A 144,179-nucleotide genomic window follows, 5' to 3' on the forward strand; every position below is an offset into this window, starting at 1 on the left:
AATGGCCTTGTGTTTGTACTGCCAGTATCATTTGGCCTTATATGGGAAGTATGGCTTCAAGGCAAGAGGTGGATGGGTCAGATGCAGTCTGGGTCCAATGTTAATCATGTTTTCCTCACAATCTAAGCAGTGCATTTCATGGTCACAATTTGGTTATTAGAATCCTAAGGAAATTGACATTGGAAACTCAGGTCAATGGCAGGAAGTACCTATCTCAGACCTCCAGTGAGATTTAGTTGTTGAAAAACAGCAATATAATCTAAAACTACTGACTTTGTTGTGTCATGTACTTGTTACACTTGGGGTGGTTGGGTACAGGAAGAAATGCTTGGGGAGGTATTTTGGGAAAAATTGGCATGATTTTTTGTGAAGGCAGGAGGCATTTGAGGAAACCTTCAACTGGGTTATGTAGTGGAACTGAAAATTATGTGGGCAATAATTGGAAAAGTGTGTAGAAACCAAAGAAATGCCAGATTATGCGAGAACTTGTGTACTGTACTAAGGATTTGGGAGAATTTAAAGATGAGTTGAGTCTTAATGGGTAAGGTGTACTAGCTTTGGTTGCTGGGTGGGTAATAGTGCATTTGTAAAGTTGGGGAACCAGATTGGTTTTGTGAAGGGAAATGATGAGTTTGAGGAAGCTATAGGGTACTCTGCTATGAAACATGTCCAGGAAGGCAGATGGATACTTGGGTCTGGATTAGGCATCCAGAAGAGAGGAAACCTCCTGATGGCTATCACCTAAGTTAAGTGAATATGGTATTCTGGTGGGATAGGTGATAGAGTAATGGAAGTGGATAAACAAGTGGTGGGCAATTGAGCAAAGAAGAAAGAAGGCTGAGAATCCTTAGGATGACCTGAGTAAATGTAATGACAAGACAGGCATGCAAATTCATCCTCTTTAATAATACAGCACTTGTAAATGAGGGTGCTTTATGTTTTTCTGTTCCCATATTGAGGTTTGGTAGGTGCAGAGTTCTCAAGTCAAAAGTTCCCATTGGAGAAATTACATGTTTCAGAGAAACGAGCTTGAATGGCTAGCATTTTGTTGACTGGATCATTGAAACAGCCTCCCCCCAACGTAACACTACTGTTAAAACTAGGAACTTGAAGTTTTTTGTGATCTTGTAGTGGAAAGAGCACATGTCCTGAACGTAATAAATTTGGTTTGGAATCCCAGTTCCACTAGTTTTGGCATGATAGATGTTCGGTAAAGAGCCATTACTGGTAGAATGCCCCACCCATGAATGAGTAAATGATCTTTACCAATGAATTGTACATTCTTATGGCTTTTCTTTCCTACCCCTACAGTTCCTAGCATAGTAATTTACAATATTCAGTTCCTGTTAAATGACTGTCCCAGTTCAGTGCTGCCAGTTACTAGTTTTAATTGTTTAATGGACCACAGGAAAATCTCCCAATTTTCAATTTTTTTATAGTTACTTATAGCCTAGTTTAAAGGTAGTTTCCTTAATGGCATGGATTCACATGGTCTCTAGGTTAAATGCAGTTGCAATTTTTGTTTTGTTTTTAAGTAGGCTCCACACCCAATGTGGGGCTTGAACTTATGACCCTGAGATCAGGTAGATTCATGCTCTACCCATTGAGCCAGCCAGGTGCCCCTAATTCTTGGTTTTCATAGAAGTTAAGGGATGAGGTTGAATAGTAAAGAACTCATTGATTTTACAAGAAATGACTTAAGAAATGGGTGTAAAATCGGTGCCTGAGGATAAAATAAAAATGAAAATTACATTCCATCCATTTTTTTATATAGAGGGTAACCATTAAAGATTCTGCAGCAGATTATGTTACCTGGCACCTAGTGGATGCCTGTCTTCTCGGTGAATAACAGAGAAAGGGCCTCATACCATCACTCCCTTACTATCAGCACCCACTAGTCTTCCACAGCCCATCTCACGTGGGCCTCTAAACGGCACTTAATTGGCCGGCTTCGCGCGTTGAGACTCGACGGGCGTGATGCAGTTCCTCATCCGCGGTGAACTGGCTGGGTGATGCTAGCCAATCAAGAAGCGTTTTTCCGCCGACTATACCATTTGCCCCAGGGTGCGGGACTGGCGCTGGGGCCGAGACGTCACGTACTCCATGGTAACGACGCTCGGCCCAAAGATGGCGGCCGAGTGGGGTGGAGGAGCAGGTTCTCCTGGTTCAGGCCCATGCCCTAGCCAGTGGCGCTGGAGCAGTTCTTTATGGGTCCGAAGCGTTCTGCTCTTTTTGGGCGGCCTCTGGGCAAGCGCCACATCTATTCCTGTCTCCTTGGACAGTTCCCCTCCCTGCCGGCACCACGTCCCCTCTGAGACTGAGGTAGGGCGACGGAGGGGCGGGAGCGGGCGCTGTGAGGGGAAAGTAACACGGGAGGCGAAGATGTAGCGGGCAGTTGTTGCAACAAGATGTATTGGAGGAGAAAGCGAAATAAATTGTGCCAGAGACTGAACTGTTAGAGGGCTGGACCTACTATTGTTGCCAGGTGGACCTTGGGCCCTGAGGCCTTGACTTAGCCCCTCCAAAAGATGTCGCTGGAGGCTCTTGGTCGGCCAGGAGAAAAAAGTCTAGGACTGACACAACATAGTAGATGAGCAGTACAAACAGGAAAGTTTATTAAAGTGAAACTACACTCTCGAGATGGGAGAGTGGGTGCGCTCAAGGAATAGCTGAGCCCGCTGGTTTTGTATTTCTATCTTTTATTGACAGTTTTTAACAAAGGGATGAAATATTCATTATTTGAAGTGAAGGTTTCTTGTAATCAGGGAGGTCTCCTTCGGGAATGTGGGTTCTGCCCTTTTTCTTGCCTTATTTGCCTAAGGAACTCTGGCGGGGATTTCTGAGACGGAATTCCTTCAAAACCGCAATGCTAATGATATAACAACTGTATAATGAGCTTAGGTCACTCAAGCTGTCAAAATGGCGGTCACTTGTGGTTTTGTTTTAGAGTACTGCCAGGACAGGCCTCTTACTTCCTCATAGGTGGGCATAACTTCCTCTTTGCTGGCCTCCAGGCATCCTGTTAGAGCCTAATTGCCTGCTCTAACACTATTAACTCCCTTCCTGCACCAAGTGGCTGAGTTGGGCGCAGGAACGTGATCGCTTTCCTGTGTGGAGAGTTGTATATGGGTAGTTCTAGAGCAATGGTTTTCAGCTTGAGCATGCATCAGAATCACCTGAAGGATTTGTTAAAACACAGATTGCTGCCCCACCCCCACTTTCTGACTCATTAGGTCTGGGATGGTACCCAGAGTTTGCAGTTCAAGTTCCCAGATGGTTGATGATGATACTTGTCCAAAAACCACACTTTGGGAACTACTGGTCTAAAGGTTTGGGAAGAAGTTGATAGAGTTAAAGGCATTTGGGGAGATTTGGGGAGTTCTCTGAAGACAAAATTCAGGTTTATTTTCAAATTCCTTCACCACATTGCTTTCTTTATCCTGTTCTCCTACCCTGGAAGGGCCTGCCTCCTTCACACTCCATTTTTCTCCCTCTCTACATTCTTTTAGTCCTAGTTTAACTTCCCTAACTTGAAGGCAGTCAGCTGAAACCACTCAGCGGAATTCACTTTCCATTTCATAGTACATCTTATCTGTACTCTCTTCTGGCGCTTAACCAAGTACTGCATTGTGGGGAAGGTTTATTTCTCAGGCATTTCTTTGTAATCTTGTCTTTGTAGTTAAATTGTAAGGTTCCTTTGGATAAGGTTTGTGTCCTTGATTTCTCCGTAGTACTGAGACCACAGTAATCAGCATTCTTTGAGGAAAGGAGACACAGTACTTGGGTCCGAGCGGCATGTTGTGATTGATTTTATAATTTGTCTTAATACTTTATCAAGAAAGATTGACCTAGAAATTTTCAGTTCAGCCCAGAAATCTAAGACTACTCATTTTTGTGGTAATTACCAAAAAGCTTTGTGCATACTGTTCATAACCATATGTGCCAAAATATTAAGTTTGGGGCTTGTAGCTGTAGTCCAGCTTTTATCATGACACTGCATTTTGGCTGAATTTTACTTACTTTTTAGTATTCTTAGCAACTTTTAAGTTTATAAATATAGTGTTGTTGACTATAATCACTATATTAGATCTCCAGGACTTATATATTTAACTGGTTGCCAGTTTGTACCCTTAAAAAAAATCCCCAATTCCCCCACTTGCGATGAATTCTTGAAAAAAAAAAAAATCCTACAATGTCCTGTGCTTCTTTCTTTGAATTTAGATTACAATAAGAGAAAGCCATTCAAAGAACTGCAGAATCTCTCCACTAGAGGGAACCTAGATAGTTTCTTCTAGTGGTTGTTGCTAGTGTACAAAACTACAGTTTATATTTGAACATTTCCGTGGATTGGGAGGTTATCTCCAGAGGGAGTCCCTTGCCTTTTGGAGATCACCAGTATTAAAGTTCTTTTTATAGAGCTGAAAACTCTTCCTGAAACTTCCACCCACTATTCCTATTTATGCCTCTTCACTAAACAAACTCAATAGTGATAGTGCTTCAGATATTAAAAATAAGCTGTTAAGTTCTTTTTGAGACTTCTCATCCTTAATACATTTTCCTAGTTCTTAGAGTATATAATAGCAAGTCCTCCTGCCCATTGTGTTAGCTTTAACTTAGACATAAAGTATATTCATTGTACTCATTCTAGTGACTATGCCTCTGTTAAATGCTGTGGGAAATTATGTAACATTTTTTGATGGTGGTGGGAAGTACAAAACATTTTGGGGAAAGAAAAGGGGGGGTGGGCACCTGGCTGGCTCAGTCAGTAGAGCGTGTGAGTATTGCTCTCTGGGTTGTGAGTTCAAGCCCCATGTTGGGTGTAGAGCCTATTAAAAAAAATTTTTTTTTGACACATTTAACTTTTCTTTTTCTTTTTCTTTTAATTTTTGTTTTAATGTTTACTTTTGAGAGAGAGAGAGAGACAGAGCATGAGCAGGGGAGGGGCAGAGAGAGAAGGAGACACAGAATCCAAAGCAGGCTCCAGGCTCTGAGCTGTCAGCACATAGCCTGACGCTGGGTTCAAACCCATGGACGATGAGATCATGACCTGAGCTAAAGTCAGATGCTTAACCTACTGAGCCACCCAGGCACCCCACATTTAACTTGTTTTCAACTAAAACCTCTAAGTTTTTAAATTATTATTATTATGTAAATTAAAACAAAAAAATGGAATAGTGTAATGAACTCCCATTGACCCATCACCCAGCTTTAACACTTACCATCATTCTCTCATTCTTATTTCCTATACTTCCACCCATTCCTCATCCTCTCACTTGTTATTGTTACTTTTAAAAGTTGTTGGAGTGCCTGGGTGGCTCAGTCAGTTGAGCTTCTGATTTTGGCTCAAGTCATGATCTTGGGGTTCATGGGTTTGAGCCCCATGTTGGGCTCTTTGCTGACAGGTCAGAGCCTGCAGCCTGCTTCAGATTCTGTGTCTGCCTTTCCTTCTGCGCTTCCTCTACTCTCTCTCTCTCTCTCTCTCTCTCAAAACTAAATAAAAACAAAAAATTTTTTAAGTTTGTTATTGTTTTATTTTTTATTTTAGAGCAGGAGTGTGAGTGGGGAAGAGGGGCAGAGGGAGAGGGAGACAGAGAATCCTAAGCAACTTCCACACTCAGCGCAGAGACCCACACAGCGCTCGTTCCCACGACCCCGGGATCATGACATGTTGGACACTCAACTAACTGAGCCACCCAGGTGCCCCTGTTTTTTTGTTTGTTCATTTTTAAGTAATCTCTATGCCCAATGTGGGGCTCAAACTCACAACCCCAAATCAAGAGTCCCATGCTCTACCTACTGTGCCAGCCAGGTGCCCCAAAAAGAGTTCTGATAAAATTTACATATATTGGAAATGCAATAAATGCAATCATGTACATCCACATAAAACTTACAGCCCCACAATATAGAACATTTCCATGTCTCCAGAAAGTTCCCTCCCATCTGGTACCAGTCAGTCTCTCCCATCCATCCCAGGCAACTTTTTTTTTTCATTATTTTTTCACATTAGATTAGTTTTGCCCCTTCTAGAACTTAATATACACAAATGGAATTGTATACAATGTATTTCTGATAGCAAATTGTATACAATAGCATTTGCATTTTTGTGATAGATCCTGCTTGGTCATGATATATTATCCTTTTTGTATACCTCTGAATTCAGTTTGCTAATAGATTGTTAAAGATTTTTGCTATCAGCACAGAGCCCGACGCGGGGCTCGAACTCACGGACCGTGAGATCATGACCTGAGCCGAAGTAGGCTGCCCAACAGACTGAGCCACCCAGGCGCCCCTATGATTTCTTTTTTTTAGTGAAGTTTTTTTTTTGTTTTTGATATCAGAACTGTACTGGCCTCACATAATGAGTTGGGAAATGTTCCATCTTCTTGTATTTTCTAAAAGAGTTTGTATAGAGGCACTGGCTGGCTGAGTCAGTGGAGCGTGCAACTCTTGGTCTCAGGACTGTGAGTTCGAGCCCCATGTTGGACATGGAGCCTATTGAAAATAGCAATAATAATAATAACAATAATAATAAATAAAAGAGTTTATATAAAATTGAAATAACTTCTTGCTTAAATGTTCAGTATAATTCATTATGGAGATCACCTGGGTGGGCCTGCCATTTTCTTTGTAGAGAGTTTTTACGATGTTTTTATTGAGATATAATTCATATACCATAAAATTCACCCACTTAAATGACCAATTCAATGATTTTTAATATATTTACAGAATTGTGCAGCAATCAGCAAAATCCAGTTTTAGAACTTTTCAATCACCTTCAAAGCCATTATCCCCATTTGTAGTTAATCCTTGGGGTGCCTGTCTGCCTCAGTTGGTAGAGCATGCAACTCCTGATCGTCAATTTGAGTCCCATGTTGGATGCAGAGGTAACTAAAAAAATTAAACCTTAAAAAAAAAAAAAAGCCCTTAAGAAAAAAAAAAAGAATATTATAGATTTTTTGTAGATGTGCTTTAGCAGGTTGAGAAAATTATCTTCTACGCTTAGTTTTTATCATGGATGGATGTTAAATTTTATTAAATGTCTTTTTTGTATCAATATAATCATGTAGCTTTTCTTCTTTACTGTATTGATATTGTGAATTACATTGATTTTTTTTTTTGATGATAAAAAAAATTGCACTCCTGAGATTAAAACCCCAGTTGGTTATGATGTATTTCCCTTTTTACATTTTGCTGGATTTGCCTTGTTAATATTTGTTGATGATTTTGCATATATATTCATGAAGGATATTGGTCTGTAGTTTTTGTGGTTTTTTTCTGCAATAACTTTGTTGGGTTTGCTATTAGGGTAATGCTGGTCTCATAGAATGAGTTGGGAAATATTCCTTCCCCTTCTATTTTAAGGAAGAGTTTGTATATAATCAGTATTTTTACTTCCTTAAATGTATAGAATTCATTAATGAAGCCATCTCAGCCTGGAATTTTCCCTTCCTTCCTTCCTTCCTTCCTTCCTTCCTTCCTTGTTTATTTATTTATTTATTTATTTATTTTTAAATTTTTTTTTTCAGCGTTTATTTATTTTTGAGAGAGAGAGAGACAGAGCATGAACGGGGGGAGGGGCAGAGAGAGAGGGAGACACAGAATCAGAAACAGGCTCCAGGCTCTGAGCCATCAGCCCAGAGCCTGACGCAGGGCTCAAACTCACAGACTGCGAGATCGTGACCTGGCTGAAGTTGGATGCTTAACCGACTGCGCCACCCAGGCGCCCCAATTGTTTATTTATTTATTTTGAGCAAGAGAGAGTGGGGGAGGGCAGAGAGGGAGAGAGAGAATCCCAAGCAGGTTCTTCTGCACTGTCAGCGCAGAGCCCGACATGGGGTTCGGTCTCATGAACCATGAGATCATGACCTGAGCCAAAATCGAGTCAGACACCTAACTGAGCCGCCCAGGCACCCCTGGAATTTTCTTTATTGGAGAGTTGGAAATTATGAACTTATTTTCTGTAATAGATGATGGTTTATTCAGGTTATTTCTCCTTGATTGTGTTTTGATTAAGTTACATCTTTCAAAGAATTTCATTCCATTGAAATTGTCAAATTTATGGATGTAAGGTTTTTAAAAATATTTTCTTTTGGTATTTTAAATGTCTGTAAAAGATTTGGGTATGAATTCCAGTGTGTGGGGGTTTTTCCACGCACTATGAAGCAAGACTGGCCTCCCAACCCACCATTTCAGACACCAATCATAAGTCCAGGTTGTCACCAGAGCTTCTGACCAAATGACTATAGTTTGGAGCTTCCAACAACCCTCTCCTTGGGGTTGATTAATTTGCTAGAGCAGCTCACAAAACTCAGAGAAAAACTCTAGAAAAACTACTAGATTACTAGTTTATTATAAAAAGTGTAACTCGAGAACAACTAGATGGAAGAGATGCTTAGGGTAAGGTATGGAGAAAGGGCGAGTAGTTTCTACACTATCAGAGCATTCCACTCTCCAGGAATCTCTACACGGTGTAAAAATTAATAAAAGTAAACCTCATTTAGAGGGAGCCATCATGTCCTACCACTCATTGTCAATTGCAGACCCAACAGGAAGTGATGGACCTTGCATATGGATACTGCTTCACTATCGCAGCGAGAGGAAAAATGTTTTCTTCTTTCCCTGGCAATAGCCCAGCCAATAAGAGACTGTCACAACTCAACCAATGTATACTTCAAAATCCCAGTTTATTCCAGTGGACATTTTGCTTATAACAGCCCCCCAGTTTCCCTTTTTTCTCTATAAAAGAGTATTCCTCTCCTTTGTTCTTCAGACTTGCCTATGGTTTTGTTGTAGCTTGCTTGTCCCTGATTGCAATTCTCTGCTATTCCCAAATAAACCAGTTTTTGCTGGTAAAATAACCAGCAGTTTTATTTTTAAGGTTAACAATGTTCACCAACAGGAAACTCTACAAACCCCATCCTTTTGGGTATTATAGAGGCTTGATTACAGAGACATTGGTAGATTAAACGGTCAGCCATTGTGGGGGGTGGGGCTGGGTGTCTCAATTGGTAAGCACTCTACTCTTGATTTCAGCTCAGGTAAGATAGAGCCTCACGTTGGGCTTTGTACTGACAATGGGGAGGCTGCTTGTGATTCTTTCTCTCCCCCTCTCCCAACCTCTCTCCCACTCACACTCTTGTGCTCGCTTGCTCTCTCTCAACAAATAAATATTTTAAAAAATTAATAAATCATTAACCATTAGTGATTCAACTCAATCTGTAGCTCGAGGAGGAGATGGAGACCTCTAATCACATAGTTGGCCCTACTGGCAACTGGTCCCTATCCTTAGGTGCTTTCCCAAAGCAATCTCATTAACATAACAAGACAGCTTTATCACTCTCATCACTTAGGAAATTCCAAGTTTAGGAGTTCTGTGCCAGAAGTGGGACAAAAACCAAATACATACTTCTTATTGTAAGTCACAGTAACACAGTCTGTAAAGTCTGTAGCAATGTCTCCTGTTTCATTCTTGATATAGGTAATTGGTGTTCTCTTTCTTTTGATCGGTTTAGAGGTTTATCACTTGTAATAGTCTTCTCAGAAGACTTCTCAAAGACAGCTCTTGGTTTTATTGATTTCTCTTTTTCTGTTTTCCATTTAATTGATTTCTGCTCTTTATTCTGCTCTCTTTGAGAGTAATTTGTTCTTTTTCTAGTTTTTTAGGAAGCTTAGACCATTAATTTGAGGGTTTTTTTCCCTAATGTAAGTATTTAAAGGTACAAATTTTCCTCTAAACACTGCTTTAGCTGTATCCCACAAATATTAATTTGCTATAATTTTCTTTTCGTTCATCTAAAAATATTTTCTAGGGGCACTTGGCTGGCCTAGCCCATAGAACATGCGACTCTTGATCTTGTGGTTGTTGAGTTCAAGCCCCCCTGATCAGTGTAGAGATTACTTAAAAGTAAAGTCTTTATAAAAATATTTTCTAACTCTTTTGTGACTTCCTCTTCAACTTAAGGGTTTAGTTTGTTGTTTTATCTTCAAACATTAGGGGGTTTCCCAGTTTTCTTTCTGTAATTGCATTCTAGTTTAATTTTGTTATGGGTAGAGAACATACTTTGTATGATTCGGGTTTTTAAATATATTTTTAAGAGGTGTTTGTTTATTTTTGAGAGCTCAAGTGAGAGCAGGGGAGGGGCAGGGAGAGGGAGACAGAGGATCCGAAACAGGCTCCAGCAGAGAACCCCATGTGGGTCTTGAACTCATAAACTGTGAGATCATGACCTGAGCCAAGTCAGATGCTTAACCAGCTGAGCCACCCAGATGCCTCAGGTTTTTTATATTTCTTAAGGTTTGTTTTATAGCCAAAAATGTGATCTGTTTAGGTGAACGTTGCATATACATTTGAGAAGAATACACATTCCACTATTGTGGGGACAAGTGTTCCATAAATGTCAGTTCAGTCAAGTTAGTTTTTGTGCTATGCAGATCTCCTATATCTTTACTGATTTTATCTTCTGGTCTGTATTGATTACTGAGATAAGAGTGTTTAAGTCTCCAGCTATAATTGTGGATTTGTCGGTCTTTCATCTTTCAGTTTTTGCTTCATGTAGTATGAAGCTGTGATGTTAGGTGTTTACACTTTTCATTTTATTTTTTTTTTAAAGTTTATTTATCCTGAGAGAGACAGGGAGAGTACAAGTGGGGCAGGGGCAGAGAGAGAGAGGGAGAGAGAGAGAATCCCAAGAAGGCTCTGCACTGCCAACACAGAGCCCAGTGTGGGCCTCAAACCCATGAAGACATGAGATCATGACCAGAGCCAAAACCAAGAGTCAGACACTTAACCAACTGAGCCATCCGATGCTCCAGGTGTTTACACATTTTAGATTGTTATATTTTCTTGTTGTATTGACCCATTTAGCACTAAGTATTATCCTTTTCTTCATCTCTGCTAATATTCCTTGTTTTGAAATATACTTTGTCTAATACTAATATAGCCACTCTGGCTTTGTTTTTATTAATGTTTACATAATATGCTTTTTTCCCATTCTTATACTTTCAACTCTTTTATGTTTTTATAGTTAAAATGGGTTTCTTACAAATAGCAAATAGTTGGATCTTGCTCTGTTACTTAGTCTGACAATCTCTGCTTTTTAATAGGAATGTTCAGTCTATTTACATTTAATGTGATTATTGACATAGTTGGATTTGGGTCTGCAGTTTAGCTGTTTGTTTTCTTATTGTTTCACTTTTTTGTTTCCTCTGTTTTTCCATTAGTTTTCTATTTTGATCTGTTGACTTTTTAGCTATATCTCTTTGTTTTTCTTTTTCTTTTTTAATGTTTATTTATTTTGAGAGAGAGAGAGAGTGCATGTGAGTGGGAGAGGAGAGAGAAAGAGAGTGCATGCAAGAGTGAGAGAATCCCGGGGCGCCTGGGTGGCGCAGTCGGTTAAGCGTCCGACTTCAGCCAGGTCACGATCTCGCGGTCCGTGAGTTCGAGCCCCGCGTCGGGCTCTGGGCTGATGGCTCAGAGCCTGGAGCCTGTTTCCGATTCTGTGTCTCCCTCTCTGTCTGCCCCTCCCCCGTTCATGCTCTGTCTCTCTCTGTCCCAAAAATAAAAATAAACGTTGAAAAAAAAAATTTAAAAAAAAAAAAAAAAAAAAAAAAAAAAAAAAAAAAGAGTGAGAGAATCCCAAGCAGGCTCCATGCTATCAGTGCAGAGCTGAGACAGGGCTCAATCCCATGAACCCATGAGATCATAACCTGAGACAAATTCAGGAGTCAGATGCTCAACCAACTGAGCCACCCAGGTGATCCACTTTGCTTTACTTTTTAAATTGAGGTGTAATTAACCTACAATAAAATGTGATCTATTTTTGAGTATTTGTGCTAAATGATTACAATATGTATCTTGTATTTATGATAATATTCATGTTAAATATAGGAACTTTTTAACACTATAGTTTCCTTTACACCCTGATCATTTTGCTATTTTTTTTTAAGATTTTTATTTATTTATTTATTTTTTTAATTTTTTTTTCCAATGTTTTTATTTATTTTTGGGACAGAGAGAGACAGAGCATGAACGGGGGAGGTGCAGAGAGAGAGGGAGACACAGAATCGGAAACAGGCTCCAGGCTCCGAGCCATCAGCCCCGAGCCTGACGCGGGGCTTGAACTCACGGACCGCGAGATCGTGACCTGGCTGAAGTCGGACGCTTAACCGACTGCGCCACCCAGGCGCCCCAAGATTTTTATTTTTAAGTAATCCCTATGCCCAACATGGGGCTTGAACTCACAACCCTGTGATCAAGAAATCACATCCTCCTTGGGGTGCCTGGGTGGCTCAGTCGGTTGAGCATCCAACTTCAGCTCAGGTCATGATCTCACAGTTTGTGAGTTCGCGCCCCTTGTCGAGCTCTGTGCAGACAGCTCAGAGCCTGGAGCCTGCTTTGGATTCTGGGTCTCCCTCTCTCTCTGCCCCTCCCCAACTCATGTGCGCATTTGCTCGCGCTCTCTCTTTCTCTGTCAAAAATAAACATTAAAAAAAAATTTTTTTAAAGAATCACACGCTCCCTGAAATCATTATTACACTGTATGTTAACTAACTTGGATTTAAATTAAAAAATAAATTAAAAACAAAAAAAGAATCGCATGCTCTACTGGGTCAGCCATGTGGCCCCTTTTAATTTAAATATAGATAGTTGACACAATGTTATATTAGTTTCAGGTGTGATTGAACAAGCTTATACCTTATACTGAGCTCACCACAAGCATAGCTACCATCTGTCCCCATACAGCGTTACTAGAATACCACTGACTATATTTCCTATATTGTACCTTTTATTCCTGTGACTTATAGATTCTATAACTGGAAACCTGTATCTTCTACTCTCCTTCACCCATTTTACCAATCCCTTCACCCACTTTCCCTGTGGCAACCGTCAGTTTGTTTTCTGTATTTCTGTGTCTGATTCTGCTCATGGTTTATTCATTTGTTTTCTGTGTTAGACTCCACTATTTTGCTATTGTTGTAATATATATTACCTCTGCATATATTATAAATATCACAATTACAATAATATAATTTTAGCTTTAAGGAGTTAATGTCTTTAAAGAAATGAAATGTGTGTACAATTGTGTTGAGAGTCTCTAAGACCACCTCAAGGTTTAGTGATTTGCCAGAGGACTCACAGGACTCAGTATATAGTTGTACTCACAGCTAAGATTTATTACAGTGAAAGGATACAAAGCATAATCAGCAAAAAGGCTCATGAAGCAAAGACTGGAGGAAACCAGGCACAAGCTTATAAGAGTTCTCTCCTAGAGGAGTCATATAGGACATGCTTAATTCCTTTAGCTGTAACTTGTAACAAGCACAAAATGTGAAGCTCATCTGACCCCGGGTGTCCAGGGTTTTTATATGAGATTGGTTATGTAGGCACAATTTTAGTCACTAAAATTCCAGATTCTGAGGAATAAACAGCTGTTCAGCATAAACTATATTATTTCTATTAATACTTCAGGCATAATGAGCCTACCTTATCACTTAGGGAAATTTTATATCATTGTAGGTAACTGATTACCATTCAGGTTCCCAGACAAGCAAAAGAGAATGTTTGTGCCCCCTCCAAAATTTATATGTTGAAATCCTAACTCCCAAAGTGATGATTCGGAGGTGGGATCTTTGGTAGGTGATTAGGTTATGGGAGCAGAGCCATAATGAATGGAATTAATACTCTTATGAAAGAGACCCCAGAGAGCTCCTTTGCCACTTGTGCCAAAGGACACAGAAAGAATATGGCCTTATGAAACAAGAAGGGGGCCCTCACCAGATACCCAATCTTTATACACTTTGATCTTGGACTTACTAGTCTCCACAACTGAGAAATGTATTTCTGATGTTTATAATACCACCCAGTTTATGGTATTCTATTATAGCAGCCTGAACTAATACAAGATCCAGGGTACCATCTAGTATCATTTCCATGACCATGAAGAACTTCCTTTAGAATTTCCTGTAGTGCAGGAAATGAATGTAGTGCTGATGGTAAATTCTCTTAATTTTTATTAATCTGAAATATGTTTATATCCTCTTCATTTTAGAAGGGTAGTCTCATTAGATATTGACTTTCTTCAGCACTTAACTCTTTATTCCATTGTCTATGGTCTCCTTTTTTTTTTTTAATTAAATACTACTTTGTAGAGCAGATTTAGTTTTGCAGAACTGATAAGAAGGTACAAAGATTTCCCAAATACCCTGTTCCCCCTCACATGCATAGTCTCCCCCATTATCAACATCCCTAACCGGAGTGGTACTTTTGTTATAATTGATGAACCTGTATTGGCACATTATAATCACTCAGAATTCATAGTTCACATTATGATTCACTCTTGATGGGTTACATTCCATGGGTTTGGATAAATGTATAATGAAATGTACCCATTGTTATAGTATCATACAGGGTATTTATACTGCACTAAAAATCCTCTGTGCTTTATCTATTCATATCTTTTCCCACCCTTACCTCCTGGCAAATGCTGATCTTTTTACTGTGTCCATAGTTTTCCATTTTCCAGAATGTCATATAGTTGGAATCATACAGTATGTCACTTTTTCAAATTGGCTTCTTTCACTTAGTATTATGTACTCAAGGTTTTTCTATGTCTTTTCATAGCTTAATATTTCATCTTTTTAGCTCTAAATAATATTCCATCATTTGGATGTACCACAGTTTATCTGTTAGCATACTGGGGGACATTTTGGCTACTTCTAAGTTGTAGCAGTTATGAATAAAGCTGCTATAAAAATCTGTGTACAGGGTCACCTGAGTGGCTCAGCTGAGCGTCTGACTTCGGTTCATATCATGATCTCGTGGTTTGTGAGCTCAAGCCCCACATCAGGCTTGCTGCTGTCAGCCTGTCAGCACAGAGCCTGCTTCAGATCCTCTGTTCCCCTCTGTCTGCCCCTTTCCCACTTGTGCTCTCCCAAAAATAAATATTTTAAAAAATCTGTGTACAGGTTTTCTGTGTACAGACATTTTGTACATAGTTTTTTTTTTAATTTTTTTTTTTAACGTTTATTTATTTTTGGGACAGAGAGAGACAGAGCATGAACGGGGGAGGGGCAGAGAGAGAAGGAGACACAGAATCGGAAACAGGCTCCAGGCTCTGAGCCATCAGCCCAGAGCCTGACGCGGGGCTCGAACTCACAGACCGCGAGATCGTGACCTGGCTGAAGTCGGACGCTTAACCGACTGCGCCACCCAGGCGCCCCTTGTACATAGTTTTTAACTCATTTGAGTAAATACCAAAGAGCTCAGTTGCTCAGTTGTAATGGTAAGAGTGTGTTTCATTTTATAAGAAACTGCCGAACTGTCTTCCAAATTGGCTGTACCATTTTGCATTCCCACCAACAATGAATGAGAGAGTTCCTGTTGCTCCACATCCTTGTCAGCATTTGAGGTTGTTATGTGGTCATTCTAGTAGATGTGTAGTAGTATTTCATTATTGTTTTAATTTGCATTCCCCTGATGACATAATATGGAGCATCTTTTCATATGAATGTTTGCCATCTGTATATCTTTTCTGAAGTGTCCAGATCTTTTGTGTATTTTTCTTAAGTAATCTCTATGCCCAATGTGGGGCTCAAACTCATGACCCTGAGGGCAAGAGTCACGTGCTCTGCTCTACTGACTGAGCCGGCCAGACACCCCTCTTTTGCCCATTTTTTAATCGAGCTGTTCGTGTTCTTAATGTTGAGTTCTTTGTATATTTTGTGTAATAGTCGTTTATCAAATGTGTCTTTTGCAAATATTTTCTGTGGCTTGTCTTCTTATTCTCTTTATGTTATCTTTCATAGAGCGTAAGTTTTTAGTTTTAATAAAGTTGAATACATCAATTATTTCTTTCTTGGATCATTCCTTCAGTGATGTATCTAAAAAGCCATTGCCAAACTATGTTTCGTCTATGTTTTCTCTTATGGTATCTTCTAAGAGTTTTATAGTTTTGCATTTTATTTTTTAATAAAGATTTTATTTTATTATTATTATTATTTTAATTGTTAATGTTTATTTTTGAGAGGGAGAGAGAGCACAAGCAGGAGAGGGACAAAGAGAGAGGGAGACACAGAATCTGAAGCAGGCTCCAGGCTCCAGCTGACAGCACAGAGGGCCTGATGTGGGGCTCGAACCCATGAACCATGAGATCATGACCTGAGCTGAAGTTGGACGCTCAACCAACTGAGCCACCCAGGTGCCCCTTAAAGATTTTATTTTTAAGTAATTTCTGTACCCAACATGGGACTTGAACTTAAAACCCTGAGATCAAGAGTCATATGCTCCACCAACTGAGCCAGCCAGGCACCCCTATAGTTTTGCATTTTACATTTAGGTGTCTAATTCATCTTGAATTAATTTTTGTGAAGAATATAAAGTCTTTTTTTAGTTTCAAAAAATTTTTTATTTTTGAGAAAGAGCAAGCGCATTGCATGTGCAGGGGAGGAACAGAGACAGAGGGAGAGTGAGAATCCCAAGCATACCCTGTGCTGTCAGCATGTAGCCTGATGGGGGCTAGGTCTCACCAAACAGGAGATCATGACCCTAACTGAAATCAAGAGTTGGACACTTAACAACTGAGCCATCCAGGTCCCACAGATTCTTATTCTTTTTTTTTTTTTTTTAATGTGGATGTCTACTTGTTCAGTACCATTTGTTGAAAAGACTGACTTGCTCCATTATATTACCTTTGCTCCTTTGTCAAATATCAATTGACTCTATTTATGTGGGCCTATTTGTGGGCTCTCTTTTCTGTTCCATTGATCTATTGGTCTATTTTTTTCCTTTTTAAAAAAAAAATTTTTTTTAATGTTTATTTTTGAGAGAGAGAGAGAGAGACAGACAGACAGACAGAGCGTGAGTAGGGGAGGGGCAGAGAGAGAGGGAAACACAGAATATGAAACAGGCTCCAGGCTCTGAGCTGTCAGCACTGAACTCACAAACTGTGAGATCATGACCTGAGCTGAAGTCAGACGCTTAACCAACTGAGTCACCCAGGCACCCTATTTTTTTTCCTTTTAAAAAAATTTTAATTCAAAGACAGTTGATGTATAATACTAGTCTTCGGTGTACAACATAGTGACTTGCCAATTACATACATTACAAAATGCTCACCAAAATAAGTGTAGTTACCCTCTGTCACTATACAATGTTATTACAGTATTATTGACTATATTCCCTGTGCTGTGCTTTTCATCCCTGTGACTTGTATATTTTATGACTGGAACTTTGTATCTCTTTATCCCCTTCACCTATTTTGCCCATCTCCCTCTCCTCTGGCAACTACCAGTTCTCTGTATTTATGAGTATGTTTTTTTTTGTTTTTTTTAGATTCCACATATAAGTAAAATCATGTTGTCTTTCTCTGTCTGACTTATTTCATTTAGCATAATACCCTCTACGTCTCTCCATGTTGTCATGAATGGCAAGATTTAATTCTTTTTTTATGACTGAGTAATATTCCATTGTGTAATACCACATCTTATTTATCTGTTCATCTGTTGGTGGACACTTGGGCTGCTTCCATATCTTGGGTATTTTTTTTTTTACTTGAATACAATGCTGATTTTATCCCAACTAAATAAAGCAATGCACAACTCACCTGGGCAGTAAGTTTAATTCAGGGGGCAAAGGCAAGAAACAAGGATTTTTTGTGTTTGCTTTAATTATCTGTCACTGCACATAGCTATCTTCCACACCTCCTCTCAGAAAATGCCGGCTAATAAATCCCATACAAAGGAACATAGGAAAGAGAAAAAGGGGAGATGGAATTCATCTAGCATACTGTTGAAGATGGTTTCTCCAAGTTCTCTTCTATAAACTGCTCCATCAATATGGCCCACTCTGGATTATTTTAGTATCATGACCATCTTCCCTGATTTTCATGCACAACATGGCCCACTCTGGATTATTTTAGTATCATGACCATCTTCCCTGATTTTCATGCACAGACTACATTCTTTGGGATGAGTGGGCATGTTGCTTCCACACATAGGGCTAAAGTCTCTGGGACATCCTGGTAATTTATACTGGTTGCAGTTTGGTGTTCTGAATTCTGAAGGTTGGCCAGACTCAGAATTCAAAAGAGTCCAGAGAGACTGCTAAGTCCCTGGCCAGGAGCAATAACACCAAGCACAGTGCCAAGAACACCATGCTCACTCTGTGGCCCGCCAACTGATCTTGGCCTGCTCCTGTGCCACTGCACCATATCTTGGCTATATTAAATAATGCTACAGTAAATATTTGTCTTCTCTATTGTCAGTACCACATGTCTGATTACTGTAGCTTTATAGTAAATCTTCAAGTCAGATTATATTAGTCTTCCAACTTTGTTCTTTTCCTTCAACATTGTGTTATTTTGGGTCTTATGCTTCTCCTTATAAACTTTAGAATCAGATTGTTGATTTCCACAATATAACTTGCTCAGATTCTGATTTGGATTGCATTGAATCTATATAGATCAAATTAGGAAGAACTGACATCCTGACATTATTGATTCTTCCTATCCATGAACATGAAATATCTCTTTGTTTATTCTTTTATTTTTCTGGGTATTACACTTGAAATTTAGTTCATTAATTTTAAGTGAGAATCTCAATTGCTAATCTATACAATACCTTTTTAAAAATTTTTCACATATGTTCTTTTTTCAGGTCATAAATAAGGTTCATCTTAAGGCAAATCATGTTGTAAAAAGAGATGTTGATGAACATTTAAGAATCAAGACTGTCTATGATAAAAGTATTGATGAGTAAGTACGCCATTATTTTGTCTTTTTAAAACTAAGAATCAAACTATTAAAGATATTTTCATCCAGAAGATCCATAGATGGAGCTATATGCTAATGCACCTTCAAGATGGAATTAAGCTAAAAATGCTTTTTAGTCTGAAAAGATAAAGGCCATGGGATATGATTAAAATCTGTATGTTATGAATAATTTAAACAGAACAGATGTGGATCTCCTTGGATGTGGTCAGTACACACCTAGAAGGCTCCTCTTCCTCAAAAAATTAAAAACTGAACTATGCTATGACCCAGCAATTGCACTAGGTATTTATCCAAGGGATACAGGTGTGCTGTTTCAAAGGGGCACATGCACCCCAATGTTTATAGCAGCACTATCAACAATAGCCAAAGTATGGGAAGAGCCCAAGTGTCCATCAACAGATGAACAGATAAAGAAGATGTGGTATATATATACAATGGAGTATAACTCAGCAATCAAGCAGAATGAAATCTTGCCATTTACAACTACATGGTTAGAACTAGAGGGTATTATGCTAAGCGAAATTAGTCAGAGAAAGACAAGTATCATGTGACTTCACTCATATGAGGACTTTAAGATGCAAAACAGATGAACATAAGGGAAGGGAAGCAAAAATAATATAAAAACAGGGGACTCTTAAATATAGAGAGCAAATAGAGGGTTGCTGGAGGGGTTGTGGGAGGGGGGATGGGCTAAATGGGTAAGGGACATTAAGGAGTCTAGTCCTGAAATCATTCTTGCACTATATGCTAACTAACTTGGATGTAAATTAAAAAATTAATAAAGTAAAAAAAATAAAATAAATAAATAAAATAAAAGAAGGCAACTCCTCATGAGTACTTGGAGGAAAAATAAAAGGAAGAACTGATATATGCCATAAGAACATTTACAAAATTATTAGCCAGAGGAATGATGGTGTAATTTTTCATTTAGCATAAGAGAGGTCCAGAAAACACGTAAGTTATGAATCTGTAATAGTGTATGAAGAGCTATGAGGAGTATTTGATGTCTTTCCTTATCCTTAATTTCCCAAATGAATGAGATAACATGATCATGCCTAGTGTTGTGCTTTGGTACAGAGTTAATTCAAATGCTTATTGAGGTAAATTGAGATTTTGGGGGACTGATACTAGATCCTTCCACAAAGCATTCCTTGGGGCCCCTGCCAGGTATATTCTAAACAAATGAGACAGTGCTGTGCTCCAGCATGGCAATTCTTAATGTTTCATGTCTTCATTTTCAGGTTGCTCCCTGAGAAAAGATACCTTGTAAAGGTATGTAATAAATACTCATGACTTGAATTTGATACTTAAAATGGGTGCATTTTATTGTCTATAAATTGGACTTAAAAAATAAATTTATTCATTTCTGTTTTGTGAATGAATAAAAAGTGTTGGTAATGAATGTATTTATCATTTCTTCAAAGGCATCTTTATGATGCACTCATCAAAACTTTTTTCATTTTTTTAATGTTTTATTTATTTTTGAGAGAAAAAGACAAAGCATGAGCAGGGGATGGGGGGAGAGAGAGGGAGACATAGAAACTGAAGCAGACTCCAGGCTGTGAGCTGTCAGCACAGAGCCCAGTGTGGGGCTTGAACTCACAAACTGTGAGCTCATGACCTGAGCGGAAGTCAGATGCTTAACCAACTAAGCCACCCAGGCAACCCTCATCAAAGTTTTGTCCTTATTTGATGCTGAACTAGTCTTCTTATTTTATAATTTGATAATAAATCAGTCTTCTTGTTTGCTTACTTGTTCTCTTATGTTTTGGGAGGAGAACATGCTGAACCTAGGTTGAAAAAAAATTTTTTTGAAATACGTTGAGAACACCATTTTCTTGGTGGAAATACTCATTCTCCTGAAGATGGGTTTATCTGATTATATGATATGCTAAAGTTGTCTTTAGAGGTGCTAACCTCCTCAGTTTCTTAACTGTTACAGAGTCACACATACACATTAAGCCGATTCCTTATGGGCCACAGAAATTGGTGAGATTGAAATTGATCTTCTAAACATAAGATTTTCCTAACATAAATTCCTTACTGTTAGAATCACCTAATCAGTCTCAGATTTGAAGTAATTTAGGTTAATAATTGAGATTTATATTTTCTAATTCTACTTAAGTAGAGATAGGGAAGGAATTTTTCACTTAGTGTTCTCTCCCCAAACTCAACTAGAAAATAAGGAAATTCCTTTGCTCCTAGACTCATTCTCTCCCCTGCCCCTTACTACGCAAACTTTGACTAAATCAGTATTCCAGAATTGTAAGGTTTTTCTCTTTTTTCCCCTCAGTCATTAATATCCTATCCTATACTTGTTTTAAATATAATTTGTCCTTTAACTATAACTCTGACTTTTTTTCCCAACTTTTATTTAGAACAAACTTTTTCCACAAGCTGTTTCTTATTTGGAGAAGACTTTTCAGGTTCGTAGACCTGCGGGCACTATCTTACTTAGCAGGTATGTCACATTAAGTACGTGTCATTTTCTTCAGTTGTTTAGTACTCTGACCTCCCCATTCTACCAGTATGGCAAATTATACTAGAATATTTTATTATGTTTGTCCTTAGAGACCAAACTGCACGGTATGTAAAAGGAATAATAAAGCACCTGTTAGGTAATCATTCTTTCCCTGATTTTCTTTTTATTTTGAGAGAGAGAGAATGAGCAAGGGAAGGCCAGAAAGATAGGGAGAGAGAGAATCCCAAGCAGACTCCGTGCTGTCAGTGTGGAGCCAGATGAAGGGCTCAGACCCACAAACCATGAGATCATGACCTAAGCTGAAATCCAGGGTCAGACACATAACCAACTGAGCCACCTAGGGGCCCCAAGATTTTTTTATTTTTAAGAAATCTTGCAACATAGGGCTTGAACTCAAAACCTTGAGATCGAGTTGCATGCTCCACCGACTAAGCCAGCCAGGCACCCCTCTTTTCTTGATTTTCTTTTATGATCTGCTGGGTCTTATCCTAAGGTGTAGTTGTCCCCTGTTTGCCATATCTCTTTCTTCCCTCATGTGTCTATAGTATTAGCTTATGAAGTATTTGGGGGTCTGAAAACCCAGGCTAGGAGGATTTCCCATGGAACCCAAATTCTTAGTCCACTTTTCTAACTAAAATAGTAATCCTTATTAATGAACTAATCTTGCAGCTAGGCTTTTTACAATGTTTTTAACTGCTGTGAACTTCTTTTTTTTTTTTTTTTTTGTAATTAAATTTTGATGTACAAATGAACTAAAGACAACGTGCAACAAACCAACACCAGAAGGAAAATGATCCCCATAGATACTGTACTGGGGAATTTGCAGAGCATACAAAATGCGGCCCAGTTATAGTGCCTGAGGAACACCTCCAGGTAATCAAATCTACTCCTAGCAATGTTTTTACTCTTTAGGATGAACTAAGAAATGGAGATTTTCAATCTGTGTCACCAAGAAATTTTTATAGACTTAAGTTTGAAAGCTTTATTCTTCATTACCAAAAGTATTTTAGTTAGCTGATTTTATTCTTTCATTGGTTTTCCTATTAATTTGATAATATCTTCTTTAATTTTTTTTTTCTTTTTTCCATTTATCTTATCTCTGGGACTGCTGAATCATTTCAGCTTAGAACTTCGTCTTTGTCTTCCAAAATATCTTTTTTTTTTTTTTTAAGTTTATTTATTTTGAGAGACAGAGTGCAAGCAGGGGAGGGGCAGAAAGGGAGAGAGAAAGAATCCCAAGCAGGCTCCACACTGTCAGCACAGAGTCCCATGAGGGGCTCCAGCCCATGAACCATGAGATCATGACCTGAGCTGAAACCAGAGTTGGATGCTTAACTGACTGAGCCACCCAGGTGCCCCTGTCTTCCAAAATATCATCTAGGAGGTATATACCTTAGTATTTTTGCAGGGCAATTTGACATTAGCTCTTAAAATAAAGAATATGTATGATATGCTTCAACCCAATTTGGAAACATATTCCATAAAAATACTTATAACTGTGCAATGTATATTCAAAGATATTCTTTACAAAATTATAAATATGCCTATATTGGTATTAAATTATGGTATAATTCTGTAATGGAGTACTATGCAACTGTTAAAGAATGAAGTAGATCTCTGTAGACTTGGAAAGATATTTATACTCTTAAATGGAAAAAAATGTTATAAGTCAGTATGTGTAGTTAACCTATTTTATTTAAGAATTATAGTCAATTTAACACAGTAAAACTGAAATAAAAACATTAAAAACAAAGTGTATGTACATATATATTAAAAAATAAAAGAACTAAAGAATCTGGAAACATACTAAAATATTAATGGTTTTCTTTATGAATTGGATTGTTTGGGGCTTTTCTTTGAAGAATTATACATTTTTATAATCTGATTTTTCATATTAAACATATTACTTATCAGGATGAAGATAAAAAATTAAAATGTGTATACAAGAAAACCAATTTATTATACATATGCATTTGAAAATATGATTATTGGGTGCCTGGGTTCTCAGTCAGTTAAGCATCTGACTTTGGCTCAGGTCACGATCTCATGGTTTGTGAGTTCGAGCCCCTTGTCAGGCTCTGTGCTGACAGCTCAGAGCCTGGAGCCTGCTTCAGATTCTGTGTCTCCCTCTCTCCCTGCCCCTCTCCACTCAACGCTCTCTCTCTTTCTCTCTCAAAAATAAATAAACATTTGGGGTGCCTGAATGGCTCAGTCGGTTGGGCGTCCAACTTCGACTCAGGTCATGATCTCGCAGTCTATGAGTTCGAGCCCCGCATGGGGCTCTGTGCTAACAGCTCAGAGCTTGGAGACTGCTTCGGATTCTGTGTCTCCCTCTCTCTGTGCCCCCCCCCCATGTTCTGTCTCTCTTTCTCTCAAAAAGTAAACGTTGAAAGAAAATTTTTTTTGAAGTTAGTATGAAAATATGATTATTGCTATAGCTGTTTTTCTCTGTTGAACTGTGTTCTCTAGCTATTTCCAGAAATGAATGTGTTACTGAACATTTACCTAGTAACCAAAATTAAGCATATGTTTAACTGAAGTTTACTTTGTAACTTTTATTAAGTTTTTTGAAGCTCAGTAAGGCTTTTTGGACCCCTATATTTTGGCACTAATACAACTAACTTATTCAGCTTTCATTTCTTTTCTCAAATTTCTTGAGTATAAAATGTTTTAGGGACATGTTTGAAAATTAAAACAACTTCTTAATTACATATCCAGCTTTTTTCCCAAGAAATTTAGAGACATTTTAAGACACATTTCTTTGCTTTTTTTCTAAGGTATTTTTGTTTGTTTTTAATTCTCTTGGCTTTTCCAAATTCTGCTACTTATCTACTTGGGGGTGGTGGGGGGAGAGCCTGATTAAAAAAAAAAAATTTTTTTTTTAATTTAGTTTATTTTTGGGGCGCCTGGGTGCCTCAGTCGGTTAAGCATCCGACTTCAGCTCAGGTCACGATCTCGCGGTCCGTGAGTTCGAGCCCCGCGTCGGGCTCTGGGCTGATGGCTCAGAGCCTGGAGACTGCTTCCCGTTCTGTGCCTCCCTCTCTCTCTGCCCCTCCCCCGTTCATGCTCTGTCTCTCTCTGTCTCAAAAATAAATAAACGTTTAAAAAAATTTTTTTTTTTAAATTTAGTTTATTTTTGAGAGAGACAGAACATGAGCAGAGGAGGGGCAGAGAGGGAAACACGGAATCAGAAGCAGGCTCCAGGCTCTGAGCCATCAGCACAGAGCCTGTGATTTTTTCTTTTTTTTTTTTTTAATGCATGAGTGATCATGGAAAAGAATGCTTAAAAATCACAATTTTTTGTTTTTAAAGAATTTTTTCAAGTTTATTTATTTATTTTGAGAGAGACAGTAAGCAGGGCAGGGACAGAGAGAGAGGGAGATAGGATCTGAAGCAGGCTCTGTGCTAACAGCAGAGAGCCCAGTGCTGGGCTCAAACTCATGAACCCTAAGATCACGACCTGAGGTAAAGTCAGATGCTTAACTGACTGAGTCATACAGGCACCCCTAAAGATCATAACTTTGTGTAACATCAACTTTAATAGGTTAAAGTAATTATAAATAGATGTGTTAGAGAAATAAGAGTAGACAATGTAATAAAATGGGGATTTTTTTTTTCTTCTCTTTATAAGCATCACTTACACCTAAGAAAACCCCCACAATTCACTGATTTTTTTAATTTATAAATTTGGAAATTATAATTGTTTAGAACTTTGAGAGAAGTTTTCTAAAAAGCAGATGTTATAAGGGCACAGAATTGATTAGAAAACTAGAAATTAAGGGTAATGTTGAGGTGACTTTACCTTTAAACTCATCTTTAAAAGGTAAAGATGACTAACTTTTTGTTTGTATTATATGAATTTTTAACTAATTACATGAATTACTTTATAATAGAAAATATATTTCCATAGATAAAATGTTTTTATTAATTTTGAAATAACTATACATTTACAGGAAGTTGAAAAAAAAAAGTACAAGGAAGTCCATTGTAATTGTCAGTTAGTTTCAAAGTTTAAAACTTTTTCTGTCTTTTTTTTGTGTCCAGGTTGGCTGCCCTTTATAAATAACAGTTGTTTTAATTAACATTATGGATTAGATTATGTTTATTATATGTAGATTATAATCATTTTACATAAAGTAGAAATTTTAGTGAAGCAAATTCAAAATTAGAGATAGGAACTGAGTAGAGGGAGGAATGGATTTGGCAAAAGTTGAGGGATAATAAATAAAAGTTAAATCGTATGAATTTAGAGTCTGGATTCACTATACATTAAAAGTCCCTACAGCTAATCTTGTCTCTGGTCTGATTTTCTTTTGCTTGCCATGGTGCAGAGATGCAGGGTCTGCCGTGGGGGTAAGTGGTCCTGTTTAGCAGTAGGTGTGCAAGACCAAGAAGGCGTCCGGGATGCAGACTTTGTTCTATATGTTGGTGCTCTGGCCACCGAGAGGTGCAGCCGTGAAAACATCATCTCTTATGCAGCCTATTGTCAGCAGGAAGCAAAAATGGACAGGTAAACTTTCCCCAGAGACTTATTCTCTAAGACCTAATTATGGAAACTCTTAACACAGGTTCTAAGTGTTAAGAGTACAAGAAGTTTGCATTTTCCAGATTGCCTCCAATAATAAGAAACAGCGCTTGGATGGGGGAGTGGGGAGAAAATGTCAGGTGATAGAACTATTATTCATATAGTAATGTCAGTACCAACTCTAAAGAAAAAGTATTGTCCAGAGAATTTTCTTTGGAAGTAAATAGCTCTCTAAGGAAACAATTTGAATTTTAATTTTAGCACTTCTGTGCTAAAATAAGTGTTTATCTAATTGTCATATAATTTGCCATGTCCTTCACTTAGATAAATTATCACTTAAAAAATTTAGAGACCTCTTATTTATTTACAAAAGATTTTTAAAAATTTTCCCAGTGAAGCAAGCTTGAAATGAAATGTTATTATATATGTAGAAGGTTGCCTGTCACACTCCAGACAAATCAAAGGCAGTAGAAATTGTCATATGTCAGAATAGATTGTAACATTCTCAAATTTAGGAGAATTAATGTGACCATTTCATATGTACATAGGACCATTGCTGAGGTCTTGAAGGTTCCTCTATCTATCAAGACTAGCTGACTTTAAAGAACTGTTTGACTTCTATTGATGAGTATTCATTTAAGGAAAAAAATGAAATTATTAGTTGAACCAAGTAGGCAATACAAAGGAAACACTGGTATATGCTACAGAATTATACTGTCAGTCCCAAAGGTGGTAAAGAGGTCAAAATGAGCATCATGGATTATGAGGAACAGTCTATTACCATGATGCTGTGTAACTGATGATCTGAAATCTAAAAAATCATTAGCTTCTAAGTGTTGGGAAAGCTTAGAGTCAAATGACTAAGTAAAGTGCTATGTTTTTGCATATATATATGTGTGTATATATATATATATATATATATATATATATACACACACATACCAGTGTTTATAAAAATACATGTGTTTAATAGAGTGTTCCTTTTTTCCTGAGAAGGTATAATTAAATTTATGATATTTTATAATTAACAGTGTCTCAGTATGTCTCAGGAAATGTGGTATTTTGAAGTGCTAAATGAATGATAAATTAAGTTACTTCATAAAATGAGATACTTTCTTAACGTAGATGTCTTTGTGAAATAAGCCTTCATAATGGTGGTGCTGCAAAATAGTGGTTATCTTAATTTGAACTAAACTGTATGGATTGTGAACACACACACACACACAATCTCATTTTCAAAATACTGTTGAGTTTCAAAGAATATTGTAAAACAATGTACATAATATGATTACGTGTGTGTGTGTGTGTGTGTGTGTGTGTGTGTGTGTGTGTGTGTATTACACATACTTGAATGTACTAAGGAAAAAGAAATAATTAGAATTGCCAACCATCCCAGTTTGGCCAAGACTTCCCTGTCTGAAAATGCTGGGAAACCCTTCAGTTCTGGGCAAACTGTTAGTAGCAGTTACCTCTGTAGGGGGGTAGGTTGTAAACTGGAATTTTCATGTTTTTCTTTATACATATCTATGTTATTTGGATATATAACTTTTTACAATGAGCTTTTACTACTTTTCTTAAAAGACACATTAAAGTGAACCTTATGTATTAGGAAGGGAATGGCTTCCTTTGGAAAATGGGGACAGGAATATAAAATCCCAGGTTGAGATGGGTCTAGAGTAGTTCATCTCCTTTCAGCATCTGACAATGCTGAAAACACCTAAAGTATCTAGTTGTCTTTTGGTGAGAGAATCCAGCACAGGAATCTTCACACAGATGAGAATCCCATAACCTAATTTCATATTTCAGGGTTTTTTGCACTGCTGTTATGTTTTCTTAAAGCACTTTAGCTTTTGGTTCACATTTGATATAAATGAGTAACTAAAAGAGTAAATGTTCTTTGTATCAGTGGAATTGAAGCTACTCATATATCTGGGAAAAGAATTGTTTTTTTCTGAGGAGCATGTTGATGTTGGAAGAAAGAGCAGTATCTGCATTTGTTCTTTCTTAATCTTTTGGATGAAAGAGAAACGTTCCTTCAAAACTGCCATATTAATTCATTCAAAGAATACTTGAATGCCTAATATGGTTTTTGCAGACTAAGTGAACAAAATAGACCCATGTACCTGCCTCATTCATGGAACATAGGAATTACAGAGGCAGGCAGATATTAAATATACTTAGAAATAAATGTGATTTCAAAATAGGATCAATACTTTATAGGGAAAAAAAGGGTGCTATAGCATAAAAGAGAACAAAGGGGGAAACATAATTTAGATTAATTAAGCACAGACGGCCTCTTTGAAAGAGTGAAACTTTAGGTGTAACCTGAACCTTGATGGGCTTCAGCCAGATAAAGAGTTTGAGGAAGACTTATGTTAGGAAAATTCCATGTGTGCCTGTTGTTTGGTAGAAGCCACTTCAGTGGACGCTGTTTTTGAAGATGAGAACTAAAGGAAATGCATTGGAGAGGCAGACAGGGATGTTTAATTCTAAATGCTGTAGGAAGTGCCTGATGGGTTTTAAGCCTGGCAGTGATATCCATTTTATATTTTAGAGGTCACTGTGGCAATGTTTTGGTAAGTGGATTATTTTCTGAGTATAAGTCTGTTGTTTTCAAGTATGAACAAAATATACCATATGTTTTTTACTTAAGGCAAATGTTACTTTGTATAAAGTGATTACATTTTGGTGAGTTTTTGGTATTTCTGTGATAAAATGTTGAGGTAGTGGTGGGAGAAAGGACTTTGGAGTCCTTACTGTTGTCTGTTTGCCACAGCTTTTGAAAGACAGGTAGGTACATGGTGTAACTAACTGAATTATATTGGGTACTAGTCAGGTCTTGGACTCTCAGGTTCTAGGCTCAGAAAGTGATAGAACTGTATAGATTCTAGAAAGTATAGAATATGAAAGAAGATGATGGGAAGATAAAAAATCTGTATGTGAATGAAGGTAGTGTTCAGGCAGAGAAAGGGAATAGCAAGATGGGCATAAGAAGGTTGAACAACCTGAATGATTTGATTATTATCCTATTGTATACCTAGCGTCCCTCTCCACCTACCTGCTCATCCCGTGTGCCTATAAATGTAGTGAAATGCTGAAATCAGATATGGATTTTGCAAGTAAAACATGTTAGAATTTAAGTTTTTCAGTCCATTCTTATCTTTTGGTATATGTTGACATATTTTACAAGTTCACACTTAAGTGTACATTAACTTTACTTTTGTGAGGACAGGTGCTAATTAGCCACACCATAGGAAAACAAAGGTATATGTCTTGAAAGTATAAGATAGTGAGTTAGATATTATGGTATAAAATGACATTTGATATTTAGCAAAGATTTTTCTGACCTAGTCATTTTTTTTTTTTTAGAAAAGTATAAGTTAGTAAATATAATAATACTGATTTTTCTGGAATATAATAAAAAATTCAATGTCTATTTTAACAGGCCAATAGCAGGATATGCTAACCTGTGTCCAAATATGATCTCTACCCAGCCTCAGGAGTTTATTGGGATGCTGTCTACAGTAAAACATGAGATTATTCATGCCCTGGTAAATTTTGCTGTTAATTACTGTTCTTTCCTTCATGCGTTAATTTTCTGTTTATTATGTTGTTATTTTGATATATATGTTAAATTTTGGATTCTTAGATTTATGTCAGTAAAACCTAGATGACTAGGTCTCTGGTAATAGGATTTTTGAGAAAATGATCACTGTTCTTAAGAAAAAAACTTAGTGGGGCGCCTGGGTGGCTCAGTCGGTTAAGCGTCCGACTTCAGCCCAGGTCATGATTTCACGGTCCATGAATTGGAGCCCCGCATCGGGCTCTGTGCTGTCAGTTCCGAGCCTGGAGCTTGCTTCGGATTCTGTGTCTCCCTCGCTCTCTGCCCCTCCCCCACTCACGCTCTGTCTATCAAAAAATGAATAAACGTTAGGGGCGCCTGGGTGGCGCAGTCGGTTAAGCGTCCGACTTCAGCCAGGTCACGATCTCACGGTCCGTGAGTTCGAGCCCCGCGTCAGGCTCTGGGCTGATGGCTCAGAGCCTGGAGCCTGTTTCCGATTCTGTGTCTCCCTCTCTCTGCCCCTCCCCCGTTCATGCTCTGTCTCTCTCTGTCCCAAAAATAAATAAACGTGGAAAAAAAAAAATTAAAAAAAAAATGAATAAACGTTAAAAAAAAAATTTAAAAAAAACTTAGTAATTTACAAAAATTCACTTTCCTGTAAAGTGATAACTGATATGCTAATTCTAGATCTTATTGCAGAGGTCTGATTTCAGAAGTCCTCTCGGTCTGCTTAGGCTTTCTAAAATTTACATACACTGATTCAGAACCCCTCCTTCCTTTTCCCCAATTTGTCCAAAATAGTGAACTTTTATAATATATCTGGGAAATTAAAAAGTTATCTAAAACCCTAGGAAATGGTTTCTTGATGCCATTTATGTATTCAGAAAATAGATGGCAGTAAAATGCAGTGATTGAGAGACAATAGATCACACAGATTTAGGGGTGTGAGTCTTCTTAGCTCTACCACTAAAAATATTTGGGATCTTATGCAAATTATTTAGCTTTATAAGCCTCAGTTTCATCTGTTAAAATGAAGAGAACAGTAGTAGTACATAGTACAGTGGAGTTTTTTCTTGGAGATTAAGACAAAACAGAAATCCTATAGCACCATGCTGTATATAGTAAGGTATAATAAAATTAGTGGCAGTTATCTATTAGTCTTTTTATTTATTTATTTATTTTTGAGAGAGAGAAAGAGAGTGTGTGTGTGCAGGGAAGAAGTGGAGAGAGAGAGAGAGAGAGAGAGAAAGAGAGAGAGAGAGAGAGAATCCCAAGCAGGCTCCACTCTGTCTGTGTGGAGCCTGACATGGGGCCTGAACTCACAAACCATAAGATAATGACCTGAGCCAAAATCAAGAGACAGATGCTTAATTGACTGAGCCACCCAAGCACCCTTTATTAGTCTTAGTGAGCTATCATGTATGACTTTAATATGCAAGCCTCAGTCTTTAAATCAGTAAATACATTACATAACTCACTGAAACACCTATGTAACCAGACATTTATATCCTTCAAGTAAGAAGATTCTAAAACGAATTCTCTGTTTTTCTTTTATTTTTAAAAAAAGTAAGCTGAACCTGCTAATTGAGGTGAAACAAGACTCATTCTTCCTAAGAGCTAAAAACTATAGATACTTGATATTGAGAGAACCAGAGAGAAACAGCAGATTTTAAATGTGGTATATAAATGAACATGAATGCCGAGATCCCAGGCATGAGATAAATTAGGTTATGAACAGGCAATTCAGAAAAGAAAAAAAAAACAGTTGGCTGAGTCATGTATAAGAAGGTATTCAGACTTTAGCAGTCAGAGGGTCTCAAAGCTAGATACCATTGACTATAAAAGAATGCATGAAAGTTATGTACATTGGGACACCTGAGTGGCTCAGTCAGTTAAGTATCTGACTCTTGATTTCAGCTCTAGTCATGATCTCGCATTTCGGTTTGTAGGATCGAGCCCTGGATTGGGCTCTGCACTGACAGTGGGATTCTCTCTCTCTCACTCTTTCTCTCTGCCCCTCCATCTCTCTCCCTCTCCGCCACCTCAAATAAACATTTAAAAAAAAGAAAGTTATACACAGTGACTTCAAGGTGTAGTGGTTACCTCTGGGAAAAGAAGGAGGAGAAAGGATTAGGTAATGGAGCTTCAGTAATATTTACTCTGCAGTGTTTTATTTCTTAAAAGTTTGCCAAAAATATGGTAAACTAACATCTTAAATAGCCTTAAAGAGGATACATAAGTTTCTGTTATGGATATTTTTTTTACTTTTTATATATTTGAATTATTTTAAAAACTGTAAAAACCTAAGAAATTTTAAATATTAACTTAAGTCTCAAAGCCTATCCTGGAAGATGGTAAGAATTAAATATTTAACACAGATTCCCCATAAAGTTTTATATGTTCGTAACTATCAATTACACTTACCTGTGGTGCTTTGAATACCGAATAAACCTTCTGAAATGTGAGTGCTTAGAAAAATGTTCAAGCTGATACAGTGGGAAAAAAATGTATATTTAGAATATTATAAAGGATGAGGCAAATTACACTATTTTAAGCTTTGTATAACTTCAGCGAATTGTATATTGAAAGCTATTTTGATTTTCTTAGCTGACTCAATTAAGTGTCCTTTGCATCTTCAGAGATTAAAAAAGAAGAAGAAATTCAGGAATAAAAGAATAACCTGGATTCCATTAATCATTTTGGCAAGCTTTGAATGACACAGAGGCCACAGTTGTGTAAGCAAAGAAATTTGCCAAAGAAATTGATTAATTAAGTGATCGTTTCTGATTGTTAGCTATTTGGATATGAGCTATAGCATATTCTCAATGTATGAAACATACATAAAGAAGTAGTCACAGAAGTGTTTTGTTTTAGGTATTAGATTAGGAAAGAGCAAGAAAAGAAATCTCACTAATGAAATAGATATCAAATGGCAATAATTTTTTTTTTTTTTTGCCTATTTTCTCATCTATTTTGGGAGGTGAAGGATAGAGAACAGGAATTTTAATACCTTTATGTGAAGTATCCATTATCTCATTAAAATTAAAATTAAAGACTTAAAAATAGTATTTAATTCAGTAATTTAGAATGATTGATAGCAATACCTTCTTCTTGAATGTGGTAATGCTTTATAAGTTAAATTGTTTTACTTATTTGTATATATTGTAAAGAATAAAATAATTGAGGGAAATTTCCAGTCTTTCCATGTATACATAAAATGTATTCATTTTTATTAATGAAATGTTATCCACATATAATTTAGATAATTCCAAGGCATAACGGTGCTTTAGCATCATTTATTAACAAAATTATAAACTCCTTTTTAAGTTTCTTGAACATTGAAGGAATGTTAAATTAGTGGTTCTGAAAAAAATAGTATTTAAATTGTGACTATAAACGTAACAAAGTCATATTGTAAAAAAATTAGGGGAATATGAGTTATTTTACACATTACCCTACCATCAGAAGAACCACAGTTAACATTTTGATATATGTTTCCATTATTTTTTTCCTAAGTGTACATATACACATGCACACACACTTCCAGTCTTTTTAAGTACAGATATGTATTAAGTGTGTGTACTTTTGGATCAAAGACTGAATTTTTTGAGTGCTCTTAGGGAGCACACTTGATTGTCCACCTCCTACTCTAAACTGTATTGTCAGTTGTTCTCAATGGTAATATACCCTGGGTGCAATTATAGAGTTTATGTAATGAGTTCATGTGAAGAGGATCGACTGTGGTAAATATATTCTTAAACAAATTTCTTATTTATGCCAGTACCAAAGAATGTTGTCACTATTACTTTGAATTTCTTAACTTACAATTCCTTCAAGTAATTGAAATTTAAAATTCATTAGATGGAATACTTAATTTTTTTCCAATTCCAATATATGACATATTTCAGTAGAAGTATTGGCTGGGTGCTTTTACAAGGTTATATGAGTGTTCTCTTTTGATAGCACCATGTTATGATGTATATAATCAGACTTGATATTTTTCACTCTGAGACATTTTGAATTTTTTTTATAGGGTTTCTCTGCTGGCCTATTTGCATTCTACCATGATAAAGATGGAAATCCTCTAACTTCAAGATTTGCAGATGGTCTCCCACCTTTTAATTATAGGTATTTGTTATTTTTTGTTCTTGTTCTTCTCTTTTAGGAGGGTGCTAAGATTAGAATCTGAGACTCATGGCATGATAGTTGCCATAAATAATAGCGGCTTCATGGCTAGCCTAAAAAAACTATAGCTATTAAAACAGGATAAAAGAGGCCATTTAGCTTTACCCTTTCATTTTAGAGATGAAGCAGTTAAGATGCAGAAAACTTAAGTGACTTGCCCAAAGAGCCAGGAATCTTCTTGCCAGCAGAGCTCTTTTCCACCACATTGTAACTTGTGTTGCTGTACAGTATAGTCAGGCCATGGGAGAATATGAGTTGGTTATATTTTGGTTTGTTTATTAATGTTTATTTTTGAGATAGAGTATGAGTGGAGAAGGGCAGAGAGAGAGAGGGAGGGAGACACAGAATCTGAAGCAGCCTCCAGGTTCTAAGCTGTCAGCACAGAGCCGGAAGTGGGGCTCACACTCATGAACCGTGAGATGATGACCTGAGCCAAAGTCGGAAGCTTAACTGACTGAGCCATCCAGGTGCCTCTATATTTTTTTTGTTTTTTGTTTTTTGGTTTTTTTTAATTTTTTTTTTCAACGTTTATTTTGGGGACAGAGAGAGACAGAGCATGAACGGGGGAGGGGCAGAGAGAGAGGGAGACACAGAATCGAAAACAGGCTCCAGGCTCTGAGCCATCAGCCCAGAGCCTGACGCGGGGCTCGAACTCACGGACCTCGAGATCGTGACCTGGCTGAAGTCGGACGCTTAACCGACTGCGCCACCCAGGTGCCCCTATTTTGTTTTTTTTTAATAATTATCACCTATCATGGCAATATTTACATGTAAACTGAAACTGTATTTAGTACAACATATTAGCAGTGATCTAGAGGGTTAGGGCCGAAAATGAATAATACTAAGAAACACTAAAAAAAATGTGTCAAGAATTTTTTATAGTGTATCAGTCACAGATCTGTAACCATTTGCATTCATTTATATAAAATACAAATCTCTAAGAGCATATGTCCATAAAAAGATAAGCACAAGAATGTTCATGGCAGTTTTGTTGTAGCATGGATAAATAAATTATGATATATTCATATAATTGAAAACTACGAGGCACTAAAAAAGAATATACTATTGTTACATGCAACAACATATATGAATATCACAGATCTAATGTTGAACAAAAGAAGTCAGTCCATTTGTGTAGTTTTTAAAAAAGAGCAATGATAAAGGATGAGTGGTTTTACTAGAAGGGCCAAGCTGTTAAATGACCTACAAGTTGAGAAGTTGAGTATAGATTGGAAAGAAGCACAAGAAAACCTTCTGGGGGTGCTTATACTGTTCCATATGTTTATCAGATTAGTGGTATATGGATGTGGAATTAAAAATTAATTAATCCTGGAGTGCCTGGGTGGCTCAGTCGGTTAAGTAGCTGACTCTTGGTTTTGGCTTAGGACATGATTTTGAGGTTTGGGAGATCAAGCTCCACTTGATCTGTGCTGACAGTGTGGAACCTGGTTGGGATTCTCCCTCTCTCTCTGCTCCACCCTCACCTCAAAAAAAAAACATTAATTCTTATACTTCAAATTTGTTTACTTTGTATATATTTTACTTTAATTACAGAGATCTCTATTAAAATAGCTAGAATTAAATATTGAAGCAGATAATACTTTATTCATCATATTTTTTTAGAGTACATGTGAAGAAACAAATTCTAATTGGACATAGATATTTTCCTTCTTTAAATAGTTTATGTTCATTTGGTGGTGTAGGAGGAGTCTGGTCTTTCCTAAGAATTTTGGTCTTTATGAGAAACATAAATGATGAGATAGGCATCACCTACATAGTGATGTAGTTAAGGAAGAAAGAGATACCCACACATAAAAACTTTTGTTAAGGGACGCCTGGGTAGCTCAGTGGGTTAAGCGTCCAACTCTTGATTTCGGCTGAGGTCATGATCTCACAGTTGTGAGATTGAGCCCCATGTTGGGCTCTGTGCTGAGTGTGGGACCTGCTTGGGATTCTCTCTCTCCCTCTCTCTTCCTTCCCCACTCATGGTCCTGCTCTCTCCCCCTCCCTCCCTCTCCCTCTCTCTTCCCCTCCTCCCCCTCAGTAAATAAATAAATATTTAAAAAGAACTATTGTTAAGCTCATAATTTGCAGTACTTTCTTGTATTCAGGATATTCCTCAAAAGCAGGAAATCTTACAGTATGAATGGAGATAATAGAATGATAGGAAATTCAGTTGATAGACACATGAAGAGTTGGATTTGTCCCTAACCTATTTATTTGGAGAAACTATTTGTCTTGAAATGTAGATGATGAAGAGAATATTTGGAGTTATTAATAAGGTAAAAGCTGTTTTCTTGCTGGCTTTGATCACTATGGATGTTTAAACATTACTTTGCTATGGAGAAAGATCAAAAGAATTAAAAATAGCATCTCAAGGCATAGATAGATGAACAGATATATGGCAACATACACACACACACACACACACACACACACACACACAAATAAAACAAAATGTTAATTGTAGAATCGAAGTGAAGATTATTAGATCTGCAGCTGTGCTCTTTGCAGTTTTGTCAACATTTTGTATGTTTAAAATTTCCATAAAATAATAGTGGGAAAATATAGCCTCTTTCTATTCTGTTTTATTGGTGAAAATGAGAGATTCATAGGGTTGATGATTGAGGTAATCTAGGGGGAAAAAAAGCCAGAAAAAAATGATATGGATTATGGGGAAAAATCAAAATTAATGTCCATTATAAATGATGTCATTATATCCCACCAATGATATATAAATGCTTACCAGTAGTGGATATTATAGATTTTTTTTTTTTTAAGGCCAATCTGAGAGTAAAAGATGGTATCTTATACTTCTAGGACTACTACTGAGGTTTCAGCCATTTGAATTTCCTCTGTACTTGTATACAGCCTATTTATGTCTTTTGTCCAGTCCTGGGTTATTTTTCCTTTTCTAGTGATTTTGTAAGAGTACTTTATAATTGGGGGATAGTAATCCTTTTTCATGTTTGTTGCAAATATTTGTCCCACTTAGTTATCTTATTTCGTTATAATATTTTTTTCATAGAAAAATTTAAAATTTTATATCATTAAATTCATCTATTTTTTTCTTCTGTTGCTTGAGAAATTCCTGCCCTCCAATGATTATAAAAATATTCTCCTGTCTTCTAGTAAATTATTTCAATTTTTTACATTCATAGCTTTTATTCATTTGGAATTTATTTTTGCTTCATGTATTTTGGGGTTCTTTTGTGAGGTATATATATGTTTATAACTATTATATCTTCTGGGTGGATTGACCTTTTCATCATTATAGAACTTCCCTCTTTATTTCTACTAACAACTTTTGTTTTAAGGTCTATTTTGTCTGATACTGGTGTAGTCGTTCCAGGTCTCATTTGAGTACTGTTTGCATGGTATTATCTGTTTAATTCTTTTACATTCAACCTATTTGTGTCCTTGAGTCTGAACTGTGTTTCTTGTAGATAGAGTTGGATTATGGGGGCTGTTTTTACTGTGTTCTTCCAGTCACCCCCATTCTACCACCTCTATAGTGGCTGCCAGGTTTGCTGGTTTTTACTGTGATTGCGGGCTGTTGGTTTTCAGGGCTGGCAAGGCATGGGAAAATGCCGCAAAGCTTGCAGTTCTTACTGAGATTTATCTATTTTTTAAACAATTTTTTTTGTTTATTTTGAGAGAAAGTGTGTATGCAAAAGCAGGGGAGGGGCAGAGAGAGAGAGGGAGAGAGAGAATCCCAAGCAGGCTCCACACTAGCAGTGAGGGGCTCGATCTCATGATCATGACTTGAGCTGAAATCTAGAGTCGGACGCTTGACTGACTGAGCCTCCCAGGCACTCCTATCCTTTTTTTGTTTTAATACTTCCTGGATTGCTGAAAGCGTTTGTTAATTTCCAAAGTTCTGAAAAGTTGATTAGGCGTTTTGCCACTTTTCTCACTGCTTTCAAGAACAGAGAATTTTCAGACGTCTGCCATCTTTGCTGACATCTTCTCGGAATTTATTTCTGTATATGGGATGAAATAGGGATTTAACTTTTTTTTCTAGATGGATAACCAGTGTTACATCACAGTTAATAAATAAATTGTACTTTCCCACTAAATTAAAATGCCATTTTTTTAAATGCCATTTTTTGATGTTATTAAGTTTCTTTATGTGCTTGGATATGTCTCTGGACTTGCTTTTGTTTTATCCAAAATTTGTGTTAAAAGGGAGTAATTCATCATCATCTGAGCAAAGTATTAGCTTTGTGAACTTGAGAAGTTACTTCCTCTCTCTACCGTTCCATCTCTATCTGCACAATATTGATGATAATCTCATCAGGTTGTTGAAAAGATTAGAAAATGTTGTCATGTATGTTGCAGTATTTGGTATATAGTAAACTCAAATATCTTAATTGCATATTGATGTTCATAAATACTTTCACTATTTAAAGCTGTGATGAATTTGCAAAATGACTGTCTTTTATTCTTTAATTGCAGTCTTGGATTATATCAATGGAGTGATAAAGTAGTTCGAAAGGTGGAGAGATTATGGAATGTTCGAGATAATAAGATAGTTCCTCACACTGTGTATCTTCTAGTAACACCTCGTGTTGTCGTATGTATTACCCAACTTCTTCATGTTTCACGAACCATCTACTCTTTTCATTTCTTATGGTCTTTTCTCTACTAATCATTATTGCTGAAGAACTTAAAAGTAAATTTCAGAGCCTATAATAAGGAAACTAATATAAAGGCAGTACAGTAAAGCTACAAGCCAAGAGAAATCTGAAGAAATGGAAATTTGTCAATAACTCTCATGGCTCCATTCTACTTACTGCTTTAAGCCAATGTCCCTCTACTATGATACCTCTTAGGATGACTGGTACTATTTGTATAATTGCTGATCATTTCAATACTAGTCCATATTAGTCAAGGTTGTCCAAAGAAATAGAGCCAACAAAATGTGTTGCCCAAGAAATAGGGCTAGAAATGAGAGAGAGAGAAGAAAATTTATTTGAAAGAAATGGCTCGTGCAATTGGAGGTTTGGAGATTCCAAACTCTGATGGAGTAGGCTAGCAGGCTGGACACTCAGGGAAGAGTTGCATTTTGAGTCCAAGGGCAATAAGCTGGCAGAATTCCTTCTTGCTCAGGAAAAGTCAGTCTTTGTTCTATTAAGGCCTTCAACTGATTGGATGAGGCCTGTCTGTATTATGGAGGGTAATCTGCTTTACTTCAAGTCTACTAATTTAATTATTAATCTCACCCCAAAACACCCTTACTGAAACATTCAGAATAATGTTTGATCAAATATCTGGGCACTGTGGCCTAGCCAAGCCAATGGTTAATAAAATTAACCACTAACTAATTTACCATTTAATTATTATTAAATTAACCACTTAATTAATAAAATTAACCATTCCACCCTCTTATTTTTTAAATAAACTCTACCCCCAGCATAGGGCTCAAATTCACAATCCTAGGATCAAAAGTTGCATGCTGTACTGACTGAGCCAGCCAGGTGCCCTGCCTTGTGGATTTTTGCCCTGTTCTTGGGATATTTCCTATCATTGAAAATTTCTTAAAAAAAAATTTTTTTTTTTGAGCGTTTATTCATTTTTGAGAGACAGAGTGTGAGTGGGGCAGGGGCAGAGAGAGAGGGAGACACTCCAAAGCAGGTTCCAGGCTCTCAGCTGTCAGCCACAGAGCCTGATGTGGGGCTCGAACTCACGAATGGAGAGGTGATGACCTGAGCCAAAGTCGGACACCCAACCGACTGAGCCACTCAGGGCACCCCTCCTGTCACTGGAAGTTTCTAACTAAAGGACAGGAAAAACCAAATGAGCAAAATTGTATTTTAATGAAGAACTTACTTTTCTTCCAAGACTATATCTATAATAAGAGCAGTTGATCCCTTCATTGAAAACATTGTTGACATAATAGTTATAAATGGCAATCGTGTTAGTCTGTAGTTTTTTTGAAATATATGTGACAAAATCTTCAAATAGAGGAAAAAATGTTAAGAGAATTTACTGGCAGAGGAATGTAATAGTATCAAAATATATTTAATTACATTAAAAACCATATTTTTAAAAGATGTTTTCACTTCTCACCAAAGTAATTCTTTAATGGCTACTTTACCATATCTATGTTATAGACTCTGCCGTTATTATATTGTACTTTTGTAGGGTTTATTTATTTATTTTTTTCTGATTCTTAGGATGAAGCACGAAAACATTTTAACTGTCCAATTCTGGAGGGAATGGAACTCGAAAATCAAGGTGGCATGGGCACTGAGCTCAACCATTGGGAAAAGCGGTTATTAGAGGTCAGTTTATTTTAAAATTTTACTAGGCATTTTTTCTTTAATGAAAGAAATTCTTTTTTTCTTTTTTTTTTAATTTTTTTTTCAACATTTATTTATTTTTGGGACAGAGAGAGACAGAGCATGAACGGGGTAGGGGCACAGAGAGAGGGAGACACAGAATCGGAAACAGGCTCCAGGCTCTGAGCCATCAGCCCAGAGCCTGACGCGGGGCTCGAACTCACGGACTGCGAGATCGTGACCTGGCTGAAGTCGGACGCTTAACCGACTGCGCCACCCAGGCGCCCCAAGAAATTCTTTTTTAATAAAAGTAATTTTTTTATGTTTATGTTTTATTTTTGAGAAAGAGAGCGTGCACATGCAACCTGGGGTGGTGCAGAGAGAGAGGGAGAGAGAGAATTCCAAGCAGGCTCTGCACTGTCAGCGCAGAGCCCATCTTGGGGCCAGATATCACAAACTGTGAGATCATGAACTGAGCCAAAATCAGGTGTCGGTCCCTTAACTGACTGAGCCCCCCAGTTGCCCCTTTTTTCTCTTAACAAGCAGTTTCTCATTAATAAGTTCCAATCAGTAGTGAGCTAGAATGAATGTTAACTGACTGCCTTGGGTTGTTTTTGTTTGGTTTGGTTAACTCCTTGCCTCTTTTTAAAACACCAGTGTTTGATAGGCAGCCACTAAAATAAATCCTCCCCCTCTTTTCAACTTCCCTTTCTTTTCCATTAGGTGAACTCTATGTAAACCTAAAAACATTTGGTAACTTAAAGTTTCTTTTCCCCTTCAGCTCTCCAGACCCGCTTTTTAGATGTAATCACTATTTTTTTTTTAATGTTTATTTATTTTTGAGATCGTACAGGCGAGAGAGGGGCAGAGAGAGGGAGATAGAGGATCCAAAGCAGGCTCTGCACTGACAGCAGCGAGCCCGATGTAGGGCTTGAACTCATGAACCACAAGATCATGACCTGAGCTGAAGTCTAATGCTCAACCAATTGAGCCACCCAGGTGCCCCTAGATGTAATCACTATTTAAGTTTTTTGTATATGCTTCAAGGAATGTTATGTATATGTAGAGATGCACACACTAACACACAGGTTTTTCATTAAATGAATTCATATGTTAATGAACAATTTTCCACTTCATAATATATCTTAGACGTTTTTCCAAGCAGTACAGGTGCTCCTGATGTAATGCAGTGTATGCTTTCCTAAAAAGCCTCTTCAAAATTGAACACTAAAAATAAGACTCATGGGAAAAACAAATACCATGCCACTAACAAAAGCAGTAAGTCACAATAAAGTGCTAGCTCAATTTTAAACATATTTCCAGTAAATAAACTCCTTTATTTACTCTAATATTTCTTTACCTTAAACAACAACAAAAAGCAATGGTAGTTGGAACAGAGACTAAATTGAGTAATGGGGACAAGAGCAAAATGTACAAAATTAGAAACATGCAATAAGCACTTCTAAGAGCCTCTGGCCATATTGAACCAAGTAGAAGAACATGGAGTAAATGGGTATCATGCACAGCATTCCTCTGTTGCTATCTTCAGCTGTCTTAGTGTACTTTATATTTAGCTGCTGTTGCTCCATTGCACAAAATATTAAAATCCAGGGATAAGTCATTATAAACCAACATGATTCGTTATATGAATGTAACAACAGTCCTGTGTTAATGAACAACTGTGTTTTAAATTTTTTATTTTATTTATGTCTTAAGATTTTATTTTTAAGTAATCTCTGCATCCAATGTGGGGCTTGAACTTATAATGCCCAGATCAAGAGTCACACATTCTACCATGAGCCAGCCAGCCACTTTAAAATTTATTAGTTTAAAAATGTTGTGATGAGCACTTTATTTATATCTGTGATATCTTTCAGGAGTGGCATTTCAGTGGGTATTCTTAGGTTCAACTAAACATGCCTTCAAACTCACAAGACCTAACAAGCGTCATTGAAAAAACATTTACTTGGAAAGATACAAGACACAGCATGCCAGCATGGTAGAAGTCAGGCATTTTTTTCGTGCTCCACACAACAGTCTAGGGGCTGTCATTCATGCCTCTCTTCCTCTGCACTCCAGCTCAAATATAGGAGCAGAAGGCCATACAAGGGGGGGTGCAAGAACCAGCCTGGCTTAGAAGTACTATGTCTCAAATAAAGACTAATATATTTATTTTTAACAGTTCTATAAACATAACTTCTAGATCTCTGTAAGTGACATCCCCATAAGAATCTGTGCACATGGGGATGTTCCAAGCTATGGCTTACCAACAGGTATTCATGTTCATTTACCAAGTCCATCATTTACTGTGATGTCCTGAGGCATCACACCACTGTTGCCTGGTGACACAGTTGACATTCCACCTTTTTTAGGTTTCCAGGAGAGCAGAACTAGGAAGTTAACTCAAGGTCAGATGTATTTACATAGAAATAGAAAAGATAGGGGTGCCTGGGTGACTCAGTTTGTTAAGCGTCCAACCTTGGCTCAGGTCATGATCGTGTGGTTCGTGAGTTTGAGCCCCATGTCGGGCTCTGTGCTGACAGCTCAGAGGCTGGAGCCCGTTTCAGATTCTGTGTCTCCCTCCTTGTCTGCCCCTCGCCTGCTCGTGCTCTGTCTCTCTCTGTCCCAAAAATAAACATTAAAAAATTTTTTTAAAAAGAGAAAGATAAATCCCTGGAAATGGAATTTCTAGCTGAGAGAGAGAGAGAGAGAGAGAGAGAGAGAGAGAGAGAGAGAGAGAGTATTTTTAAGCTTATATACAAGTTAGCAAAATTACAAAGGAGCGAAATTAATGCTTCTGCTGACCATTCTTATCCAGGTGACCACAAAATAATAGTGATGGAAACTTATGGAAGACACATTACACTTGTTTCTCCCATGGGACTTTTAGTTCTTTTATTTTCCTTAAGCAATTTTCCCAAGTGATTCTCTTAAGAAAACTGTAGATTGACCAGACATGAAAATTTATTTATTTTTGCAGTAGAAACGTGAGAGTATTAATTTCATTAATGGTTGCCTTTCTCTGAAATCAACTTTGTATCCTTGAACTATTTTTTTAGTGATATTAAAGTACTTGAGGTGACCATCCAGTATTCAACATAAGGATTCAACATAAGGATTCAACATAAGATCTGATTATTCAACATAAGAATAATCAGAGCTGCTGTAGGAATTACATGATATGAATTAAAACACTGGGTAGACAGTAGACTTTGATGGCATTTTAGGTCCCTCGTGCAACTTCTTTGATCCTATGATTCTGTGATACTTGTTTTATATATTGATGTGTATTTCTGTGATCATAAGGTTGAAGGTTATAAAAGCGTTTTTTTGTTTTTTTTTTTTAAATTAAATTCAGGTCAATATTCACCCCCTCTAATATTCTGTGGGCATCTGTCTCAACCACTCACTTTACTTTGTCTAGATATTATAATATTTTTACAGCATTTCTGCTTATGTATAGTTATTTTCATATTCATCAGAGTTCTAAATGCTGCTTGTCTGCCATTTCTGGGAAATTGTACATAATATAGTCATTTAAGGCAGAAAGCAGATTTTGCTTTAAGCTTCAGTCTTGTCATGATAGATAGATAGATAGGTAGATAGATACATAAATCAATTAAGGAAGGCTTATTTATTTCACTACTTGAAGTGAATAAGTAAGCCTCTCACACTTGAGACATTTTACATATACGTCAAAGTAATCATGGAAATTATTGGGAGTTTCAAGACATCTGGCCTTCTAATTTAAAATCTTTTGATTTTCAGAATGAGGCAATGACTGGTTCTCACACCCAGAACCGAGTCTTCTCTCGAATCACTCTGGCATTAATGGAGGACACTGGGTAAGACAGCTGTAAGAATGTTATATGACGTTAATATTAGCTTAAGAAAATACATTTTACATTGAAGTAAAATAAAATAGTCTTTGAATTTTATTTAGCTCTCATTACCTATAGCAATTCCATTCATTCATTCAATAAATGGGGCCCTGAGGTATAGTAACGAATAGAACAGAATTCCAGGCATTATGAGATTTATTTCTAATACGTAGAGGCCATGCTAATATAAAGGAAAGACTAATCTGAACAAGTTTTTAAAATTATAAATGAAATTGATAATGTATAGATTCCTAGTTTTTAAACTTTATTTTGAGAGAGAGCACACAAGTACATGTGCGAGAGTTGGGAAGGGGCAAAGAGAGAGGGTGAGAAAGAATCTCAGGCAGGTTTGGTGTTGTCACAGCAGAGCCCGACGTGGGGCTCAATCCGACAAACCATGAGATCATGACCTGAGCTGAAATCAAGAGTCAGACACCTAATCAACTGAGCCATCCAGGCACCCCGAGAATCCTGGTTTTTTATTTAAAGCAGTAGAACTTTCTAGGGCACCTGAGTAGCTCAGTCAGTTGAGCGTCCAACCCTTGATTTCAGCTCAGGTCATGATCCCAGGGTGGTGGGATCGAGTCCTTCTCAGGGAGTTCCTCGTTGGGCTCCCTGCTGAGTGTGGAGCTTGCTTGGGATCCTTTCTCTCTGCCCCTCCCCTGTTCATGGACACAACTCACACAGGCACATGCCCAAAAACACACTCTCCCTCCCTCCCTCTCTCTCTCTCTCTCAAAATAGATAAATAAACTTAAAAAAAAAAAGCAGTAGAACTTTCTGGTAAAGCCGTAGAATACTGTATTTTATTTTATTTTTATTATTTTTTGTTTATTCGAGAGAGAGAGAGAGAGACAGAGCATGAGTAGGAGAGGGGCAGAGAGAGAGGGAGACAGAGTCTGAAGCAGGCTCCAGACCCTGAGCTGTCAGCACAGAGCCTGATGTGGGGCTCTAACTCACAAACTGAGAGATCATAACCTGAGCCAAAGTTGGATCCTTAACCAACTGAGCCACCCAGGTGCTCCTATTTTAAAATTTTAATTAGAGAGCACATGTGTGCATGTGTGCACACAAGCAGGGGAGGGGCAGAGGGGGAGAGAGAAAATATTTTTTTTTAAGTTTATTTATTTTGAGATAGCACATGCACAAGGGTACAGGAGGGGCAGAGAGAGAGAGAGAGAGAGAGAGAAAGAATCACAAGCAGGCTTCATGCTGTCAGTGCAGAGCCCCACTGTGGCTCAAACTGTTGAACTGTATGAGATCATGACTTGAGCTGAAATCAACAGTCAGACACTCAACCCACTCAGCCACCCAGGTGCCTTGGAATACTGTTTTTAAATGACTCCAGTTGGAGTCTTTGTCTCTGTGGGTTCCTGAGTCCTTTTGGCAAGATTCATTAGTTGGTTTTTTGTTTTTTGTTTTTTATGTTTTATTTTTATTTATTGTGAGAAAGAGCAAAATGAGGGAGGGGCAGAGAGACAGAAAGAGAATCCCAAGCAGGCTACATGCTAATAGCACAGAGCCCGACATGGGGCTCAATTCCTGCATGACCCATGAGATTATGACCTGAGCCGAAATCAAGAGTTGAACACTTAACCAACTGAGCCACCCAGGCGCCCCAAGTCTCATTGCTTTTTGATAGCTTCCTACCTTACTTCCTTTTTTCTGTATAGCAGGATGTGCCAGCCTAATAAGCATACACCCTGTCCTAGATTTGGGCATCAGCTAATCTTCCAAGGAGCACTAGTTCCATTCAATGGGGAATAGCTTTTAGAAACCACAACCTAGGCACTGTGTTCATTGCTGCTAGGTTATTGGTGCTTCTCTTAGCTTTTAGTGGGCCAAGTTGGGAAATTCATATTTTTGAAAAAAAAGAAAAGAAAAGACTGGATTTCTTTTAGTACCATTATAACTCTTTCCCATTAATCCTTGAGCAAGCAATGGCCAGCAAAAGTGGTCCTGTTGCTCTGTTTAACAATGTATTTATAGCCCTTTTATAAAACATGCTAATTTCATTAAGATACTCATAGGTTGCAGTGAGGGGAAGATGGCGGAGTAGGAGGACGTTGGGCTCACCGCGTCCTGCGGATCACTTAGATTCCACCCACACCTGCCTAAATAACCCAGAAAACCACCAGAAGACTAGCAGAACGGATTCTCCGGAGCCAAGATTAGACGAGAGGCCCACGGAAGAGGGTAGGAAGGGCAGAGAGGTGGTGCACGCTACACAGACTGGCAGGAGGGAGCCGGGGCGGAGGGGCAGCCCGCCGGCAAAGCAGAGCTCCCAAGTCTGGCTGACAAAAGTGGAGGGGCCGGAGGGAGTGTGTTCTGACAGCAAGCGGGACTTAACATCTGGAAGATTATAAGTTAACAGCTCTGCTTGGAAAGCCGGAAGGCTGGAGGACAACGGGAGGGAGAGTTGTTGAGCCCTGGATAACAGAGCGCAGCGTGGCGGGGAACAAAGGTGCTCACCAGCGCCATCTCCCTCACCCATCCCCCATCCAAAATCCCAAAGGGAACCAGTTCCTGTCAGGGAACTTGCTTGCAGCAGGCAAAAACCCAATGTTGTGCTTCTGAGGATCCATCCCTCCGGTGGCAGGTCTGACTCCCTCCTGGTGCCGCAGGGCCCCTCCCGAAGCGGATCACCGAAGGAAAAGTGAGCTGAGCCTGCCCCTCCCACCCCTGTGTACCTTGCCGATCCACCCCAGCTAATACGCCAGATCCCCAGCACCACAAGCCTGGCAGTGTGCAAGTAGCCCAGAGGGGCCAGGCCACCCCACAGTGAATCCCACCCCTAGGAGAAGGGAACAGAGGTACACACCAGTCTGACTGTGGCCCCAGCGGTGGGCTGGCGGCCCCGCCCACCAACGCAAGTTATTCAAGACAGCACAGAGGAAGTGCCCCGCAGTTCCGCACCACTCCAGGGACTATCCAAAATGATGAAACAGAACAATGCCCCTCAAAAAAACCTCCAGGAAATAACGACAGCTAACGAACGGATCAAAAATGATTTAAACAATATAACAGAAAGTGAATTTAGAATAATAGTCATAAAATTAATCGCTGGGCCTGAAAACAGTATAAAGGACAGCAGAGAATCTATTGCTACAGAGATCAAGGGACTAAGGAACAGCCAGGAGGAGCTAAAAAATGCTATTAATGAGCTGCAAAATAAAATGGAGATGACCAAGCTTGGATTGAAGAGGCAGAGGAGAGAATAGGTGAACTAGAAGATAAAATTATGGAAAAAGAAGAAGCTGAGAAAAAGATAAAAAAATCCAGGAGTATGAGGGGGAAATTAGAGAACTAAGTGATGCACTAAAGATAAATAATCTACGCATAATTGGTATTCCAGAGGAGGAAGAGAGAGGGAAAGGTGCTGAAGGTGTACTTGAAGAAACAATAGCTGAGAACTTCCCTGATCTGGGGAAGGGAAAAGGCATTGAAATCCAAGAGGCACAGAGAATTCCCTTCAGACGTAACTTGAATCGATCTTCTGCACGACATAATCATAGTGAAACTGGCAAAATACAAGGAAAATTCTGAAAGCAGCTAGGGATAAATGTGCTCTAACATATAAAGGGAAACCGATAAGACTCATGACGGATCTCTCTACTGAAACTTGGCAGGCCAGAAAGGAATGGCAGGAAATCTTCAATGTGAAAAACAGAAAAAAAATATGCAGCCAAGAATCGTCTATCCAGCAAATCTGTCATTTAGAATAGAAGGAGAGATAAAGGTCTTCCCAAACAAACAAAAACTGAAGGAATTCATCACCACTAAACCAGCCCTACAAGAGATCCTAAGGGGGATCCTGTGAGACAAAGTACCAGAGACATTGCTACAAGCATGAAACCTACAGACATCACACTGAATGTAAATGGACTAAATGCGCCAACCAAAAGACATAGGGTATCAGAATGGATAAAAAAAAACAAGACCCATCTATTTGCTGTCTACAAGAGACTCATTTCAGACCTGAGGACACCTTCAGATTGAAAGGGAGGGGATGGAGAACTATCTTTCATGCTACTGGAAGTCAAAAGAGAGCTGGAGTAGCCATACTTACATCAGACAAACTAGACTTTAAATTAAAGGCTGTAACAAGAGATGAAGAAGGGCATTATATAATAATTACAGGGTCTATCCATCAGGAAGAGCTAACAATTATAAATGTCTATGCGCCGAATACAGGAGCCCCCAAATATATAAAACAATTACTCACAAACATAAGCAACCTTATTGATAAGAATGTGGTAATTGCAGGGGACTTTAACACCCCACTTACAACAATGGATCATCTAGACACATGGTCAGTAAAGAAACAAGGGCCCTGAATGATACATTGGATCAGATGGACTTGACACATATTTAGAACTCTGCATCCCAAAGCAACAGAATATACTTTCTTCTCGAGTGCACATGGAACATTCTCCAAGATAGATCACATACTGGGTCACAAAACAGCCCTTCATAAGTATACAAGAATTGAGATCATACCATGCATACTTTCAGACCACAATGCTATGAAGCTTGAAATCAACCACAGGAAAAAGTCTGGAAAACCTCCAAAAACATGGAGGTTAAAGAACATCCTACTAAAGAATGAATGGGTCAACCAGGCAATTAGAAAAGAAATTAAAAAATATATGGAAACAAACGAAAATGAAAATACAACAATGCAAACGCTTTGGGATGCAGCGAAGGCAGTCCTGAGAGGAAAATACACTGCAATCCAGGCCTATCTCAAGAAACAAGAAAAATCCCAAATACAAAATCTAACAGAACACCTAAAGGAAATAGAAGCAGAGCAGCAAAGACACCCCAAACCCAGCAGAAGAAGAGAAATAATAAAGATCAGAGCAGAAATAAACAATATAGAGTCTAAAAAAACTGCAGAGCAGATCAATGAAACCAAGAGTTGGTTTTTTGAAAAAATAAAGAAAATTGATAAACCTCTAGCCAGGCTTCTCAAAAAGAAAAGGGAGATGACCCAAATAGATAAAATCATGAATGAAAATGGAATTATTACAACCAATCCCTCAGAAATACAAGCAATTATCAGGGAATACTATGAAAAACTATATGCCAACAAACTGGACAACCTGGAAGAAATGGACAAATTCCTAAACACCCACACACTTCCAAAACTGAATCAGGAAGAAATAGAAAGCTTGAACAGACCCATAACCAGCGAAGAAGTTGAATCAGTTATCAAAAATCTCCCACAAATAAGAGTCCAGGACCAGATGGCTTCCCAGGGGAGTTCTACCAGATGTTTAAAGCAGAGATATTACCTATCCTTCTCAAGCTATTCCAAAAAATAGAAAGGGAAGGAAAACTTCCAGACTCATTCTATGAAGCCAGTATTACTTTGATTCCTAAACCAGAGACCCAGTAAAAAAGAGAACTACAGGCCAATATCCCTGATGAATATGGATGCAAAAAATCTCAATAAGATACTAGCAAATCAAATTCAACAGCTTATAAAAAGAATTATTCACCATGATCAAGTGGGATTCATTCCTGGGATGCAGGGCTGGTTCAACATTCGCAAATCAATCAACGTGATACATCACATTAATAAAAGAAAAGATAAGAACCATATGATGCTGTCAATCGATGCAGAAAAAGCATTTGACAAAATTCAGCATCTTTCTTAATAAAAACCCTCGAGAAAGTCGGGATAGAAGGAACATACTTAAACATCATGGAAGCCATTTATGAAAAGCTCTCAGCTAATATCATCCTCAGTGGGGAAGAACTGAGAGCTTTCCTCCTGAGATCAGAAACACGACAGGGATGTCCACTTTCACCGCTGTTGTTTAACACAGTGTTGGAAGTGCTAGCATCAGCAATCAGACAACAAAAGGAAATCAAAGGCATCAAAATCGTCAAAGATGAAGTCAAGCTTTCACTTTTTGCAGATGACATGATATTATACATGGAAAATCTGATAGACTCCACCAAAAGTCTGCTAGAACTGATACATGAATTCAGCAAAGTCGCAGGATGCAAAATCAATGTACAGAAATCAGTTGCATTCTTATACACTAATAATGAAGCAACAGAAAGACAAATAAACTGTTCCCATTCACAGTTGCACCAAGAAGCATAAAATACCTAGGAATAAATCTAACCAAAGATGTAAAAGATCTGTATGCTGAAAACTATAGAAAGCTTATGAAGGAAATTGAAGAAGATATAAAGAAATGGAAAAACATTCCGTGCTCATGGGTTGGAAGAATAAATATTGTCAAAATGTCAATACTACCCAAAGCTATCTACACATTCAATGCAATCCCAATCAAAATTGCACCAGCATTCTTCTCGAAGCTAGAACAAGCAATCCTAAAATTCATATGGAACCACAAAAGGCCCCGAATGGCCAAAGTAATTTTGAAGAAGAAGACCAAAGCAGGAGGCATCACAATCCCAGACTTTAGCCTCTAGTACAAAGCTGTAATCATCAAGACAGCATGGTATTGGCACAAAAACAGACACATAACCCAGTGGAATAGAATAGAAACCCCAGAACTAGACCCACGAAAGTATGGCCAACTCATCTTTGACAAAGCAGGAAAGAATATCCAGTGGAAAAAAGACAGGCTCTTTAACAAATGGTGCTGGGAGAACTGGACAGCAACATGCAGAAGGTTGAAACTAGACCACTTTCTTACACCATTCACAAAAATAAACTCAAAATGGATGAAGGACCTGAATGTGAGACAGGAAACCATCAAAACCCTGAGGAGAAAGCAGGAAAAGACCTCTCTGACCTCAGCCGCAGCAATTTCTTACTTGACACATCCCCAAAGGCAAGGAATTAAAAGCAAAAATGAACTATTGGGACCTCATGAAGATAAAAAGCTTTTGCACAGCAAAGGAAACCATCAACAAAACTAAAAGGCAAGCAACGGAATGGGAAAAGATATTTGCAAATGACATATTGGACAAAGGGCTAGTATCAAATCTATAAAGAGCTCACCAAACTCCACACCCGAAAAACAAATAACCCAGTGAAGAAATGGGCAGAAAACATGAATAGACACTTCTCTAAAGAAGACATCCAGATGGCCAACAGGCACATGAAAAGATGCTCAACGTCGCTCCTCCTCAGGGAAATACAAATCAAACCCACACTCAGGTATCACCTCACGCCAGTCAGAGTGGCCAAAATTAACAAATCACGAGACTATAGATGCTGGAGAGGATGTGGAGAAACGGGAACCCTCTTGCACTGTTGGTGGGAATGCAAACTGGTGCAGCCACTCTGGGAAACAGTGTGGAGGTTCCTCTAAAAATTAAAAATAGACCTACCCTATGACCCAGCAGTAACACTGCTAGGAATTTACCCAAGGGATATGGAGTACTGGTGCATAGGGGCACTTGTACCCCAATGTTTATAGCAACAATAGCCAAATTGTGGAAAGAGCCTAAATGTCCATCAACTGATGAATGGATAAAGAAATTGTGGTTTATATACACAATGGAATACTACGTGGCAATGAGAAAGAATGAAATATGGCCCTTTGTAGCAACATGGATGGAACTGGAGAGTGTGATGCTAAGTGAAATAAGCCATACAGAGAAAGACAGATACCATATGGTTTCACTCTTATGTGGATCCTGAGAAACTTAACAGAAACCCATGGGGGAGGGGAAGGAAAAAAAAAAAAGAGGTTAGAGTGGGAGACAGCCAAAGCATAAGAGACTCTTAAAAGCTGAGAACAAACTGAGGGTTGATGGGGGATGGGAGGGAGAGGAGGGTAGGTGATGGGTATTGAAGAGGGCATCTTTTGGGATAAGCACTGGGTGTTGTATGGAAACCAATTTGACAATAAATTTCATACATTAAAAAAAAAAGATACTTATAGGTTACACAAACACTGTGGAGTGTGAGAGTCACTAATGAAAGTGCAAATTTTATAGCACTTTTCCTTTTTCTGGGGCAACACAGTAACAAAATGGGCTAGATGTTTCTAAATATCTGGCAATATTTAAAGTTAAAGACATGGAAATTAATTTTTATCCATAAGACTTCATTGTAGATTAACTAAGTTGTTTCAGTAGAAAACTTTTTTATTTATCCATCCAGAAACCTGGGAATCATCCTTGAAAACTTCCTCACCCCACCTCTCACATCCATCCTGACCTGAGCCAAAATCAAGAGTCAGACGCTTAACCAACTGAGCCATCCAGATGCCTCAGGGACATAGTTTTTGAGGGGTGATGTAAATGTTCTAAAATTAGATATAGGTATGCCTTAGAGAAATATCAGGTTTGGCTCCAGACCACCGCAATAAAGCAAGTCAAATGAATTTTTTTGTTTCCTAGTGCATATAAAAGTTATGTTTATACTATACCACACTCTGTTAAGTGTGCAGTAGCATTATGTCTAATAAAAACAATGTACATACCATTTTTGTTTTTTTAAAAGTTATCTCTACACCCAACATGGGGCTTGAATTTGCCACCCCAGGATCAAGAGTACATGCTCTACTCTGTTCTACTCACTGAGCCAACCAGGTACCCCACGATGTACATACCGTAATTTGAAAATAGTTTATTGGGGTGCCTGGGTGGCTCAGTTGGTTAAGCGTCTGACTTCAGCTTCAGGTCATGATCTTACAGTTCATGGGTTCAAGCCCCCACTCTGCACAGGGGTGAGGAGTCTGCTTGGGATTCTCCCTTTCTCTCTGCCCCTACCCCGCTCACACTTTCTTTCTCTCTCGCTCTCTCTCTTTCTCAAGATAAATAAGTAAACTTAAAGAAATAAATAAATAAAAATAAAAATACTTTATTGCTGGGGCACCTGGGTGGCTCAATTGGTTAAGTGTCTGACTCTGAGTTTTGGCTCAGATCATGATCTTAATAGTTCGTGGGTTGAAGCGCCATGTCCAGCTCTGCACTGGCAGAGCTGGCTTAGGATTCTCTCTCTCTCTCTCTCTGTCTGTCTCTCTCCCACTCATGCTCTCCCCCTCTCTCTTTTTGACTCAAAAATAAATGAATAAAGTTAAAAAAAATACATTATTGCTAAAAAACAAAGACACAAAAAAAGCTTTATTGCCCAATATGCTAATCACGAACTGAACTTTCTGCAAGTCCTAGTCATTTTTGCTCATGGAAGGTCTTGCATTGATGTTGATGACTGCTGGCCGACAAGGGTGGTGGGTGCTAAAGGTTGGGGTGGCTGTAGCAGTTTCTTAAAAGAAAACATTGAAGTTTGTTACACTGTTCGACTCTTCCTTTAATGAATGATTTCTCAGCATCATGCAATGCAGTACTGTTTGATAACATTTTACTCAAAGTAGAACTTCTTTCAGAATTGAAGTCAATCTGCTCTTCCTCAACTAAGTTTAGGTAATACTCTAAATCCTTTGCTGTCATTTCAACAATCTTCACAGCATCTTCACCAGGAGTACTTTCCACCTCAGGAAACCACTCTCTTTGCTCATGCATAAGAAGCAACTTCTTTCTCATCCATTCAAGTTTTATCAAGAGGTTGCAGCAATCAGTCCCATATTCAGGCTCCACTTCTGATTCTGGTTCTCTTGCTATTTCTACCACATCTGCAGTTCCTTCCTGCACTGGAATCTTGAGCCCTCAAAGTCATCCATGAGGGTTGGAATCAACTTCTTCCAAACTCCTGTTGATGTTGCTATTTTGACCTCTTCCCATGACTCACAAATTTGCTTAATGGCGTCTAGGATGGTGAACCCTTCCCAGAAGGTTTTCACTTACTTTTCTCAGATCCATCAGAGGAATCACTATCTATGGCAGCCATAGCCTTGTTAGGTATATTCCTTATATAACAAGACTCGAAAGTCAAAATTACTCCTTGCTCTGTGGGCTGTGGATTGGATGCTGTGTTAGCAGGTATGAAAACAACATGAATCTCATCCATTTCCATCAGAGCTCTTGGGTGACCAGGTGCATTGACAATGAGCAGTCATATTTTAAAAGGAATCTTTTTTTTCTGGACAGTAATCTCAACGGTGGGCTTAAAATATTCAGTAAACCATGTTGCAAACAGATGTGCTGTCATCTAGGCTTTGTTGTTCCGCTTACAGAGCATGGACAGAGGAGGTTTGGTGTGATTCTTAAGAGCCCAAGGATTTTCAGAATGGCAAATGAGCACTTCGTCCACCATTCAGCTTCATCAGCCCCTAATAAGAGAGTCAGCCTGTCCTCGGAACCTTTGAAGCCAGGCATTGACTTCTCTTCTCTAGCTATGAAAGTCCTAGGTGGCATCTTCTTCCAGTAGAAGGCTGTCTAGTCTACATTGAAAATCTTCCATTGGGGCGCCTGGGTGGCGCAGTCGGTTAAGCGTCCGACTTCAGCCAGGTCACGATCTCGCGGTCCGTGAGTTCGAGCCCCGCGTCAGGCTCTGGGCTGATGGCTCAGAGCCTGGAGCCTGTTTCCGATTCTGTGTCTCCCTCTCTCTCTGCCCCTCCCCCGTTCATGCTCTGTCTCTCTCTGTCAAAAATAAATAAACATTGAAAAAAAAAAAATTAAAAAAAAAAAAAAAAAAAAAAGAAAATCTTCCATTAATTACCTGAACTAGATCTTCTGGATAACTCGTTACAGCTTCTGTATCAGCACCTGCTGCTTTATCTAATGCTTTTATGTTATGGAGATGGCTTCTTTCCTTAAGCCTCATGAACCAACTTCTGCTAAGATCTTCTGTGCAGACTACTCAGACCTTCTCCATTATCAGCAATAAGGCTATTTCACTTTCTTTATCATTTGTGTATTCACTGGAATATCACTTTTCATTTCCTTCAAGAACTTTTCCTTTGCATTCACAACTTGGCTAACTAACTGTCTAACACATGTTGTGTCTCAGGGAATAGGGAGGCCTGAGAAAAGGGGAAGAGGGAACAGTCGGTGGAGCAGTCACAATATACACAATATTTATTGTTGTCATAGGGGTGTGGTGTCTGGCACAATTACAATAGTAACATCAAACACTGATCACAGATCACTATTACAAATATAATAATGGAAAAGTTTGAAGTATTGTGAGTAACAGTGTGACGCAAAGACATGAAGTTAGCAAATCCTGTTGGAAACATGGTGTCCATAGACTTGCTTAATACAAGTTGCCACAAAGCTTTAATTTGTAAGAAAAAAATGACAGTATCCGCATAGTGTAATAAAGTGGAATGTAATAAAATGATGTATGCCTGTAGTGGTAATTGATGTACAACCCTGCAAATATACTAAAAAGATTGAATGACAAAAATTATAAGGGTGAATTTTATAGGATATAAACTGTGTCTCAATTTCTTTTATAAAGCATACTGACATTGAAGCCAGAACCCTAGATTCAAATCCCATTTTTTGCCACTCACTTGCTGTATCTTTCCCTCAGTTCTTTTGTCTGTAAAATGAGGATGAAAAGCAATACCTACCTCATAGAGTTTTGTGAGGCTTTCATGAGTTGATATATGTCAAGTCCTTCGTATACTTAATGTTTGGCATACTCTAAGTGCCAACTGAGGTATTAGCTATTATATACAAAACTGAACCAAAGTTGATAGAACAATATTTACCCTACTACCAACTACCACCATCCTTTTTTTTTTCTATTCTGTTAATTTTAATTTTTTTTTTAATGTTTATTTAGTTTTGAGAGAGAGAGTGTGAGCAGGGGAGGAGCAGAGAGAGGGAGACACAGAATCTGAAGCAGGCACCAGGCCTGTCAGCACACAGCCCAAAGCGGGGCTTGAACTCATGGACCACGAGATCATGACCTGAGCTGAAGTCGGACACTTAACCGACTGAGCCATCCAGCGCCCCTCTATTCTGCTAATTTTAAAAGAAAGAGAAATAAATGTTAAGGTACAGTAAATTGATTTCACAACCCTCTGTTGCCACTAAGAAACTGTTTCTACTGCTTCCCCTGCTCCCTCAGCTGACATGTGCTCCTCCTTTGGGTTTAGCTTAAAGTTGCTTCCTGAAGCAAATCTTTCCTGATTTCCCAGACTAATTTAGATTTCCCTGTTAATGTGCTGCTATTTATTAGCACCCTATATTTAACGTCTGTGGCACTCATCCCAGTTGTAAGTTGTTAAAAATATCTGTCTTCCAGGGCACCTGGGTGGCTCAGTTGGTTAAGCATCTAACTCTTGGGGCGCCTGGGTGGCTCAGTCGGTTAAGCATCCGACTTCAGCTCAGGTCATGATCTCGCGGTCTGTGAGTTCGAGCCCCGCGTCAGGCTCTGTGCTGACAGCTCAGAGCCTGGAGCCTGTTTCAAATTCTGTGTCTCCCTCTCTCTCTGACCCTCCCCCGTTCATGCTGTCTCTCCCTGTCTCAAAAATAAATAAAAGTTAAAAAAAAAATTAAGCATCTAACTCTTAATTTCAGCTCAGGTCATGATCTCGCAGTTGTGCAATTGAGCCCTATGTCAGGCTCTGCACTGGGCATGGAGCCTGCTTGAGATTCTCTGTCTCCCCCTGCCACTCCCCCTCAATAAAATAAAATAAAAATAAAATAAAATATCTGTCTTCCCCCTAGATTATAATCTTCGTGAGAACAAAAACTGTCTTTTTATTCAGTGGTGTAGCCTTATCATTAAACAAAGTGCTTACCATATAAGAAGTGCTTAATAACTGTTCAGTCATAGCTTAAAAAGAGCTGCAAAGAAGGTATCATGAAGGTTTCAAGAAATGTATCTGGAGTGCCCAGCTGATGTTAGAGTAACATAGGGCCAATGCTATGCTCTGTACTCAACGTATACTAGATATGGTAATTCCCAAGGGAATCTTATTATTTTATATTTTATCCAGAGGGAGAAGGACTGCCTAACCTAGGCACTGCTAAAATAATTCCTAGTGTGCAGTACTGGGGTCATCTGTTACTATCTGGACAACTTGACCTGCTATGATACCAAGTTAGCTAGTTAATATAAGTCACATTATAGCTGCAGAGGTTGCAGGCATTTTGGTATTCATGTCTTTAGTTTCTCTCTGAGACAGTTCTGTTCTTTGAAAAAACGAGAAGGATTTGAAGATCCGTATCATGTATTCCTATTTCTGTTTGTGTGGAAAAGTGGCTGGGATGGAGGGAATAATTCTTGTCATTCCCTCAGCCTTTGCGCCTATGTTTTTATTTAATGTTTCAGTAATGCTAAAGGGCCGAGATGTAATACCAAATGTAAGAAACTATTTTGTATAATTTTATAATTTTTATAAACTAATCTTGTTATTAAGAATAAAGAAGAAGGGTACCTGGTTGGCTCAGTCGTTTAAGCATCTGACTCTTGGTCTGGGCTCAGGTCATGATCTCTTGGTTCATGAGTTTGGGCCCCACACCAAGCTCTGTGCTGATGACATGGTGCCTGCTTGGGATTTTCTCTCTCCCCCTTTCTCTCTGCACCTCTCCTGCTCGTGCTCCTGAGCACTCTCTCTTGCTCTCTCTCTCTCTCGCTCTCTCTCTCTCTCAAAATAAATAAACTTTAAAAAAAAAAAAAGAAGGAAGAAGAAAAACTGTTAAATAGGCTCCTTGCCTTTGATTAAATTTGCCAGGAAATCAAATTGATGTGGGTTGTTTTTTCTGAAATTAGAACATTTTTAAGGTATTAGACATAGTATTCATATGTCTCATAATAGTGTAATTTTTAGTCACAGGCAGACCCTATATTGATAGAATATCACAAATCAAGGTCAGAGAAGCAAGAAACTAGGACCAACTGAATCAGATTAGGTAAAGGCTGCCCAACTAATAATTCTCCTATTTCTTCCTAAGTTTATTCTCTTGTATTTTCTCTCATTCTCTTTTTGTTTCTTTAGCCCTTGATCTCTCTGTCTCACACCTTAACCACTTTCTACTTGGTGACTTCTGTCATCTTTGAAAATTACAGTGACAGCACATTTTGGTTTTGCTCTCGGGTTTTTTTTTTTTTTTTCAAATGTGAAAGTACCCTCACCAGAAGGCAAGTTTCCCAGTCCTATGGTATGGTGAGTCTGTGCAGCAGTTCCTGTGCACCAAGGGCTTTGTTTGTAAATGTTCTTTGTCTTGAGGTCTTGGTTTGTTCATTGCTGAGATTTGTAATTGGTTTGTTGGAATTGTTTTTAAAATGACAATAATAAAAAATGCTTTATTTGAATTATTTCCACAGTTGGTATAAGGCTAATTACAGCATGGCCGAAAAGTTAGACTGGGGCCGAGGAATGGGCTGTGACTTTGTAAGAAAGAGCTGTAAGTTCTGGATTGACCAGCAGAAACAAAAGTAAGAATGCATTTCCTCATGATATCTTTGATAACACAGTTTATTTTGGATTTGTTCTTTATCCTGAGCCTAAAATGTCACTATTTTGAAAATGTGGCCTAAACAGTTCAATTTCAAAATGTATGGAAGGGACACCTAGGTGGCCCAGTTGATTGAGCATCCAACTTTTGATTTTGGCTGAGGTCATTATTTCACAGGTTCATGGGATTGAGCCCTACACCCAACGCTGCTCTGACATCACAGAGCCTGCTTAGGATTCTCTTTCTGTCTCTCTGTCTGACCTCTCCTCTGATTGTGTAGTCACTCTCTCTCTCTCTCAAAATAAATAAACTTAAAAAAAATGTATAGAAAACTGGGGTGCCTGGGTGGCTTAGTCAGGTGGTCATCCAACTCTTGATTTTAGCACAGGTCATTATCTCACTGTTTGTGGGTTTGAGCTCCACATCGGGCTCTGTGTTGACAGCTTAGAGCCTGCTTCGGATTCTCTCTCTCCTTCTCTCTCTTCCCCTCCCCCAGCTCGTGCTTTCTCTCTATTGAAAAATTAATTAATTAATTTTAAAAAATGTATAGAAAGCCATTTCTGGTGCTTCATGGTAATATCAAAATAAATAACTACATTGTTGTTTTAAATCATGTATGAAAGAATCTATGGTGTGGGATCCAGAATCATAAGCATTTCTGTTTAGTTTATAATTAACAAATATGTATATTGCAAATTTTTTGCATATTCTATCATTCTTACTCTTTGGAGAATGCACTCATAAACATAAATGTAACTGTTGATTCAATATACAAAAACATGGAAGGTACTTTTGAGTAATGGTTCTCAAATCTGTGTGTGTGTGTGTGTGTGTGTGTGTGTGTCTTTTTTGTTTTTGTTTTTAATGTAAGCTCTGTGCCCAATGTACGGCTCAAACTTAGAACCCCAAGAGCCTCAGACTTCACAGACTGAGCCAGCCAGGTGCCCCTATAAATATATTTTTTTAACTTTTTATTTTGAGATCATTATAGAATCACATGTAGTTGTAAAAAAATATGTACAGAGATTCCATGTACACTTTATCCAGTTTTCTTGATGGGTAATATCTTGAAAAAACTATAGTATAACAACACAACCAGGATATTGACATTGATGCAGTCAGATATAGAACATTTCAATTACCACAAGGATATTCCTATTGCCATTTTATAGATGTACACACTTCCCTCCCACTCTAGCCCCTCCTAAGCCCCTGGAAACCACTAAGCTGTTCTTCATTTCTATAATTTTGTCATTTCATGAATGATGTATAAATCAATTCATGCTGTATGTAACCTTTTGGTGTTGCCTTTTTTCACCCCACATAATTTTCTGGATTCATCCAGGTTATGGTGTATATCAGTAGTTTGCTCAAGTTAATGGCTGAATAAAATTCCATGATACAGATGTACCACAGTGTGTTTACACATTTGCATGTTGAAGGATAACAAGGTTGTTTCCAGTTTTGGGCTATTCTGAATAAAGCTGCTGCAAACATTTGTGTACAGGTTTTTATGTGAACATAAATCTTCATTTCTCCAGGATAAATGCCCAAGAGTGCAATTGCTGGGTCATATGGTAGTGGCAAGTTTAGTTTTGTAGTAGAAACTGCTGAACTCTTTTCCAGAATGGCTACGTCATATTATATTCTACCAGCAATGTATGAGTGATAATAGTTTCTCTACATCCTCATCAGCATTTGGTGTTGTGACTGTTTTTTTATTTTAGTTATTCCAAAAGATAGTAGTGATTATCTTATTGTGGTTTTAATATGCATTTCCCTAATGGCTAGTGATGCTGAATATCTTTTCATGTGCTTATTTGATATCTGTATATCCTCTTGGATGAGGTGTCTCATCATGTCTTAAGGTGATTTTCTAATTGGATTGTTTGCTTTTGTCTTACTGTTGAGAGTTTTTGAGAGTTCTTTATATACTCTAGATACTAGTCCTTTGTTGGAGATGTGGCTTGCACACATTTTCTCCTAATCTGTTGCTTTTCTTTTTATTCTTTTAATAGGGTCTTTTGTAGAGCATAAGTTTTTAACTTTGGTGAAGTCAAAATTATTAATAGGTCCTTTTATGAGTCATAGTTTGAATGTCAAGTCTAAGAACTCAGCGAAGCCCTAGATTCCAAAGACGTTCTTGTATTTTTTTTTTTTTTAATGTTAAAGCTTTATGTTCTATATTTTTAGTCTGGGATCCATTTTTAGTTAATTTTTGTATAAAATGGGAGACTTAGGTCAAAGTTAATTTTTTGTGTGTGTGGATGTCCAGTTGTTCCAGCACCATTTGTTGAAAAAGTTATCTTTCTTTCATTGACTTGCTTTCTTCCATTTGTGAAGGAATCAGTTGAGTGTATTTATATGGGTCTATTTCTGTGTTCTCTATTCTGTTCCATTGATCTATGTGTCTGTCACTCCATTAATACTTCACAGTCCTTTATTAGTGTAGCCATACTATATCTTAAATTGGGTAAATGTATTCTTCCCACTTTATTCTTTTTCAAAATCATTTTAGCTGTTCTAGTTCCTGCCTTTCATATAAATTTCAGAATAACCTTGTCTACAAAAAAAATCTTGGTAGGATTTTTCTATGAATTGTGTTAAACTTACATTATCAGTTTTAGGAGAATTGACATCTTTATTGACTTTTTAAATCCATGAACGCAATGAGAAGGGGAAACATTCAACCTTTTGCCATTAAGTATAATGTTAGTTGTAGGTGTTCTGTAGATGCTCCTTTTCAAGTTGAAGTTCCTCTCTATTTCTGTGTTTCTGAGAATTTTTATCACAAATGGATGTTGACTTCTGTCAGGTATTTTTTCCTGCTTTGGTTGATATAATTATGTGATTTTTTTTTAGTCTGTTATTAATATGATGGATTATATTGATTGATTTTCAAATATTAAACCGGCTTTGTATTGCTGGAAAAAGCCCCACTTAGTCATGGTATATAGTTATTTCTGTATATTGCTGAATTCCATGTACTAATATTTATAATGGATTTTTCTGTATATATTCATGAAGAATATATCTTTGTTTCTTTTTTGTACTAAGTATTAATTCAACTTGCTTAATATTTACAGGGCTATTCATATTTACCTATTTCATATTGGATGAATTGTGGTAATTTGTGTTTATTGAAGTATTGGTCCATTTTACCTAAGTTATTAGATTTATGTGTACAGAGTAGTTTGTAGTAGTTCCTTACTATCGTTTTAATGTCTGTAAGGTCTGTAGTGAGATCCCATTTCATTCCTGATATTGGTAATTTGCATTTTCTCGGTTTCTTTTTCAGTTTTGCTAGGGTTTGTCAATTTTATTCTTTTTAACTTTTTTTTTAATGTTTATTTATTTTTGAGAGAGAGACAGAGTACAAGCTGGGGAGGGGAAGAGAGAGAGGGAGACACAGAATCCGAAGCAGGCTCCAGGTTCTGAGCTGTCAGCCCAGAGCCCGACGTGGGGCTCATACTATGGACCACAAAATCATTACCTGAGCCAAAGTCGGACGCTTAACCAACTGAGCCACCCAGACACCCCTGTAAAGATTTTATAAAAGTGGTGGGGACACAGAAATTACACTTATTGAGTAACTTGTGTGTGCTAGGCACTTAGTGCTTTATAGTTGAAGCTCAGGAAAATGAAGTCAACATCAAATAAGCTGGTATTTGAAACCAAGCCTGTGTGAAGACTTCTAGACCTTTGCTTTCCTATTACAGTGTGCTTCTTCAAGTCTACCAGAGACACTGGTAGGTCTTTTACACATTTTATCTCAAGAAGCTATAATTCCCTGAGATGTTTTATTGCTATAGTTTGTTAACTTAAATGAAGCAAATATCAATTTTCCTTAAAGTAAATCTAACCTAGGCTTTTTCCCCTTAACAAGCATGTGGAAGAAGAGGAAAAATGGCAGTAATACTATCACAATTTGGCAATCAGTCATAATAGGATTTATATTGTTTAAGAATACTGGAATTTCATTTATAACATTACTATTATGACATTAATATGGTTTGTATTATAATTATCAATAAATTGACCAATTAGAATTATAGGTTGGGGTTTGAAGATTATTTTTACAAAACAGTGTAATAGATTCTGATATCTGGAAAATTATAAGACTTCATTTTCCAAATTGTACTTCCAAGATTAGATTCAACAGAACAGAGCAACTTGTCATAATTAGGAATATTCACACAGTCTTCATTTTGCACATGAAAACAAGATGTCTTGTGAATGTTTTCAGTATAACTGAAACAAGAGTCTTTGAACTAGATCATGCCATAGAAAACAATTCACTCTTTGTAGCTGCAGGGCAGAAAGGGCATCCATCATCTCTGTCTCTTTCTAAGACTCCATTATATTAATTATGAAGATTTGTATTTCTAAGCAGGATCAGGAATTTCATTATTTGTCATTAAACACACAGATCAGGTCTGCAGAACTCCATTTTACTGGAAAAAGTGGAGAAAGAGATAAATATTTTGTTTAATAATGGTGAAGTAACGTTATAAGGCATTTGGCATTAATCTTTTATAACTACATTAAGCATTTCTTTTTACTCTTTGAAAAATAACTTTATAACCTGATTCAGCATTTAGTATTAAGCTATCAAAACATATTGAAATTATAATAGAAAATGGATTTGTTATGTTTTCTTTAGAGTTTGGTACCTTGGTGTTTCTTTGTGTGCAGGAGGCAGATGCTGAGCCCTTTCTGTGACACGCTTAGAAGTAACCCATTGCAGTTAACTTGCCGACAGGACCAGAGAGCAGTTGCTGTGTGTAATTTGCAGAAGTTTTCAAAACCTTTGCCTCAAGAGTACCAGGTAACACTTGTTGGGGCACAGTTTTAGGAATCACCTCAACTTTTTAGAGAGAAGTCTCTATCTTGAATTAGAAGAATGAATTAAGTTTTTCAACTTACCCCCATTGGTTTTCTATAAGTTAGAAAAAAAAATTGAGAATTCTTACAATTCTTTAAAACCAATGTGCTAATTAACAATAATTAATATCTAACAATGCCTTGTAGTAATAGAGGCATTTAGAATATTTTTTGGATCTATTTTTAAGTGTTTTGTATTTTTTTCTAATTGTTTCCTAAGTCTTCATCTTTAATTTCCTCTAACGTACACAGAAAACAAGGTTCTTTAAAGAGAATAACTGAGGTACTCTATTCCAATTCATTACAAGTCTTAGAAGTTCTACTTTAGGAAAGGTTTGACTCATGGGATCTAAAAGGTGAAGGAAATGGTCCTACATATTCAGTCTGAGTCTCTGATTTGACCTGTAAATTTTTTGTTGCAATAGCCATCTCTAAAACTCTTTAGTTCTGCCTGCCATTTACAAAGGACCCTGCAGTCAAAAGGAGTATCTCAGAAGATGATTTAAAATGATTGCTGCTAAATGTTGAGCTTTCCTGCATATGTTCATGATGCCACTGAATGCTTCAGACATCATCATAAGATGGCAAGTCTATTTCTAGGCATAGGAATATAATTCAGTGAGTTAGTGTACATGTGAAATCTTTAAAATTTATCTGGAGCCTTGTTCCTTTGGTGTTCCAAGTGTTTTATAGGTATGATCTCATTCATATTCTCACAGTTTTATTTTTTCAAATTTCTCAAAACAACACGTAAATTAAGTCTTCTGATAATACTTTAAGTGCATTATATTTAAAATATCTTAATTCTCTGGATTAGTATGTGTTTTGTCACCTCATAAAACTCTTCCTATTCATCCTTTTAAAAACATTAGTCAAATTTGTCATCTAATAAAAAACATAGACTAATTTACTTACCTTGCTTTTTCTAAAACTACAACAACCTTGAAATATCCCTCAGGTAGAATATGTTCTTTATGTTCTATGACATATGAAGAAAAGTACAGTAATATCTTTTTTTGTATTATACAGCACTAGAGGGTTGCTACAAATTGCCTGTTTGATTATATAGAATGTTTCTTACTTTCCTGTCTTCCTAATAATTTTTTTTTGTAGTACTTCGACAAACTAAGTGGAATACCTGCAGAAGACTTGCCTTATTATGGTGGTTCAGTAGAAATTGCTGACTACTGCCCTTTCAGTCAGGAATTCAGTTGGCATTTAAGTGGTGAATATCAGCGCAGCTCAGATTGTAGGATATTGGAAAATCAACCAGGTTAGTAGTATAGTGAAATGAAATGTTATATACATATTAAAATAACATATCAGCAATATAAAATAGGGATTAAGGACATAGACCCAGGAGCCAGACTGTCTGAATTTGTATTGTGGTTCCACTGGTATCCATTTGTGAAGTGACTTAACTTCTCTGTGCCTCAGTTTCTTCCCTGTACAAAGGGGATAGTAGTACCTGTCTTACAGAGTTGCTGTGAGAACTAATAAATGAATTCACATAGTAAATGCTTCAAACTATGACATATAACAAGGGTTGTTAGATAGACTTGCACATGTGTGCATGCGCTACTTTTTTGTTACACCTTATATCTGCATGATATTTCATTTGCAGAGCACTTTCATTTTTATCATTTTATTCTTCTAAAAACCTGATGAGGGGTGCCTGGGTGGCTCAGTCGGTTAAGCATCCGACTTTGGCTCAGGTCATGATCTTGTGGTTCGTAAGTTCAAGCCCCACATCAGGCTCTGTGCTGACAGCTCAGAGCCTGGAGCTTGCTTCCGATTCTGTGTCTCTGTCTGTATTCCTCTTCAGCTCACATTCTGTCTCTCTCTCTCTCTCTCTCTCAAAAATAAATAAAGATTAAAAAATTTTTTAAAAACCTGATAGAGAAGATATTATTCAATTTCACAGGTAAATGAAGAGACACTAAATAATATAATTAATTGGTGCCTGTGTAAGATCCTCCAAAGCAGCGCTCTTTTTGTTAAATCATAGTAGGTATCCCATTTTTTTCTCTTTTCAGGAGTGTGCATTTTATGTAATTTAGAAGTAACAGGTTGTTCGCCAGATATTAGGATAATACTGTTGTCCCATGGCTTGTAAGATGTATTACCATATTATTTATTCCCTTTTAATACACATAAAGAGTATAACAATTGGGTATTCACCTTTGTAAACAAAATGTTACCACATCTTATGTTAATAAAGAGCAATAGGTGGTTTCTCACTCTGTGGTCATCAAAATCTGTAACCTGGTCCTTTTTATCCACCCCCCCACCCTGCCCTGCCATTCCATACTTTATTACAGACTCCGTTTTCTACATTTTAAATTTCTATAATGGGTTTTCCTTTTATTTCTAAACCTGGTAGATTTAACTGGATTTGTACAGTCATTTTTTTCATCACTCACCCATTTAATAAATGTCTTAAAAACTTGTAACTATTCAGCAGTTCAGTGTTAAAACTGAGCAATGCAGAGATCTGTCAATTTTGGGTTTGCCAAAGATGGTGTCACATCTTACTATTTTAGAGCTGGAATTGGCAAATGTTTATTGTAAAGAGAAAGATAGTAAATATTTTAAACTTTGTGGGTCATATGGTCTCTGTTGGAATTATGAACTCTGCTATTACAGTGTGAAAGTAGTTATAGACAACATATAAATTAATGTGTAAATTACTGGCTGTGCTCCAATACAATTTTATTATTTATAAAAGCAGGTAGCCCTCAGGATTTGGCCTGAGGGTTGTAGTTTGCTGAGCACTCCCTTTTCTTTTCTTTTCTTTTCTTTTCTTTTTTTTTTTTTTTTTTTTTTGACACTGACCACTTTGTTTTTCAAGGACTTTGAAATACTCACAGATACACAAAACAATAGTTCTCTTTAATTCTGTTTTACATTTTCCTTCTTAGCTTATATAATTAAGATTTTTCAAAACTGACATAAAATACTTATCTGTAAGAACCCTCTGTTTTCAAAACATGAAACTTACTTGTACTAAGTGTAAAGAGCAAATTTTTGCTAGGGCTTAAGGATCCTCATTCATTTGTCTATTAGCTAGTTAGAGGTCATTTAATCCACCCTATCCCTCTATGTGTTTGTGTTTTTAATTAAAAAAAAAAATATTTTTCAGAGAGAAAGACAGAGCATGGGCTGGGGAGGGGAAGAGAGAGAGGGAGACACAGAATCCAAAGCAGGCTCCAGGCCCTGGGCTGCAGCACAGAGCCCGACACAGGGCTTGAACTCATGAAATGCGAGATCATGACCCAAGCCAAAGTCAGACGCCCAGCCGACTGAGCCATCCAAGCACCCCTGCATGTTTGTGTTTAGTCTGAGACTAGATCAGCATCTTATGTATGGACTTCCAGCAGATAGCATGAGATAAAAAATGCAAGAAAACTTTGCAAAAAGTTTTGCAACATCCCCAAAAAAGCCTTCATTATATAAGTCAGTTGGCTTCATCTATCATGGGTCATCTGGGAGGTGACTCCTATTTAGACTACCAGTAAAGACAATTCTTTGTGCCATTTCTTCTGTATATCTAACTTAGATACTTTATTTTTTTAAAGTTTTTTATTTTGAGAGAGAGCACAAGTAGGGGAGGGGCAGAGAAACAGAGAGAGAGAGAGAGAGAGAGAGAATCCCAAGTAGGCTCCACACTGCTAGCACAGAACCCAAAGTGGGGCTCAAACCCACGAACTGTGAGATCATGACCTAAGCTGTAGTCAGATGCTCAACTGACTGAGCCACCCAGGCATACCTAACTTACATACTTTAAGCCCAGTTTTATCTCCCATTTTTGATAGAATAATTTCTTCTCACCAAGTCCTTTATTGAGAACCTAGTTTGATTTTGGAGCCCTGTTTCTCTTAATTTTTTTAATTGAAAATTTCCATAATTTTTGATTTTATTTTTTTAGAGAGAGAGCAAGCCACACACAAGTAAAGGAGGGGCAGAGGAGCTGGAGAAAGAATCTTTTTTTCTTTTAAGTTTATTTATTTATTTATTTTGAGAGTGAGAACACATACGCACACACGTGCACATGAGCAGGGGAAGGGTAGAGAGAGAGATAGAGAGGGTGGGAGAGAATCCCAAGCAGATTCTGCACTGTCAGTGCAGAGCCCAATGGGGGCTCTGTCTCACAACAATGAGATCATGACCAGAGCTGAAATCAATAGTCAGAAGCTTAACTGACTGAGCCACCCAGGCAGCCCACACATGCTTGGTTTTTAAAGCAACTTTTAACCATAAAAATGGAATGCTTCAGTTTGTTCTTTGAACCAAAACTCAATTTTTAAGAAAAGTTCTCTGGTTTGCTTCAGACCTTTTTAAAAATTATGGTGCCGAAAAGTATGGACCTCATTCAGTTTGTCTAATTCAGAAATCCGCATTTGTCATGGAAAAGTGTGAGAGGAAGCTGAGTTACCCAGACTGGGGGAGTGGATGTTATCAGGTAAACTATATGATTGTTAATAATTATTATCAAATATATCTCATTATATGGTTTTTATATTTTAAAATACATTTTATATCTTTATATAATTTACTGATTAATTCTTTAACTTGTTTATATAAATATTACTTTGCTTATGTGTGAAAATATTGTCATTTATTTGAGAAATTACCTTTTTCCACTTGTTTAAAAATACATATATAATTGTTATATATCAGCAAGTTTTATATTAATTTTACTTGGGGCATATACCCCAAGGAAATAATGGAATATATATAATTTTGTTCTTAAATATTACTTTGTAATGGAAAAAATTTGTGATTTTATTTCATAAGATCTGAGGAAAGCATGGATTTAAGAATTAATAAATCAGCTACAGATTAATAATTGTTTTTCTCCTTTGCAATTAGAAATCCAAAAGTAGCAAACTACCTTAAATGACTGCATCACCTTATTAAAAACTTACTAAGATATAGACATTCTATAACTTATGAATATCCAACTTAAAGAATATTCCATACTCTACTAATGGATGTCAGGGAGGAAAGTGTGATCCTGAGAACTGAAAAGTAAGAATTTTTTGTACCATTTCAGCTGCAAGATATAAATGGACTTATGTAGCTGGGAATTTAATTATTACTTTTAAAGTTACTTATAAAATTAGTTTTTTGTAACAGCTTTATTAAGATATAATCCAGACATCATACAATTCATATAAAATTATCTTTGAAACCTTATAGATGAAAATTCAAAATAAATACTTTTCAGTTATAGTCTGATAACTGTAATCCAACAACCATTTTCTAATAAATTCCTTTGAAGATATATTTGTTTATTTAATTCATAGTTTTGACCTGGTTATAATCATAATATAAAATTTTGTTTTACTGCCTTTACTTAGTACTTATGTAGAACAAAACACCTTTTCCAAGTTTTCCCAATAATAAAAATTACTATTCTTCCTGCCTTCCTTCCTTCCTTCCTTCCTTCCTTCCTTCCTTCCTTCCTTCCTTCCTTAGTAAACTCTACCCCCCAACATGGGGCTTGAACTCATGACAGGAGTCACATGCTCTACCAACTGAGTCAGCCAGATGCCCCAATGGCCATAAGACACTGCATCTTTTTTTTTTTTTTTAATAAATGTTTATTCATTTTTGAGAGAAAGAGAGCAAGCATAAGTAGGGGGAGGGGCAGAGAGAGAGAGAGGGGAACAGAGGATCTAAAGCATACTCTGAGCTGATAGCAGCAAGCCCAATGCAGGGCTCAAATTCACAAACTGGGAGATCATGACCTGAGCTGAAGTCAGGCTTTGAACTGACTGAGCTACCCAGGCCCGCCCCCCCCCCCCAAGACATTGCATCTTTTTTTTTTCAATTGTTTGTTTACTTTTACTTTTTTTTTTTTAATTTACATCCAAGTTAGTTAGCATATAGTGCAATAATGATTTCAGGAGTAGAATCTGTGATTCATTCCCTACATATAACACCCAGTGCTCATCCCAGCAGGTGTCCTCCTCAATGCTCCTTGTCCATTTAGCCCATCCCTCCCCACAACCCCTCCAGCAACCCTCAGTTTGTTCCTATATTTAAGAGTTTCTTATGTTTTGTCCCCCTCCCTGTTTATATATTATTTTTGCTTCTCTTCCCTTCTGTTCATCTGTTTTGTGTCTTAAATTACACATATGAGTGAAGTCATATGATATTTGTCTTTGACTAATTTCATTGCATCTTTTTAAAATATCATAATTAGGGAAGTCATTTCCTTGTTGTATATTGAGTTAATTTTCACTTTTCATGATACTATGCTTTTACCTTACCTTTTTAAAAAAATTATTTTTCTAAATTCCCATAAGTGAAAATATTAAATTAAATGGGATAAAGCTAGGGGCTCCTGGGTAGCTCAGTCGGTTAAGTGTCTGACTTCAGCTCAGGTCATGATCTCACAGTCCATGAGTTTGAGCCCTGCGTCGGGCTCTGTACTGACAGCTCAGAGCCTGGAGCCTGCTTCAGATTCTGTGTCTCCCTTTCTCTCTGCTCCCCACCACCCCCCCTCCCCCGCTCGTGCTCTGTCTCTCTCTGTCTCAAAAATAAATAAAAACATTAAAAAAAAATTTTTTAATGGGATAAAGCTAGAACATTGGCAACTATAATAGGAGGATGACCCGTTCAGGCTATTTTATTATATTTCATTTCTTTATTAAGTAAGCTCTATACCCAACGTGGGGCTTGAACTCATGACCTTGAGATCAAGAGTCACGTGCTCTACCAACTGAGCCAGCCAGGCACCCCCTCTTCAGGCAATTTTAATGGTTTGTCAACACCACCAGTACCACAAAGGGATTATGCAAATTTGCAGTACCATCTACAAAAATCAAATGTACTTGGCTTCCCTGTACTTAGAGTTGTCAGTTAATTTTGCTAATTTAATTTTACTAATTTAATGCTAACCACCATTTATATAGGAAAATATGTATGAGTTCCAAACAGTTAACATGGATTAGCTGTTTTGCCTTTTGTTGTTTGTTTTACTTATTTTGACAGAGAAGTTGCAAGAATGGTACAAAATGTTTTTTCTGAGTCATTTAAGTGCAAATTGTTGATGTGCTTTACCTTCAATCCCATGTACTTTGTGCATTTCTTTTAAACAAGACATCCCCCTATATAACCATAATACTATTTTAAAAATTAGGAAATTAACACTGATACATCTAATTCTTGGGCCCTATTCAAGTTCTGCTAATTGTCCCAATAATGTCCTTGTAGTATAGGATCTGGATTAATATCACATGTTGCATAGTTGTCCTGTCTCTGGTCTCCTTCAGTCTGGAACACTTCCTGAGTCTTTTTTTGATTTTTATAACCCTGACATTTAAAAAAACTATAAGTCATTTTTTTCTAAGATGTATCTCACTTTGGGTTTGTCATATGTTTCCTCATGATGAAATTCAGGTCATGTATTTTGGGCAGTAATATCACAGAAGTGATGCTCATGTTCTTATGGTGGTACACCCATGATTTGTCCTTTTACTGGTGATGTTAACTTGCTGGTATCTCCCAGGCTTCTTCACTATCAATTACTCTTTTCTTATTAATTCCCTTTGTAATCAATAAATATTTTGCAGGGAAGTACTGTGTCAATAAATTTTTCTTACCATACTTTCATTTTACTAATTTATACATTTATATCAGCATTGAGTCATGAAATCCATTTTATTAAAGATATTACCATTACTATCATTATTTATTTTGATACTCAATTTCCCCCAGATTTGGCCAGAGGAAGACACCTTCAGGTGTCTATGTCCTTCTGGTCTTTCCCCATCTTTCTTTGAATGTTTCCTTGCTTTCTGGTGCAAGATATTCTAGCACATGCAGCTCTTGAGTCAACAAATTCTTCAAGAAGCTCTAGTTTTTTGTTTTTGTTTTTGTTTTTTTATTTATTTTGAGAGAGAGAGAGAGAGAGAGAGAGAGAGAGAGAGTGTGCAAGCAGGGAAGGGCGGGAAGAGAGAGAAAGACAGAATCCCAAACACCCAGAATCTCTGCACTGTCAACACAGAGCTCGACGTGGGGCTAGAACTCCTGAATCGTGAGATCATGACCTGAACTGAAATCAAGAGTCAGATACATAACCAACTGAGCCACCCACGTGCCCCAAAAAGCTCTAGTTTCTTTAGTGAAGTGTGGTATTTAAGAGACTAAGATCTGTTGTTAGATGTAGTGTGCATTGTCACTAGGATATAGCTACTCCCCAAGCCCTCTTGGTGAACAGATCTGGGAAATAGATGTGTGTATATAATTTGCTTGTATATTCATATGTGTGTGTGTTTGTGTGTGTGTGTGTGTGTTTGTGTGTGTGTGTGTGTGTGTGTATAACTGAGTTTGTACCAGTATCTTTGGTTCCAGTCCAACCCTAAAGGGTTCAGTTTAGTTTTCTCTGTTTCCATGTTTGTAATTCCTTTCACAGAGAGAAATCTGACTCTCATTGTCCTCAGTATGCTTATTTGATCTGATCACATCCCTTTCACCTTCTCCCACCCCTACATAATTACCCTCCTTACCCACCCAGATTCTGACACAGTCCACCAGGTCACATCTCTTCCTCACCGTGATCCAGATTCTGTGCACATCTTTAGGATATGAATGCTCTTTCTTCCATGAAACTTTCTAAGCTTTATTGCTTGTTTCTACCATTTATTGACTGTAGGAATGCTGACAGTACTGACTCCATCTTTAGCCCTCCATCTTCTTCATGTATGATTGATGACCTCTCTTGGGGCTATGTGTTCCAGGCCTCTTGGAGATTAATATGTATACCTTAGAAATGCCTGCCAAAGGGGCGCCTGGGTGGCGCAGTCGGTTAAGCGTCCGACTTCAGCCAGGTCACGATCTTGCGGTCTGTGAGTTCAAGCCCCGCGTCGGGCTCTGGGCTGATGGCTCAGAGCCTGGAGCCTGTTTCCGATTCTGTGTCTCCCTCTCTCTCTGCCCCTCGCCCGTTCATGCTCTGTCTCTCTCTGTCCCAAAAATAAATAAACGTTGAAAAAAAAAAAATTAAAAAAAAAAGAAAAAAAAAAAAAAAGAAATGCCTGCCAAAGCTGGAATGCGGGAGGCTTGCTTTGGCCTCCTGTGAATCTAGAGATAACATAGTCTTTCCTCCTCCTGACGCACAGATGGTACCACAAGGTCTGTTAAAGATTAGCTGTCTGTTGGATGCATGTGAACCCTTTGAAGTGCATGTAAGCCTTTTGATCTTACTACATACCCTTCTGCTCGTCCCCTTCCTCTATAAAATATGTAGACTAAGGACTGGACTTTGCAGAGAATAACTGCACAACTGTCCAAATCACCATCCACCTGATCATGCTGTCAGTAAGTTACCCTGAATTAAACTATATAAAGTGTATGGAGTTGCCTCCTTCATTTTTCAGTCTCAAAGTGTCTTCTGTCTTTGAAGGATACTTTACAGTCCCTCCATTTTCCAACATTGACTCTTAATCGTAAACAGCTTAACACTGTTAAATTTGCTGGGGGGGTGGGTGGGTGGAATTTATATGCCACCCTTTTCTCTTCAGTTAAAGCTGCTAGAGGACAGGTATTGGGTCACGGACTTCTTTGGTATCCTTTTCAGCCACAAAGCACAATATTCAGTCAGTTCTCACTTAAAAGAATGATTACATTGCACTGTAGTTATGGTGGTGCTTCCTAGATGTGGGTCATTGAATGACAGACTTATGGAAGAGGTTATACTTTGTTGTCATTTGTTTTCTTGAACTTATTATAACTTAAATTTCCAAATGAGTATTACACTTAAACTTAGTTCATGATTGAGTTATTTCAAAGATGACTCCATTGTTGAAATGTACTTATGGAACTCCTCTTTTGAAATTGCCTTTAGAAAGAGTTTAGTAGCCTCCTAGGAAAATCAGTTTTAGTATTTTGCATCACACCTATATTAATTTAATGTTAACTGATTTAGTCAACTTTACCAGACTTGGTTCTGGGTAACTTTTGGTATTTCTAAAAACTATATCAACTTGCAAAGTAAAAATTTACCACCATCAAACATACTCAAAATCATATACTTGGTTTGAGGATAGGCCCAGGAGAGAAGTTCTGGAAATATTTAAAGTGAAGTAGCATAATTGGCATTAATGTGTCTTTTTATAAAACAACTGTGAAGAAGACACATTTAACATTTTTTTAAAGTTAGTTTTAACATGTTTGCTTTTTAAAATTGACTTGGGTGTCTGGGTGGCTCAGTCAGTTGAGCAGCCGACTCTTGATTTCTGCTTAGGTCATGATCCCAGGTGAGCATGGAGCCTGCTTAAGATTCTCTTTCTCTCTCCCTTTCCCCCACTCATGCTCTCTCTCTCTAAAATAAAAAGAAAAAAAATCTGATTTTATTAGTTACCCCCGCAGTTAAAATATGAGTCCTACCTTTAAGCACTTTTTTTTTTTAAAGTTTATTCGTTCGTTTTGACAGAGAGAGAGAACATGCGCATGGGAGGGGCAGAGGGAGAGGTAGAGAGAGAGAGAATCCCAAGTAGGCACACACTGTCAGCACAGAGCTCAATGTGGGGCTCAAACTCACAAACTGTGAGATCATGACCTGAGCCCAAACCAAGATTCAGACACTTATGCAACCGACTGAGCCACTGAGGTGCCCCAAGTCCTGCCTTTGAAGATGTTACCAGTCCATATAAAATCACTATGACCATTTTTATACCTGAGCGAAGGATCTAGGATAAGGAAAAGAATAAAGAACTTTTTTACTATGTACATTTCTATGCTGTATGCTTTTTTCTTTTTACAATGAGCATATATATTTATAATTTAAAATATATTATAAAAATTTGATTTACAAAATTTGTGACTTGTGGAGAAAATGACTTGAGTAATGGCTCTTTGACAGAGATTTAAGGTGAAGTATAATGAGAATACTAGGATCTATAGAAATGTTATTCTTTTTTTTTAGGATTTTATTTTTAAAACTTTTTTGTTTTGAGAGAGAGAGAGAACAAGTGCAGGGGAGGGGCAGAAAGGGAGAAAGAAAATCCCAAATAAACTCTACTCCGACAGCAAAGAATCCAGCACAGGGCTCAGTCCCACTGACTGAGAGATCATGACAGGAGCTGAAATCAAGAGTTGGATGCTTAACCGATTGAGGCACCCAGGCACCCCTAAGATTTTATTTATTTTAAGTAATCTCTACACCCAATCCCAATGGTGGGACTCAAACTCACAACCCCAAGATCAAGAGTCACACACTCCACCAACTGAGCCAGCCAGCACCCCTACAGAAATGTTATTCTTGATAACTTGGTTTCAGGGGTCTGTGAATCCAAATTGTATGTAAAGTTGTGTGTTATCTTGTATATGTACTGAAAAGTATCCATAGATTTCCTCAGATTTTTTTGAAAATGCTAAACTAAAAATTTAAGAACAACTACCACAGAGTGTATTTTAGAACCTGAATAACTTAGCGTTCTTTATATGAGATTAAAGACCTCCCTATACCCCAAATTGTTTTATAGTCAGTATTTTTAGTAATGTATTTTCCTGTAGGTGAAGGAAGGCTCATATATTATGTATGGAATCTAACTGATCTGATTTTTTTTTTTTTTTTTCCTATTTGAAGGTTTCTTGTTCTCCCCAAGGTCTGACAGTTTGGGTTCAGAACACTTCATATTTGTGTAGTCGGGCTGGGCAGGTCCTCCCCGTCAGTATTCAGATGAATGGCTGGATTCACGATGGTAACCTGCTCTGCCCATCATGCTGGGACTTCTGTGAGCTCTGTCCTCCAGAAACAGATCCTCCAGCTGCTAACCTGACCCGAGCTCTACCACTGGGTGAGTAGTCTCTATGGGTGGAGTAAAGAGAGGGACTTCTCTTATATAATGTTGAAAATTACCTTCAAGGAAACTCTAAAATAAGTTGAGCATCTTCTCTTCTAATTGCAGTTTTATGGGAAAGCCCCTTCCCACCATTGCTAGAAATTGAAAGTGGGTAAATGTGACACTTCTGTTCAGTAGCAAGAGTAAGGAACCTTTTGGTCTAAAGACCTTATGACTTGCAAAAAAAAAAAAAAAATTCATTCAAAATTACAAAACCTGAGGGTACCTAGGTGGCTCGGTCGGTTAAACTACCGAGTCTTGATTTCAGCTCAGATCATAATCTCACGATTCATGGGTTTGAGCCCCGCATCAGGCTCTGTACTGACAGCATGGAGCCTACTTGGGATTTTCTCTCTCTTTCTTTGTCTGCCTCTACCCCGCTTGTTCATTCTCTCTCTCTCTCTCTCTCTCTCTGTCTCAAAACAAATAAACTTTAAAAAAGAAAAGAAAATGTAGGGGTGCCTGGGTGACTCAGTCTGTTAAGCATCTGACTGGTTCAGGTCATGACCTCGTGGTTCATAAGTTGAAACCCCGCATCAGGCTCTCTGCTGTCAGCACAGAGCCAGCTTTGGATCTTCTGTATCCCTCTCTGTGCTCCTCCCCTGCTCTCTCTCTCTCTCAAAAATAAATAAACATTAAAAAAAGGAAAATGTCCTTTAAAAAAAATTACAAAAACTGAATGTTTCAACCATTCATTTTGAAATTCAGAGTAAACAAAATTCTGTTCATTAAACACATAAAGCAATTAAATATATTTTCAGTTATACAGGCATACCTCATTTTATTCTGCTTTACTTTATTGCACTTCACAGATATATTGCATTTTTTACACGTGGAAGGTTTGTGGCAGCTGTATCAGCAACTCTGCCAGCACCACTTTTCCAACAGCATTGGCTCAATTCGGGTCTCTCTGTTACACTTTGGTAATTCTCACAAAATTTGAAATTTTTAACTATTATATTTGTTATGGTGATATATGATCAGTGACCTTTGATATTACTATTATAATTTGTTATTTTGGGGCACCAGGAACCACACTCATAAAACAGTGAACTGAATTGATAAATGTGTGTGTTCTCACTGCTTCACTGGCCAATGATTCCCATTTCCCTCCATTTCCTTGGGCCTCCCTATTCTCTGAGACACAACAGTATTGAAATTAGGCCAGTTAATAACTGTACAGTGTCTTCTAAGTGTTCAAGTAAAAGGAAGAGTCACATGTCTGTCACTTTAAATCAAAAACTAGAAATGATTCAACTTAATGAAGAAGGCATGTCAAAGCTGAGATAGACCAAAAGCTAGTTGTGTCAGTTATCCAAGATGTGAATGCAAAGGAAAAGTTCTTGAAGGAAATGAAAAGTGATATTCCAGTGAATACACAAATGATAAAGAAAGTGAAATAGCCTTATTGCTGATAACGGAGAAGGTCTGAGTAGTCTGCACAGAAGATCAAACCAGCCACAACATTCCCTTAAGCCAAAACCTAATCCAGAGCAAGGCCCTAACTCTTCAATTCTGTGAAGGCTGAGAGAGGTGAGGAAGCTGCAGAAGAACAGCTGGAACTTAGCAGAAGTTGGTTCATGAGGCTTAAGGAAAGAAGCCATCTCCATAACATAAAAGCATTAGATAAAGCAGCAGGTGCTGATACAGAAGCTGTAACGAGTTATCCAGAAGATCTAGTTCAGGTAATTAATGGAAGCAGCTACACCAAACAACAGATTTTCAATGTAGACTAGACAGCCTTCTACTGGAAGAAGATGCCACCTAGGACTTTCATAGCTAGAAAAGAGAAGTCAATGCCTGGCTTCAAAGGTTCTGAGGACAGGCTGACTCTCTTATTAGGGGCTGATGAAGCTGGTGACCTGAAGTTGAATGGTGGACGAAGTGCTCATTTGCCATTCTGAAAATCCTTGGGCTCTTAAGAATCACACCAAACCTCCTCTGTCCATGCTCTGTAAGCGGAACAACAAAGCCTAGATGACAGCACATCTGTTTGCAACATGGTTTACTGAATATTTTAAGCCCACCGTTGAGATTACTGTCCAGAAAAAAAAGATTCCTTTTAAAATATGACTGCTCATTGTCAATGCACCTGGTCACCCAAGAGCTCTGATGGAAATGGATGAGATTCATGTTGTTTTCATACCTGCTAACACAGCATCCAATCCACAGCCCACAGAGCAAGGAGTAATTTTGACTTTCGAGTCTTGTTATATAAGGAATATACCTAACAAGGCTATGGCTGCCATAGATAGTGATTCCTCTGATGGATCTGAGCAAAGTAAGTGAAAACCTTCTGGGAAGGGTTCACCATCCTAGATGCCATTAAGCAAATTTGTGAGTCATGGGAAGAGGTCAAAATAGCAACATCAACAGGAGTTTGGAAGAAGTTGATTCCAACCCTCATGGATGACTTTGAGGGCTCAAGATTCCAGTGCAGGAAGGAACTGCAGATGTGGTAGAAATAGCAAGAGAACCAGAATCAGAAGTGGAGCCTGAATATGGGACTGATTGCTGCAACCTCTTGATAAAACTTGAATGGATGAGAAAGAAGTTGCTTCTTATGCATGAGCAAAGAGAGTGGTTTCCTGAGGTGGAAAGTACTCCTGGTGAAGATGCTGTGAAGATTGTTGAAATGACAGCAAAGGATCTAGAGTATTACCTAAAATTAGTTGAGGAAGAGCAGTGGGGTTTGAGAGAGTTGAATCCAACTTTGAAAGAAGTTCTGTGGGCAAAATGCTATCAAACAACATCACATGCTACAGAAAATCATTTGTGAAAGGAAGAGTCAATTGATGTGGCAAATGTCATTGTTGTCATATTTTAAGAAATTGCTACAGCCACCCCAACCTTCAGCAGCCACCACCCACCACTAACCAGTCAGCAACCATCAATATCTAGGCAAGACCCTCCATCAGCAAAAAAGATTACAACTTGCAGAAAGTTTGGATGATGGTTAGCATTTTTGAACAACAAAGTACTTTTAAATTAAGGTATCTACATTTTTTAGGCATAATATTATTGCACACTTGACAGACTATAGTGCAGTATAAATATAACTTTATATGCACCAGGAAACAAAACATTCATTTGACTTGCTTTATTGCATTGTTTGACTAATTGTAGTGGTCTGGGACTGAACATGCAATATCTATGAACATGCAATATGCCTGTGGTATAACTAGGTTAGGTAAAAGAAAGGGAAAGACACTCAAAAAGATGCTTAAAGAAAGGACTGACATACCCACAAAGAAGAGAAAAGTGCAAGGAGACACAAATATGCACAAAGATAGAAAGACTGGCTAGTAGTGGCAAAGTGGTTTTCATTGAGGTATATTTTGCTCATTCTGTGAGACTTCAGAGAGTAGAATTGAGACCAACAGAATAAAGTTGCAGGGAGACAGATTCCAGTTAAATCCTTTAGATTCAGGAGAGGAATGGAAAGAACTACCTTGATAAAAAGGCATTTCCTACTATTGAAGTGTGTAAACTGAGGCTGATGACCTATTACTAAGAGTTATAAAAGCAAAATTCTTGAGTTAGGCTTTGACCTATGATTTATGAGATTTTAATTAAATGGCCTATGTTTTTATATCAGTTTGACATTTTAGAATATGAATAATAAAGATCTCATGCATTGTTTCATTTTCTCAATTGGAAGTATTTTTTGTTTTTTTAACTTTATTTATTTTGAGGGGGCAAGAGAATGTGAGTGGGAGAGGGACAGAGGGGAAGAGAGAGAATCCCAAGCAGGCTTCACACTCACTGAGGAGCCGCATGCGGGGCTTGATCCCATGACTGTGAGACCTGAGCCGAAATCAAGAGTTGGACACTTAACCAACTGAGCTACCAGGTGCTTTATTTTATTTTATTTTATTTTATTTTATTTTATTTTATTTTATTTATTTATTTAAATGTTTATTTTTGAGAGAGCATGAGCAGGGGAGGGAAAGAGAGAGAGGGATACACAGAATCCGAAGCAGGCTCTAGGCTCTGAGCTGTCAGCACAGAGCCTGATGTGGGGCTGGAACTCATGAACCATGAGATCATGACCTGAGCTGAAGTTGGATGCTTAACTGACTGAGCCACCCAGGTGCCCTTGGAGGTATTTTTTAAATGGAACCGTGTAGCCCTTTGCCTGTTCCTTGGTCTGATTGAAAATGGAGGGCTACATTCATTTACACTTCAAAGTTTCTCCACCTCTAAGATTTAGTTTCTTTCCCAAATCCTGGGGCTTTCTGCAGATATGAGCTGTTAGGTAGAGAGTGAGTTTTAGGAGATTGTACTTGTGTTGGGAGTGCCTGAGACCACCTCCAGGTTTGGTGGTTCGCTAGGACTCACAGGACTCAGCCTGTAGTTGTACTTATGGCAAAGGCTTGTTAAAGCAGAATCAGCAAAGGGGGAAGGGGCAATGGGGTGATGTCTGGAGGAAACCAGTTCCCAGACAGACAACCAGCTTACGAGCTGGACTTTCGAAGGATGGCAACCTCAAGCCTGCTATGTTATCTCTTTTCTGAACAGAACTTCAGGGAGTCTGCTGTGTTCTGCAGTGCAGTTATAATAGTACTGACATAATGAATTGTTTGAAATGACAGAAGATCATGGGTCCTTTTAATGTGGTAAATAGTACATGTAGTGCTAAATACTCTTAGGTAACTTACTTTTAATATGAAACTGGTAGGATGACCTAATTTTGTTGTTACTGTTAAATTACTATGGCTAGAATAGAAGGGCTGATAGTCCACAAGTAGGTGGTTCTGATGGAGTTCCCATCCTTAGGGCTAATGTCAGTTAACTGTAACAATCTGTCTCTATCTCATCATCCAAGAGATGAGCAAGGATTGAGCTATTAGCAGTTAGAATTGAAATAGAGAGTTATTTGTGCTGGTTCAGGGGTAAGAATCTTGGGAGTACAGTAGAAGAATGTCTAGGATTAAGAGGAAATCCAAACCAGGTCAAGGGGCTATGATAATTATTTCTTGTTCTTGGAACATGGCAAAGACAAGTGAATCTATTGAAAGGAGGTGGAGAGTCGAGATTGCAAACCACCAGCCCCTTATGCCTGCACAGTCTGCACCTGAGACTGCTTATCCTGCTCGCTCTTTATCAGTTATCCTTCTGATATAGTGTTGGTATGATGTGGTTGATTTCCCTGTTAACTTGCCCATTTCCATGAGGAAGCATGTTCAAAAGAGCATCACAACCACCAAATTTTGAAAAATGTATAAATATTACAAGGATACATTTTAGGCATTGCTTTTAAAACATATACATCACTGTTGAAATTGTAAAATATCTTGAGTTACCGTATTTGCTGATGTGTTCAATGAGCATACTGAGCCTTTACAGAATATTAAACTATGTGCCAGAAACTATGGCAAACTTTACAAGAAATGTTTTTTTCAGGTAAATAGCTTGTTTCAGTTTAATACTTTTTTTTAAATGTACTTGTATGAGAAATACTATTAGAATTAACCTATGATGAAGCTTAGTAAACAAGTATAAAAATGACCATCTCTAATCCTTCGGTTTTATGAAAGTATTTCTTTAGGTCTTTAAGCATGCCTTTAAAACATTAAAACTACCAATATTCTGGAGGAAGTGTAAAAGATATTCTTCTCCCTAAATTTTTCTGATTATTGTTGGTCTCAGGTGTTAGTTCGCATAGACTTTTCTTACATTTGTAATTTCTTTTAGAATGTGAAACGCTGACCTTCTTTTCTCTCTCCTTTAGTCATCACTTTCTAAATGCTAGAATATGATTAAATGATTGTTCTGTATTGCCTAAGATAGTTTCCATTAGTGAATATGAAAGATTTATTTCTGAATTCTTTCTAGTCTCTTCAGATTGTAAGGGTTGTTTTTGTTTCCATTTATTGAATGTTAGACACTTTGCCAAATTCTTTATGTCTACATCATTGCATTTAACCATCACAAAACCTAATGAGGTAGGAATTATCGTTTTACACATGAGAAAACTAAGGTATAAAGAAATTAAGTAATGTATTATCCATGGTCATAGCTAATAAATAATGAAGTTCAGAAAAAAAAAAACAAAACCCAGATCTTATTGTCTCTAATTCATTTTGAAACCCTCTTTTTGAATCTTTTCATCTTAATTAGTATTAACACAGAAAGTGTAGTGTTTTTGAAGAACAAATGTTCCAGAACTCCTGTTAATGTTTTAATAGCTTGTTAAATTTTAGTACCAACAGTAGATAAACAATACCTACTTCTCCTATTTCCTTTGGGCTAAATTGAAAGTCAGGAAGTAAAGGGATATGCCTGTGTTATTAGTGACTCCAGGGTCCATTTGTTAATCCAGCCAAGACCACTTTACCTGATGCTCTAGGCTACAATTTATCCAATTTATTCTGGGTTGATGGAAATGTTCCATAGTCTGCATTGTCCAGTACAGTACTCATTAGCCACATATGACTTTTGAACATGTAAGATGTGGTTAATGTTAGTGTGAAACTATTTTATTGTAATTAACTGAGATTTAAATAGCACATATAGCTATGGTTGCCATATTGAATAGTGCAGTCCTACGTCAGAAGTTCTCAAAATTTAATCAGAATCATGTTAAATTGCTAGGCCTTAACTCCCAGAATTTCGGATTCAGAAGATCTGTGTTAAAGCTTGAGAATTTGCATTAAAATTTTTTTAATGTTTTTATTTATTTTTGAGATATAGAGAGAGAGAGCATGAGCAGGGGAAGGGGCAGAGAGAGAGGGAGACACAGAACCCGAAGCAGACTCCAGGCTCTGAGCTGTCAGCACAGAGCCCGACTTGGGGCTTGAACTTACAAACCACAAGATCATGACCTGAGCCAAAGTCAGACGCTTAACCAACTGAGCCACCCAGGTGCCCCCAGAATTTGCATTTTTAACAAGTTCCCAGGTGATGCTGATATTGTTGACATAAGGACTAAACTTTGAGGACTGTTGTTAACTAAGTGGGATTTTTTTTTAAGATTTTACAAATACCAGCATGATTCCATTGAGGAAGAATAGGAATTCTCCATTGTTTACCTGGCTTACAGGCAGTGAAATAATTTTTTTTAAATACTTGTTCCACACTGCATAGTGCTCAGAAGAGCAAGCTTCAGTGCCTTAACAATTATCATTCTTTTCATTGTGTAGCTGAAGACAAATCTTATTTTTCTTATCTTTTAAGTAAGTCAGACTTGAAGCTTGGTTGGCTGTTTATTAATTGAAATATTAGAAAGGACAACTTATTTCTAAAATAAAGTCAGGTTGACCTGGTCTCCTGGATACAATAAAAATGTTTTCCATACTTTGTGTGTGTGTGTGTGTGTGTGTGTGTGTGTGTGTGTGTGTAACTTTTTTTTTTAATTTTTTTAAAAGTTTTTTTATTTTGAGAGAGATAGAGTGCAAATGAGGGAGGGACAGAGAGAGGGCGAGAGAGAGGATCCCAAGCAGGCTCCACACTACCAGTGCAGAGCCCACTGTGGGGCTCAAACCCACAAAGCCATGAGATCATGACCTGGGCTGAAACCAGGAGTCAGATGCTCAACTGACTGAGCCACCCAGGAGGCCCCAAAAATGTTTTCCATTCTGAGAATTGTTTGGGGAAGTCATTTTAGCCCTGAGAATGACTCATAGCTAAATTAAAATGTGTTCCTGGGGTGCCTGGGTGGCTCAGTTGGTTGAGCGTCCGACTTCAGCTCAGGTCATGATCTCGCAGTTGACGAGTTCGAGCCCTGCGTCAGGCTCTGTTCTGACAGCTCAGAGCCTGGAGCCTGCTTCGGATTCTGTCTCCCCCTCTCTCTCTCTGCCTCTCCCCCACTCATGCTCTGTCTCTCTGTCTTAAAAATAAAGATAAACATTAAAATTTTTTTTAAATGTATTCCTAGTGCCCAAAGCCCATACAATCTTCTGCCTTTCCATATCAGCCTGGGGTAATATGGATAGATGGGTAGATATTTAGAGATCAGGGACCATATGTCCTGGTTTTCCTGGGACAGTCAATGTGCCAGTGGTCCTGGTATAATTATTAATAGCATTCCCTTGTATTAATCAGAAAGAACTATTTAGTTGGTCTAAGCAAATTTTATTTCACACTTCATAAAGTAGGCAGTCTCCACACTCAAGAGTAGAAAACTGCAAAATAAGGGAAAAGGACAGCAAGCAGGAAACAAGGAAGAAGTACTTGGCTTGAGTTGATTGCATATCTGACCATATTTGGAAAGAGCAAAGAAAAAGGAAACAAGTGTAGGTCTCAGTTGGCTTGGCAGTTGGAGATTAGCTTACTAGTTATACTGTGTTTCTGGTCAAGCAGAGGAACTCAAAAATTAACTTAAGTTTCAGTTTGCTGACATGGCACCCTGCACAGGAGTGGTTCCATCTTGGGACTAGATATTTATTTCAACACTTGTCTCAAAATGTCCTGATTTGAGGAGATAAATTATAGGGTCACCATACTTAGAAAGGACAAGGAAGAAAAGGGGAAGAAAGTCCTGCACCCCATGTCAGAATAGCCAAGATGTTAATTTACTTTCTGTGTAGCATCTTTAGCTTTCTTGGGATACTTTCTGAAGACACTTCTTTCTTTTTTCGGGTGCTGCTTTTAACCTTAATATGGTGCAGGTGCCTGGGTGGCTCAGTCAGTTAAGCATCCAACCTTGGCTCAGGTCATGATCTCATGGTTCATGAGTTTGAACCCCACATTGAGCTCTGTGCTGACAGCTCAGAGGCTGGAGCCTGCTTCAGATTCTGTGTCTCCCTGTCTCTCTGCCCATCCCCTACACACTCTCTCTCTCTCTTTCTCTCTCTCTCAAATAAATAAACATTTAAAAAAAATTACCAAAAAAGTAACCTTGATATGGTGGTTATATCATTTTTTCTTCCTGCATAAAATATTTCATTCTTTTTCCCTAAATGTAAGAAAATGACTTTGCATATCTAGGTTTCAGGAAGTCATTCTTGATTCTCCTCCCAAAGGTGGTCCTTATTCACCTTTTAATAATCACCTATATTCATCTGTTAATTTTTACGTGGTATGATTTATTCCAAAAATGTCTCCAGAAAGTCAATTTCTTGTTTTCAACCCTAGATCTCTGTTCCCGTTCCTCTAGCCTGGTGGTCACCCTCTGGCTTCTGCTGGGCAATCTATTTCCTCTGCTGGCTGGATTTCTTCTATGTGTATGGCACTAGGAAAGGTGAATTCTCAAGACATTCCTTTGTGTCATGTTCTTCTGAACAAAGCACAAAATCTGGGTGAGTGCCAACCTATGCAGATGGCAGAAGTGGCATTCCTGACTTTGGCTTGGAAGCGTTGACTACAATAAGACCTTGAAGCAGAGCTTCACAGCAGTCACTCTTCATCAGCAACCCAACAGCCTCAGAGTTTGGAGGAGGAGAAGGAATTCTAAGTCACCATGTCTCTATTTTTCAGCATATATAACTTGCCTGAAGTTTTCCTTTGAAAATGGGATAATTGGTGAAATTTTCAGAGTGATTACATACCTCAGCATTTTCATTAACCTAAAATGATGGGAAAGTTCATCAATACTGCAGTAACTTTTTTTAAAAAGCTAATTATTACAAAATTATAAATTGTGGATCCTGTCCTCACAAGTATAAATTGTCCTTTGAGTTATAGACAGTAATTGATTTGGGTTTCTACATCACTATTATACCTATATTGAGTTTAATAGCTGTGCTTGGTACACTTAAATCATTGTTCTCATTGTTCCCAAAAGTTTTTTTAAATTATAATTTGCTAAATCTTATGATTTAACCATGCTTGCCTTTTCAAACCAGCTGTGTGGCAGTTTACTACTGAACTATTACATGTTGGTAGCCCTTCCAGTGTATTCTCCAGTAATTTAATAATGACTTGAAAAACTGTGGGTGGGAGCAGAGAGAGAAAAATACTCTGCCCTGTAAAAACATTGAAGACATGCAAACAAACAGAAGAAAACATAATTGTATGTTTTTCAGAAAATAGTTATGACAGCTGTAATCCAACAAAAATAGAACTATTCCTTTCAGGTGGGCTTAGAAATTGTTAACAGAAGAATTCTTACTATCTGAAAAGTATTTTATATATAAGAAGAAAAATGTAAGTCAAAACAGATGGTTTGAATTGTTTACTAATAGCAAAGTGTAGGTTTGGTATAGGGCCTATTCAGTAGGGCTCACTTTACCCACAACATAAAGCTCAGTCTGCAGAAGTCAGAAAATTGCCTGTGCTTTGAAATGAGGTGATGTTCTTTACCTCCTGCTTTATATTCTCATCCTCAGAAGTAATTCTGCTCTGGTACTAGAGCTTATCAACCCTTCTTAGTAATTCCAGTTTGAAATTTTTTAATGATGAGTAATGCACAGTTTGTCTCCAAAGCTACTGAAGTCCTGCGGCATTATAAACATAACTCCTGGACAAATTCATTCATTCATTCATTCATTCATTCATCCATTCATCCATCCATCCATCCATCTATCCATCCATCCATTCATTCATTCACCCTTAATTTAGCTTATAGTTATTGAGCACTGCATTTAAGAAGTGCTAAGTGAGCAAGCAGTATAATTACTAAAAAATAATTCCAACTGACCATTTGGTATTGGAGCCAAAGTGCAGCCCAGCATAAAGAAAGTCAACTTTTGTTTTTCAGCGCATTAATTTTGAATATGTATTTGCATACAGTTTTAAATTGAAGGTATTTGTCATTGTAAAGTGCTGGGGGTCTCTAGCACAGCTGACTTCAGCTAAAAAGAAACTAATAGTAATGGTGTCAGGCCAGTGCTCAGTTTTCTGCCTTTGTCACACATACTTTAAAGGTCAGAAAAAAGCATAGAGTATATTTTTAAAGAAAATTATAAAACTCTAAACTTATATGTCTGTTGTGATTATGAATCATCTGCATAGGTGTATAAAGAATTTCACCAAAAATACGATGACGAATAGATTTGAGAATTCACAGTGGTAGGTTCGATTATATTTTGACTGTTGTGCAGTAATGCCATTTAGGTAGTATTCTTTCCAAGCATGGTGCTTTTTATACTTGAAATATATTTTTGCTTTATTTTTTATTGATATAATTATATTTGCACTAATAACTTTCTGGAGAAAATATTATAGATGACATTTTTTCTATATATATTTATTAAGCTTGGAATCTGATCCCCTAGTGTTTTCTCTGCACAAATAAGGAACTTGCTAAAGTGTGAGGCTAAAAAATCTTGAGTTTCTGAGGGTAACTAACTGCTCTGGTGTCTTCCTTCCTCTTCAATAAGTCTCGAGAATAGTTGCTAATCACTGATTCTTCATAATGTACTCCATGAAGATTTAGAAGGCCACTGAACCTGTAAGAAGTGTTGAGAGGCTCATTTGAGTCACTTAGAATATGTCAGTATTCTAAAAACGGACTTAGAATCTGAGATTTCAGTTGCAGAATTAGTGGGCTAGACTTCTACTTTGAACTGAAGAATTTGAAATGGTTTAAATGTTAGTATCCTTTGGCAGGATGCCCTTTATGTTAACAGAAGCAGTTCACTGAGGAGGAGACTAGCAGACGGCAACTATTGTGGGAGCCAGCTGGGGCACGGAAGGAGAATGAAGAGTAGCTGATTTGGGGATAGTAGACTGGAGTCCTTTCTGACTCAAAACGTGTGGAGTGCATATAAAAACTGACTAGACTACCTCAGTTTTCAGTTCAGATTTAGGTTCATTTTGATAGTATTAAGATCCTAAATGTCAAAAATATCAAGTGAATTTGTCTCTCAGGTTTTTAAGAACAGAATTTACGGGAAGGCAGCAAAAGCCATGTCAGCAGACTTGAGCTGACAGCTTTAAAGAAACTGGCAAGCAGTTAGGGTTGTCTTAATATAGACCCCTCTAATATTCTCCTGAAGAGCATCCTTTTTCCTTACTTATTTCTTAAGAATATTTATGTTTGTTAAAACCAAATAGGCATTCTTCAAATGTTATGAAATGTTATGCTTGAAATTAGTTTCAGCCTAGTATGTTGGCTTAAGAGTTTATCAATATTTGAAGATGAGAAACAAATTAATGAAGTTTAAATGGCTTAGGAAGATACATAAGTATGTCTGAGTATTCCATAAAATTTTATCAATATTCTCCTCAATATTAGAAGACTTACTGATTGAGACCAACTGTAAAATGACTAGCTGCTTTCTCAGAATCTTTCTAGCTCTAATATTCTATGACTAACACTCATCCAGACTCGGTAGGTCACTGCTGGCTCTGATCTGCCTCCTGGAGTATGCCAGTTTGCACATCATGTTCATCACAGTGTCTTGTGCTCAAGGCCTTAGCGCTGTCCATGTCCTTGGACACTGAACGGAGAGAGAAGGGCCATCTCTGAGGGCACTTGAGCAGTCCTGGTGGAGGAGGTGGACTTCAGTCACAGCCCCGCAAACCCAGTGCATAGTGAGCACTTAGTCATCCATGCCATGTCCTTGCAGCCCAGGAATATAGTTTAATAAAGTCTCTGCTACTCATTCTGAAGAAAGAATTTACCTGAAAATATGACTCCTTTTTTTTTTTTTTATGTTCAGTCAAGATTGGGGAAGAAGTGGTAAATTATTTTATGTTTACATTTTTGATAAATGAAATAGAAGATTTAAGAACTAATCTTTATTTGTGTTATTGAACTTTAAGTCTAATGTATTCCTTAGTAAAAAAAAAAAAAACTTTAATAAAAATGGAAACTAATCTGCATCTTGTCTTATCAAGTTTTTAAAACCTGGATGAAGAACACAAACAAGGCATGCACTCTATTTGGGGAAGATGAGATGTTTACTATGAAATAATTCAGTTTCTACTTTAACTAGAGTAGAATTTTCCTACTTAAAGAATGGGGAAAGGTCTTATGTAAAGCTATAGGGAGGAGCTCTCCTCAGATAGTTATGAAGGAAAGAGAGCAGTCTAAAACAATTCAGGGCAGGCTCTTCTGGCTGCAGATTATTCTAGTCCCTTTTGTTTTATGCTGTGGGCCAGAAGTCTCATTGCATGACCACCCTGGCACATTCAAGTACCACACTCTGTGCAGTATCACCAAGTAGATTATAGCTGTAGTCATGGAGTGGGATTCTTCATAACTTGAATGTAGTTCAAGAGAGGATATCCCAGACATGCCTTCACCTTGTGCACTTGGAGCCATTCTGTTCTGGGGTGTGGAACCAAGCACTTTGTGAAATTGATCAAACGTAGCTTTTGTGACTTAGTTGCTGAGCTGTTTGTGGCGAATTTTAATAACAATATTTAGATTTTTAAAGTTATAAATATTTTATATACATAGCTAAAACTATATATGAGAAGGGGCACCTTGGTGGCTCAGTCAGTTAAGCATCCGACTTCAGCTCAGGTCATGATCTCATGGTTCGTGAGTTTGAGCCCCATTTCAGGCTCTGTGCTGACAGCTCGGAGCCTGGAGTCTGTTTCAGATTCTGTGTCTCCCTCTTTCTTTCTCCTCCCCCGCTCATGCTCTGTCTCTCTCTCCTCAAAAATAAATAAACGTTAAAAAAATTTTTTTTAAGAGTTTTTTTTTTAATTACGGAACACAGTAGAAATAATTCATAGTTCTACCATTCTTAAAAATATTATAGAGGGGCGCCTGGGTGGCGCAGTCGGTTAAGCGTCCGACTTCAGCCAGGTCACGATCTCGCGGTCCGTGAGTTCAAGCCCCGCGTCGGGCTCTGGGCTGATGGCTCAGAGCCTGGAGCCTGTTTCCGATTCTGTGTCTCCCTCTCTCTCTGCCCCTCCCCCGTTCATGCTCTGTCTCTCTCTGTCCCAAAAATAAATAAACGTTGAAAAAAAAAATTAAAAAAAAAATATTATAGAGAGAAGTAAAAGTGGTCCTGCTTCCTCTGGCCCTTCCGTTTCTATCCCCCCCGTCCCCAGGGGTAATCTAGAGGGCCTCAGTATGGTACATATCTGTTGTTAAAAAACAAAATCCAACCGAGTAAATTTGAAGATCTAATTGGCTTTATTCAAAGATTCATGAATCAGGCAACATCCCCTCTAGCAAATAAAAAGGAGCTCCAAGAAGCTGTATAAAAGGGAAGGCTTCTATAGGCAGAACAGGGTGGAAAAGGAAGTGTCTAGCACAGAGTTTCAGGCAAGGTCACTATGCTTTGGGGAAAGATGGGAATCTGTCAAGTAGATTACCTCACTAGTGCTGACCAGGTAATTCCAGATTGACTAGCTGAAGGTTACAGTCCTGGGAGAGGTTGAAACTGCAATTAGATTAGGTTGATTTAAGCCTGATTTGCTGACATGGGGTTTAGTACAAAATACTCCATTTGGGGGTGCTTGTTTCTTTTCTAACACTTTTCAAACTTTACTATTATATATATACATAAATACAGGATTAAGTACACAATTATTAAAAATAAAAATGGTATTCCTCTACTCATATTGTTTAGTATCTTATATTTACTGCTTACAGGTTCAACATAATCATCTTTCCAGGTGTGTAAACTTAGATTTACCTCATAGTTTGTAATGATTCTATGGTACTTCATTATGAATATGGCATCATTTATTTCCCTACTGATGGGCATTTATGTTATTTCCAGTTCAACAGTTCAACTATATCTTTTTCTGGTTCTTTTAATTTTTACATTTTATCCTTTAATATAGCAGGAATTAATTTTGACACTTAGCCTGAGGAAGTGTTCTTAGTTTTTTCCAAGTAGTTCAATTCTAGTGTCGTTTATTAAACCAATAGGAACAGATTTTTTTTAAGTTTATTTGGAGAGAGAGCTTAAGGGAGGGAGGGAGGGAGGGGGGAGAGAGAGAAAGAGACAGAGAGAGAGAGAGAGAGAATGAGCAAGGGAGGGGTAGAGAGAGAGGGAGAGAATCCCAACCAGGCTCCGCATTGTCTGCGCAGAGCCCAAAATGGTGTTGAAACCTACAAACTGTGAGATCATGACCTGAGCCAAAATCAAGAGTCAGATGCTTAACCAGCTGAGTCACACAGGTGCCCCAGAAACAGATTTTTGAAGGGTCATAGAAGACATTTCCCTAGAAAAGCAAGCAAGATGGCCCAATGCCAAAAAAGAGTTCAAATACAAAAACCCCAAATTCAATTCTTCCCAGAAATTATCCCCCTTCTTTCCCAGGTTCACATATGCTTTCTCATCATCAGAAAAGCAGTATGGTTTTAAGGTTGTCCTAATCCTAGAGCACCTGGGTGACTCAGTCAATTAAGTGTCTGACTCCTGATTTCAGCTCAGGTCATGATCTCTTGGTTTGTGGGTTCAAGCCCCACATCAGGCTCTGTGCTGATAGTGTGGAGTCTGGTTGGGATTCTGTCTCCCTGTCTCTCTGACCCTCCCCCACTCACTACTTCTCTCTCTCTCTCTCAAAAATAAATAAACATTAAAAAAACAAAAAAAAACCCAAAAACTTGGCCTAATCCTATGGGGCTGTATGCTTCAGCTCTGCCTTGGCTCCCTGTGTTAGTAGTTAAACTGGATTAAAGGACCGGCTCTGTGAATTATCCACTGCTATGTACTGGGTGATTCTTTTTTTTTTTTTAATTTTTTTAATGTTTATTTATTTTTGAGAGAGAGACAGAGCATGAATGGGGAAGGGAGAGAGAGGGGGGGAGATGCAGAATCTGAAGCAGGCTCCGAGCTCTATGCTGACAGCTCAGAGCCCGACATGGGGCTCGAACCCACAAACTGCGAGATCACGACCTGAGCCGAAGTTGGACACTCAACCCACTGAGCCACCCAGCTGGCCCTGTACTGGGTGATTCTTCACGCATGCTCTGAATGCCTAGCTGGCTTCCCCTGACAGCATATCTGGAAGACAGAGACAAAGAAAGCATGAACAAGAAAGACAATTTGAATACACTATCCACCAATGCAGAGAAGATTTTGTGTGTGAATCAGTATGTTTGTGAATTTTGGGGAGTCAACATAAGGTGTGTTAAAGAAAACCACAGGCCGAAAATGGTGCCTCTTGAGCTAGGCCAAGTCACTAAACCAGAGCTAAATATCTAACCTAATTGCAGTTCCAACCTCCCCCAGAAATGTTAAGTTTTAACTGGTCAGTCAAGAATTTTCCAAAAAGCACTACTAGGTAATCTGCTGTCTAGGCCTTCTTTATCCCCCAAAGGAAGATGAGGTAAACTGCATAATAAGACCTGCCCTTCTCCTTCAGAAGGCCAGTTTGCCTAATACAGTCCTTTCTTTTCTTCTGCTAATAATTTTCCTTCCTATGAACTCTCCTCTACTTGTTAGATGGGATGCTGCCAGATTCATGAATTGCTTAATAAAGCCAAGTAGATCCTCAATTTTACTCATTTGAATTTTGTTTTTTAACAGGTGGTAAGTAAGAGCAAAGGCTTTGGCAACAGAGAGATCTGGGTCCCAATACTACTGACTTTAAGACTTTGGTAAGTTATTTATGGCTAGGAGTCCTTCTCTACAAACTGTAGCTTGAAAAAATTTTATCTTTCTTTCAATGGAGTTAATAGCCACCATTCTAAAGTAGGGAAAATATTCGTTAAAGATTTATTAGGGTTCAGTTACAGGAAACAGAATCCATTTTTAAGCTGAGAGTGATTTCATACAGGATGAGTGTTTACAATACACTTGGAAAAGCTGGAGAAGGGGGCTTTGTGCTGGTCCTGAAAGAATGTCTCCAGAATGGGGTGCCTTGGTGGCTCAGTCAGTTGAGTGTCCGACTTCGGCTCAGGTCATGATCTCACGGTTCATGAGTTCGAGCCCTGCATCTGTCTCTGTGCTGACAGCTCAGAGCCTGGAGCCTGCTTCAGATTCTGCATCTCCCTCTCTCTCTCTCTGCCCCTCTCCCACTTGCTCTCTCTCTCTCAAAAATAAATAAAAGCATTAAAAAAAATTAAAAAAAAAAAAAAGAATGTCTTCCAGAACAACCCTGTAGAACTTGGCTCCATCAGAACTGCTGTCTCTTCCACAAAGAAGGGAAGGTGAATCAGGAAACTGATTTTCTGACTGCAGCTGCAGTGACTTTCTCCTGACTGTCATGCACAGTGCTAGTGACCAGGTCCTAGAGTGCTGCTGAAGAACACCCCGCATCTCCATTATAAACTTCTTGCAGAAAATAGCCAGGCATTGAAAGATGACCTCTGCCTTCCCAACCCTACAAGAGTGAATCTAGATGATGGAGCCTAATTCATATGCAAAACTTCACTGTAAGGATGTCCATCACAAAAGGAACTCAGGTCAAAACTACAAAGAAGAGAGGAGCCTGGGTGACTCGGTCAGTTAAGTGCCTGACTCTTGACTGTGGATCAGGTCATGATCTCACAGTTTGTGAGTTAGAGCCCTACGTTGGGCTCTGTGCTGACAGTGCAGAGCCTGCTAGGGATTCTCTCTCCCTTTCTCTCTGCCCTTCCCCCGCTCAAGCTTTGTCTGTCTGTCTCTATTTCTCTCAAATAAATACATTAAAGAAACTAAAAAAAATTTAAAAAACAGAAAAGAACTTTCCATCCTGTAGCCTAATTCAAATTGTGGGAGTTTTGTGCATTCAGAAATTTGTATGCAAAAATTGTCTATATGCACATATGTAAATAAGGGCATAGTGATTAATTGTTAAATACTTAGAAGAATTATTTTTTTAACGTTTATTTATTTTTGAGAAAGAGAGCATGAGTGGGGCAGGGCAGAGAGAGAGGGAGACACAGAATCTGAAGTAGGCTCCAGGCTCTGAGCTGTCAGCACAGAGCCTGATGTGGGGCTGGAACTCATGAACCACAAGATCATGACCTGAGCTGAAGTTGGATGCTTAACCAACTGAGCCACCCAGGCGCCCCTTAGAAGCATTATTAGAACCGGGGCAGGGAGCATGCCCTTACTGCCCCCCCATCCACCCACACTTGGCAAATTAAATTCTATCTCAAGTCTCAGCCCAGGCATCACCTGTTGCAGAAAGCCTTTCCCTGGCCTTTAGACTTCCACACCTTAGTGTAGGATTCAGGCTTCTCCTTCTCTGCTCCCTGGTATGGTATGGTAATCATAAATCATATTAAAATGTGAATACAGGGGGAATGGAGAGTTATTATTTAATGGGTACAAAGTTTCAGTTTGAGATGGTAAAAGAGGTTCTCGAGATGGATGATGGTGATGGTTGCACAACAATGTGAATGTGCTTAATGCCACTGAACTATATACTTAAAATAGTTGAATGGTAAATTTTATGTTATGTCTATTTTACATCAATAAAAAATAAAAAGTAAAAGTAAACGTGAATACATACAGGTGAATTGCCCTCTAGTGGAGTAAATTACTCATTTCTCCACACAATCACCAAAAGTGAATGTTATGTAAAAATTTTTTTGGAACAATAGGGGATTTGCTGTATTGATTGGCATTTTTTGGTTGCTTATAAAGTTGACCTTTTTTTTCCCACATGTTGATTAGTCACCTGTATTTCTTCTTTTGACATGCACATTCAATTTTGGCCATTTTTCCACAAGAGGTATTTGCCTTTTTTTCTTACTGATATGAAAGTAAGTGCATTATGTGTGTTAGGAATGGAAACCCTTAGCCTATCATTGACATTGGCTTTTAGAGATTCCCTTTTTTGGGAGCGACTCAGCCCTGGCCCCAATCACTCCAGTATCCCCTTGCTATACCTTCTGTTCCCCACAGAGCTCTATCCACCGTGCCACATTTTCTTTTTCTTTTTTTTTTTTCAACGTTTATTTATTTTTGGGACAGAGAGAGACAGAGCATGAACGGGGGAGGGGCAGAGAGAGAGGGAGACACAGAATCGGAAACAGGCTCCAGGCTCCGAGCCATCAGCCCAGAACCCGACGCGGGGCTCGAACTCATGGACCGCGAGATCGTGACCTGGCTGAAGTCGGACGCTTAACCGACTGCGCCACCCAGGCGCCCCACGTGCCACATTTTCTATCACAGTGATTTCAAAGTAGGGGGTTTGAACAGTTCTTTAAAGGTCTTCCCTTGCTTCTCATTTCTACACCCTAGAGAAGAATGTGGAAAATCAGAGTAAATTTGAGGTAAGATTAACAATTTGCACTTCTCCTTCTCCTCCCCTTTCCTCAACCTCACATTTCCTGGCATTCCAGACCAGCCTTCCCTTATACCTCCAAGTGGAAGTGTTCCTCCCTGATTTTAGAAATGTAATCATAAAAGAGGCCTGGACTGTTAGTGTTGGGTAGGTGGGAGGATGTAGGGAGGAGACTTGGCTTCACATCCCATTATTGGCAAATACCCTCATCTGAAAGAGGAGGCTGATTTTCCAATCTCATGGGTTTGTGAAAGGAAAGAAGGACTGATTGAGATAATATATGTAAAACAGTATAGTGTCTGGCATATAATAGCTATTATTGTCAGTATTGTGTTATTCTGATGATGATGTTGATGTTGGTGATGGTCCTCACTATCTTGCCAGACCATTGTAAATGAGACATGCAAAAGGAAAACAGCATGAGTAATAAAGCACAGAATAAAAAAATGACACACCTGCACCCATACACTCATATCCCCTCAACTTGGGGATTTTGTTCTCTATAGTGTACTTTTAAGTAGGATATAGGATGAGTACATGAAACATGATCAAACAGTCCCAGAACACACAGTTTAGATGACAAGATTATATTCATACAGTTTAGATGACAAGATTATATTCATCTTTCCTGTGGCTCTTTATGCCTCATTGTTCTCCTTCATCACTCAGTCCCTTTGAGATAACTCTCTGAGGCAGTTAGCCCCTTTGCTTTCCAAACCTTTGTATATTTGTACTTCTCTTTCCTCTGTGCAGTTTTCTTTGTTTGGGTTTTGCTTTTCTCTTCGTGCATTCTGTTTCTTGTGCATCGTGCTCTCTCTTTTCCATGTCCTCCTTCACCCCTCCCCCCTCCATTTTCTTTCCTCTCTCATCCTCTCTTCCTGCAGGTCTCTGTGTGGGATCTTGTTACCTTGTGCTCTTCACTTCTGCATCCCTGTGGTGATGTTGCCTCCATCAGTGCATTTGTTTTAATGCCCAGCTTCTCATAGATCACACTGGACACCAGGGTCATGACACCAGAGTTCTCAAAAATTCCCTGGTTAAAAAGGAGGCAGATGCCAGTGTCAGAGGAAGGACAGAGTTAGTACATATATAGTCAAATTTAGAAGACAGCAAAGAATAGACTGAAGGAGGTGGAACAAACAACCCCTCCAAAGTCGCCAGTCTTCTGCCCACAGTGAAGAGCAGGAATACACTCTGCCCATCAGCCCCTCCATTGTCCTTCCCTCCCTTTATCTACTTTTAGGTCTCATGGTCTCCCATTTCATTCTACTCCAGTGGGTCTTAAGGTGTGGTCCCTAGACCAGCAGCACTCATTAGAAGTGTGCATTCTTGGGTCCTACCTCAGACCAACTGAATCAGAAACTTCAGGGGTGGAACCCTGCAGTCTGTGTTCTGACAAAGTCTTCTGAGTGACGCTGTGGCAAACTCAAGTTTGCAAACTTCTGCCCTAAACTGTCTTGTGCTTTTTACCAACATCCACCTGATAAAAGTCCTAACTCTGAATGAACTTAATTATCTAGGCCTTACCTGCACCTGGGCAGCTGAGCCCTGCTGGAGAAAAGCACTCAGCTGGGTATTAAATGGTGTAATTGTAAACTCAGTCACTATCCTCAGTGGGATTCTGCCCAGCAATCCTCTTTCTCTAATCACTTACTCTTCTGCTCTTAGGGTTGCCAGAATTAGCAAACAAACAAACAAAAACAGAATGCCCAGTCAGATGTGAATTACAGATAAATATACACTAAAAAATTGTTTGTTGCTTATCTGAAATTAATTTGACTGAGCATCCTATATTTTTATTTGCTAAATCTGGCAACCCTAACTAGGAGATAAATATAGTCAGCAGGCAGGCAGTGGGGAAGAGAAGCCCAATCTAAGGAAGAAGAGAGCAAGCACAAGCTGGACCCTAAAAATGAAATAAAACCGTGACAGTCTTTGTTGCCTCCAACCTTGACGGTGTTATCATCCTGCAGAAGCTGGGACCCTTATCAGAGAGCTAAACACACACACCTGGCCCAGGAGCCGTAGATGCTGGAGGAGGACTCAGGAAGCTGGAGCAGTCGTAGGCCTGACTGCATCTTCACAGCAGCAAGGTGAGCCAGCCAATAGATGACAATGTGTGTAAGCTACAAAAATGGCTGTTAACTTCACTTCTGCCCTCAGTCTCTAGGATCTCTGCCACAAGAATCTCTCATGGATCTTCTTTTTTTTTTTTTAATTTTTTTTCAACGTTTTTATTTATTTTTGGGACAGAGAGAGACAGAGCATGAACGGGGGAGGGGCAGAGAGAGAGCGAGACACAGAATCGGAAACAGGCTCCAGGCTCCGAGCCATCCCCCCAGAGCATGACGCGGGGCTCGAACTCACGGACCGCGAGATCGTGACCTGGCTGAAGTCGGACGCTTAACCGACTGCGCCACCCAGGCGCCCCTCTCATGGATCTTCTAACACACACAGAAGGGAATTTTGGGAAAAGTAGCTCAAGCTAAGCCAAGGTGACACATTATAATCTACCACACTCATTCTCCATTTTATTTTATTTTTTATTTTTTAATTAATTTTAATTTATTTATTTATTAATTAATTTATATTTTAGAGAGAGAGTATGAGCAGGGGAGAGGGGTAGAAAGAGAAAGCAAGCTCTACATTCAGCATGGAGCCCAACACAGAGGTTACTGCTACAACCCTGGAATCATGACCTGAGCCAAAATCGAGTCAGATACTCAACTGACTAAGCCACCCAGGCACCCCTCATTCTCCATTTTAATTTTTCTTTCTTTTTTGTTTTTTAATGTTTATTTATTTTTGAGACAGAGACAGAGCATGACCGGTGGGGGGGCAGAGAGAGAGAGAGGGAGACACAGAATCGGAAGTTGGCTCCGGGCTCCAAGCTGTCAGCACGGAGCCTGACTCGGGGCTTGAACTCACAAACCGCGAGATCATGACTTGAGCTGAAGTCAGACGCTTAACTGAGTGAGCCACCCAGGCTACCTTCCATTTTAATTTTTCTTAAGTTTATTTATTTATTTAGAGAGAGAGAGCATGTGGGAGGGGCAGAGAGGAGGCACAGAGAGAATCCCAAGCAGGCTCCAGACTGTCAGCGCAGAGCCCAACACAGGGCTCACCCTACAAACCATCAGATCATGACCCGAGCAGAAATCAAGAGTTGGATGCTTAACTGACTGAGCCACCCCAGCACCCCTCGTTCTCCATTTTATAAAGGGGCTCAGGATGCCTGGTGGCTCAGTCAGTTAAGCTACCAACTTCGGCTTAGGTCATGATCTCACGGTTTGTGAGTTTAAGCCCTGCGTCAGGCTCTGTGCTGACAGGTCTGAGCCTGGAGCCTGTTTTGAATTCTGTGTCTCCCTCTCTCTGCCCCTGCCCCCTCTCAAAACTGAATAAATGTTAAAAAATTGTTTAAAAAAGTAAACATTAAGAAAAATTAAAATAAAAAGGGGCTCAATGTTGAGTGCCAAAGACAAATGAATAATTTACATAGAAATAACTATCTTTTGTTGAATGCTTATGACGTAAGCATTTCTCATATATACTCTTCATATATATTTTACTTAAAGAGATATATGAAAATATCCATTGCAAACTAGATCTCATTTAGTCCTTGTAACAATGCTACAAAGTTGGTATTATTCATAGCCTTTTATAGACAAAGAAACTAAAGGTAGAAAAGTAGAGAAATTTTCCCATGAATGCACAATACACAAAGGGCAAAGCTACGATTTGAAGCCAGGTCTCTTTACAGCCTGTATTCCTAACCATTAAGCTCTGTGCTACCCAGCCTCCCAGCAAACTGTAGACTATTATTTCATAAGCACTAAATCTGTACTTAGTCCACAGACCACCTAGGAAACCTTCATGCACTTGTGCTCGTCAGCAATTCATACTTGACTCCTTTGGTTTGGGAACAAGTTCTTGAGGCTCTCATCACACTCCCTGACAACTCACCCAAGTTGGAGTCCCAGCCCTTTCACTTAGTGGTTGAGTGGCCCTGGGAAAGTTACTTAGGTTTTATCAGCCTCACTCTCCCTCCTGATGGCTGATTCCTGACAAAATTGTGCAGACTAGATGGCATTAACCCTGGGAAAATGTCTGGCACAGCCTCATTATCCTTGTCCTCCACAAATGGGAGTTTTCCCCTTCTTCATTGGATTAGCTCCCACTGCTTACATCTAGGCTGAAGACTCTTTATACCTCCAGTCCTAATCTCTTCTCCCTTCAGGACTATATTTCCTGTTTCCACCAGGAAACATCGCCACCCCCAAATTATCTTACATCTGAACCACTATGTGCAGTTTTTCAATAACATCTTTCCAGTCCTCAAGCTCACTTCCTTAAAATCACTTCCATTTCTTGTCTCCTCCTGCCTTGTTCAGACATTATGTATGCAGCATTAACTACCCTGGGGAAATAATCTTTCAATTCTTGGTGCCATATTTTAAAAAGTATTTTGGCAAACTTGAATAAGTCAGAGCAGGATGATCAGGATGATGGAGGCCTGGAAAGTGGCATTGTAGAATGAACACACACATATATGTAAAGGAAATGGGGATTTTTTTCTCCTTCAGAAAGGGTTGTCATTGGGAAGAGAAGGTCGTTTCTCTGTGGGCTTCAAAGTGCAGACTCAATCCAAAATGCATTTCTGCTGAACATAAGGAAATTTTGAGGATTAGAGTTTGTGCCATGGGGTAGGTGCAGTCATTTGGAGTTCTCTGTCCCTGTCTCATCTACTTGCTCTTTCCATTCTCATTCCTGCCAGGAGGAGGAGGATTTCAACAAAAAGACATTCTCAATTGCTCTAAGAATCTTAGGGAAACAGCTTGCTAAGCCTCAAATGTGTACATACCAGCACCTCTGTTGAATGACCCTAGGCCCACTGGAATCATGTGCTATCCACTTTGAATGTATTTGAAACCTGGTTTCCCAGCACCCGTAACATGAAATCTGAAGGCTGCTGATGGCAAAGAAGAGTTTATTAATTCCCCTATGGGCCAACCAGAGACCTGAACTCATAATATTGCCTTAAATAATAATATACTTCTTTAGTGTACCTAGCACTTTCATTTTCAGCCTAGAGGGCCCCAGTTTCAGACTGTTTGGGTCATTCCTTTTCTTCTAACCAGGGTAAGCGATATTAGCAAGACAGAGGTTTATCTTTTAAATGGCCCTTCTGCTGTTAAGAATCAGGACCGTGGGGTGGCTGGGTGGCTCAGTCAGTTAAGCATCCAACCCTTGGTTTCGGCTCAGGTCATGATCTCATACTTTGTGTTTTCTGGGTTCGAGCCCCGTGTTGGTCTCTGCACTGGCAGCATGGAGCCTGCTTGGGATTTTCTCTCTCCCTCTTTCTCTGCCTCTTCCCCATTCACTCTCTCTCAAAATAAATAAATAAACATTAAAAAAAAAAGATGGGGCACCAGGGTGGCTCAGTTGGTTAAGCATCTGACTTTGGCTCAGGTCATGATCTTGTAGTTTGTGAGTTTGAGCCCCACATCAGGCTCTGTGCTAACAACTCAGAGCCTGGAGCCTGCTTTGGATTCTGTGTCTCCCTCTCTCTCTGCTCCTCCCCGACTTGTGCTCTGTCTCTCAAAAATAAATAATAAAATATTTTAAAAAACATTAAAAAAAGAAATAATATGAGGACCAGGACAAGGGGACTTGGCAGTCTCAGACATGAGGGGCAGATGGGCCCTTGCTGGCCTGAATACAGATGATATGATGGGATGAAGCTGGGTGGGCTCCTGAGGTTGGGCATGGGCAGAAGTGTAGAAAAATGACAGAGTACAAGAAAGAGGTTCCTAGTCACCCAAAAGGATACTGCATAGGAACAGAAAGAAATATTTTGCTCTGTCCTTTGTGCATAAGTGGAGGAATGTGGGAATAGAAGTTCAGTGGGCAGTTGGACTCTAGAAATATTCATACCTAAAAGAAAGTAGAATTGCTTGATGGCCAACCTACAGGTGTTGATGGAGCACCTACCTAGGTTCTGATCCAGATTCTACCACTCACCATCTGCTGCCTCAGGCAGGCTGCCTAACCTCTGCTGCCTCATCTCTAAACAGGGGTCATAATGTCCCTAAGACTCTGGAGGGGATCAAAAGACTCACATTTAAAGCAGTTAGAACAGCCTAATGTGAAGGAGGTCCTCAAGAATGTTAGTAATCATTTTCTTTAGATGAGAAGTTGACCTTAGGTAGCTTCCAAAGTCCTTCACCCTGTGAGATGTTTTGTTAATCTTGTGGTTTTTCCCCGTCTCTGAGTCTGCCTTTTCCTGTCCATTCTGATAGCTATTCCCCAGGCCAGGATTATAACCTTGGGCTGGTTGGGGTGAAACAAAAGGGGAGCTTCCCATTGTCCCCATGGATCTCTTCTTAAACACCAGCCCTTCTTCACATCTGCTCTCAGCTCCTTTGACTCTCTTACTATATGGTGAAGAAGATATCAAGGAACCAGAACAAGACTAGGCAGGTAAACTCCCACCCTAGCTTCTTGACTCTAGTCGGTGTTCAGGGCATGACTCACCAGCTAGGCTGCAGCATCTGTCCTGGGTTTTGCCTTTACTTCAATCCCAAACAACGGTCATAAAAGCAAGGTTCTCCTAAGTTCTCCAGGCTCCACTTCATCCTGACCTCCCCTGACTGCTCCATTTTCTGACAGTTTCCTTTTGTTACATTCAGTTTCCTTCTCTCAACTAGGCATACAGTCTACACAACAAATCCTGACTGGTACAGTAGACAGTGGGTGCCTCAGTGAGCCTCACAGGGCAAGTTTGAACCCATCTGTACCCAACTGGAAAGGTTGTGCCTCCCCTGCATGCCTGTCTCGGCCTCCTGCCATCCAAACTGCACAAGTCAGCAGTACTTCTTTCTCTAAACAACAATTTGAATATGTTTTATCTCATCAGCTTCAATTCCCTCTGGCTTGACATGGCATCTCTTATTACGCTGAAACTGTTTATATGTGCATTTCGTCCCTCAACCTTTGCCTTTATCATGTGTCCATTCAGGCTGCTTTGACAAAAGTGCCACAGGTTGGGTGGCTTACAAACAACATAGATTTATTTCTCATGGTTCTGGAGACTGGATGTCTGAGCTCAGGGTGCTGGCCTGGTAGGGTGAGGGCCCTCTTCCAGGTCACAGACTTCTATTTGTATCCCCAGATGGCAGAAGGGATGAGGGATCTCTCTGAGATATCTCTTATAAGGGGAGCATTATCTTATAAGAGCACAAATCCCAATCATGAGTGCTCCACCCCCATGACCTAAGCACCTCCTAAAGGACACCTCCTAATACCATTACATCGGGCATTAGGATTTTCTAAATTTTTTTTTAATGTTTATTTATTCTTTGAGAGAGAGAGAGACAGAGTGTGAGTGGGGGAGGGGCAAAGAGGGAGACACAGAATCTGAAGCAGGCTCCAGGCTCTGAGCTATCAGCACAGAGCCCGACGCAGGGCTTGAACTCATGGACTGCGAGATCATGACCTGAGCTGAAGTCGGTTGCTTAACCAACTGAGCCACCTAGGCTAGGCGCCCCTGGCATTAGGATTTTCAACATATTAATTTGGGGGTAACACAAACATTCAAACCGTAGCATCTTCTGTGTTTTTCTCAGTATTACCCTGCTCAGGCTCCTGAGCATAGCCAGGTGGATTGGCTTCTTGTCACCACTTGTGTTGTGTGGGTCTCCACTTTTCAGTCCTCATGAATGTCATTTCCCCGGCCTAAACTAACCTTCCTTCTACCAGGTCACCCCCACCAAATTCAGTACAAAAGATGGTTTAGCCTTGGTACTTCAGACTTGACTTACCTTTGGCGTTGCAATTCACGGTTAAAAATATGCAAAAATCTCACAAATATGAGGCTTACTATAAGTGACTTTGTATTTAATGGTAGCCTGTGGATTACTAATCAGTGTGGCATCACATACATGCTCCAACATGGATGAAACTTGAAGATGTTATGTTAAGTGAAATAAGCCAGTCACAAAAGGACAATATCATATGATTTCACTTACATGAGGTGCCTGGAGTAGTAAAATACCCAGAGACAGAAACTAGAACAGTGTTTGCTGGGATCTGGAGGGAGAGGGGAATGGAGAGTTACTGTTTAATGGGTACAGAGTTTTTGTATGGGATGATGAAAAAGTCCTGGAGATGGATAGTGGTGATGGTTTCACAACAATGTGAATGTATTTAATACCATTGAACCGTACGTTCAAAATGTTATGTATATTTTACCACAATAAAACAATTTTTGAGTAATATGTGGTAATTATAAAACTATCAGAAAATATGAACAAGTGAAAAAGGAGAAAATAAAAATACACTTGCAAGATTATTTTTACTGAATATATTATAAACCTCTTTGTAAGTCGCTGGATAATGTGCTATCAAACTTAAGGTTTGTATGGTTTGTTTGTTTTTTTTTTTTAAGTTTATTTATTTGTTTTGAGAGAAAGAGCAGGGGAGGGGGAGAGAGAAGGAGAGAGACAGACTCCCAGGCAGACACTGTGCTGTCAGCACAGAGCCCAACGTGGGGCTCAAACCAATGAACTGTGAGATCATGACCTGAGCTGAGATCAAGAATTAGATGCCTAACTGACTGAGCCACACAGGTGCCCGTGTAATTTTATTTTATGGATATGCATTAATTAATGTAATCAATATCCTATTAATGAATATTGAAGCTATTTTTTTTTTACCTATTAAAAAGATTACTACAAGAAACATACTTATAGCTAAATATTTATGACATTGCAAGGTAAGTGTGGTTATAAAACAGCAAAATAATTTAACTTTGTGATGATGGAATTGTTCTGTATCTTGACTGGTGATGGACACACAAACCTATACAATGTGATAAAACTGTTTATCTCTAAATACACACATATGCATATACACATGCATAAATAAGTACAAGTAAAATGGGATATCTGAACAAGATCTATGGATTATGTTGATGTCAGTATCCTGGGTGATATTGTACTATAGTTTGTGAGATGTTAACATTGGAGGAAATTGGGTAGATGGTATATGAGCTCTATTATTTCTTTTTTCCTTTTTTTTATTTTTTGAGAGAGAGAGGGAGAGGATGAGTTGGGGAGGGGCAGAGAGAGGGAGACAGAGAATCCTAAGCAGGCTTCAGGCTCTGAGCTGTCAGCTCAGCAGGGCTGGAACTCACAGACCACGAGATCATGACCTGAGCAGAAGTTGGATGCTTAACCAACTGAACCACCCAGGTGCCCCAGAGATCTATTGTTTCTTACTGCCTGTTAGTTAGTTAATACAAATTTTCAAATGAGGAATTACTGAATTAAAAGCATTATTGTAAAGAATTTTGGTATGGAGTGCCTGGGCGGCTCAGTCGGTTGTGTCACTGAATTTTGGTTTTGGCTCAGGTCATGATCTCACAGCTCATGTGTTCGAGCCCTGCATCGGGCTCTGTGCTGGCAGCTCAGAGCCTGCTTGGGATTCTCTTTCTCTCCTTCTCTCTCTGCCCCTCCCCCCCCCAAATAAATAAACATTAAAAAGATAATATAGCTTTTGTTACACATTTCTATTTATGCTCATACCAATAGTGTATGAACTCCACCTCATAACATTGAATATTATTATTGTAAACACCTTTAGTTCAATCAATGTATTATTTCTCATCAATATTTAATTCCTTCAAGGTTTTAACATAGCAACACATGGTCATTTCTCTATATGTAAGTAATCCCTTCTTTTTCATTAGCTGAACAACTTCCCTTTAGGGGAGGGACCAAGAATCCACTTCTTTCTGTACTTTTCATAAAGATCACCAGGGAGTCTGGGGAACCATACTTAGAGGAGCACATAAGGTACTAAATCCTTCATCTTATAGGTAGTGACCTTGGATTTCTATGATTTGTGCAAAGTACATTTTAAGTAGTATCACCTGAGAATTTGCTAGAAATGCAAATTCTTTGACTCCACCATAAACCTACTGAATCAGTTTCTGGGCATGGAGCCCAGCAATCTGCTCTAATAAGCTCTCCAAGTAATTGGATTGCACACTGGAATTTGAAAAGTGCTATTTGTAGAAGAGATTGATGAGCATCATTGTTTATCTTTTCTCCCCACACCCTTCCCACACCCTCAATGACCTGTCACTTCCATGAAGACCAGGACTCTTTATCCATTAAAGTTCACTCTTACATCCCTAGTACCTAAACCAAGGGTGCTTAATAAATAATTACGCAAGAAATAATTTAGGGGGTACATGAGTGACTCAGTTTGTTGACTCTTTTCTTTTTTTATTTTTTTTTATTTTTTTTTATTTTTTTTTTTTAAATTTTTTTTTTTTCAACGTTTATTTATTTTTGGGACAGAGAGAGACAGAGCATGAACGGGCGAGGGGCAGAGAGAGAGGGAGACACAGAATCGGAAGCAGGCTCCAGGCTCTGAGCCATCAGCCCAGAGCCTGACGCGGGGCTCGAACTCACGGACCGCGAGATCGTGACCTGGCTGAAGTCGGACGCTTAACCGACTGCGCCACTCAGGCGCCCCAGTTTGTTGACTCTTGATTTCAGCTCTGGTCATGATCCCATAGTTATGGGATCATGCCCAAGTCAGGCTTTGACCTGAGCATGGAGCCTGCTTAAGATTCTCTCTCTCTCTTTCTCTGTCTCTCTCTCTCTCTGTGTCTCTCTCCCTTTCTCCTTCTGCTCCTTTCCCCCACTCACACATTCTCTCTTTCTAAAAAAAAAAAATAACTTAGCAATTAACCAAACTCTGCCCCCCAGAGTCTGTGTCTTCACTCTGGACTGTGCAGCCAGACTCTTGGGCAGGGTCTCTGGCAACTATTTACATTACAAGGGTGAGGCCTGTGGGTGTGCAAGACCCCAGTCAAAGCTAATTTCTTGGTTCAGCTTTGGAAATGCAAGGAGGGTGACCAGAAAAATCTGGGGGTGTTGGTTGCTCCATAGACTTATAAAATGTTGCCCATATTAGGCCTCAAACCCCAAGCTCATTGGTTAAAATGGAGCTTGTGTCATTCTTGGCAAGACAATGCCATTCAAAAGTGTGAGCAATAAGCAGTAAAAAAATAAATAAAAAGCTAGATGATATAGGCTGGCCGGGTTCAAGGACCCAGAGAAGGTACCACAGGACCAGCCAAGAGGGTCCTTGGCTTTGCACAGGATAGAAATCAAGGGTGAGGCAAGAGGAAGTGAGAATAGAGTTTATTGAAGACATGGAGAGAGTGAAGATACAGAGTGTCCTGGAGACTCTCTGAAAAGGTGAGTGAGTTTCATCCTTGCTTGGGGTCTGGAGTTTTTATTTAGGATTGTGGTCTGGTGCACATATCTTCTCAGTCATCCAGGAACAAAGAGGAGTGTTTAAATGTTCTTCATAGGTCACTTATGCCCTGGAGTCAGGTCTTGATGAGTCAGTGGTCTTGGAAAACGGGTTCATGATGACCCTACCTGGTCACTCCTTAGATGTTATCTATTGTGCTGGAAGACTCCAAAGAGATCATTAACTCCTTGACCTTTACAAGGAGGACATACATTACCTGTTCTGTGAGGCATATGTAAGGGGGTAGGGTGCAGATTCTAGCAAGAACAGAAGCAGGGAAAGGAGTGAAGAAAGCAGTTTTTCATGGGGTTCCTTTAGTTTCTCTGTCTCACTAGACAATTCAAACCTGTGCATAATCTCAGACCCACAGCAGCCCTCCTCCATCATATGACTTCTCCCAAGGTAGCTCAAAATAAGTGTATGATGAGTCTCATCTGGTTTTCCCAGATTATCTCTGGAGGAGATGACAGGAACAGGACAGGAAGTGACAAAGAAGTTGTGAAAATTTTCATGGGGCTCATCCATCCCCACAAGAATGTAAGCCTATGGAGCAGAGATTTCTGTCTGTAAATTTAGTTCACTGATGTGTCCCAGGACAGAGAACATTTCCTGCCACAATTAGTAGGTGCCTAATAAATATTTCTTAAATGTTTGAAGAAAAATGAGCAGGACATCTTTGCTTTATGACACCTGTTCTCAAAGGCCAAGTTCTTCTAGAATTGATCTGGTCTTGTGGCATCAAAAACACTCCATGTGAACCCAAGATCATATTTTTGATGAAGACACATGCCAAAGGCCTTAACCCTCAGGGCATCTCCTTAATCTTCTAGCCTTGGAGGCTGGATTTTGAGGCCTGCAGCAGTAGCTCAGAACTTGACAAACTGACTGGGATTGGGGGCAAGGTACCAGCAGCAGGTTTCAGCATGAAGAGTTTCACTCAGGCTGCCTGAGAACATCTTTATCTCATTGAGAGTCATTGCTTTTGTTTTATCATTGGAATTTTCCTCCTCTGCACCCTCTAAGAAACTCAGAAGACAGGCACTTACCCAATACGCAACAATAGTCATAGAAGGGTCAGCCTTGACTTACAATGTGCAAAGCAGCACTCTCTCCCTTGTCCCCAGAACACACTCCATTCAAGTAAGATGGAATCACAATTATCACTCAGTATAGCAAAACGAGAAAATCTTGGGGCACTTGGGTGTCTCAGTCAGTTAAGCGTCCAACTCTTGATTTTGGCTCACATGATTTTAGTCACGAGATCGAGCCCCGTTATCTAGAATCCCTGCTTGGGATTCTCTCTCTCTCTCTCTCTCACTCTCTGCCCCTACCCTGCTATCTCTCTCTCTCTCTCTCTCTCTCTCTCTCTCTCACTCTCTCTCTGCCCCTACCCTGCTATCTCTCTCTCTCTCAAAATACATTAAAAAAATTAAAGAAAAAAAAAACACAAGAGAAAATCTTGACTGTACCTAGGTAAAGGAGATGCCAAAGTCTCCAAGCTTTATATGAGTCATCAGTCAGCTCCATGCATACAGCCCAGATATAATTCAGAGTGATGACAAATAGGACTATCGCCTTTGACTATGGCCTTACAGGCCTCTGGACCTGCTTCCTAGAATCAGAAAAGGCCATCACCATTCTCCTTTTTGCCACCTCACCCCCCAAAATGAAATCTGACTGGAAATAGTTCTTTGGTATCCTGAAAGTAGACTAGGAATTGGGACCTCTAGCTCCTGACTTGCCAGGGTCACAGATATACTGTGTCCAATTGACTTAGTCCCTGCCTCGGTGCCTTAGTTTCTCTATATGAGAACGTCACAAAGTTCATTCAAAGCTCATTCCATCCAGCCTCTTAACCTCCTGGCAGCTCACTGCTAAATGATCTGTTGAGGAGCAAGAATTCCTGTCCCCTCAAAGGTCCTTCTAACGGGACTAAGAATCAAATTGACACGAAACAGATTAACAGGAGAAAATGAAATTTAATAGTGTACTTATAGGGAATCCATACAGACATTTAAATTCCAAAGACCTCCAAAATGAGGTATATATGTCATTCTGAACTAAGGAGAAATGGGTAGGGATCAGGTTCTTCAAAGGGGGAAGAATACAATCCTTAGGAAGATGAAAAAGTGTAAATATTTGGTAAACAAATGTTTTCTGGGCCATTCCGAAACAATGGGACAGAGAGTGATGTGAAATGGTTGGGGAGTGAAGGGTCAAGAAAGAATTTCTTGCAAAAAAAAAAATAAATAATAAGGTTGGGGGGGGTGGTTTTTATTAAAGTGCAAGGTTGGGACCCATGGGCAGAAAGAGCTGAACTGAGGTTGTGAGGAGTGACTGAGTGTATAGTTTCAAACTGGGAGGGGTTAGGGATGGCATAACTCTCTAAGGAATTTGAACCCTGAAAGCAAGCTTTCCAGCTTGCTGGAAATGACCTTGAGGGGCTAGCTGCTGTTAAGAAAAGGTCATTTACTACTGTCTAGTAAACTCTTAATCACGAGACCCTTCACATGTATATCAGTGGGCCTTATGTTTAGAGAATGATTGCTAAAACATATCTTGAGCAGGGGGCGGGGCAGGGGTGGTAGAAGTAAAGCAAGTCTCTAAAGGGGTTTTTTCAGGATCCTGGAGGTCAGCCTAATGTCAGGCTAAGGTTGCCTTTTGCCTTTAGCAAAGTATTAACATTGAGGCAGCTAAGCTCCTTGAAGAAGGTCACTTTGCTTGTCTCAAGTACTTACTTGTCAAAGGGCTGTAAGTTGTAAGGAAGTTTAATTTTTTTTTCTTTTGCCTTTGTTCTCCACATCAGAGAGAACTTTGTTCAAACAGGCCTTGCTAGGTTCCTCCCTGTCTTCTACATCTAGTTCATATCATAATGTAGTTATCTATGGAGGTAGTACTCTTCCTGGAGCAGGTCTTCTAAGTTCTCTTTATTTAGTTGTGGGGGAGATAAAGAACTTTACCTGAATCTACTGGGTCTTGATTTTTTAAAAGAAGGCTCCACACCTGTGAGAAATAAACCCAGTGACCCAATCAAAGAAGGGACTTGAAGCACAGTGAAGTGAGGCTTTAATCATCATTCCTGGGAGAGCAGGTGTCTGATGGACAGGCACACTTGGGGAAGCTACAGCAGGCAATTTATCTCCTAGCATGCAAGACCCTCCCCTGATTCCTCATTGGCTGAGTACTACAAAGGTTACAGCCTTACCCAGAAGTTGCCTATGCCCATGTAAGGCCAAAAAGTAGTCTGATTGGAACAAATGTACATTTCTTAAGGTGACTCAGAGACTTCAGTTCTTTGGCTCATGCTCCTTGCAAAGTCCGTGAAAAGCCCACAAAATGGAGAGGGGAAGAACCAGGAAGTGAAATGTTTAAGGGTTTGGGACTCCATTGTTGGATGGAGGGCCAGTTTGTACATATTTCCAATAGGTTGTAAACCTATTGTTACTAGACAACACAGCTTTTATTTGGTATTTCTGAAAATGAATCATCTCACTTCTTACAACGCGCAACATAAGGTTCAAACTCTGAGATCAAGAGTTGCATGCTCTACCAATTAAGCCAGATGGGTGCTCCATTTGACTGCTTTTAACTCAAAATAATCTTTATACTAAAGCAGCCCATCTTGGTGTGGCCTGCCCTTGGCCCCTACAAATCCAAGAGAAGCATTTAGACACCTCCATTACTAGAGATCCCCAGAGTAATTTTTATTTTACTTCTAAGGACATTTTATATAGTGTACAAGTTTATGGAATCATTTTACTTATTTATATTTCTTTTTTCCCACATAACTAAAAACTCTTCCTGGAAATGCTATTATTTGCCTCAGTGCTTTAGTAAGCAGAGTTCTAAGTCCAGCTCAGTTTTCTATCATGATTCTCTCTTATCTTTGTGGCCTCATGCCTGCAATCAATGACACATGTCAGAAAGTTTTGTGCTGTTTTTCTTCATGTACTGTCCCCTCAAGGCAGGATTGCCCTGTTTTTCCATAAAATGTTTGGTTAGTGCATGCCACATTATGTCTTCATTCCCTCCTCCTATATTTATGGGCATCAGTGATGTTCTAGGCACGGGAGACTCAGCTATAAATAAGCAGACACAGTCCCAACCCTCTCAAAGCTTACAGTCCTGCCTTCATTTTTGCCTTAATTTTCTACAAAAATAGTGTACTGTAGCCAGGGTGCCCAGGATGCAGGAGCACCTGGCTCCCAGGGTCCCACATAGAGCAAGTTGGGCCACTTGCCGCTGACAGCATCCAAAGACAGAGAGATGAGTGGAGTTGAAACAAGAAAGAAGTTTATCTTTTTTAAGTTTGTTTATTTATTTATATGTTTGTTTTTTGAGAGAGAGAGAGAATCCCAAACAGGGTCTGCACTGCCCATTGTGGGGCTCAATGTGGGGCTCAAACTCACAAACTGTGAGATCATGACCTGAGTTGAAATCAAGAGTCAGTTGGTTAACCAACTGAGCCACCCAGGCACCCCAAGAAAATAATTTATTTCAGAGAAGTCAACACTGTAAAGACAGCAGACTGGCGGCTCAAAGACTATCTGCAAAGTGCAGGAAATACTTCCAGGTTTATATAAGGAAAATGTGAGACAAAGTTTGTTGGTAGTGCACGTGGGCATTGAAGGTCAAATGGATCATCATCATGGGCAGGGTCTTGCTGGCTCAGGGCAGTCCTTATTACTAGAGGGGGTAGTTTCTGTTCCCATCAGGGGATGCTTTGCCTGGATTCTTTTGCCTAAATTGAGAGATAAACTGGAAAGAACTTAATTAGAAAGTTTGAGGTGAAAATGGAGGCAGTTGAAACCCTCTTTCAGTACCAAAATTTCAACTAATTAAACACGTTTTTCCTTAAACAAGGTCAGAGAAAATGTATTCAACAAATACTTTTCTTTCTTTCTCTTTCTTTCCTTCCTTCCTTCCTTCCTTCCTTCCTTCCTTCCTTCCTTCCTTCTCTCCCTCTCTCTCTCTCTCTCTCCCTCCCTCCATCTCTTTCTTTCTTTCTTTCTTTCTTTCTTTCTTTCTTTCTTTCTTTCTTTCTTTCCTTCTTTCTTTCTCTCTCTCTCTCTCTCTCTCCCTCCCTCCTTCCATTTCTTTCTTTCTTTCTTTCTTTCTTTCTTTCTTTCTTTCTTTCTTTCAACAGTTTCCATTTTAAAGAGCCAGATGTTTCAGGAGGGACTGGCCCTGGTAGTATCGTGATATTCCAACACCCATGGAGTGATTGAAGCCTGCTTTGCTGGGCAGGGCAGGGAACAAACTAGAGACCACCTAGCCCTTCCAAGGGGACATCCACCTCTCAGCTCCAGTGATGATTTCCAGACAAGACTGTGGACCCAGTTTTGCCAGGCCTTCTGATTTTTTAAGAGGAGCTATAAAACAAAATTTGGTATGAAATATTTAGATTTTTAAATATTAGCAACTTTATTTAATTTTTTAAATGTTTATTTATTTATTATTTAAAAAGTTTTTTTAATGTTTATTTTTAAGAGAAAGAAAGAGAGACAGAGCGCAGCAGGAAAGGGGCAGAGAGAGAGGGAGACACAGAATCTGAAGCAGGCTCCAGGCTCTGAGCTGTCAGCACAGAGCCCAATGTGGGTCTTGAACCCCCAAACTGTGAGATCTTGATCTAAGCTGAAGTCAGATGCTTAACCAACTGAGCCACCTAGGTGCCCCTAGCAACTTTATTTAAACACTAACATTAGCAAATATGTCTCTGGTTATGTGGCTTTGAACTCTCTTCTATGATTACATATTAAAATTTTCTGTACTTGTTGTATTGTTTGCCTTAAAGACCTTTGCTTGGGGGTACCTGGGTGGCTTAGTCCTTTAAGCATCCTACGATTTATTTATTCTTCTCAGTCATGACTCTGGTCATTTGGTTATATTTGCTCATATTTAGTAATTTTTTGCTTTCCATTTGCAGCATTGATAGCCTGACTAGAATGGGTCTCCAGTTCTTGGTCATAAATTGTAATGACTGTGGCTTCCTTGCTCACAATGGATGGGTTCCAGCAGCTGTGTCCCCACTGTGTATCTCATTTCTCCTGGCTGTAATAGCTCATTGGCCCAGGATGGACAATTACCCACCACAGGAACTGGGATTTGTGATCTAGACAGCTCTGATTCAGAAATGGTTAGAACCATAAGCATCAATCACTTTCTTAGAAGGCTGATTAACAACCATATTCCACTGGCAGCAGGGAGGGGAGGGGAGGAAGAGGGGAGGCAGGGAGAAGAGTAGAACCCAAGGAACTTCCAGGGAGATATCCCAATGGCTTTGCAATTCCTTATTCTAGCCCTTTCCTTCAGCTTTACTATATTCTTAAATTCCAGTTTTATGACATATCCCTCTACATATCTTTATACATAATTTGCATACATAGAATACACATATGCATATATCGATATGCGTATACATGAATATGTATATACAATATACATGTATATGTTAAAATAAATTTCTGGGCCCAAGATAGAGCTGTCAGCAAACAGAATCTAAATAACTTTCATGTCTCTGTAAATGCTCCACTTGAACAGAAACACAGTATATCCAGTCAAACAATTTTCAAACACCAAGCCAACTCTTGGGTCTATGCATATTTCCTTGTTCCTTCTCACCCCAAACAAGGTTGACTGTGGCCCCAGCCAATCATATATTTTCTATTTTTTCCTGCATTTTTTTAATGCTTGTTTATTTTTGAGAGACACAAAGACAGAGTGTGAACAGGGGTGGCACAGAGACAGAGGGAGACACAGAATCCAAAGCAGGCTCCAGGCTCTGACCTGTCAGCACAGAGCCTGACGTGGGGCTTGAACTCACAAACCATGAGCTCATGACCTGAGCTGAAGTTGGACACTTAACCAACTGAGCCACCCAGGTGCCTCTCCTGCGTTTTCTTTATTCTTTATCCTGTGAAAATTTCCTGCCTTCCTCCCCATTTTTCAGTTCTCTAGACCCTTGGGAGTGGAGACTACTTGCTTCATGAAGTGGTTAAAATAAACTTTGTTTGTATCACTTAAATCATCTTCTTTAATCATTTTTAACCTACATATACATAGAATTCTCAATTTTCCCTTCAGCCAAATTTAATTGAATTTTGTTATGGCAACCAAAGGGCTTCAGCCAATTTAAAAATAAAGATATTCAGGAATAGCAAGCTCCAGTATTAACACTAGAGGAAAACCATTTAATGTGAATGCTACCATGGCCCTCATTTCATTTTATTGCTGAGCCAGAGGCCTGAAAATCTTGATGACTAAAGTCCTCTGTCTTCAAATACCTTCATCCAGGAGAAAGTCAATGAAAAACTACACCCCATGGTCATAGCCAACATCAAACACTGAAAGAAGCATCATATCCTTTCTTGACATGTATCCAAAGAAAAGATGAGTACAGGATGTCCACAGCCCTGGCCAACTGATCTTAATTTCTCTTCATGTACCAAAAAAAAAAAAAAAAAAAAAAAAAGTCTGTAAAAACAATGCCCTTAGGGGGGCTTCTTTCTCCACCTCCTCCTCTTCCTCCCTGTGTTCTCACAGGCCAAGCTGAGCCTGAAAAGAGGCACTTTTGAGTGAATATTCCCTCAATGGATGCAGATAGTAATGTTCCAAATGACTTGTGGGTTTTATTGTCGCCACTAGGCTAACTCATCAAACCAGGTTGGTCCTACCAGATATGTTCATGGCCAGTGCTCCATTAGGAAAGACCCAGAGAATGAATGGGACTAATATGTATGATGAGTGCCTGCTTTGGGTCAGGCATCTGGCTTCTATTCATTCCTCATAGTCATCCAATGAAGTAGGTAGTATTTTTCCCCTTTGACAGATAAAGAGCTGGAATTCAGAGAGGTCAAGTGAACTGTCCAGTATCTTACAGGTAAAATGTGATGGGTTCCAGCAAAGCTTGAGCCTGCAATCTTTACTATACCAAGCACAGCCTTCAACTGAGAAGTTCCTCATTCTCAGGAAAAAAGTTGTAGAGTTTTTCCACTAGGCCTGAGACAGAATTCACACTACAGCCTGTGTCAGGAAAATGATCTGAATATTCACACAGTGGGCTTTCTGTGGTTCTGTTACTATAGATTCAGAGTTCTGCACTCAGTTGATCCATAACCACCTTCTGAGGTGGTCAGTAAGAACATGAGGAGTAGTCAGATGGATAGGGCCTTAGACTGGCGGGCAACCAACCCAGTGTTGGGTATACACCTCTGCTTCTGACTTTTATGCTTTGCCTTTGTTCCCAAGTTCATAACATGGGAATAATAATTCCTGTCCATTCCACCTCACAAAGGATAAAGAGGAAGTGAATACACTGCCAAGGTGAGTACGTGGGTGAGCCAACACAACTGCGATGATCCAAGGGCACCTCTCACCCTTAGCAACATCCCTGTGATGGCAGAAGTAACACCAGATTAGAAAGAAATAGCAGGTTAAAAAACTCACGCAGATGCCCCCTGCCCAGTGTCAATGCTCCTCACTTATCTACATACTAAAAGAACTGCCCTTCCCTGGGGCAGGGAGGGAACTGACAAGACAAGCCAAACAGCCCAAGCTTTATCTAGGTCATCCTGAAGCGGAATAAGCAAAACATCAACCTTGTTTCCCTTGAGCACAGAACAAAAACACAGGGATGAGATTAAGTAGCAGGGAAAATTTCATTGTTCCCCCACCCTGAGGTCTGCTTCCGGCACACTGCTATTACTATCTTATCGCTGTTTATTTTCACGCTGGGGAACCTGGGTGGCTCAATTGGTTAAGTGTCTGACTCTTGATTTTGGCTCAGGTCATGATCTCATGGTTCGTGAGATTGAGCCCCACACAAGGCTCTGCTCTGGGTGTGGAGCTGCTTGACAGTCTCTCTCTCCCTCTCTTTCTCTGCTCCTCCCCTGCTTGTGTGAGCCCTTGCTCTCTTCTCTGTCTCTCAAAATAAAGACATAAACATTTTTTTAAAATGATGATAAAAACACTACAGAGAAGACAAGTCCTTTTTGACCCTCTTTTTGTTCTAGTACCTCAAATCTCAGTCCACACCCAAGGGGTAACCTCTATTAGTAAAATGATTGTAGATACTTTTTCTATGTATTTCACTGAATGGTGTCATATACATATTTAGCTTATACAAAGTCAATTTTAGCCAAAACAACAAAACAAAACAAGGCTCTGAGCAAGAAATAGCGATTTAAGTAGTACCATTCCACACATTGAGCTGATCAATGGCCTGGAGAAATGTAGGGTGAATGACATTCATTATCCTTCAGTTAAAACCCAAGTCCCTCAAGTGTCCTGGGCTTCACAGAGTGTGACCATTTCAATACCCATGTGGATGATTTAAAATATTTTCAAAGGTAATTCTGATAATACTTGATTTTTTTGCTCTAAACATTAACTTTTGAACTCAATCCCTATTAGGAGTCACGCTGTATACATCCGCTCTGGCTCCATGACTAATCATCATGCCCAGTGCAAGTCCTGAAATACAGTGATAAAGTTAATTTACATACCGGGATCCACAATATGGAAGCTGCCCCCATGGCTCAGCATAAAAATCTAAATCAGAGTCAACCTGCAATGAGGGAGACCCCTCACTGTCTAAAAAAACTAACGCCAATCACAATCCTCCAACTCAGCTATCACTAGCTTACCTTACCCTAGAAAATAAGACCTGCTAGCCTATAAGGATAAGGAAATCCCCCACCTCCTAGCCTGTTTCCTCAGTGCCTCTTCTAATGCTCTGTACGACTCACCCTTGCCCAAAATCCCTGGGGAAGAGAGCTTCGCTGCTTGTTAGGTCCTGTGCACCCGCAATCCATGGATTGTCTTCCCTTGAATAAAGGACATCAAACTTATTACTAACTTGTTTTAGTTTTGTCATTTAACAAATGTTCTGTAATGTTGCGGGACAGAAAAAAGGAAAGAAGGAAGGATCCTGGACTGGGTGAACCATACACACGAGGAAAATCTTGGCTACAGATTATGCTGAGTAATGGTGTTTTTGACTTTGCTGAGATGGTATTCAGAGAGAAACACCACTCTGCTTATGTGTAATATGGGCCTTAAACAGTGGCCATTTGGGGGCTATCCTCTGGAGCAGGAAATATAGGCTTTCTTCTCTGAGTGTGGCATCATGCTAATAGGGCCCCCATCAGTGGGAATGGGCTGACCCCCGTCCACATGAACCCCATGACACCAAAATCTGACTTGAGCCAGACTTGCTTTCCTTTCCACAGACACACTTTAAAGGAATGACTGGCTACGTTTTCTCTCAAGACCAAGGGAACTTGGGATCTTACTCCCCTTACTACATTCTTGGGTATCTGGTTTCCCTGCAGGTGCTTGGTGTTTTCACAGTCCTGACTGATGGTTGTTATCAAATCTCTCCTACCTTAAAGCTCTTCCTGAACCCAGGGTTTCACTTTATGTCAAATCTATTGTTTTTTGGACATTCTGAGCAATGATTTTGCAATGGTGAATGCCTTGCAAAGGAGGAGAGGATGAGTGGATGGCTGATTTTGGCTTGTTACAGTGTTGAAGGCCATCCTGGAGTTGGCACAATCAGCTCAGAACTGCCAGATAATTCCCCTTCAGATCTAGTCAACTGAGAGAAACAGCTGTGTTAAGAGAACATCCAAACTCCTGCTCAGTTGATCCTGGGGTGGGGCAAGGCAGAGCTGAGACCACGTTGCTAAATACCCGTTGTGTGAGGTTTTTAGCCCCAGCAAAGGCTTCAAAGCTGGAGTTGTTCATCCCTTGGAGCAGGATAGAAAGTGGATTAGGAGGATTATTAGAAAATAATCTAATCCAGCCTTGTCATTTAGATTTTCATTTTCAATTCTTTCAATGTACAAATGAGGAATTTGAGGCTGCAAAAGGGGAAGTGTCTCGTTCAAGATCACACATTTGCATTAGTGAAAGAGGGGAAGTGAAAACTCAGGTCTTCTCACTTCTAATTCAGTGTTCTTCCTCAACACTACTTTGGAAGCACTGGGTGAAACAAAATTAAACCATGATCTTTATCACTAGAATTCTGAGTCTTTAATATACTAATAAATGTTTCCTTCTAAGAGAGGAATATAGTTTCCAGACATTTCCAAACTTTTTTGACCAGAGTAATTTTTTTTTAAGTTTATTTATTTATTTTTAAAGAGAGAGAGAGAGAGCACAGAGGAGGAGCAGAGAAAGAAGAAGAGGGAGAACCCCCAAGCAGGATCTGTACTGCAGTCACAGAGCCTAACTTAGGGCTCGAACTCATAAACCGTGAAGTCATGATCTGAGCCAAAATCAAGAATTGGACACTCAACCAACTGAGCCACCCAGCTGCCCCAGACCAGATTACTTTTTTTTTTTCTTTTTTGAAAGACAGAGAGAAAGAGAGAGGGCGTAGTGAGTGAGGGTCAGAGAGAGAGAAGTGGGGCTCATCTGAAGCGGGGCTCCAGCTCAGGAACCATGTGAATCACGACCCTAGCAGAAGTCAGATGCTTAATCAATTGAGCCACCCAGGTGCCCCCAGATTACATTTTTAATACAGTGTCTATTTACATTCTCCATAAGAGGATTAAAGGATTTTTCAGAACAGTTTAGGAAATACTGTCCTACACCATGCTGTTATTGTTAAGTGCTACACACAAAAAATTACCTACACATAATCCCTACAATCCACAGTGTTATGAAGCACTGATGTTGAGACACAGGATACTCAGCCACTGGCAAACATCATTTGTCATTCTAAATATCAGCAATGAGCTTTGCATTTCAAAATGCAGAACTGTGTGTGATGGGGGAGGGGGAACGTGGGTAGGGTAAGGGTTAAATGGTCAGCTCTTCTCTGACAAGCAGAATCATCTCAGCATATCTGGGGTTTAGGGCTGGTCAGCCTTCATTCAACATACATTGTGCTTCTGTGACATGTCCTAGATTCTTGCCCTCAAGGAGACCTCAGTTCAGTAGGGGAACAAACACATAAAGGAGTGAGCACTTGTACAAGACAAAGTTAAAGGGAAGAGCAAGGAGAGAGTGAAACATCAGGCCTGGAGAAGGGGACAGGGACAGTGGCTAGGATAACTTTCCAGAGGGATCCCTTCCATTGGGTGTTAAAGGCACTGTAGGAATTGACAATGGCAGAGTGAGATAAGGGAGAGAGAACAGCACGTACTAAGGCAGAGAGGGGAAAAACAACATGGCGCTCGTGGGCAGTGTGGGAAATTGAGTATTATTGGTGGGAAGGGGAGAGTCACAGGGTTAACTGGCAGGGATCTTAGGCTGAATAGCCTTCTGCACTAGTCTAAGGTGTTTGAACATCCTCTGTGAGATCTAACTAAAGGAGTTGGCCAAGTCTGCCTCCATAAACACTTGCCACTCTGAGACTGTGAGAGTCAGCCACCTCCTCAGCTCAGGCTAAGATTCCAAATTGCCATGATAACAGATGGCATTTTGAGGTGTGGGGCTTAGAGAGAGAGAGGCTGGTTGGGACTGAATTTCACATTAGCCTCTTCTCCACATATAATTTAAGAATGGAACCCAGGGGTGCCTGGGGGCTCAGTCGGTTAAGTATCCAACTTCAGCTTAGGTCATGATCTTGCAGTTTAAGAGTTGGAGCACCACCTTGGACGTTGGGCTCTGTGCTGACAGCTCAGAGCCTAGAGCCTGCTTCAGATTCTGTGTCTCTGGCTCTCTCTACCCCTCCCCTGCTTGTGCTCTGTCTCTTTCTCTATCTCTCAAAATAAATAAACATTAAAAAAAAAAAAAAAAGAGGGGCGCCTGGGTGGCGCAGTCGGTTAAGCGTCCGACTTCAGCCAGGTCACGATCTCGCGGTCCGTGAGTTCGAGCCCCGCGTCAGGCTCTGGGCTGATGGCTCAGAGCCTGGAGCCTGTTTCTGATTCTGTGTCTCCCTCTCTCTCTGCCCCTCCCCCTGTTCATGCTCTGTCTCTCTCTGTCCCAAAAATAAACAAAAACGTTGAAAAAAAAAATTAAAAAAAAAAAAAAAAAAAGAACGGAACCCAAATGCCCACCTGTAGCCTAAAGCCACCACACTGTCCGAGATGGAAGAATTTAGAGACAAATCCATCCTCATAACATGTTTTGTAGTTAAGATAACTTTGACTCTGAGGTGATATAGCAAACATATCAGTCACAGAGCCAGGATAAGACCCCATGTTTCCTATACCCAGGACCAGGCTTTTTTAAAACTTGGAATTAAGTTATCCAAGCCAAGAGAAGCTTATCATCAAGCTTGTGACCATTCATTCATTCATCACACATTTATTCAGTCTCTTTTGTAAATTTGTTTTTAGGAACTGAAGATTCATGGATGACAAAAACCTGATATCTGTCCTAGAGGAGCCCAAGTCAAAAGGTAGGGACATAACACCACAGAAGGCTCTGGTGGCTCCGAGGACTGAGAGCATGTTGAGTGAAACAGGATGGTCCTTACCATAGCTTTAGATGATTGTTGTCTGAATATATTGGCTCAGAGTTGCCTTCCTAAGAATTTTTTCAAGAGACCAGAACTCTAGATTTTAAAGTAAATATTCTGATTTTTTTTTTAATTTTTTTTTCAACGTTTATTTATTTTTGGGACAGAGAGAGACAGAGCATGAACGGGGGAGGGGCAGAGAGAGAGGGAGACACAGAATCGGAAACAGGCTCCAGGCTCTGAGCCATCAGCCCAGAGCCCGACGTGGGGCTCGAACTCACGGACCGCGAGATCGTGACCTGGCTGAAGTCGGACGCTCAACCGACTGCGCCACCCAGGCGCCCCGTAAATATTCTGATTTTTAAAAAATGTTTATTTATTTATTTTGAGAGAGAAATCATGAGAGGAGAAGGGCAGAGAGAGAGAGGGAGGGAGACAGTTTCCAAGCAGGCTTCATGCTCAGTGCAGAGCCCAACACAGGGCTTGATCCCATGACCATGAGATCATGACCTGAGTCAAAATCAAGAGTCAAATGCTTAACCGACTGAGCCACCCAGACGTCCCAAAACATTCTGATTTTTAAAGTACTGTAAGGCCCAAACAAAATTTATCTGTGACTGTATCTGACTTACTGCTGCCATTCTGTGATTCCTATAGTAGGCAACAGTTCTTACTATATTGCTCAAAGATCTCCCGGGGGGCTTGTTAAAAATACAAAATTCTTGGCTACATCCCAACACACTTGGAATCAATAGGGCTGGGTCAAGGTCCTTTAATCTCTACTTGTCATAAACACTTCGAGTGCACAGACCACAATTTGAGAAACTCTGATCTAGCTACAGTGTCTCCCACTTAGAAGCTTTCATCTCATCCTTTCTTAATCTCAGATCTCAGGCAGTGGATTTATACAACTGATTCAATGGCACTATAGTACAATTCTGGAGGTCAATCCCATACATTTGGTTCATCTCAGTACTGAAAGCACCCCACACAAACTCAAAGAAGGAGCAGCAAAGACAAACATAGGAAAAGGGCAGAGATGGATAGATAGTTTGTAGAAGGCTGGAGACATAAAGGAAGCCAAAATGGAAGAAGAGAGGGGGACTCAGGCAATTGAAGTTAACTGCTGCATCACAACCATTCAATGGGGTGTGGGCTTCAGAAGAATCACCCACTATTACACACTAACTATAATCCCTGGTCCTAGTTCTCAATTGCTTATCTAGTTAGATACTTAGTTCATTAAGAGATGGCCAGGAGACTGTTAGAGGTAAAATGATTCTCTGGGTTGCAGCAACAGGTCTTCCTTCTTCTGAGTAGACTACCTGATTTAAACTTTCACCTGAGAGTAACTGTTTGGGGCCATTTTGGGATTCTCAGCTGGGCACAGTCTTCTTCATATGGCATAGGCTCCAAGGGGGAAGAGTGCAGGTCACTGGGAAAACACAACTATAAGGATTGCTTTGATTTAGCCCCTTCCTACCACACCAGCCCCACCTCCATGCCTACACTATTCCAACAATACCATCCTGTGGTTTTCATGCTCACAATACTCCTTCTCTTCTCCATGCCTTTGCTTGCACTGCCCCTTCCCAGTGCCTGGGATGAAATCTATCCCTTTTCAACTCTCCTTCACCAGCTTACTGTTTGCTCATCATCTAAGATCCAGGATACCTCCTAAATGCCAACCTGGTCAAGTTCTGCTATCTGTGCTCCCATGATTCCCTTTCCAGTTATCACCCCTTTACCACACCCAATTACATAACCTGTTTAGCGATCCAGCTTTGTCTTTGGACCATGAGCTTTTGTGTGCAGGGTTGCTTATTTGTTTCAGTACTTGTAGAGTTTATTCCAGTGTCCAGCACATAGGAGGGGCTCGATAAACATTTATTGAATAAATGAGGTTTAACCATGTGGGTGCTATGCAATTTTGTCTTTGGACCATGAGCTTTTGTGTGCAGGGTTGCTTATTTGTTTCAGTACTTGTAGAGTTTATTCCAGTGTCCAGCACATAGGAGGGGCTCGATAAACATTTATTGAATAAATGAGGTTTAACCATGTGGGTGCTATGCAATGTGAGCAAATCACTTAACCTTCTTAAGATTTCTTTTATCTGCACAATAAGGCAATGATACTTTCTCCCTAAGACTGTTATGAGAATTAAATGAGACAATGTATGTAAATATATAGCACCTGACTGATAGAAGATGATCAATAATTTTTTAAGAGCTAAAAAAAGAGTTTAAGAAGTTCTCTGTCCAAGCCTCCTGCTTTCATCATCAAAAACCATTAAGCCAGCCTTCTCATGCTACAGGATCTAAATACCATTTTATTTATTTATTTATTTTTATTTTTTCTTATTTATTTAGTTAGTTTTTAATTTACATCCAAGTTAGTTAGCATATAGTGCAACAATGATTTCAAGACTAGATTCCTTAATGCCCCTTACCCATTTAGCCCATGCCCCCTCCCTTAACTCCTCTAGCAGCCCTCTGTTCGCTATATTTAAGAGTCTCTTATATTTTGTCCACCTCCCTGTTTATATATTATTTTTGCTTCCCTTCCCTTATGTTCATCTGTTTTGTATCTTAAATTCCACATATGAGTGAAGTCATATGATATTTGTCTTTCTCTGACTAATTTTGCTTAGCATAATACCCTCTAGTTCCATCCACGTTGGTGCAAATGGCAAGATTTCATTCTTTTTGATTGCTGAGTAATATTCCACTGTATATATATACCACATTTTCTTATCCATTCATCCATCAATGGACATTTGGGCTCTTTCCATACTTTGGCTATTGTCAATAGCACTGCTATAAACATTGGGGTGCATGTGCCCCTTCAAAACAGCATACCTGTACCCCGTGGATAAATACCTATTAGTACAATTGTTGGGGCATAGGGTAGCTTTATTTTTAATTTTTTGAGGAACCTCCACACTGTTCTCCAGAGCGGCTGCACCAGTTTGCATTCCCACCAGCAGTGCAAAAGAGATCCTCTTTCTCCACCTCCCCGCCAATATCTGTTGTTGCCTGAGTTGTTAATGTTAGCCATTCTGACAGGAGTGAGGTGGTATCTCATTGTGGTTTTGATATATATTTCCCTGATGATGAGTGATGTTGAGCGTTTTTTCATGTGTCAGTTAGCCATCTGGATGTCTTCTTTGGAGAAGTGTCTATTCATGTCTTTTGCCCATTTCTTCACTGGATTGTTTGTTTTTTGGGTGCTGAGTTTGATAAGTTCCTTATAGATTTTGGATACTAACCCTTTATTTGATCTGTCATTTGCAGTATCTTCTCCCATTCCGTTGCTTGTCCTTTAGTTTTGCTGATTGTTTCCTTCGCTGTGCAGAAGCTTTTTATTTTGATGAGGTCCCAGTAGTTCATTTTTGCTTTTGTTTCCCTTGCTTCCAGAGACATTTCGAGTAAGAAGTTGCTGCAGCCAAGATCAAAGAGGTTTCTGCCTGCTTTCTCCTCGAGGATTTTGATGGCTTCCTATCTTACATGTAGGTCTTTCATCCATTTTGAGTTTCTTTTTGTGTATGGTGTAAGAAAGTGGTCCAGGTTCATTTTTCTGCATGTTGCTGTCCAGTTTTCCCAATAAGCATTTGCTGAAGAGACTGTCTTTATTCCCTTGGATATTCCTTCCTGCTTTGTCAAAAATTAGTTGGCCATACATTTGTGGGTCCATTTCTGGGTTCTGTATTCTGTTCTACTCATCTGAGTGTCTGTTTTTGTGCCAGTACCATACTGTCTTATTGATTACAGCTTTGTAATATAACTTGAAGTCCAGGATTGTGATGCCTCCTGCTTTGGTTTTCTTTTTCAGGATTGCTTTGACTATTTGGCATCTTTTCTGATTCCATACAAATTTTAGGATTGTTTGTTCTAGCTCTGTGAAGAATGCTGATGTTATTTTCATAAAGATTGCACTGAATATGTAGATTGCTTTTGGTAGTATCAACATTATAACAATATTTGTTCTTCCAATCCAGGAGCATGGAATATTTTTCCTTTTTTTGTGTGTATTCTTCAATTTCTTTCATAAGCTTTCTATAGTTTTCAATAGATTTTTCACCTCTTTGGTTAGGTTTATTCCTAGGTATTTTATAGTTTCTGGTGCAATTGTAAATGGGATCAATTCCTTGATTTCTCTTTCTGTTGCTTCATTATTGGTGTATAGAAATGAAACTGATTTCATTGATTTTATATCCTGTGAATTTGCTGATTTCTGGATCAGTTCTATCAGTTTTTTTGTGGAATCTTTTGGGTTTTCCATAGAGAGTATCATGTCATCTGCAAAGTAGGAAAGTTTGACGTTCTCCTGGCCAATTTTGATATCTTTTACTCCTTTGTATTGTCTGATTGCTGAGGCTGACTTCCAATACTATGTTGAGTAACAGTGACGAGAGTGGACACCCCTGTCGTGTTCCTGACTTTGGGGGAAAGTTCTCAGTTTTTCCCCGTTGAGGATGATATTAGCGGTGGGTCTTTCATATATGGCTTTTATGATCTTGAGGTATGATCCTTCTATCCCCACTCTCTTGAGGGTTTTTATCAAGAAACGATGCAGTCTTTTGTTAAATGCTTTCTCTGCATCTATTGAGAGGATCATGTGGTTCTTGTCCTATTTTAGATTTAAGGAAGAAGATGGTAACTGTGTGCCTCTTTCTGGGGATGTACACTAGATGGGGTTTCATTCCAAAGAAACAACCCTCTTAAGGGCAAGGTCTCTAAAGTGTACTCTGCCTGGGCCACACCTAAGTAGGTGAGAAGAGTTTGCATATGCAATTCACATGCTCTTTTTACCTAGACTCTCATATGACAAACACCCAGGCTTGCAACACTCTCTAAGTCAGGAGTGAAAAATGAAACAGAATCAATGGTCCCAGACTGATTATGTTTCAAAGATAGGATGTTATTTCTAAACTCTCACCCATTGTTCCTTTTTACTCCTCACCCTTAAGATGATAGCCATTTGCCTTTGTAACTGGCAATAAAGAAAGAGTGAGTAAGCATAGCAGAGAGAAAGGGGGTAGGTTGGGTAAACTGGCTGTTGTTTCACTGGAATGACTCCAGTAAAATATAATCAACATATATTAGTATCTTTCTTACACTAAATTTGCTGTTGAATTAAGAATGGAAGCCATAGAAGGTCTTAACAACTGGGCATATGAGCCTCCCCAAGTCTTATTTAGGACTAGAAATTTGCCTTTTAAGGCAAACCAAAGGAAGCTGCCCACCCTGAGAGCATAGAGGACCCATTCTTGGGGGCAAGTCTCTGGACAGTTCGATTCAGTGTAGTTCAACACGTATTTCCCAAATGCTTTGGGCCAGGTGGTATGCTAAGAGCTGGGGAGACAGATATCATTAAGACATGCTACCTGTCCTAAAGGAGCTCCTAGGCTGGGACTCCCTTCCTAATTAATGTCCAGGTCTATCAGTGGATGTGCCAAGTGGGGATGACATATCCCCTTCTGTGCCCATAGGAGATGCTGCCTAAGGGCCCACAATCTCTCCCATTCAGCCCAATGCTGCCTCAGAATTGTTTTCAACACAGCATATCTGGCTGATCACCTGGCCAAGAACTTATCCCCACAATTGGTAGTGTACGGGCATCAGAAAGAGGCAGCTCTAAATTCTAACTCCAGCGTCAGTTTGTACTATGTTGTCTTGGAAAAATCCCTTCCCACCTTTTGAGCTTCAGTTTCCTCATCTGTAGCATGGGACGGTCTTCACAACACTACAAAGTTGGTACTATTACTGTCCCATTTTAAAGATGAGAAAAACTGAGGCACAGAGAGGGTAAGCAGCTTTCCCAAGATCACAAAATAGAAAGAGCCAGAATTCAAAGCCAAAAGTCTATTTTTAGAGCCCATTCTGGTAACTGCTAAGGTTTGGCTGGTCTTAGGCTGGTCAAATGCTCTCTAGGGGTTAACAAGCACAAAACTGCCAGACTCAGATGACATATTTAACAGAGGGTTCATTCATTAAGAGACATATTCTACGGGCTGAAACTTTAGCTCTGGCTAGAGACAGTTTATTTGGTCTTAAAATAAGAAAAGCTGTGGTGAAAAGACCTGCAGGAGTCACATATATCAAAGCTCATGTCGTATCCAAACTGTTTGGTCAAGACTCTGACTCTTGAAAGCGACTCATCTGATCATGAAATATGAGAGTCAGAGATCACTTGACTAAGCAGTCCAAACCCCTCTGACTAAAATATGCACCACAGGAACATTGCTCAAGTCAACTTCCGTTGCCAAGATGGTTACGCAGTGATTGAGGCACAGGTTAAAAGTTCAGAAGAAGGTAAATCTTAAGCCTGAGATATTTTAAGTGGGCTAATGTTTGTAGAACTCTTAGGATAATGCCTGGCACCTAGGAAACACAGTTTAAGTGGTTTGAAAATAAATAAAATATAGCCAGGTGGGTTTAGGAGGAGACCCAGAGAGAAGCAGCCATGCCAAGGAGCAAGTTGAACTTCTTTTCACACCCTTCCCCACACTGGCCTTAGAGAAATCACTTCATTCCTTTTTTTCTTTTTTTTCTGTTAAGTTAATTTTTTTATTTTGAGAGAGAGAGAGAAAGAGATTGGGGAGGGGAAGACAAGGGGAGAAAGAGAATCTCAAGCAGGCTCCATGCTCTCAGCACAGAGCCCAGATCTCACAAACTGTGAGATCACGACCTGAGCCAAAATCAAGAGTCTGATGCTTAACCAACTGAGTCACCCAGGTGCCCCCCCCCGTCTTTAAGTTTATTTATTTATTTTTGAGAGAGAGGTGGGGAGGAGGAGGAGAGAGAGAGAGAGAAAGAGAGAGAGAGAGAGAGAGAAGGGAGAGATAATCCCAAGCAGGTTCCACACTGTCAGCACAGGCCCGGCCCAACATGGCGCTTGAAGTCACAAACAATGAGATCATGACCGGAGCAGAAATCAAGAGTTGGATGCTCAACCGACTGAGCCATCCAGGCTCCCCAAATCACTTCATTTCTGAACCTCATTTTGCTTGCCTGTTGAATAAAAATTACAACAATAAAGTAACTCGAGAGGGTTGTTTTAAGAATCAGTGAGATATTAGGGGTGAAAATATGTCATTTATAAACTATAAAGCACTATACAAACATCATTACTATTCCTATTTAGTCCTTATTCAGAATTCCTGTGAGTGAAAGAACTAGAGAGATGTCCTCTGGCAAAGAATAAGATTTCTGGTGCTGGTGCCCAGGATTGTCTGCTCTCCTCCCCAGCACCCTCCCTGGCCCAGCCCTACCCCTAGCTGTGGGTTCAGCCAAGTAGGGAGTAGAGGAGGGCTGCGTCCCGGAATTGGAACACAGGGTGCCCTCTCTTCCTCTCTTGCACAATCAAGGCTGTGCAGAGTTCTTGGGACTACGGGAGAAGTGCATTTGGTGTGCCAGGTCGGCCACATTCAGGATTGGATAGACTTTTAGGGACTGCCCTGAGAACCTGATGACCCAAGATAACCTCATTTCTTTGGGCACCGGAATTGTGAGTTTTACACAACTGACTTTATAAATACACTTTGGAATATATAGCCTATTCTAAAAGTGAGGACTACTTGTACAGAACCAAATTGAACTGCTTGAACTGTGGTGTGTACTTCCAAAAAGAATGTAAAGACACATCATAACTAGGACACCCTGGGTGGCTCAGTTGGTTAAGTGTCCAACTCTTGGTTTCAGCTCAGGTGATGATCTTATGGTTTGTGGGTTCGAGCCCCATGTCAGGCTCTGCGCTGACGGCACAGAGCCTGCATGGGATTCTCTCTCTCTCTCTTTCTCTGCCCCTCCCCCAGGTGCACACACGTGCACACACTGTCTCTCAAAATAAATAAACTTAAAAAGAAATAAAGACATGGCATTTTATAAACTGTGAGATATCACCCCATTGGGAAGTCCCTTTTCTTTTTCTTTTTTTATCATTTTCTTTTACTGTTTGGGAGAGAGCCATAGTTACCTATTGATTTGTCTATAGGATTCAATCCTGGGAGAACACCAAAGTGACTCATCAAGAATATGTGAAAGATAAGATTTCATGGATGCTGTGTGTAGGAATTAGTTGCCACAAGGGGTAAAATGCAATATAAAGGCACCAAGGAAAGTGTCTTTTAGTTGGTAGTAAGGTAATAAGGAGTGGGGCACCTGGCTGGCTTAGTCAGTAGAGCATGCAACTGTTGATCTCAGGGTTGCAAGTTCAAGTCCCATATTGGGTAAAGAGATTACTTAGGAATAAAAATCTTTACAAAAATATAAAAGGCAGGGTGACTTGGTGGCTCAGTTCAGTGTATGACTTTTGATTTTGGCTCAGGTCATGATCCCAGTTGTGGGATCAAGCCTTGTTTCAGGCTCCATGCTGAGTGTGGAGCCTGCTTAAGATTCTCTCTCTCTCCCTGACTCGTGCTTTCTCTCTCTAAAATAAAAACAAAACAAAAACAAAAACAGTGCTGAAGCAATTGGACATTCAATTGGACATTGAAATTTTTTAAAAATTTCAACATAACTCAAACATTATCTAAAAATTAACTCAAAATGGATTATGGACATAAATGTAAAAAAAAAAAAGGTAATAAAGGAGAAAGTTTTCATATGGCCCATGAGTTTGAGAGGGAAGCAGAAACCTACAAGCTGATGGGGACCTTTTGCAAATACAACTTTTATATTATTTATTTATTTTTAATTTTTAATGTTTATTTGTTTTTGAGAGACAGGGAGAGCACAAGTGAGAGAGGCACAGAGAGAGGGAGACACAGAATCTGAAGCAGGCTTCAGGCTCTGAGCTGTCAGCACAGAGCCTGATGCAGGGCTCAAACTCACAAACCACGAGATCATGACCTGAGCTGAAGTCAGAAGCTTAGCCAACCGAGCCACCCAGGTGTCCCTATATATTATTTTCTATATATCAAAGAAACCTACCTGCCCTGTGCAGCTTAGTTTCCAGTGGGGCTGTAGGGGACCAATTGTAAGTGCACTATGGGTGCCATACTAGAAGCATGGAGGGCATTGACAGATCAGTGCTTTCGTCAACATCAGCTATTCTTTTTATTTATTTTTAAAAATTTATTCTTAACGTTTATTTATTATTGAGAGACAGAGAGAGACAGAGTATGAGCATGGGAGGGACAGAGAGAGGGGGAGACACAGAATCCGAAGCAGGCTCCACGCTCTGAGCTGTCAGCACAGAGCCTGATGTGGGGCTCAAACTCACAAACTGCGAGATCATGACGTAAGCCAAAGTCGGATGCTCAACTGACTGAGTCAACCAGGCGCCCCTCAGCTATTATTTTTAAATTAATTAATTGATTGATTGTTTTTCATAATTAATTAATTTAAATTTATATCCAAGTTAGCAATCCTTGGATATAGTGCAATACTGATTTCAGAAGTAGATTCCAGTGATTCATCCAAACATGATGATGTTTGGAATATTTTCATATTTCAAAATTGTCTTGGCAGCAGTTTTATACAATAGAGATCCCCATACATGTGCCAGCCTGGGGCAAAAACCAAGTAAGAGTCGGGTGATTGAGTTTGGGCTCATATCCTGAGATGATTCTGATCTCCCAAAGACAGAGGATATTCTAGCTGAGGTACCCAAATGTGTTCCAAATGTCACAGAAGATCTAGCAGAACTGAAGACTAAAGATGGGCTTCATTATTGTGAGCAGGGCCATCCTAAGGAGGGTTTGAGGCTGAGCCTAGACATGAGATCTCTCTTCCCCCAGCCCAACATTTTTATATATGTGAATATGGTTTATTTTTATTCTTATGTTTTAAAGTTCAAAGTTTTACTCTGAATTTGGACAAATGAGTGAATATGGTTTAAAAGATCAAGTACAGCTTAAAGTAAACACCAGGAACTAATAGATATAAGTATTAGAAGAATTGTACACTTGTTCGTTCGTTCATTCATTCATTCATTCAATATTTAGCATCCAATAGAGCCTGGGCTTCAGTGGGGAATATGAGATGAATACACCTCTCAGCTCTCAAGAACATGCATTCTATTTGGGTAAACAATGTGTGAACATAGCTTTGTGCAGAATGTCCTGAGAGCCTATAGAGGCTGTTGGAACAAGCAGGCTTACATTTTTTGAGCAGAGAGAGGGATGGCAAAGCTCAAATTTGATTGTGAGAAGAAGGAGGAGGTACTGAAAGCAGAGAGCAGAGTCAGTGCAAAGCCATGAAGCTGTGAAAGAAACTGACAGGCTCAGAGTATTGACATAAGTCACGTGTGGTTGGAAAACAGAATACAGGCATGGGAGCTAAGGCTGCAGAGGAGAGCAGGGACAGATCATAAGGACTGTTACACATGCCAAGGAGCTTGACACTTAATGAATAGATAATGAGAGACAAACCACAAGAAAGCTTTAATTCCCAAAGTGCCACAATCATATTTGCATTTTTAATAGATCACTGAGAAAGCGGTGAAAACAATTATAAAAGGCAAGAGCAAAGGAAAGGGACTACTTGGAAGCCCATAGCGATAACTTGACACAATATGAAAGCATTTTCATTATCAAAAATTCAAATAATACAGAAGCTATTCCAGAAACCAACACATTATCCTACTAATGGATACTTCAGTGGTTTCTATTTTTTTATTATTATTAACTATGAGTATGCTTGTACAGGGGTTCAGTAAATTGCTTATGAAAAAGATTACTTCTAAAAATGGTCTTTTAAAAACCTAGATGCCAGGGGTGCCTGGCTGGCTCAGTCAGAAGAGCATGCGACTCTGGATATTGGGGTCATGAGTTCAAGCCCCTCGTTGGGCATAGAGATTTTTTTAAATAAATAAAATTAAAACAACAACAACAAAACTAGTTATGCCCATCTTGTTGGCACAGCTAAATAGATTTTTGGAGCATTAAGGGATGGATAAGATAGTAAGATAACTCTAATATTACTTTACATCCAATTAATATCAGCCGAAACATGACTGAGCCCAGGGCTACAGAGAAAAATACTAGTCCATCAGAATCCAATCTGAGGTAAAGTAGGACTCTTCACAGCTCTTGTTCTGGACTGAATGTTTTTGTCCCTCTAAAATTCATATGTTGAAAGCCTGACTCCCAATGTGACGGTATCAGGACGTAGGGTCTTTGGGAGATGATTAGGTCATGAGGGTACAGCTCTCATGAATGGGATTCATGTTCTTATAAAAGAGACTCCAGAGATCTCTCTTGGCCCTTCTGCCAAGTGAGGACACGATGAGAAGATGGTTTCGTTTATGAACCAGGAAGCAGGTTCTCACTGGACACTGAATCTGCTAGTGCCTTGATCTTGGACTTCTAGGGTCCAGAACTGTGAGAAATATATGTTGTTTAAGCCACCCATTCTGCCATTTCCTCAGTGCATCTGGGAGAGCAAGATGGATCACCAGCAGCTCTACTGGAGCCATCCGAGGAAATTTGGCCAGGATTCTCGTTCTTGCCTTGTCCACTCAAACCGGCACGGTCTGATCTGGAAATACAGCCTCAACAGGTGCTGCCAGTGTTTCCATCAGTACTAAAAGGATATAGGCTTCATTAAGTTGGATTAAATGACCTTCCTTGAATGGATCATCCAAGATACATACTTTAATTGCAGATACCCAAGATAACCTACCTTAATGCCAATTATTGTACATAAAATAAAAATACTTCAATTATGACTATTTTCAAGTGAAAAGAAAAAGCCACCCAGTCTATTATTTTATTAGAGCAGCCCAAATGAGTTAAGGTAGTTCTCATGGATACACTTGGGAAGGCAAGGCACATGTGATGGAAATGTGATATATTTTTCCTATGAAGGCTTTCACCTAAAGAGGAATCTGGTGACCAAGGGGAGAAATCGGGCTAAGTGGAAACACCTCTCAGAGCAATGCAGCACATGAAGCTGATGGTCCAGGCAGCATCCAGGAGGCCATGTCCCACCAAATGACCACCATTGTGGTGGTTGGTTGGCTATAAGTATTGGTCCTGGAAGGTCATTGACTTAAAACAAGGCCCTCCACTTTCCTCTCTCTGTGGCAGCTCTCTTACTGTGGTCATTTAATCATCAAAAAACCTGAAACCCTTACAAGGTCTGAGGTCAGATTTGTTTGGGGTCACGTCTCCCTTAGGTTTTGTACCAACCCCATCTCTCATAGATTGGTGTTAATTCTCTGCCTAAAGCCCTAGAGGGATGAAGGATCCCCAGTATCTCCCTTATAGATTCATCTTAGGATCCCCCATACTTTCATAGTCAGGGATATACCCCAATATCTCCCATCTAAAGCTGAGCTTGATTTTCTTGGTTCAACTCTTTTTTTAAAAATTTTTTAAAATGGTTATTTATTTGAGAGAAAGAAGAGAGAGCACATGCACAAATGAGGAAGGGGCAGAGAGAGAGAGAGAGAGAGAGAGAGAATGAGAGAATGAGAATCTTAAGCAGTCTTTGCAATGTCAGCGTAGAGTCTGACATGGGCCTCAAACCCACAAACCACGAGGTCATGTCCTGAGCTGAAATCAAGAGTCAGATGCCCAATCAACTGAGCCACCTAGGTGCCCCTCTTGGTTCAACTCTTAAAGACAAGGATAAGGACAGGAGTCAGCCATGATATTAGAGTTACGACATCATGGACTATGGGACTCAAGACCAGCATAGAAACTTTTGAATGTTGGACTAGACTAGAACTGTCTGTAGAGCTTCATATGTAGCAGGTTAGTATGTGCAGATTTAGTAATGGCTAGTTCTCCTGACTAGTCACATAATTAAAAACGTCTCTTACCTGAGAAAAAAGATTCCTAAGAAGTATCATAAAACCATAGTGGGAGATCCATGTTTGTTTCAAACAACTACCAGCCATTACTTAAAGAAGATATCATTTCCTCCAATTTGCAGAAGAGAAAAGATCGTGGGAAAGAATAGCATGCTCAAAGCAGATTTAGCCAAAGAGATTTTAATCTACCTACAATAGGTCACTCTAATGCCCTCTCTTCTCATATTCCTTCTCTCGACTGACGGAGAAGAGCCCAGTCCTCTTGACTGTGTTCCAGTTGTCTGTTTCTCTTACCTCCAAATTGGCACGGAGATTTGGGACAGCAGAGACCACCCTGTTTCAGCTCAGCAGCTGATTTGTTGGATGAGCCTTTAAAATTTTAGGCTGGTAAGGGGCACCTGGGTGGCTCAGTCGGTTAAGCATCTGACTTTGCCTCAGAACATGATCTTGTGGTTTGTGGATTCAAGCCCCACGTTGGCCTCTGGGCTGACAGCTCAGAGCCTGGAGCCTGCTTTGGATTCTGTCTCTCTCTGTCTCTCTCTGTCTCTGTCTCTCTCCCCCTCTCAAAAATAAATAAACATAAAAAAACTTTTTAAAAAATTAAGACTCATAGGGAAAAGCTGTAGACACAGGATTTCAGCTACATCTTTTATAACATCCTTTTGAAAGAAGTGGAGAAATACAAACAGGGTGAAAATGGAGATAATCCACCACACCCGAATTCTGACTGATGGGATCCATGTGAATCCAGAAGGAAAACTCTACTTAGGCTCCATCCTGGTTCAAAATTTTGCCCATGACTTGACTGAGTACAACAGTGACAACCTGATGAATCTGCAGCCAACATGAAACCAGAGAAGACAGTGAATAGAGGAGATATCGGGATCAGAATCCAAAGAGTGCTCAACAGGCTGGAACAACAGAGAGAATCTGGCAAGATGAAAGTGAACAGGAAAAAAAGTCAAGTACACAGGCATTAGGGGAGAAGATGGGCTTTTTGTAGCACCCGCGTAAAGGACTTAAGACGAGGTTAATGTACAAGAACAGAGAGATGTGCTACGATGATTAAAGGCTATAATTATAGAAGCATAATGTCAACCGTAAGGGAGGTGATTGACCTGATCTACTTTATACTGTCATGGCCACATCTACAAATTTACTTCTCAGGTTTTTGGCACACCCTGTAGGAAATATTTGTAAGAAAACAAACATTAGGGTATGTACAGGACAGTAAAAGCACTTGAAATTACATCTTAAAAGGATTGGTCAAAGGAATTCAGAATTTTACCTAGAATCAAAAATTTTTATCTTAAAGAAAAAATACTGATGGTGACATGATTTCTGTCTTGAAATATCTGAAGCTCTGACATACAAATGTGAAATGAAGTTGGGCCGTTTGACAGGAACATTTTGGAAGGAAGGCATCCTTTAGAGAATGATAGAATAGATGATGCCCAAGGCCCTTCCAGTTCAGAGAGGCTGCAGCCTTGTCCCTCTGGCATGTCACAGGACTCCTATGTGTCTTATATCCTCATGTATAAAATGATCTCCAAGCAGAGCTTTGATGTCCAAACTCTTTTCTTGCTCTGATTAGACTGTGTTTTTGTATCTCTTTTTCTTTGAAATTTCCCACAAGGCTGGGTACAGATGGGAGTTAATACATTCTTGTTCATGGCTACCTAGTTCCATTAAATGACAGCATGTGCTGCTCCAGGAAAGGCTATGTGAGGAGAGAGAACCTGCTGTTATGGTCGAATTGTATCCCTCCAAAATTCATAGGTTGAAGTCCTAACCCACCCCCCACCCAGTACCTCAGAATGGGACTGTATTTGGAGATAGGGTCTTAAAAGACGTAAGTTAGAATAGGTCATATGAGTGAACCTAATCCAATATGAACGGTGTCCTTATAAGAAGGGAAAATTAGGACACAGGCCTGTGAAGACACAGAGAGAGGATGGCCATCCTTAGTCCAAGGGGAAAGGCCTCAGAAGAAATCAATCCTGCCAACACTTTGATCCCCAACTTCCAGCCTCCAGAATTGTGAGAAAATCAATTTCTGTTGTTCAAGCCACCTAGTCCATGGTACTTTGTTACAGCAGCCCTTGTTACCCTGTATGCCTGCTATTTTCACATCTCCTTTGTTCTCACATACTGCGGGGAGAATAGGAATGGAAGGTTTTGTTTATGAAAACCTCTTTCCAAAAGTGCCAAGCTGTAAGGACACTGCTAGGATTTATACTTAGATCTCATCCATCCTTTGCAGAAACATGAAGCTTTTTCTTTGGTTGCAGAGTTTTGCAACTAGAACAGACTCTATACCACAGATCCCAAACTGGTGATCCAAATGGGTTGAATCTGGTCACAGACATGCTCTGTGTTGGTCCCCACATATTAAACATCTTTTTTGAAATAGTGTCAAATGCTTAAAATTTGAGGGACTTTCACATTAAAGCCCATATTTCTGGGTTCTCTTGGAAAATCAGAAGAGTCAGCTTCACTGGGCCTCCCTGGCAACAGTCTGTGGGAGTGAAGTAGTCCTCTCTTTAGATGGGGCGTGTATTCTCCACTTCCTATAGTCCCCACCCAGACTACTGAATTCATTTACCTGACCCTGTTCAGCATTTCTGTCTGTGAGTCTTGTCAACTAAAAAGGGCAAAAATCTGTTACTCTTCACCTTGCAGAGAGTCACCACAGAATTTCCCCTCGATAGCAATAGATATGTTAAGTGTGATATTTCCTTTGCCTTTTGTTCAACTAGCAAAGCTTGTATCACATTCGTCTCTTTGGATCCTGATTCAAAGTGGAGCATGAAATTGAGAGCATGCTGCTGTAGGAAAGGGTTGTAGAAGCATGGAAAGCTCAGGCTTAGGAAAGACTGAAAACAGGAAATGAGAGGACTAGCTGTCCTTGGCCTCTGGCAGCCTGACCAGATGCTCCAAGTAATTAGCACCCCGGACTGCCAACAGTATTGCATTCACAAAGGATAACTTAAATTGCCAAGAACAGCAAGGCAATTGTTCTTGCTTCAAGGTCTCTGGGATGGAAAGCATGTAGAATCACACCTGCATGGTGGAGGACACGGTCTCTCTTGTGCTTCTTTGAGATGAATTGATGCCATTGAGCAAAAGTCTGCATGAAATGTCTTATTCACCTGTTCTCTTCCTAGGACATAAGAGAAATTGGTTTAAGATCTGATTACATTGTGAAAACATTTTGAATGGTTCTGAAGAGCTAAAACAGGTTTTGTTACAAGTGAAAGAGCTACAAACAACTATAATAGCCATAAAAAGAAGAGCTTATGACAAAACCAACATTTCCTCAAAAAATGGAAGGAAGGAGCAGAATGTCCCTTTATGCCATGTCCACTGTATTGAGCAACTTCTCACAAGGCTGCATGGTTGTGCCATAGCACTGTAAGGATGGTAGCCATGATAGGAGGAAGAAAGGAAGAGCTCAGAGAGAGTTCACCATTCCTCTTTCTGATAAAAGAAAGGCGGGGGGGGAGTGTCAGGAAATGGAGAAATACAAATAGGTCCCACAAAGATACATCACTTACTTCTTGTACAGTGATAAAGGGAAGATTTTCTTGGGGCGCCTGGGTGGCTCAGTCGGTTAAGCGGCCGACTTCGGCTCAGGTCATGATCTCGCGGATCGTGAGTTCAAGCCCCGCGTCGGGCTCTGTGCTGACAACTCAGAGCCTGGAGCCTGTTTCAGATTCTGTGTCTCCCTCTCTCTGACCCTCCCCCGTTCATTCTCTGTCTCTGTCTCAAAAATAAATAAACGTTAAAAGAAAATTTTTTTTTTAATAAAAAAAAAAAAAAAAGGGAAGATTTTCTTGCCGGAAGTTTCTGTCTTTATCTTATGGCTTGCAAGACCAGGCAGTTGAGCCAGATGTCAACTTTCCACTTGAAATCCAGCAATGTGAGGGGGAAAAAAGGCTTCCTAAGAACCTAATTCAGAGCAAAGCTGTACTTAGATCTGGTAGAAGTAATGTCATTTTACATTAAACAACCTAAATCTCATCATGTAATTAATTCCTTTGCTTAAAATCACTCAGTGGCTCCCCATGTGCTTAGGAAAAAGTCCAAATTTCTATGTCTGGCCCCTGATCCTTGACTACTTCCCTAGACTCATCTTCTATTATACACCTTTCGAGCTCTGACCACCCTGGATTTCTTTAAGTTCCTCTTACATCTTTTCTGTCTCTTTTTTGGGCATGTTCTTCCCTCTACCAAGAACACTCACTGCCTTCAGCTCAGCGTAAATATCACTTTTTCTCAAGCGGGCCTTTTCTTACTGCTACATTAGGTGAACGGCTGCCCACCCACTTATTTCTTCATGGGTTCTATATTACATGCAACTTGACACTTCTCACACTTATTTTAAATTTCCTGTTACTATCCAGCTTCTTGGTTCTATGTGTGGCTTTGAGAGGAGAGGGACTGTATCTTGGCTATGGTTGTATATTTTGCAATTAACAGCACCTGGCGTAGAATCATGTGTAATAAGTATTTGTTCAATGACTACAGTAAAGGTTTTCACAGAAGTAAGAACACTCATAGGCTTTGAACATCTGAGACCATCTCAATCTCCTTTCCTCTGGGCAGACCTCATTTCAGCTCAGGAAGATGGGGATCTTTCTTCATCTTAAACCCCTCTAGGAAAGGAGAAACTGTAACTTTCTTGATAGTTAATCTTTGGGTTTTATATAGATAACCTTTGGATAAATCCGACTTAATTCCATTCTATTGCATAATTATACTTCTTTCTTATTTACCACGCATGTTACCAAACCTCTAGTTCTTTGCCAATAAACTTATCATAGAAAGTTACTTTTTACATTGTTAATCACTTGACCTGGCCTCTTTGTTCTCTGCCCTAGCCATCTTCCAACTTCCACCTGGATTACAAGCATCTTGTTTTCACATAGACACTCTACTAGTTTGGTATTTAGAAAAATAAATTACCCTCCATGGAGCACTGGTAGCCAATGTGAGGGAAGAGGAGAGGGTTTGATCATCTGATCCTGTGTTAGTGACAGTATCACAAATGCCATTATCACAGGTAGCACTTGAGCTGCGGAGGCTGAGGACAAAAGAGTGGCAAGAGAGAGCAACCAGCCCAGAAAATAACATCCAGCTGGGGACCCAGTGAATGCGGAGTCCTGGCCTAAATGCTGTGGGGAGATGCCAAGCCAAGGAAGGCAAAGGTATTTTGCCCTCTGAAAGGACGCTGTCATTCCTTCATGCCACAGGCATTTATGGAGGTCTGCTCAGTGCCAGGCTAGGTGTTAGGTGACTGCCTGTCATCTAGTTATCAGTCCTCAAGGTGCTCATAGTCCAGGGTGGGGTGGGAGGAGATCATGACCCCAGACAAAGTCTGACTCTTAACTGACTGAGCCACCCAGGCACCCCTTAAATTTTTTTTAATGTTTATTTATTTTTGAAAGAGAGAGACAGAGAGAGAGAGAGAGAGAGAGAGAGAGAAACTAAGCTCAAGCAGGATAGGAGCAAAGAGAAGGAGACACAGAATCCAAAGCAGGCTCCTGGCTCTGAGCTGTCAGCACAGAGAATGATGTGGGGCTTGAACCCCCAAGCCATGAGATCATGACCTGAGCTGAAGTCAGACGCTTAACTGACTGAGCCACCCAGATGCCCCAGGAGTTCTTATGTAAGAGAAATAATTCCTGTTCCTGTGTTATCAACAATTCACATGAAAGATGTTATGTAGGGGCGCCTGGGTGGCTCAGTTGTTTGGGCGTGTGACTCTTGATTTTGACTCTAGTCATGGTCTTGTGGTTCGTGAGATCGAGCCCACATCGAGAAGCCTCCTTGGGATTCTTTCTCTCTCTTTCTCTCTGCCTCTCTCTCTCTCTCTCTCTCTCTCTCTCTCTCTCAATGAATAAATAAACATTTAAAAAAGAAAAATCTTTCATAAATGCAAACATAGCCCCACACTTAGAGGCACTAAGCATAGAACCCATAGCAGCAGATATTCGGCATCCTGGACAAAAAGAAAACTATAAAGAGGGCCTGAGGCGAAACCAATAGGCAACCCACCATGAAAGTAGACTGCTCCCAATTCCCTATTGCTGTGGGTCTGTCCTCAATGGCTGGTACCCCTGGCTCCCCTGGCTTCCGGTTACAAATTTTCTCCTACTTCACCATCCTAAGTCTCCTCTCACAGGTGGAAAAGAGATTGAACTAAGTCCTTTTGGACTTGGGTAGGGCGGTGTGGTGTCCTAGGATCCCCTTCCCCCAGGCAGCAAGGCATTTCCCCCTGGGGCTAGTGCTGGGTTATCTAATGAGCAAACTGGATGGCTGTTTAGCACAACAGTAAAACACTGCCACTACCAAATATTTTGAGTTTGATATAGGACATTTCAAAACCGTCTTTCATGGGGAAAATTCAAACTTTCTGGGGATCCTTTTCATTTGTTTCACAGGGTGGTATTTTTAAATTTGGAATTATATATGAGAAACATCAACATATTTTTAATGCTTAGGACCTTAAAGGTGCAACTCCTTCCCAGAGGGAGTTTATGGGCACATCTGAGGCCTCTGTCCTAAATCACCACCCAGGGGAATTATTCTCATGGGAAGAGTCCCATGCCATGCAGAAGCAGGGACACTGGGGAGAGATAGGACACTAAAACATGCACAATAAGGTGAATTTAATATGGATGGATTTCTTCATAAGATTCTACTTGCTTTCTAGTGATATCCTGATCTATAAACTTTGTGGACACTATTCCTGGGAGATGTTTTATGTAAAAGGTGTTCTGTGGTCAAATAATGTTGGGAAATATTGCACCTTCAATCTCCATCATGAAGATTCATGATGTACATTAGCATATTAAATCTTCCAAGAAGTTGTTCAATAAAGGAACTAGTGTAACTTAAAAAAAAATCAGTGTTTTTCAAACATATCTAATCATAGCAAGAAACATTTTAAATCAAGTAGCATTGATTAATATCCTGCAATATTGTGTGGAGCACAAATTGAAAAGTGCTACCCTTATATTTGCTTTTTTATGGTGGTGGTGGGATGGTGTTTTCCTTTTTTACTTATTTTTTTAAGTTTATTTATTTATTTTGAGAGAGACAGAGACTGTGTGAGTGGGGGAGGGACAGAGAGAAAGGGAGAGAGAGAGAATCCCAAGCAGGCTCTGTGCTGTTGGGTGGGGCTTGAACTTCTGAAACTGTGAGATCATGACCTGGGTTGAAACCAAGAGTTGGCGCTTAACTTATTGAGCCACCCAGGCATGCGGGTGGGATGGTGTTTTCAAGAGACATTGGTGTATGTCCTGTCAAGTAAATCACTGTTTTCCGGGGCGCCTGTGTGACACAGTCAGTTAAGCATCTGACTCTTGATCTCAGCTCAGGTCATGATCTCACAGTTTGTGGGTTTGAGCCCCACATCTGGCTCTGTGCTGATGGTGTGGAGCCTGCCTGGGATTCTGTCTCTCCTTCTGTCTGCCCTTCCCCTCCTTGTGTGTGCTTTTTTGCTCTCTCTCTCTCTCTCAAAATAAATTTTTAAAAAAGTACTGTTTTCCTGTCAACTGATTCATCTGATGGGAAAAATAAATTTGCAGGCTGACCCACATGAGTGCTCCCCAGATTTCATACCCAGGTGATTGCATGCTAGAGCATCCGTTGGCTTTTCTTTCCTTTCCTGTGGCATATTCACCACTTGGTGAAGGGAAGGGCATATGACTCCAGTGGTCAGTGCATTGTTATGGGCTCCTGTCAGCAAAAGACCACCTGCACCAGCTAAAGGAGTCTAAAAATGGGCAAGGTGAGCATGTCACATTGAAGGAACATGTGTTCTCATTTTATAATATAGTTTTAAGAGCTCATTGTATTGTCTACTGGGTATTTAAGTGAAATACTTAGAGGTTCAATAGAGATTTAGGGGAGAGATGCAGAGAATGGAAGAAAAAAATGTCATTTTATAAAAAATGTGAGCACAGCAGCTACCCCATTCTCTTCTCTCCCTCCTTCCCTCTTCCTCTCAAACAAAAGCACTGAGTATGTCTATTTCTTTTACTCCCACTACAAGCTTTGAACTGGGCAGGGGAGTGTGTCAGGTGAAATGCTTGCTCTCTGGGAGCCCTTAGCAGAATCACCACCACTGGAGTGGGAAATTGCTAAAGGATTTCTGCCTGAGCTGTAATAGGCATGGGGTGGGGTTCCTGCTTAACATAAATTTTCACCCCAGTAGCAGTAACACCTATTGTGCATGTGAATATTTTGTCCTCCCAGAATTTTGCTTCCTTTTCCTTCCTTCCTTTCCCCCACCTTTTTGTTTTGGGTTATTTTGTTTTTTTTTTTTTTAATTTTTTTTTAACGTTTATTTATTTTTGAGACAGAGAGAGACAGAGCACGAACGGGGGAGGGGCAGAGAGAGAGGGAGACACAGAATCGGAAGCAGGCTCCAGGCTCTGAGCCATCAGCCCAGAGCCCTATGCGGGGCTGGAACCCACAGTCCGTGGGATCGTGACCTGAGCTGAAGTCGGACGCTTAACCGACTGAGCCACCCAGGCGCCCCGATGTTTTGTTTTTAATTGTGGGTCCACAGCCTTATTTTTACAGTGCCTCTCCTGGGGTCAGCACTGCTGCCCACTCCCCTGCTCCCTGCTCCCCGGTCCCCAGTTTGTTTGTGTCCTGTCTTCCTGTTCATTCTGCTCTCATGGCAGCAGGCTCACAGAGAAAGCAGTTCTTGCTTCAGGGAAATAAGGCACCACTCCCTCTCCTGCAGGTCAGGGGGAGAATGAGAAAATGATCATAGCTAGTTCACTGCTGACTAGATGCCGGCACTGTGCTAAACACTTTCTAAATATTTTCTTATTTCATTCTTTTTCTATTTTACAGATGAGAAAACCAAGGCTCACCAAGGTGAGTAACTTGCCCATAGTCAAGCACACTAAGGGGCAGAGCCAAGGTTTGAAGGCTGATGCCAAAGTTCATGTTCTTCGCCACTGTAGTAAATTCACTCACTCATTCAACACATGTATTGGAGAGTGTTCAAGTAGTGGGGGATACAACAGTGGGAACAAAGAATTAGGTCTTTCCTTATGCCACTTCCTCTCCAGTGAGGAGACAGAAAATGTACAGCAAAGCTTGTAATGTCGGGTGCTATGAGGAAAACTAAAGCAGGGTAACAGGATCAAGAATAGTGGGGAGAGGCGACTCCTCTGTACAGAGTGAATGGTCAGGGAAGGCTCTGTGAGAAGCCACTGGAACAGGGATCGCCCTATGCTCCTGCATTTTCTCACTGACACCCACATGCCAGTGATTCTAGCTAATGTTCTTAGGACTCTATATTTACATACCCTGACAGATCTCTCGTGAACAGAGAGATTTGGAAAACACCATTTCATTTGGGACACAAAGCTGACATTCTTTCACAGAAATATGTTGGAATATGTCTTCAGAAATATGCTGGTTAGTGTTTGTTCAGAGTTGTCCAGGACAAAGGTGCTCTCACCAAACACAAACATTCATTTTACTTGGCAGGTAAACTTTATTTTTCTAATAATAATGGGTGACAGTTGCCAAGCACTTACCATGTCATGTGTCAGACATGTGCACATATTTTACATGTGTCATGTCATTTAATGCTGACAATCACTCCAAAGGGAGATTGTCTTAGCTTTGGCCACCATAACACAATACCACAGACCAGGCTGACTTAAACAACAGAAATTAATTTTCTCACAGTTCTGGAGGGTAGAAGTCTAAGATCAAGGTGCTAACATGATTGATTTCTCTTGAGAATTGTCTTCCCAGCTTGTGGATGGCCTTCTTCTCCCTGTGTCCTTACACAGCAGAAAGAAAGATAGCGTAAGGGAGAGGAAGAATGTGAGCTTTATGATTTCTCTTTTTATAAGGGCACTAATGTTATTATAGAGCCTATTCAAATCTAATTATCTCCCAAAGGCCCCATCTCCAAATACCATCACGTTGGGGATTAGGAATTAAATATATAAACTTTTGGGGAACACATTTTAATCTATAGCGGAGATGTCATTCTGTTTTGAAAAAAATTTTAACTTTATTTATTTTGAGAGAGAAAGAAAGTGAGAAGGGGAGGGGCAGAGAGAGAGAGAGAGAGAGAGGGAGTGAGAGAATTCCAAGCAGGCTCTGTGCTGCAAGCACGGAGTCTGACACGGGACTGGAACCCACGAACCGTGAGATCATGACCTGAGCCGAAACAAGAGTCAGATGCTTAACTGACTGAGCCACGAGGTGCACTCTAGCAGAGTCGTTATTACTATCATTTTACAAGTAAGAAAACAGGTACAAAGAGCTCAGGTAATTTGCCCAAGGTCACATGCAGTGGAATTAGTATCCAATGATTGTCATTCTGGCACATATCCAAAAATATTTTTGTGAGGAAGAAGAAAATGGCACAATATTACCAGCCCTGAACCAAAATCATGAATTCTGAAAGTGCTTGACAAAAAAATACCAAAGGCCTACAATTTCTAATCCAAGGAACAAACCCTAAAGGGAAACTTCTTTAAAAAGTCCTATATGCTGGCCTATCATGGGTATAAAGCTTCTAAAACTGAATGTTAATCAAATGTCCTTTTTTCTTTTTTTTTAATTATGCAATGGTTATCCTTGTACTTACTCCCTTGACTTTTTTTTTTTTTTTTTTTTTTTTTTTTTAAGTTGGGAGAGAGGGAAAGGGAGAATCCCAAGATTCTGAGAGCCTGACACGGGGCTTAATCCCACGACCCTGGGATCAGGACCTGAGTGGAAATGAAGAGTCTGACACTCAACTGATTGAGCCACCCAGGTGTCCCAAAATGTTCTTGACCACTATGCTTTTCAGCTTCTTTCCATGTGGAAGGATGCTCTGATCCATCATGCAAGTAGAATGCTGACGAATGCACAATAATGTCTTCACAGAGATGAACATATCCTTCTTTGAAGTCTTTCAAAAAAGTGCATTTATCTTCTTTGTTCAAGTCATACGCTCTTCTTTCTCTTTAGACATTGGATGAAACAGACTCAGTTTACAATAAAAGAAGTTTTTGCTTTAAGAAAACAAAATATCTGTCAATCAACTCTCCTAGCTCTGGCTCATGAGTCTATGAACATCTTGTAACCTTCTGGTAAAAAGTGCATCCTGCTGAGTGTCTTGCACAAAAAGTGTACTCAAACTTGAACACTCTGGACTGAATTTTTTTTTATTATTAACACTTGTCTTTCCATTTGCTATACATCATCTGTTGTGCACCTGGTCAGCATAAGCTAGTCCCCAAGTCTTATCACCATTGGGAGGAATGCCAAAATAGTCCCTGGGTCTCTAAAGCTAAAGCTTCTTCCAAACTCCATGTTGTTTCCTGTCCTTGGATTGGCATGTTCCTCCTTTGCACCTCTCATTGATCCAATGAAGGCATACACTCAATACTTCTTTTCCTTGATTGGAGTGGATTAGCATGGCTTACTTTTACAGTTGGCTGACCTCATTGATTATATAGAGATCTTTATCTTGATCAGTATGGGACTATAAAAGAATAACTCTCAATCCTATAGCTATTACAATACCATTTTTTTCTTGGACAGAGGAGTTTGGAATTTTTTTCAGAAATAATGAAAGGTCTTTGGAGGGTTCTGAGTTTCATCAGAAGGTTGTCATCTGTGATGTGTAGAACAGACTGGCATTGGAGAGGTCTGTAAGAATATTTCCTGCACTGTTGGAAATTCAATCCACTTTCAGTGCTGTAGCCACCTCCACACCCATACGGTTTGGATCCAATTACTGCCCTATCCTCATTGCCATCACCCTAGTCTGATCCATTATCACTTCTCACTTCATTTCTTATAAAGCTTCCTAACAAGTCTCCCTGCTTCCTCTTTTTCTCCCACTAAAATCAATTCTTTACATGGTAACTAGAGAATTTTTTTTAAAAAAATAATTTTATTTTGTTATCATTCATGCATCCTAAATTCACCCATTTAAAGTATACAACTAAACAGATATTAATATATTCACAAGATTGCACAGCCATTTGCAAGCATCTAATTTTAAAACATTTTAATTACCCTTCAAAAAACCCCATATCTATTAGCAGCAATTTCCCATTCCTCTTTCCTCCCAGCCTTTGGCAACCACTAATCTACTTCCTGCTTCTATAGATTTGCCGATTCTGGACACTCATATAAATGGAATCATAAAATATGTGGTTTTTTGTGTCTTGCTTCTTAGACTTAGTGTAATGCTTCTACCAGAAGTGTGTGAGGAGTACAGTTTCTTCTCCATGTCCCTCATCAAGATCAACAATTGGTTATTGTCTTTTTTATTATAGCCATCCTAGTGGTTGGGAATCACCATCTCATTGTGGCTTTGATCTGTGTTTCCTTGGTAAATAATGTTGAGACTCTCTTAATGTACTTATTGACTTTTGGTATATCTTCTTTGAAGAAATTTTTATCTAGCTCCTTTGCCCATTTTAAATAGGGTTATTTATTTTTTTAATTAATGAGCTGTAAGAGTGCTTTACATAAAGTAAATATTAGTTCCTTATCAGATACATGGTTTGTAAATATTTTTCTCTCATTTTCTGGGTTATTTTTTCACTTTTTCTTTTAACACTTATTTTTATTTATTTATTTATTTTTTTGAGAGAGAGCAAGTGGAGGAGGGGCAGAGAGAGAGGGAGGGAAAATCTCAAGCAGGCTCTACACTGTCAGTGCAGAGCACTATGTGGCACTTGAACTCACAAACTGTGAGATTATGATCTGAGCTGAAATCGAGAGTTGGACATTTAACCAACTGAGCTACCCAGGCACCTCTCTGTTTCCTACTTTTTTGATGGTATTGTTTGTAGTACCAAAGTTTTTAATTTTCATGACTCTGAATCTAGCTACTTTTTTCTTTTGTTGCTTAGGCTTTGATGTCATTTCTAAGAAGGTTTGCCTAACTCCAGGTCATGGAGATTTACCCCTATATATATATTTTTAGG

General features: G+C 39.4%; 2 protein-coding genes across 8 annotated transcripts; both read left to right on the plus strand.

The window, feature by feature from the left end:
* Window positions 1–2,103: 2,103 nt before the first annotated feature.
* LMLN (leishmanolysin like peptidase) lies at window positions 2,104–95,757 on the plus strand. Of its 7 annotated transcripts, XR_006965625.1 has the most exons (19): window positions 2,104–2,322; window positions 18,652–18,749; window positions 20,009–20,039; window positions 21,146–21,228; window positions 22,008–22,122; window positions 25,581–25,759; window positions 29,220–29,325; window positions 33,370–33,464; window positions 37,980–38,097; window positions 39,701–39,808; window positions 43,574–43,650; window positions 57,812–57,922; window positions 62,638–62,770; window positions 63,940–64,099; window positions 67,158–67,288; window positions 74,423–74,633; window positions 83,757–83,920; window positions 91,007–91,077; window positions 95,669–95,757. XR_006965625.1 is itself a non-coding variant. In XM_047098945.1 (17 exons), the coding sequence occupies exons 1-17, from the start codon at window positions 2,104–2,106 to the stop codon at window positions 83,855–83,857; spliced, it is 2,076 nt and encodes a 691-aa protein (XP_046954901.1). In that variant the 3' UTR covers window positions 83,858–85,744. The 7 variants fall into 7 exon arrangements, 4 of the variants coding, with proteins under 4 accessions (XP_046954901.1, XP_046954900.1, XP_046954902.1 ...); XR_006965626.1 differs by lacking the exon at window positions 57,812–57,922; XR_006965627.1 differs by lacking the exon at window positions 83,757–83,920 and having other exon boundaries at window positions 2,118–2,322.
* A 22,568-nt stretch (window positions 95,758–118,325) lies between these two features.
* On the plus strand, window positions 118,326–130,070 carry LOC124526167 (40S ribosomal protein S29-like). The gene is made up of 2 exons (XM_047098948.1): window positions 118,326–118,377; window positions 129,811–130,070. Exon 2 carries the CDS (start codon window positions 129,829–129,831, stop codon window positions 129,967–129,969), a length of 141 nt encoding a protein of 46 aa, XP_046954904.1. The 5' UTR covers window positions 118,326–118,377; window positions 129,811–129,828; the 3' UTR covers window positions 129,970–130,070.
* Window positions 130,071–144,179: the final 14,109 nt, after the last annotated feature.

The sequence above is a fragment of the Lynx rufus genome, unplaced genomic scaffold, assembly GCF_022079265.1.
Source record: "Lynx rufus isolate CCGP_SWC_20201006 ecotype Redwood Valley unplaced genomic scaffold, mLynRuf1.p SCAF_5, whole genome shotgun sequence".
NCBI classification, from domain to species: Eukaryota; Metazoa; Chordata; class Mammalia; order Carnivora; family Felidae; genus Lynx; species Lynx rufus.

Excerpts from the sequence above, each read along its gene's own strand:
- LMLN (XM_047098944.1), top strand. The coding sequence starts at position 2,104 with ATGGTAACGACGCTCGGCCCAAAGATGGCGGCCGAGTGGGGTGGAGGA. Across the intron at positions 21,229-22,007 it reads GGCACTATCTTACTTAGCAG|ACAACGTGCAACAAACCAAC; the intron begins GTATGTCACATT and ends AATGAACTAAAG. Across the intron at positions 33,465-37,979 it reads CTCCCACCTTTTAATTATAG|TCTTGGATTATATCAATGGA; the intron begins GTATTTGTTATT and ends CTTTAATTGCAG.
- LOC124526167 (XM_047098948.1), top strand. The coding sequence starts at position 129,829 with ATGGATCACCAGCAGCTCTACTGGAGCCATCCGAGGAAATTTGGCCAG.